The sequence below is a fragment of the Zootoca vivipara genome, chromosome Z1, assembly GCF_965207765.1.
Source record: "Zootoca vivipara chromosome Z1, rZooViv2.hap1.1, whole genome shotgun sequence".
NCBI classification, from domain to species: domain Eukaryota; kingdom Metazoa; phylum Chordata; class Lepidosauria; order Squamata; family Lacertidae; genus Zootoca; species Zootoca vivipara.
Window position 1 is genome coordinate 47,191,801 of NC_142583.1, and position 144,179 is coordinate 47,335,979.

At 41.0% G+C, this 144,179-nt stretch overlaps 1 protein-coding gene across 5 annotated transcripts; it reads left to right on the plus strand.

The window, feature by feature from the left end:
• The first annotated feature begins 1,411 nt into the window (after window positions 1-1,411).
• On the plus strand, window positions 1,412-95,163 carry PRDM5 (PR/SET domain 5). Of its 5 annotated transcripts, XM_088660375.1 has the most exons (17): window positions 1,415-1,641; window positions 4,326-4,411; window positions 14,455-14,577; window positions 21,621-21,819; window positions 22,744-22,918; window positions 25,692-25,784; window positions 26,081-26,202; window positions 30,062-30,141; window positions 34,388-34,472; window positions 36,078-36,235; window positions 43,931-44,020; window positions 47,526-47,619; window positions 50,443-50,603; window positions 56,232-56,325; window positions 69,922-70,007; window positions 82,185-82,289; window positions 93,560-95,163. In XM_088660375.1, the coding sequence occupies exons 1-17, from the start codon at window positions 1,551-1,553 to the stop codon at window positions 93,722-93,724; spliced, it is 2,007 nt and encodes a 668-aa protein (XP_088516501.1). In that variant the 5' UTR covers window positions 1,415-1,550; the 3' UTR covers window positions 93,725-95,163. The 5 variants fall into 5 exon arrangements, 4 of the variants coding, with proteins under 4 accessions (XP_088516500.1, XP_088516501.1, XP_060134553.2 ...); XR_015947773.1 differs by lacking the exons at window positions 43,931-44,020; window positions 93,560-95,163 and adding an exon at window positions 58,121-58,258 and having other exon boundaries at window positions 1,412-1,641; window positions 82,185-82,227; XM_060278570.2 differs by lacking the exon at window positions 43,931-44,020.
• Window positions 95,164-144,179: the final 49,016 nt, after the last annotated feature.

Consider the following 144,179-nt stretch of genomic DNA (forward strand, 5'->3'; position numbering starts at 1 on the left):
TATTTATTCTGCCATTACAGTTCAATCTGTGTACTTATACTGTATGCATCTAATGAAGTAGGCTGTGGCATTTGGAGGGGGGGGGGAACAGTTTGCGTCTAAAAATATTTTATTGCTCTGGTGGCATCCAAGTTAGCATTTATGGCAAGAGTAACAGAGGAATCCCCTGTAGATTTAATCAGAAGTTAGTCCCACTGTTTTTTAAAGATAGTTTTACTCCCGTGTGTACAGTATTTTTATTTTCCTTTTTAAAAAATCACAACTGCCTTGTGAGGTAGGATAGGGTTGAGAAATTGTGATTTGTCCAACACAGCCAAGGGATGGTGAATCAGGCATCCTAACTCCTACAAAACACTGTTTATTCATGTTAGTAGCTGTGCTGCTCTCGTTCTGTGTGCTGCTCTGGTTCGCCAGAAGCGGCTTTGTCATGCTGGCCACATGAGCCGGCTCCCTCGGCAAGTAAAGCAAGATGAGCGCCGCAACCCCAGAGTCGGTCACGACTGGACCTAATGGTCAGGGGTCCCTTTACCTTTACCTAGCCTGTTAAGGGCTCCTCCAGAAAACATATCCAGTTGTCTCCCTCCAAAGTTTATCCTCACAACAACCCTGTGAGGCAGGCACTAGGCTGAGTGGGAACTGGAACCCTGGCCTCAAAGGCCCTAGGGCAACACTCTCTAACCATGATACCACCAGTGGCAGACCTACATTTTTGGAGCCCTGAAGCTTGAACTGTTTTGGGGGGCGCTTCGCAACCAGCAACGAGGTCTGGGTAACCACTACAGTATTATCTTCTTCAATGGAGTTGTTCAATGACAAATCACCACAATGTTTTCACAAAGATCAAGTCTGCTACAATATCCGATTTTGAACGAAATTGCTGTTCTGCACTGGATTATTTCACAGGTCAAAGTCACTAATGTGAGCAAAAAATTCCTATGCCATATAGTTTTTGAGTTATGGGAGGGGGGAATGAAACTTAGGGAAATCATCATAGAATGATTTAAGTCGCGCCACTCAACTTGGGTCTGCTAGACCCAAACTTTCAAAGCATTTTTAAAAGCACTGGAGCCCACGCTTTGCAGCAGGAAGGGCGGGCTCTCGTGCTGTCCCCCGGGCTCCCGAAAAGAGAAGCTGCTCGCTTTCTCCCTGCCCAAGATTCCCGGGATCCTTCGCTCGCCTCGCAGGAGTCGCGCGCTCTGCCTTCCCTTGCTCGCTCTCGGCAAAACTTTCAGCCAATCGGAGCGCCGCCTTTCTCGAGCCTCGGCAGAAGCCCCAGCCCAGCGGCGGAGACTTCGGGAGCGAGGAATCGGGGCGGGGGGAAGAAGCAGGCCAGGCCCGGCCCGGCCCGGCCCGGCGGGGGGGAGGGGAGGCAGGGGAGGGGAGAGCAAGGGAGGAGATCGAAGCAGCAAGGCTTCCCCGCCCGATCCCTTCTCTCTCTCCCCCCACCCCACCAACCCAACCCGCTTCCCTTTGCAATGGAAAGCCCCCTGGATCCCTTTCCCCTGTTTAAGAGGCTACATTAGTAACTCCCCCCCCCCCAATAGTACAAAATGCTGGGCATGTACGTGCCGGGACAGGTTTGCCCTGAAGTCATCTACATTCAAGACGGGATGGGGCTCTTTACGGCCCGGAGAGTAAAAAAAAGGTGGGTGATCCTTGCTGTTGCCCCATTAAGGTGAGGGATCGGCAGGACGGGTGGGGGAGAGGTCTTCCAGGCTTTTCCTGCAAGCTCTTCCTTTCTTCTTCAACCTTCCCCCGCTGGATTCTCCCCAGAGAGCTTGCCACGTATTTCTCTCTCTCTCTCTCTCTCTCTCTCTCTCTCTCTCTCTCTCTCTCTCTCTCTCTCTCTCTCTCTCTCTCTCTCTCTCTCTCTCTCTCTCTCTCTCTCTCTCTCTCTCTCTCTCTCTCTCTCTCTCTCTCTCTCTCTCTCTCTCTCTCTCTCTCTCTCTCTCTCTCTCTCTCTCTCTCTCTCTCTCTCTCTCTCTCTCTCTCTCTCTCTCTCTCTCTCTCTCTCTCTCTCTCTCTCTCTCTCTCTCTCTCTCTCTCTCTCTCTCTCTCTCTCTCTCTCTCTCTCTCTCTTCCACAGGCTTTAGACTTCAGCATTTGATCGCAACCCCCCTCTTCCTCTTGTGACACTCTTCTTTAATTCACATCCGTCTGACAACTTGTGGAAATTATTACATAAATGGCCTCAAAACTTTTGCTTTTTTAATCTATCTTTTGAGCAGCGCCTCCTGCGCCCATTGTTGTTCGATTGAGCTCTCCTTGGCGCAGTCTGAATCCCCCTCAGTTCGACAACAGCCGCATAAAAGAAGGAGCTGTGAGCTCAAATCCGATTCGCATCCAAAATAGATTTGCCTGGGGGCAGGGATTCAATTTGCATCTTGCAAATCCGTGACAGTCTTCGGTTTCAAAGGAAGAGCCTGTGTACTGTATTTCAGTCCTTCACCTCAATGGCAAAGGGAACAACGAGAATAAATAAATAAAAGGTGCCTTTTCCAAGCCGCTCTCTTGAGCTAGTTTAGGTAGCCAAAGCTTGCCAAATTGTAGCAAACTGTTATTGTCCGTCTTTTCTGTAATTGCTCCTCTGTTTCCTGGTTTATGCTTTCTGGGCTGTAGCTCCGTATAGATCACCTGCCTTGCATGGACCCCGGTTCAGTTGCAGGCATGTCCAGGTAGAGTCAGAAAGCAGCTGCCAGTCAGTGTGGAGAATACTAAACAAGATTGACCAATGGACTTAGTATAAGGCAACTTCCCTGGTTCTTATAAACAAACCAAGCAGCTAATCAGTTTACATTAAATAATAGGATGGATGATTGACTTAGTGGATCATGTACCTGTGAGTACCATATTTGAGTTTATCAGGTAGCACGGCAGATAACATCATGTCCCCCCCCCGCATCCCCCCTATAATTAACAGCATGTACACTGAACAAAACTGACAGGCTACTTTCCTGAAGGTTGACAGCATTCCTATTGTCATGGCAAAGAATCACATGTGTGACCTTATGAGCCAATTCTCCACATATTTTTTTTTTGGGGGGGGGGGTAACCAATATGATCCAGGGGTTGGAGCAATTCCTCTATGAGGAAATGTTACAAAATCTGGGGCATTTTACGTTTTAGAAAAAAGGCAAGTAATTTGGGGGGTGGGGATGAGAGGTTTTTTTATCCTTCTCATAATACAAGAACCAGGGAATATCCAATAAAGTGGATGTGGATTTAAATCTATTTTTATTATTTTAACTTTTTGTATGTTTAAAAGTTTTGTAATTCCCCCTCCCACTTGATTTTCTTGTTTTATCCTTTTGTAAACTGCTTTGAGGTTGTTGCTGTTGTTATTTTACATTTGATTGGTATATAAATAAGTAAATAAAAATAAAATAAACCTGAAGAGTGGAAGATTCGAGACAGATAAAGGAAACACTTCTTCACACAATTAACTTCTGAAGGCATCGAATTTGATCCCTCGAGATGTACGTTAGTGATAGCCACCAACCTGGACTTTTAAAAATGGGGATTAGGCACATTCACTGATGTGGATAAGTCTATCAATGGCTACTAGTCATGATGGTGATACAGAACCTTTGGAATGAGTTTGCTACTGAATACCAGTTGTTGGGGATCATGAGTGGGAGAGAGCGCTGCTGTGCTCATGTCCTGCTTGCAGGCTACCCAACGGCACTTGTTTGGTCACTGTGAATAGAGAAATCTGGACTAGATTGACTTTTGGTCTGATCCAACTCTTATTCGGCTGTTAATTTGTATCATTAGGCAGTTAAAAATACAGTTGTTAAAATGACTTTGCATGATATTCAAGAAGTTTTACTCAGAGTAGACTTCTTTAAATTAATGGACCAAACAGTCATGTTCATGAATTTGAGTAAAACTTAGTTGGATACCACCCATTAGCCCTCTTCAGAGATTCAGGGTACCTGTCCCCCATATCTTGTTTTATTTTTTTTCAAATAGGGTATGGGAAGTTAACCTTTCTCGCCAGTTCTGATTTTCTGATTCAAAAAACATCTGGACATAGCATTTGTGCTGGAAGGCTTTTACCACTGGGGAATAAAGCAGCTTTTTGTGGGGTGCTAGGATTGATTTCCATTGGGGATGGGTGCTGGGGGAAGGGTATAAACCCTTAGATGAATCCTCTAAATCTGAGCCCCATGTAAATAATTTAAAGAAACGGTGGTGCAATCACACATTTCTGTAATAATATGTAGCTGACCCCAATAAAGTTGTGAAACTGAACATAGCGATACATTTTCCTAGAACAGAAGGAAGGGTTTGATGGCTTTGCTTTGCTTGTGTTTCCACTCCTTAGGGCGAAAAATTTGGACCCTTTGCAGGAGAGAAGCGAATGCCTCAGGAGCTGGATGAAGACACAGACTGCAGACTGATGTGGGAGGTGAGGACTGCAGGAATGGTTTGGCTCCTGGGGCTCTAGGGACTCAGTTGGTACATTGTTTTGCAAAAACAAAGAAGTCACACCCATATGATACATTTGAAGCACATGGTTCCCCCGCCCCAGGAACTGTAGGGACCCTTGACCATTAGGTCCAGTCGTGACTGACTCTGGGGTTGCAGCGCTTATCTCGCATTATTGGCCAAAGGAGCCGGCATACAGCTTCCAGGTTATGTGGCCAGCATGACTAAGCCGCTTCTGGCGAACGAGAGCAGCGCACGGAAACGCCGTTTACCTTCCCGCCGGAGTGGTACCTATTTATCTATTTGCACTTTGATGTGCTTTCAAACTGCTAGGTTGGCAGGAGCTGGGACCAAGCATTGGGAGCTCACCCCGTTGTGGGGATTCGAACCGCTGACCTTCTGATCAGAAAGCCCTAGGCACAGTGGTTTAACCCACAGCACCAAAAGAAAGAAGTCACACCCACATGATACATTTGAAGCACATGGTTCCCCTGCCCCAAGAATCCTGGGAACTGTATTATTATTATTATTATTATTATTATTATTATTATTATTATTATTATTATTATTATACCCTGCCCATCTGGCTGGGTTTCCCCAGCCATTGTGTGCGACTCCCAACAGAATATTAAAAACGTGACAAAACACCAGACATTAAAAACTTCCCTAAACAGGGCTGCCTTCAGATGTCTCCAAAAAGTCAGATAGTTGTTTATTTCCTTGACACCTGATAGAAGGGCGTTCCACAGGGTGGGCGCCACTACCAAGAAGGCCTTCTGCCTGGTTACCTGTAGCTTCACTTCTTGCAGTGAGGGAACCGCCAGAAGGCCCTCAGCGCTGGACCTCAGTGTCCAAGCAGAACGATGGAGTGGAGACGCTCCTTCAGGTATACTGGTCCGAGGCTGTTTAGGGCTTTAAAGGTCAGCACCAACACTTTGAATTGTGCTTGGAAATGGACTGGGAGCCAAATGTAGGTACAATGCCTAGCATGGGAATACAGTTCCCATGATTCTATGAGGGAAGTGATGTGCTTTAAATGTACTGTGCCACCGGAAGTCAGGTTCCGAGGCTGGGGAGTGTGCAGGACATCATGACATCACACCGCAATGTGATGCCATGACATCATGATGTGATGTGCACTGGATACCCATAACCTGGGACCCAAGTTGGCTCCCCTGTTCATTACGAAGATTCTTTTTGTCTAATTAAAGTGACCCAGAAGGACAATAATCTTCTAAATGCTGTAAATGGTTTCATATTAATTTGTTTGAGAGTGTGACAGTGTTTCAGTGACACATAGATGTTCTAACAGCAAACCATAAAATCAGGTTTTATATGGGTCTTTGACACTTTTTCTTAACTTTCCCCCTCTTTGACCTATTTTTGGAACCTTGCACAGATTCCTGCATACCACATTTTATGACTTCCTGAATGTTTGAACCCAAGCGGTTTACGTTTACAGACGCTGATCTGAATACAAGTGTTGTTGTGCATTATAAATCATGCTGTGAAGTGGCCTTGAGTTGCAAGCCTGTGGCTAGGGACACGTAAAGTAAAAAGCAGCTGTCCAGGATTACATAGATGGCCATTCAAGAAATTAGAAGGCAGCTTCAAGTTAGTGGCTGTTTCGCTGGAGCTCATATATTGACTATTATTAGTAGTAGCAGTATTAAGCACATTGCTGCACCCTCTAAACAGAGTTAAGATCACTCCAGTTTATGAGGAAATATTCTTTGTAGGTTACATAGAATCTGAAAGACCCCTAATGTAGTTCCCACCCATCATTTAGTGGGGTGGCTTTTTTGGGCAGGAGGGTGGATCAATTGTAAGAAACCTGCCCAAATTCGGACAGATTATTTTTACTTTTGTTATTTAAAAAATCCGGAAAGTATTGATCACCAGGCCCCCTTCCTGTAAGTACCCTCCATGAAGAACTGAGAAAGCCCTATGTTTTGTAATTGTTAGTGGGTGATAACCAGACCTGGAGGACAAGGACGATCCATTGGGGGTGGGGTATTGCGCCCCCAAATCACTGTGACTGGAGTGCAGCTGGAAAATAACTGACCAATTTAAATGCTAGACCTCTCAGTCAAATCAAAAGATCACCCCACCTCTCCACTCTCCTTTCCACCTCTTTCCAGTTGAATTCTGGGTGTTTTCCCTATCAACTTGGGGATCTTCCACACTTCTACTGGCCCTGCCACTTTCCCCTGGGAAATCCCACTGTTTACTGCTGAATCTGAGCAAGTATCAATCAGGTTTTCTCTGGATTAACAGTTGTTCCCGTTTAAATAATGAAATGAAATGAAATAATAATAATACCCCACCCATCTGTCTGGGTTTCTCCAGCCACTCTGGGTGGCTTACAGCATATTGTATATAAAAACATAGTAAAATATCAAGCTTTTGTTTTAAAGGATTTTCCAGGGGGAAACAACAGGCGAAAGACAAAACTGCTCTGGCACATGTCTAGAAAACAGGGGACAAGCAGAAAACAGCTCAGACCTGTGCTTTGGAGGCACCAGAAAAGCAGAAGTGTGGATGAGCCCTGTGTTTCATTTCTAAAAAGCCAGTCTGTGTGGGGTATCGGGATGGGGGGGGGGTCATATATTTCACGCTATGGAAAAACTGAGGCAACTAAACTATTCAGAAGGTTGGGCGCTGCCTGATCTCCCTTGGCATCACCTGTTAATGGCACATTGTGGTAACGTGAAAGACTCCTCAAATCACTACGATTTGCCTCACAATTTGGGCTGCACACAGAGCTTATGCACACCCCTAGTATCTATGCTTAGCACTGTCAGGTATCAAAAGTACATACTCATTCATGTAAACAAATAAAATTCTGCTCATTGAAAAAGAGGATATCAGGTAGAAGGCTAGGCTGGGATTATTCTCCTTGACACTTTGGTAGGCAGGGAGATTTAGATGTGATGCAGCATTCCAGCATGTTTCCCCCCTCTTCATATTATGAAATGATACAGTGCCAGGAGGGCTTTATCAAGTGCTTTTTATAAACATGCAGTTCAGATCTTAGATCGAGCCCTTCAGAGCCTTTGTTGAGGCTAACTATAGCTCTTAGTAGACTTGGACCTTCAAAGCTCTGTTGATTTCATTAAGGCTTTGGGGATGTTCAGTGCATTTGGGATTACGGCCCATATCCTGTGGATGTGTGGTCTTATATGACAGATCTATTGCTTGATCTCAGATGAGACTAATATTCTTGGATGGCATCTTGAGGGAGCCCTGCTGGGAGGTTTGGTGTTTTGCTTTGTAAAAACAGTTCCTAAATGAAATATTTTGTGCTCATAGAGTGACAGTATTTGTAATCAAGTGACATCATTGCTCTGCCTGCAATGCTCTTGCAGCTGTCTGCTTTGGATGAAATTAGGCATCAATACACCCTCAGCTGATGGGCTTCTGAGCGTTGAAACAAATAACAGTATCCTCAATTCAGTTGCCAAATTAAGAACCATGGGATGAAGTAGTAGGGTATGCAAACATTTATTCTGTAAGCCACAGACCACTTGCTCTGAAGTTATCTCATTGAAGTAGCTTCGCTAAAGACCACATGACTAATGCAAACCAACACTGAGCTTGGCAGAACATTTATTGGGCTTTACCTCTCTGGATAAGCCCCCTAAAAGACCATTGAAAAATATTTGCCATCACCTACAATATTCTGCAGAGGACTGAAGGTCCCTCAATAATAAACAGCAATTAATCTCTATATATTCCTTTCTATTGATAGCATATGGATAAAGTATCCAAAGCGCTGGCCTGGTTCACACCTAACGCTAAACCATGTTTTATTAAACTATAGTTTGTTTCCTCATCTGAATCAACTTAACTGGGGTTTGTTTATTGCCAACAAACCAAAATTTGAAGCCATGGTTTGTGGTTGGTTTGTGAACCTTGATTTGTTTTAACTATGGCCTGATGTTACAAACTATGGTTTGTTTGTGTCATGGTCCGGTCGGCGGGTGGTTGAAGCCCTGGCTGAGGACGTCAGGACCAGAGGCAAGATGGTGGTGTAGAAGCAGGAACAGATGCAGGGCTGAGGGTCCAGCAGCAGGCAGTCACAGGGTCAAGAAACAAGGCAGAGGTGAAGGTCTGGGAGTCAAGGAGCAAGGCAAGGGTTTAAGGGTCGAGGATCAAGGCATCGGTAAGGCAAGGGTCCAAGGAGCAAGAGGCCAGAGGCAACCAGGCAGGAATAGCGTTGCTGTGGCAAAGAGCTGAAGGGAACTGCTGAGCTTTTATCCCTCCCAGCTCCTGCCACCAGGTGCAGTGAGGTATCAAGTGGCCTCACCTGAGTGACCACTCCTTGCTTCTCCAGCACAAGCTGAGGCAGGCCCCAGTCCTGCAAAGCACTACAGGCCCCAGAGCCTGACTCCTGCCCATACTTCTGACAGTTTGGTCATCCCACTCCAGATGCACATCATGTTGCAAAGTAACAAGGCAAGAGCAGCTGGAAAGCAAACCAAACTTTATAAAACCAAACTATAGTTTGTTCAATTTACTGTGGAAAAGTCTTCATCTTTTAAATTTTCTGCCAGAACTGAAAGCAAATTGCAGGCATGGTTGCCCCTTTTGAGGGAATGACGTTGGCAAATTTCAAAAAGATAGATGCAACTTGCACTTGGAGGGTCTGCACTCCATTAAGCAGAGTCTCTTGAAATGAATGAGATTGCTCTAACCCAGCAACTTCAAGATCAATGCAACGCTAACATTTAGCTTCTAAGAGCATCCCATACCAGGTCTCATGTGTTCTGTTTCAAAATTAAATTAGAGTCTAGTCACGGAACATCCCCCCCCCCTTGCTGTTTATATGGGAATGTAGTTTCTTGCCTTTCTTATTTAATAACAATCCACCAAATGGCCTCCAAAATCGCAAGCAATGTGTTTACTGAGTGCTGTAGCAGAAGCCATCTGTTTGTTATCATTGCTGTGCTGACATTTTCCCCTCACTGGCTGTAAAGTATTTGACTTCAGCTCACAGCCGTGCTTATGTAGTGCAACAGAATACATCCCGCTGCTTAATCCTTTTGGCCAAACGCAACATGATTTCATTTCAAACTTGAGAGAGTCATTTAGCAAGTTGCTTGAGCCACATATGCCAACATAAGCTTTCTACCATTTTTTTTTTTTGCCATTCACCAATAGCCTTCCCCAGAGTGCTGGTTTTTTGTTTTGTTTGTTTTTTTACCAACTTGCACTAACTCGGGGTCTCCTAACAATCACAGTGAGTGCCCTTAACAAACTACAGTTTCCATTGTGGGGAAACCATGACTGTTTGAAGTGGTATAATGGTGCTTTACACGTAAAGTGTGGGTGTGACTTCTGTCTGTTGGGAATAAACAGACAAAATAGCAAAACTCCCTTTAGCTAAGAATAGAAATAATGTTCACATCAACTGCAAATGGCTAGAAATCATGACTGATTTTGGTGTTTTTTCCCATCACTGTATAAGTGATTAAAGGCTTCAATCCTGTACCCATTTACCTTGGAGTAAGCCCAATTGCACAAAACTCACATAGTTAGGTTTTCTAAATTCCACTGAGGTCAATATACTTTTAAACAATCTAACTGTGTACATGACTGCAGTCTTAGTATTGTCCAAAAGGAAAGCTCCAATTTTCCCGACTGCATTACTTGTCTGCTTCTTTTTATTGTACAGTTTTGTGTACGGCAGTGGTCCATTCAGGCTTTCAACCCTTTCATGTTGAAAACACAGCATAAACTTGTGCTATTGTGGAGATGTCAGGCTGTTTGAAACACGATAGCTTTAATTTCATCCATATTCATGCAAGAATTAACACTGGCCTTGCTTGTCTGTCCCAAACAAAGTCAAATACATATAAATATAACTTTTTGGAGCAGATTTTGTTTTTTCAGAGGCACATACAGATCCTGTTATCTTCAAAAACAACTTATATTCACATCTCTGTCTCTTTGGGGAACAAAATCTCTCCTTGGAAAAAGAGTAGTAAATTGGAGAGACTTTTATATTGTTTTGCAGAACCTCGGGAGCAGTTAAAGAAAATAAGAACAGCGTCAAAAATGCTCACTCTCATGTGGCTTCACTCTCATGTAAGCTTTGTCATAATAAGGCTACCTGTGTCTGTCAGTGAGGAAGAAGGATGTCCCTTCCCGAGGGTAACTAAGACAAAAAGCTCTTAGGGTGCAGTGGGTATCGTGTCAGACTAGGACCTGAGAGACTCAGGTTAAAATCCTCATCCAGCAATGAAGCCTACTGGATGACCCTGGGACTGTCACACTCTTAGTCTGACAAACCTCTCAGGATTGTTGTGAGAATAATGCTGTGGAAGAGGTAGATAACCATACATATTAGAAAACAAGACCATCAATAGTTTCTAGTCATGATGGCTTACATGAACCAATGGTTTTCAATGTACAGTGGTACCTCGACTTCCGAATGCCTCGACTTCCGAAGGTTTCGACTTACAAAGTTGGCAAACCTGGAAGTATTTTCGCCGTGCGTGCGTTCTGCGCAAAGAGCAAAATCATGCTTTGCGCATGCGCAAAATGGACGCTTCGACATCCGAAGGTTTTGACTTACGAATAGCGCCACTGAACGGATCGCCTTCGTAAGTCGAGGTACCACTGTATTACTTCCAGAAGCTGTGGGTAGCCAGGTGATGTAGAAAATGAAACCACATATTACCAGGATGTTAAACTACTGTACTACCGTGTTTCTCATATTATAAGACACGTCTTATATTTATTTTTTCCTCAAAAAAACAACTATGGCTTATTTTCAAGGGATGGATGTCTTATTTTTTTCCTCCTCCTCCTGCCGCGGCCAGCATTGCTGCTGCGCCTATCACTATGTCTTATTTTCAGGGTATGGCTTATATTCCTTGAATGCTTAAAAATCCTGCTATGGCTTATTTTATGGGTATGTCTTAAAATATGAGATACAGGGTATATAACCTTAAGATTCAACCTGTTGCTTTATAGGGATGGAGAATGTGACCTCCATTGCATTGCTAGCATGAGTAGACCAGACCACTCATGTTAGTAATTAAGTGCATAAGAATTTTGGGTGATGAATTGAATCTTACCCTTGAAATCTGGAACCAGTGTTTTTCCTAACAGTTTCTCATTCCTTTTGGAAGAGATCCACCTAACCTTTTGAAAAGTGTGGTTTCAATGGAATAATATTTTCTCCCCATAATTTTCCTGTTTCTGTGCAATGTGAGTATATAATGCTAAAGAAGTATACAGTATTATAATATCACTCAGGAACAATGGTCAGTTATAGTCCCTTTTGGCACAACGGTGAACAGTTTGCTAGTTTGGTCTTTTATTTTCCAGGTCAAAGGTCTTAGAGGCTCAAGTTAAAAGATGGAGAAGGAAAATATATATGATGTATTGAATAGACTGCTTTGGTTAATATTATTAAAGCACGGCCTTCCCTCTTCAGAGACCCTGGAAGAGGGTCCATTACTGTTTCGTAATATGAAAACATTTTCTTATAGGAATTGGGAAAATGCTGCAACCACATGCGACGAAGAGCAGTACAGATGTGGATTTTGAAAGGCAAATGAGGAAGAATGGTTGGAGTTGAAAGTGCTAAGGAGAGCACAGATGTGTTTACCTTTTCCCAACCTATAGCTGTATCTGGGCAGATTGCCAGGGGCTCTGTTGCAAACAGCTTTAGAATATCTTAAATAATTTTGTCCAGAACATTTCTTTGGGTAGCCCATTGCAATTATTATCTCCGGCACATCCATTATTTTTTAAAGGCCTTTTAATAACATTTTTAAAAATCTTCAAATATTGTTGATCATAACATCCTTCTGGACCATCTAGAGGGGCTGGGAGCTGGGGGCACTGTTATAAAGTGATTCTGCTCCTTCCTCCTGGGGCGTGTTCAGAAAGTGGTGGAGGGGGATGAGTGTTCAGACCCCTGGGCTCTCACTTGTGGGGTGCCTCAGCGTTCTGTCCTCTCCCCCATGCTTTCCAACATCTACATGCAGCCGCTGGGAGAGATCATCAGGGGGTTTGGGCTGGGTGTTCATCAATATGCGGATGATACCCAGCTCTACCTCTCTTTCAAATCAGAGGCGGTGAAGGTCCTGTGTGAGTGTCTGGAGGCGCTTGGAGGATGGATGGCGGCTAACAGATTGAGGTTGAATCCTGACAAGACAGAAATACTGGTTTTGGGGGACAGGAGGCGGGCAGCTGTGGAGGACTCCCTGGTCCTGAATGTGCCCCTGAAGGACCAGGTGTGCAGCCTGTGAGTCATTTTGGACTCGCAGCTGTCCATGGAGGTAAATTCTGTGTCCAGGGCAGCTGTTTACCAGCTCCATCTGGTACGCAGGCTGAGACCCTATCTGCCTGCGGACTGTCTCGCCAAAGTGGTGCATGCTCTAGTTATCTCTCACTTGTACTACTGCAATGTGCTGTATGTGGGGCTACTTTTGAAGGTGACCCGGAAACTACAACTAATCCAGAATGCGGCAGCTAGACTGGTAACTGGGAGCGGCTGCCAAGACCACATAACACTGGTCTTGAAAGACCTACATTGGCTCCCAGTACATTTCCAAGCACAATTCTAAGTGTTGGTGCTGACCTTTAAAGCCCTAAACGGCCCCAGTCCAGTATACCTGAAGAAGCATCTCCACCTCCATCGTTCTCCCCAGACACTGAGGTCCAGCGCCGAGGGCCTTCTGGCGGTTCCCTCGCTGTGAGAATCGAAGTTACAGGGAACCAGGCAGAGGGCCTTCTCAGTAGTGGCACCCACCCTGTGGAACGCCCTCCCATCAGATGTCAAAGAGAAAAACAACTACCAGACTTTTAGAAGACATCTGAAGGCAGCCCTGTTTAGGGAAGCTTTTAATGTTTGACAGACTATTGTATTTTAATATTTTGTTGGAAGCCGCCCAGAGTGGCTGGGGAAACCCAGCCAGATGGGCAGGGTATAAATAATAAATTGTTGTTGTTGTTGTTGTTGTTGTTGTTGTTGTTGTTGTTGTTGTATTTTCTCTGCTGTTTGACAGTAGTTGGTTGGTTTTTAATCTTTTCAATGCAGTTGTAGCTCTTCTGTTGTGTAAAATGAGATGTGCCTGGCATTGTTTTACTCTTTTGTTCAGGTTTTGGTTTGGGTGTGAATTTGTATTATTCTTCTACTCCAGAGTTGCTCTTATTTAGCTTATTGCCACATAGTCTTTATTATGAGGTGAGAAATATAAATAAATAATCCAGCAGTGAGAGTCACTAGTTTATATATTTTTATTGGACTTGGCAGCTCAGCTAAAGTAGTCCTTTATTAAAGTAGACCAGAGATGGGGAACTAGAGGCCCTCTAGGTGCTGTGGGACTCCAGCTCCCATCAGTTGCAACCAGCATAATGCCAGCCCAGAGGAGTACATTCCATAATCTTGGTGCTACCAGTGAAAAAGCCCACCTCCACCTCACTAGAAACTGACAATAATCAGACTTGTGCCTGTGGGAGTTGTAGTCCGACACCAGGGGCTGGTCAGGTTTGCCTATGCCTGCTGTAGACCAAGATAAAATGCGAGCAGGCATGGGTTTGGAAGTGGGCTTTGGAAACTTATCTAGTTTTGCGCTTTAGACAAAACCAGAAGTGTTGGAAGCAAGCCCTATCCGTAGGTAACTTATAGCACAGGTTTTCACCTGTGTTTTTTCCTTGTTGTGTGGACTGTGTAGGTCTTCCATAGTTAACCTTTTGTCCTGTCTGAATTAGTGAAGGTTGTTGGTTATCTAGTGGGGCTATTTGACATATGATGCAGCTTATTGATGAATATGAGCCCTGAGAAAAAAAGACTGTCAATTTGAAGAGAGTTAACAAAAGAGAAGGGCCAGTTGGTGATGGAGGTACATGGGTCAAGGATGTGAGACATGGTCAATTCCTGGGAAAGTGACAGATTTGCTTCTTCTGCCAGACAGAGTAAGAAAAGCTAGGAGGGTGAACCCTGGTGATATTTTAATTGTTCCGCAAAGTTTTAGTTTTGCTTAATGGTTCTTGCCATTGCAGGTGCGTGGGAACAAAGGTGAGGTGCTTTATGTCCTGGATGCCAGCAGTCCAAGGCATTCCAACTGGCTGCGCTTTGTACATGAAGCTCCATCCCAGGAGCAGAAGAACCTGGCTGCTATCCAGGTAAATTTGGTAACTGCTTATTATCCTTAATCTCCGTAAAGGATTGCTCCTTTGTTTATTTATTCCCCTGTGCCAGCCTGGAAGCACTGTATGAAAAATTTCAAAATTCACAGGGCGATACCTTTGCACTTTCTTTATTGGCAGTCAACAGACCATTGAAACATTTTGTAGCACTTGACAATTACACTTGATAAAATTTATAAACATGCACATGAATACAGTTGGAAAAAACATAGAATTAAAATACTAGACAATATCGATAGATATATTTATTGGGAACAACTAAAACACCCCCAAAATAGTGAATGTGTTTTGTGTTCTCCAGAACTCTTCTCTAGGCAGGATTTTAAACAAAATCTGAGGAGTGGGATGAGAAGGAGAGAAAATGCTGGTCAGGGTGTTGGAGGCCAAAAGACTGTGGTTTGTATCCGTGTTAAAATTGAGTGCAAGAGGTGATAGACAGACTTACTTTGGTTAGTCTCTGCTGTATGCAAAACAGATGCTACGTTGCACCAAAGGACTGCTGAGATAAAGAAACAATAGTGGCAATTCCTCCACTTTTTGAAAGCGTGTAATTTCTCAGGCAGCTATTCGGAAGCTTTCTGCCAAAAACAAGTGAAAACTATAGGTAGCAATTAAGTCCATGTCCCAATAAAATCCATTCTTCCATGAATTTGTCCCCTTCACAATTACCCCAAATCAGTAGTTCGTCTTGACAATTAAGTCCAGTCACAAACGACTCTGGGATTGCGGTGTTCATCTCGCTTTAAAGGCCGAGGGAGCTGGTGTTTGTCTGCAGACAGTTTTTCCGGGTCATGTGGCCAGCATGACTAAGCCACTTCTGGCGAAACCAGAGCAGTGCACGGAAATGCCATTTATTTTCCCGCCAGAGGTATCTACTTGCACTTTGATGTGCTTTCGAACTGCTAGGTTAGCAGGAGCTGGGACCGAACAACGGGAGCTCACCCTGTCGCAGGGTGGCAAGCCCTAGGCTCAGTGGTTTAGACCACAGCGCCACCCGCATCCAACTAATATTCCCTCCCAAAACACTTTCTATTGGATTCAAACAGAAGAGATTTAAGGTCATACTTAACTCTTCCACTGATATCATTGATAATTTAGATAGCTTGAGTTAGAGCTAATACTGTTGTTCCACTTGTGCAACAGAACTACTCTGTCCTCTCTTCTTCAGAGCCACCCCACCCCGCCACCCAAATCTGCTCCAGAAGGTTGGGGAGAGGAGAGGAAGTAATGTGTGAATGGAATGCTGCTCATGCATTTGCTTTAGCTTTGACTTGAATCATAGAATCATAGACTCATAGACTCATAGAATCATAGAGTTGGAAGAGACCACAAGGGCCATCCAGTCCAACCCCCTGCCAAGCAGGAAACACCATCAAAGCATTCCTGACAGATGGCTGTCAAGCCTCTGCTTAAAGACCTCCAAAGAAGGAGACTCCACCACACTCCTTAGTAGCAAATTCCACTGTCAAACAGCTCTTACTGTCAGGAAGTGCTTCCTAATGTTTAGGTGGAATCTTCTTTCTTGTAGCTTGAATCCATTGCTTCGTGCCCGCTTCTCTGGAGCAGCAGAAAACAATCTTTCTTGATTCTGCCTTTAGATTGGAGTCTCTGAAATTAGAGTAAAAGCTAGGCAAGACTAATTTTACAAATATCCCCAAATCATGCCTTATACATATAAGCAGTGCTTTTCCCCCGGGGGTACGCAGGGGTACGCATACCCCTAAACATTTTGTGAATCTTTGTACTTTTGTCCATTTACTGTATTTATTCTCCCCGATTTCAGCTATATAAATTTTCTGGAGTCAAAATGAGAGTACCTCTAAACATTTTTTTTATAGAAAAAAAAGCACTGGATATAAGAAATAAAAAATAGTGGCTAATCATACATCCACATTCAAGCAGATTAGCTTTGGATGCTATGCCTGAGCTATGGAAATGCTAAAGAACTGTAAAAAAAACCTATTTAGAATCTGAAGTCAGTTGTGTGAGTATGCTTTGTTAAGCGGACAAGAATGCTAAGAGTTGTAGGGAGCGTCAACTATTCCCCTCCCCCCCAGATGCATGATATACTTTTTGACGCCTCCCCCAGTGGAAGGAAATGGTTAATCAGAGTTTTTGGAATGCTGCCAGATTGAATGAGGACTTGTAAGGCCATGTATGACATATAGCTATGAAGTCATTGGCCTTTTGTTGGAAGTTGTAATCAGTGTGACAGCAACAATAAACCTTCAGTCTTTTCTCCTGTCATTCAACTGATCAATGAACATATAAAATCCACAGTGCCTCTCAAAGCTAAATGTGTTTTCTGCTTGCTTTCCTGTACCTTAATCCCGTTTTGAGTAACCTGGTTGAATAAAAAGGACTGCATTTTCTCCTGTGTTTGCCAATTACATTTTTATACTTTCTTTTAACAATGGTGTCTGCTGGTGACTACTGTATGGCGAGGGCCCCTTAGCTGTTAATGTCAAAACTCTTTATAAACAGGATCACAGCCAACCCTTTCTATTCAAGCACTCTGTTCATTAGCCACCAGACATTCTGGTGGTCTGGACAAGCTCAGCAAACTGGAATAATGAAATGGCAAAGGTTAATGGGAAAAGAGGTATTTACTGTGATGCAGTAGAGTGGTTTAAAGTCATACTTAACAAATGTAATAATGGAAGATTAGTATTTGAGAATCAGTCAACACTGTAATAAATATGGCACAACTGGTCTACCTCTCAGCCTAAAAGGCAGACGGGAATTTGGGAAAGGAGGTAAGCCACAAAGAAATCTAAGACAAATTCATCTTATTATAAGAAGACAAGGAGAGTCCTGCTGGCTCAAACCAAAACCCTATCTGGTCCAGGATTCTGTTCTCGCATTGGCCAAACACATGACTATGGCAAGCCCATAAGTGGGACATGAGCATAATAGTCCTCTTCTGCTTATGATCCTGCTTGTGATTTTATATATTTACCTATTGCAATGTTTACTTATCATAAGGCAAGTTTGAGGTTTTCTGTTCATTTCTTGTGCTGCCCATAAGCAATTATATTAACAAAAAGTTAATGCCCAAATACATAGTGTTTTATTTTTATAAGAAAGCAGGGCCGCCTCCTTATTTTAGGAGACCCATGGCAGATAAAGGCACGCCCTTTATCATTGGTCATCCTATATCACCACCATCATTCAAATATACAGCATCACAGTATAAAGAAAGCCATCAAAGAAGAATAAAACAAACAAGCACAGGCTCCAAAAACAATAATAAAATAAGTTCAGCAAACTCCAAAAACGATAAAACCACCCATGCAAAATCTAAAAAGAAAAACAATTTCATCGGTTGTAAAATTTGAACCGCCACAAATCTTCAGTAGGCACCTAAACCTCATTGTGCCAGACATCTGTCTGATTTTGAGTGGCTAGTCCAAGAACTGGAGCTACGGAAGTAAAAGCCCTATTTATAGTACAGGCTAAGCATACCCATCTGCTGGACAGAGATACAGTAGGAAAGATGGTCCTATAGATACCCTGGTTCCAAGTTGTTTGTTGGCATGGCAGTCCTGGCAAGCAGTGGTGTTGTAATCAGTGTTGGACACTTTGCTCTGAGCCACCTTTTAAATTTCTAACAATGTAGGGTCATTGTGGGAAATTAAAATGGCAGCTCATGCTGAGATGCCCACAACAGCCAACCCAGGGTGATTATCAGCAGGAAGTAGTGGCTGCAGCAGATGTGAGAAACATCACACGTATGTGAGCACGATCCTTTAGCAGTAGTCTTAGAATCTTGGTACAGGGGAGAACGAAGGCTAACTGACACCCGAGGCGGGGAAAACCGCCGGCTGCGCACGCGTTGCGCCGCTATGTACAATGCATGCATGGCGCCGCTACGTAGGGTGCATGTGTGGCATCACTACGTACAATGCATGCTTGCAACTGCGCATGCATTGTAAATAGTGGTTTGCTGCCGGCGGCGCCCCAGCTCCGTAGGGGCGGTGATCCTCTGCTTGCGGCTGCAATGGTGGTGGAGGGATCCTCCGATTGCGGCTGTAGCAGCGATGGAGGGATCCCACTGCATGGGTGGCGCTGGTGCCAAACTGCTATGTACAGTGCATGTGTGGCGTTACTATGTCCAGCACATGCATGTGACACCGCACATGCATTGTACATAGTGGGTTTGCTGCCAGCGTTGCTTGAATGCTGCACGGACTGTGGCAGGATCCTCTGCTCACAGCTATAGCCACGAAGGGAGGATTCTCCACATGTGGCTGCGGCGTTGCGATGGCTGCTCGCGTCGCCACGTCCAGGGGGTGGCAGGGTGAGTGCCCCACAGGGTGCCTTCTTGTCACCCCTCCAGACATGGCACCCAGGGCGCACCGCCCCCGCCCCCCTTGTGACGCCACTGCCTTGGTAATCTTAGAAATAACACTCTCTCAAACTTTTATCAACTCATGTCCCCCTTCTGGATTTTTGCTGCCTTCTGCCCTTCCCTTCATGCCCTGCTTTTAACAGCAGAGGTATGGATTTCATACAAAGATTGTAACTGAAGCAGTGCTTGGTGTTATAAATGAAGCCATAGTCTTATGAGCCTTGGTTTGGTTTGAGTGTGGTTTGGTGTTACCATACACTCTACCCTGCTTCCTTAACCATGGTTTGTTTGAGCTCCCAACCACAAATGCTCAACAAACTGCAAAAGCTTTGACTCAAGAGCAGCTGGAAAACAAGTCCAGCTTTGGAGGAAATAGCCATGGTTTGTTTGATTGTCTATGCGACAACTTGTGGTTAACTAACGGTTTGTTAAAACAAATCATGACTTAGCCTTTGTGTATCCGGGCCTTTGTGTGTGCCTGGACATATGTTTCATTGAAACAAGAAAAAGTAAGAGCCAAATCTTTTTACATTAGAAGGGAGGGGGGGAATGTCCTATAACTTGATTTATTTTAAGTTTTTATTGTGGTAAATTAAAATTCCCTGGGACATGCAACAGTGCTATAAGAGGAAAAAGTAACTCTTTCATGAAGGCAAGATATTCTGATAGCTATCTGAACTCCGCTGCGAAATACACATCTTGAAGAAAATATGTAATTAATTTTCTTCTCCCCATTCCATCACTGATGTAAGAGCAAAAATTTGTCTGGTCCTTGAACACTGTTGCTTTTGACAAGTTTTTCAAATTAAATTGACTTTTCCATTTCATAAATAAGTCATTTTAATCCATTACAGACCTATCTAAGCTTTAGAAGTAAGATATCCCCTGTTGGCAGTTTCAATGAATCTTAGCATATTGCAAATTAAAAATCCTTATCTTGCTGTAGCCTCGCAAAGCTTGTCACAAAATATATGGCTATGTACACCGTGTAAGCAAGGCTCAATTAACTTTACTGGATGTTGATCAGATAAGAATTATGATTTACGACAGCACTTGGCAGCATTTGCTAGGTAAATGTGATTTTCCTTTGGTAGAACCCAAAGCACTTTGCTCATCTGATAACTGTTGCCTAAGTCTGCATTACCATAAAACCGTTGACTGAACCATATGAAAGCAGGCCCATGTAAATGAGAGGTGGGCAGAAGCAAGAGCCTTGCAAATTCCAACAAAGCTATAGATACAGAGCACAAGGCACACTGCAGCACTGGCTCCATGTTTTGAGAGGACCCAGGGCACATGGACCTCCTCTTATGTAGATATAGGTCACATTGGAAATACCTGGCCATGGTGTTGGAAGCAGCAGGAGTAGTCCATGGGGGGCTGGGAAGTGGCATTGTAAGCTCTCACAGTTCCATAGCGCAACTCCATGGCACCCTGGAAAATGTCAGTGGGTGGCTTGCAGACAGTGTCCTGACATCTCAAGGGACCTGCTAGCTGCCTAGGGTGCTGGTGCTGAGCTTGATATATTGCAAAACAAACATCTTTATGTCTTCAAAAGCATGTAAAATTAGTAGGTGGGCTTCCACAGGATACATGATTGCAGCCGTCTGGAAATCAGTTACCAACTGAAATTAGGCACACAACTAGTATTCTGATATTTAGGCAGCAGCTGAAGACATTTTTGTTTAAGAAGGCTTTTCCTAAAATGTGACTCAGACATTTTATGGACTATTAATTGTACAGTTGAATTGCAGAAATGGTTTTATTGCTGCTAGTTCATTGAGTCTACAGGGTTTTTTTTGTATTTTATCTTACTTTTCCTTCTATCATACACTGCTCTGGAACCTTTGATTGTGAATTGGTTTATAAGTTTGCAAATAGTAAATAAATACATAACAAGCTCAATTGTGTCTGACAGGAAAAGTCAGGCTTGTGGTATCTTAAAGACTAATATATTTACTATGGCACAAACTTTTTAAAAAGTGCAACAAGTCTGTGTTGTTCCTGCTGGACCTTTTGAGCAATACTGTACAGTGGTACCTCTGGATGCGAACGGGATCCATTCCAGAGCCCCGTTCGAATCCAGAGCAGTACTCAACCTGAAGCGCCGAATCTGCGCATGCTCGCCGCGCGATTCGGCGCTTCTGCACATGCACGTGACGTCATTTGGCGCATCTGCACATGCGTGAATCACCAAACCCGGAAGTAACCCGTTCTGGCACTTCCGGGTTCGGCGTGTTCGTAACCCGTGATGTACGCAACAGTCAGCGAACGTAACCAGAGGTATGACTGTATATTATTTTCAAAACAATGGAAGAGATTCAAGTAAATTGGCTGATCAGAATGAGCTGTAGTCATGCAGTGGGACCCCCCCCTTCCACCTGTATGCCCCCCAAATCTGCTGTAGGGAGCTGGGGAAACCCTCAGAATGGGTTTAGGGCTTCCACAGAGGAAGAAGAGGCGGGAAAGTCCTATTGCACAAGCAGACCTTGTTCAGCTCATGCATACCCTGCTCAACACTACTATGAATTCCACCTTGTATCTGACAAAAATTACTTGTTCTTGTATCCACTCAGAAACTTAACTTGTATTTCTTGATGCTTTTAAAAATTAATTTAGCGGTATGCTTTCCAAAAGGGACTGTCCAATCTCTTGCTTTCCCCAACAGGAAGGAGAAAATATTTTCTACTTAGCTGTTGAGGATATTGAAACAGATACAGAATTGCTGATTGGTTACCTTGACAGCGACATGGAAGAGGTAGAGGAAGAAGAGGAGGAAGTAATTACTAACCAGGAAGAAGATGACCGCATCATCAGCAACAATGGTAACAGCAGCCATAAGGAATTGCAACAAACTAGTGAGAAAGGTATGGATGGATTGAAGCTGAATGGAAATGATGCGCATCTGTTTAAAAGGACACAGTCATTTCTTAATTTAGGAAAACAAGGGGCACCTTTTCTGTATAGTTGAGGATTTTTGTAATTTCAGTTTTCGGAACAGTTTACAAATGGCAACCTTTGCAAGCTATCAAGATTACTTCAGACTTCACACCTTTCTGCTTCCATAACTACGAAACAGGATTCTATTCTTACACATTACTGGGAAAAAATCACACCTCTCTATGTGACTTTTTTATAAGATTATTTCAGTTTTAAAATATATATTTAAGGTTCTTTCTTAAGCGTCTTAGAAGGCGCTCACAGCAAAGGACTTATCCTTTGTTTAATGAAATAACATAAAACTCAAAAAAAATCATAAGTGATAGAATTTACATAAATGATATAATAAAACAGATCACTGTCCCTCTCCCCCAAGTTCTTTTAGGTTGTGTCACCACAAAAACTCTTCCGTGAAAGTTGATCTCATCTCAGTCACTTCAGCAACACAGCAACATTGCCTCATCTCAGTCACTTCAGCAACACAGCAGTCTTTTCAAAAGAGTTGCCACTTAGGAAACGGAAACTTACAGCCCTTTATAATATAAAGAGCACCAGTTCTCTTTCCAACTGTGTGCAGAATTATTATAGCAATGTATGCTAGAGGGTTACACCAAGGCAAAGTGATGCAGAAAAATAGGTTGCACAGAAATGAACAAACATAATTAGATTTCTTTGCTGTTTTCAGATGTCAGCTGAATTAATCATGTTTCTTTCTGCAGTAATATGAACTCACCACAGCTTTGAAAATATTGGTGACTCCTCCTTCACTAGAGCATTTTCTTAGAATATAATTTTCCAAACATGTTATACGCAGGAAATGATTTTTTGAATTTTTCTTCTTTGCCATGCAGATTCTTTTAGTTGCAAAGAGGACCATGCCTGCCCTAACTGTGAATCCAGTTTTGCCAGCCAGGAAATCCTCGCTGAACACCTTCAGACATTGCACCAAAAACCCAGTGAGGAAAAGGAATTCAAATGCAGGAATTGTGGGAAGAAATTCCCAGTTAAGCAAGCTCTGCAGAGGCAGTAAGTCTAGAACATCATAAAATACGATTCTATGTCACTCAGATCATTAACTTGAATTTCTTTTCTTTAGGGATGGGTGAATTGCAAAGTTGGCAAACATTTTTAGACTACTTTAAAATGTACATTTTTGAATGAAAACATCTTATACCTGGAATATGACAGAAGTTGTGTGCAGACAGATGCGCTGCAGCAGGGGTACTTCTCAGAGAAGCCAGGATTTGACTTCCTGCTGAATGTTCCCTCAGTGAGAAACCTGAGTTTGTCCTGTGTTGTCTATGAAACGGAAGTATTGGAGCAGGAGTTTTCTTCTGGGTAGGCTTTCATGTTAGTCTCCAAGCATTCCTTCAAAGTACCACAGCCCACGTTGGCTGTTTTCGCTGAACATTTTGGATAATGCAACAAGCTTGGGGAACATCATTATAGCTACGAATGTGTGGGTTCTGCATTGCAGGGGGTTAAACCAGATGACACACACAGCCCCTTCCAATTCTATGCTTCTATGAAGCTACAGTTAGAACTGGATATGGAACAACTGATTGGTTCAAAATTGGGAAAGGAGTACAACAAGGTTGTATATTGTCTCCCTGCTTATTTAACTTATATGCAGAATTCATCATGCGAAAGGCTGGACTAGATGAATCCCAAGCCGGAATTAAGATTGCCGGAAGAAATATCAACAACCTCAGATATGCAGATGACACAACCTTGATGGCAGAAAGCGAGGAGGAATTAAAGAACCTTTTAATGAGGGTGAAAGAGGAGAGCGCAAAATATGGTCTGAAGCTCAACATCAAAAAAACCAAGATCATGGCCACTGGTCCCATCACCTCCTGGCAAATAGAAGGGGAAGAAATGGAGGCAGTGAGAGATTTTACTTTCTTGGGCTCCTTGATCACTGCAGATGGTGACAGCAGTCACGAAATTAAAAGACGCCTGGTTCTTGGGAGAAAAGCAATGACAAACCTAGACAGCATCTTAAAAAGCAGAGACATCACCTTGCCGACAAAGGTCCGTATAGTTAAAGCTATGGTTTTCCCAGTAGTGATGTATGGAAGTGGGAGCTGGACCATAAAGAAGGCTGATCGCCGAAGAATTGATGCTTTTGAATTATGGTGCTGGAGGAGACTCTTGAGAGTCCCATGGACTGCTAGAAGATCAAACCTATCCATTCTTAAGGAAATCAGCCCTGAGTGCTCCCTGGAAGGACAGATCCTGAAGCTGAGGCTCCAATACTTTGGCCACCTCATGAGAAGAGAAGAATCCTTGGAAAAGACCCTGATTTTGGGAAAGATTGAGGGCACTAGGAGAAGGGGACGACAGAGGACAAGATGGTTGGACAGTGTTCTCGAAGCTACGAACATGAGTTTGACCAAACTGCGGGAGGCAGTGCAAGACAGGAGTGCCTGGCGTGCTCTGGTCCATGGGGTCACGAAGAGTCGGACACGACTAAACGACTAAACAACAACAACATGAAAACATAAGAGAACAATTAAAATTGAATTAATAGCAAATAAAATTGCATAACAAGAAGATCAAACTTGAAGCCTATTTGTAACAAATTAAAATGAGAAAAGATACTGTGTTTTAAAGGTATACATAAAGCAGCTATAGGAAAACAATTTGTGAGAGGTTATTAAGTCTGGCGTCCATATATATATATATATATATAGAGAGAGAGAGAGAGAGAGAGAGAGAGAGAGAGAGAGAGAGATACATTTTGTTTCTCTTCAGGGGATTCAGCATGTGAAAATATTCCATATTTTAATTGTGTATTTTGTTTTTGAAAAAGCAACCCTGGAATGTGTTTGAAGTGCAGAGGAAAATTTCTTAAGTAAATATTGTACATTGGAGCTGCAGCAGACCACTGGAAATTATACAAGGAAATTATACACAGCTCCTCTTTCCAGCAGAAATGGAACATTTTCTCCCCCATTGATTTGCATTCTGAGGCACAATCTTTGTAAAAGGCAACCGTTTAAATAAAACGGGCATGATTTCCCATGAAAGCAGGAATTTTAGAAGTTTTCTATATACTGGTGTGTATTATAAACAATGTACATGTAAGTAGTTCACTGGAATGCAGTGGATCTCTAGAGATCCATTGTGAATCAGTTGTGTTAATGTTTGTGGAAGAGAAAAAGAACAAAGGGTTTTCAGAGGTTTACACTGTAGCTGTTAATCCCAACATGTTTCAGAAATAGTTTTCCTTCTTCAGGGGCAATTTTTTTTGTCAGATTACCACAGAAAAATACTATTGCATTCTGCAGCCTTAAAAATATGGAAACCACCCAAAAAAGAACAACAATAAGAAAATATTGTTTTGGCTGGGCTGATGGGAGTTGTAGTCCAAAATAGATTTTGCAGATCTAGCCCTATAACTTGAATGTTGATTTGTGTTGTGGTCATGGTCCCCTCTTCAAGACACCTAGTAAATTAAAAACAACAAAAAGTATATAATTTAACTATAAACTTTGAAAATTCAGATTACTAAATTTAAAGACCATACATTATTGTATTAAGATGGCTAAACCACAAATTAAGTGGCTCATCATAATATTCACAATTTCCTTCAATAATGCCTATATGCTTTCCCCTTGGACAAATATCCCAGGATTTGTGGAAAGCCAGTCAACCCCTGAAATCTAATTGACCTTGGAATGTTTGACTTCTGTTTTATTTTGGAAAACAAACAAACATAGCATAAATGTGGATGGCATCAAACACCCACACAATTTAAGCAAATGCATGTATTTTCTTTTGTCTTTCCTGATAGTGTTCTCCAGTGCACAGAGAATGTCAACCCGGGAGATCGTTCAAGAAGTTTTCAGTGTTCTGTTTGCAACACATCCTTCAGCTCAGAATTGAGGTTCCATGTCAGAATTACTGGACTGCTCTCATCCTGCTGCTGACCTCCCTTTTGCATGCTTGCTTGCTTTTCAAGTTTCTTAGTTGTTTTCTGAACCCTAACTGTGCAAGACGAGAAATGCTTTCATGCCTACCTGCAGTAGGTTATGCATGAAGTGACCCCAGAAGTCTTCTGCGCAGCATGTGTTAAGCGCACTCAAAATGCCTGCTGAGAGGCTGATTCTTTTTGGAGAGGGGGGAAGTATCTTATTTCTTGATGTATTATTTTTTCCCTACTCTCCAACTCTCCAACATCAGCTACGAGCAACACAAAGAAGCATGCCGAGGTGATGCCAGGTTCGTATGCAAGGCTGACAGCTGCGGGAAGAGGTTCAAGAGCAAGGATGCTCTGAAAAAACACAAGGAAAATGTGCACACTGGTAAGCATAAAATGTTGAAATCACCAGTGTTTAGGGAATCACTTCCCAGTGTTCACATTTCCTGAGCTGAATCTGGATTCAAGAAAATGCCGGCCTATCTGTGGCTATTAACTGAGAAAACCAAAGTGTTCAGAGGAAGAGAATGAGAGCTCCATGTTCAGAAGCAGGGCACTTGAGTACCAGTTTGTGGAAAGAAACACAAGCACATGTTTTATCACTATCACCTGGGCTGGTGTCAGCCCAGAGTACCCTTCTCAGAGGCAGTATGCTGGGATTTACAATTGGGGAGTGCGCTGTTGCATTCAGATCCTGCTTGTGGGCTTTCTGTGGGCATCTGATTGGCCACTGTGAGAACAGGATGTTGGCCAAAGATGGACCTTTGACCTGATCTAACAGGGCTCTTCTCATGTTCTTGGGTAGCTGCATCATAGCAGGACAACCAGAACTGATGTCCGTGCCAGTTTGGTTCTTCCTGCTATTCCCCTGGCTGTGTGCTGGGCTTACCTGAGTGGCAGTGACTGGGAGGGGGGATTTTAACATGATGAGCGGTTTTCACAGATCCAGCCACTGCTGCCAGGTGAGCCTGTAGCCTGTGAGACACTGACTGGCCAGTTTCACAGATGACCATTCACCTCCCCCCCCCAAAATCCCCTCTGACAATCATTGTGGGCTTCCTAAGAACAACTGGGTAGTTATTGTTGAAGACAAAGTGCTGGACTAGGTGAAACTGGATATCCTTATGTGCTTCCGTTTTGAAACTGTTGGACAGACATGGTTCAGAGCATTACAAGGTTACACTTTTGCATGCTACGTGGAGTGCACAGGGGAGGGCTAATGATCCTTCACTACATCTGTGTCTCTATGCTTTAAATCAAACTATGACTTCCAAGGGGCAGCCTCCCTAATCTATAGTGTAATATCGGACCATAATATGGGAAATTATGAAAGTTAAGGCAGGCAGAGTTAAGAGAAAAGATAAGAGGCTCACAGGTGGGAGACTGTCTGGCAAAGTCACCCTTTAAGCACAGTATCTGCATGCCTCCCTCAAAATCATCTTCCACTGGTATTGGACACCAATAAGACTAGCTAAAATAAACCACAGGCTGTCTTTCCTTCTGTACTGGAAAGGGTGTTGGAAGCCTGGGGATTACATGCATGTATGGTGGAAGTGCATTATTGTTCAAAAATTCTAGATCAAAGTTTTCACTGTTGTTTCTATTATTATTTCTAAACAACCCTTGCAGACTAATCGAGCCTTAGCACTCCTCATACTGGACCTTAGCTCAAGTTGTGCTAAGGGTAATAAAAAATTAATTGGTTTTCTTCTTACTGTGGATTTTTGAGGGAGTTTTTAAAAAGTTTCACGAGGATACTTGCACATTTGACTTTTCCAGCTTTGTAAAGATGCATAATTTTGGCCACCGTTTTGCTTTTAAGACATAGAACAGACATGTAATGTTGGCAGTTGCTCACAGATTAGCCTGGAGCATAATTGGGATGAGTGGAAACGTTTCTTGGTACGTATTAGTTAATTATGTTAAAGGGCAGAGGAAAACATGTATTACAGATTCAAATCAGAAGAGGTTTTGCTGTGCTTTCAATTTATTTATGACAGGAAAATCTAAGAGATACGTGTAAACTTTCTGAAACTAATGGAATTGGAAACCTTGTTTCCTGCTCATGCCTGAACCTCCAAAAAAACCCCACTAGCTAGCCCTTACTTGTAGAACTTGGCAGGGAGAAAATACAACAGTGAGACAAATGGTAGTTTAGCACCAGAACCTGGGACAATAGCACTATTGGAGCTGGGTGCAAGACTGAGGCCCCATCTGCTCTACATGTTTAAAGGGGTATCATACCATTTAAAACACTCATGACTTAGGATTCCCAAAGAATCCTAAGAACAGCAGTTTGTCAAGGGTGCTGAGAGTTGTTAAGAGACACCTATCTCCCTGACAGAGCTACAGTTCTTAGAGTGGCTTAATAGTTAGGCCCTCATCCCAGGGAACTCTGGTAATTGCAGAGGGCCTTCTCGGTAGTGGCGCCTGCCCTGTGGAACGCTCTCCCATAAGATGTTATGGAAATAAACAACTATCTGACTTTTAGAAGACATCTGAACACAGCCCTGTTTAGGGAAGTTTTTAATGTTTGAAGTTTTGTTCTGTTTTTAATGTTTAATGTTCCGTTGAAAGCCACCCAGCCAGATGGGTGGGGTAGAAATTTATTATTATTATTATTATTATTATTATTATTATTATTATTATTATTATTTATTAATTGTTGTTGTTGTTGACATTATAGCTTTCGGAAGGAAATAGGGGTCTCCTAACAACTGGGGACCCAGGTGGTGCTGTGGTTAAACCACTGAGCCTAGGGCTTGCTGATCAGAAGGTCGGCGGTTCGAATCCCTGTGACGGGGTGAGCTCCCGTTGCTTGGTCCCAGCTCCTGCCAACCTAGCAGTTCGAAAGCACGTCAAAATGCAAGTAGATAAATAGGAACCGCTACAGCGGGAAGGTAAACGGCGTTTCCATGTGCTGCTCTGGTTTGCCAGAAGCGACTTTGTCATGCTGGCCACATGACCTGGAAGCTGTACTCCGGCTCCCTCGGCCAATAATGTGAGATGAGCGCGCAACCCCAGAGTCGGTCACGACTGGACCTAATGGTCAGGGGTCCCCTTTACCTAACAACTGGGAAGCCATGACTGTTTCAAGTGGTATGATACTTATTTAAATGGTGTGAATGTAGCAAAATAATAATAATTATGATATGGTTGCCTACTATAAATGAAGCGGATAATCCGGAGTGTTGCTTCAGTGCTGGTCTGAAACTTGTTGAAGGCTGAAATAGCCCTGCAGGACACATCTCTTCCAGGGTGTAACTTTGATTAAAGAGGTCACCCTCTATTTCTTGACTGGACTTAGGTCAAGCTGGTATGTCTTCTGCCCCCTCTGGTGGCAAAGGTACAATGCCGAGAGCTGAGGGAGTTTCTGGGGGGAAGTTGGCAAGGGAACATTTTCCATTTCTTTCCACTCTTAATTTGTATACTGCCTTTCCACATTACTATACACAAGGCAGTTTGCAAGAAACTGCCGAAATAGACAGCAAAGATCACACATATGATCCAATCCAAAAAAATTCATAATAAAAACATAACTTTAAAATAAACATTATTGGGAGCAGGGGTAGAGAAAGCACAGCACATTTTTATTCATCTTCTGTATCACTGTCTGAAGTCTGAAACGATCTTCAGTTTATTGGCCCTCATCCAGTCTATTCCTGACTCTGGACACTGTTTCAACTCTTCCACAGCATTGCCTGAATTCACTGAGACTCATTTAAGCCTATGGGACAAAAATCATTGTAAACTATGGACTGTGGCTGCCTTCGCCAACCTGGTTCCCTTCAGATGTTTGGGAGTTGTAGCCTAAAACATTTGGAGGGCACAAGCTAGGTGAAAGCTAAACTATGGATTTATTCCTCATAATTGCTTATTGTAAACACAGCAGATAATCAGTAATTAATAACTAAACTGTTGTTGCATTCTGAACTGGAGGCTAATAAATAGATATGTTCTTATTGATTATATTAGGTGATATAATATAATTGGATCGCTTTATTTATTTATTTATTTAGCAGCCAAAACTTTCTTGGAGCTACATTCCACAGGGGAAAAAAACTTCTGTAGGGCACCCACAGAGCTGTCCTGTAACATAATACATTTGAGGTGGGGTAAAAGTGTAAAATTCTTGTGTCCATCAAATGGCCTGTGAAAAATGGCACAGGCAGTGAAAACATTTGGCCTCTTCCTTTGTACTTCTTTATTAAAGCTGTTGGTGGTATTTTTTGTTTCTGGCTTAGGAAACTCTAGGAAGAGGCTGATGTGTTCAGTGTGCAATAAGAGGTGTTCTTCAGCAACAAATCTTCAAGAGCATCGAAAGGTCAGTAAAATGAAGGCTGACCCCCAGCAGGTTGTGACTCTGCCGAGGTAGAAGGCCATAGAGGAGGGTCGCTAGAGAGCTGCTGAAATTCAGACTATCATTTTTCTCATGTTCACAAAGACAGTAGTCTGCTTAGATCCTGAGCTTTTTTATTTTCACAACCACACAGTAAATGAAAAGAAAATGATCTTGTATTTCTCTTCTTTTCTTTCGTTTGCTGTGCTCAGTACTTTAGCTTTCTGTTACGTTTTTCACTTTCCAGTCAAATTCCATGTAGAACACTGAATATATTCTGAACCCATTAAACTTAAAACACCCTAAAAGAATAATTGGATAACTGGCAAATCCACATAAGGAATTAATTTCTTTTAACAGAAGCCCACTGCATATTGTTTGTACTGCTAAAGGCTATTAATGCTAAGCGTCAAAGCAGCAAGTAGCATGCAACAAAAATAATCAGGATCTAAAAGAAAAGAAAAGAAAAGGTTACTGCTCTAACCTTCACAAATTATGGAAACGAAGCAAACAGGTATCTCTGCAAATAGGTATCTGTTTACCTGGCATGCAAAATGCACTTTGCTTCCGCTTGTGACGGATTGAGGGGACACAATAGCCCTGATCCCACAAATCTTGTTCAAAATACCTCTGGCATTTTGAGATTTTTCTAGGTATCCACCACACATTTGGAAGCCACTCAGGTACTCTTAATTCTTAGAAACAGATTTTTAAAATGAAAAGTGACGTTCCCAACTTTTCTGTCTAATACCAAATTCTGCACTTATACTGTATAAATATTTTCTATTCAAAAAGTGCATCTAAACTATTTTTAGTTGACCTAAACTAAATCACATTTTGGGGGCATCCTTTGGATGTGTAGAAGAACTTGCAGTTGTTTCTCATGAGGACACTGAAGACACAAAGACACTTGCTTCAAATTCATAGGGCAATTTAATTGCATTAATAAGCACCCTTTAATGGCGTTAATAAACCTGCCTGAATTTCACTTCAGTTTGCTTGGGTGTTTGTCAGGTTTCTACTGCTGCCTGGCTTTATTCTTTGCCAGTATTATTAATTGCCAGACTTTATATCTTGTTTTGCAGCAACACCAAGGCATAGCACCTATTCTAAGAATCCAAGCAGCAGCATAAATAACAAATCTCTCTGCAACTCAGCAATGTTGCCCCCATGCTTACTCCAAGCCACTGTATGCTAGTACCGTATAAAGGTTTTTTTTGGGGGGGGAGACAGGGGAGATTTTGGGTATATTTTATTAACGTAAAAATAGCTTTAGTGAGAGTTTTATATGGCAAATAAGGCACAGCTGGTAAGACAGATTCTATTATTTAGGCTGCATTTATTACAGTATGATACTGTACTGGAAAGGGAGATGAAAATCTTCTGTAGATTTTCTTTTTAAAACCCTTAAAAATATATTGTTTGCATTAATCTTCTTCTGACCTTTCAGCTGAAGACAGTCTTCAGAAAGGAATGTTTGAGGATTTTTTACTTTGTTTCTAGCTGAGTATCACATCGGGGGTAGGAGCTCATTGCTCGTAAAACCTGGTTTAAGATCTGGTCTTATAAGAAGAAAGGTGGTTGTGTTTCACTCTTTATTTTACAAATATCCCAGAAAGCTGTACAAAAAGCCATAGACTGGAAAATCATTCCTTTGAGCTGTACAATTAAGTTCTACTTAAATCTATGACATTGAGATTATGTGGTGAACCAGCTGCATCGATGACCACATAGGGTTCCACCATTGTAAGCATTTGCTGCTGGGAGAACCATGCCAAATACAGACTGTATGTCTGAACAAGTTCACCTAAATGCAGGTCTGCATCAGCATACAGAAATGTGTGCTACCACTGTATTAATGGGTTCCTGTGACTTGAAAACCAAATGCCAACTGAAAACATCCCTTAAATTTCACACCTATGATGATTCTTTTGTTTCCAGTGCAGACTCTAGCTTACCTGTATACTAATTTACCTGTCCTTCAAAATTTTAATATTATTTCTAAGCAGTTTGTTTAATAGCTACCTTCATAGGCAAAAAACCTGATCCAAATCCAGGAACAGTTTTGGGAGGGTAGTGATACAGAATGAGAAATCTCTTTCACAGACATATATTTGTGAGGTTAATTCCCGCATAAAGCCTAGAACTAGCCAGCTATTTCGAATTGTCTTAAAAGTTTGAAAGGTCAGATCACATTGCTTGGATTAGTGAATCTCTTCAGGGGCTTATAGTATTAGCTGAGTTCTAAGGAAAAACAATCAGGCAGATTTATGGACTGTAAGTCAAAGTCTGTCAGGAATTACCCAGTCTGAGGGGTATCCCTAAACATTGCTATGCAAGTATTTCAGAGAGTGTTACCGTACTTGTTCTTGTAATTATACTTTCCTCTTGATATTCTTCCAACTGTTTTTTGGTTGATTTTCATGTTGCTGCTGCACTCATAAGGTTTTTTTGGTTTGGGGTTTTTTGAAGGGCAAAGGACACCTATCTATTCACCAAACCAGTAGATTAAATGACAAACCAGGTGTGATGGCAGCAGCTTTTAATGTGTCTGTCTCCTTTGCCTAACAAGGGAGAATATTACCTCAACAATAAAAAAGCAAATAGGAAAAAGGTCCTGAACCCTGGGCACCTTTTGCAGTTCCCTGGTTAAATTTGTACGCCATCATTCCTCCCCAAAGAGCCCAGGTCAGCAAACAGCAAAATATTTAAACATAATTAATGTTTTGTCTTCTATTTTCCTCTTTGAGGAGATTAGAAACTTCCACATCCACTTTAGATAACCCTCAGTTTCCTATTATGTCCAGTTCCTAACTCTGGCTAACATAGTTAAGAATAACCACAGTTTGGGTTCGGGTTTTACAACAAGTGGTGGTTCATCTAAAATGGAAGCAAAAATATCTGAATTTATCACTGTAGCTGCACCCAGAGGGGGAGGGGGCAATGCAAGTCTGGATTTTGCTGTAGCTCATTCTCATAATGTACAGGCCTACATTTTTGAGAAATTAAAAAGAATCCTCTGTCGAGGCATGATGCTGTACCCAGATTATGACACCATGCAAAATTTATGGTGCTGTAACTGTCCTTCTGACCCCAGTCCTAGTGCAGAGGTGGGAATTCGGAGCAGACTCTTGATTATATTAAACATTGGGCATTTGATGAGTTTCAAGTTCCACAAAGGTCTATCTGGAACAAATTATTAAATGTAAGGAAGCTTTTCATAGAAATGTGAAAACCACATAAAAATTATGTCTGCAGCAACATTTGGAACAACAGGCTTCTTGGAAAGCAGAGAAGAAAAGCAAATGTAGAGAAAGAGGTCAAATATATCATCTAGTTTTGAATTTAGTCATACTTTACTACCCTCATTGAAATTACTGGAACTAAGGTGCTAAAATCTATACTGTGGTTATCGCCTAGTTGGTTATCATGCAAAGTTAATCTATGTCAAGTTCACCTTTGGAAAGTTTGGCAAATTAATTTTTGTCCTTTTTAATAAGACAAATGAAGATTTCTAAAACTGTCACTTTTAAAAAATGAAGAAATATGTTCATTAGGCTCAAGCAATTCGGACAATTAGTGTTTTTTGTCCCCAGACATCTTTGTCCAGAAGCTTGGTACTCAAAGAACAGTAATACAGTATAGAGTTATATTTACAATTTTAAAATCATTGCTACTTTGGAAAATATGATAGTAGCCAAGAGAATGATTTCCAGTGCAATTCTTACGCAAGTTTACTAAGAAATGACTGCCACTGTATTCAACAGGGCTTACTCTCTGGTAAGTATGACTGGTGTTTATGAGTACATTAGACTATAATTATATTATTCTTAGAAGTCAGTGCACATTATTGAAATGTTCTCTGTATTTTCAGGCTTTATGCTGGAAGGAAAAAGGTTATGTATAAAAATTGCCTATTCTGAGAGAATTATTTTGGGGGGTGAACACATATTTTACAGTAGTCCTAGAAATGTTGATTTTTAATTTTTTAAAGAGTGGGTTATGGATTGTGGACTGTGAGGTAATTTTTGTTTGCTGGAATGAACTTTTTAATTTTGGAAATGCGGTTGTTAAGCAAAGGGGTTAAGGAAGGAAGTACATCCATGAGTATTAGCATAGCTCCGAGCTAAAGGAATAATTACAGTCTATTTGAGGTGTTCTTTTATTAGCTTAAGATGTGTGATCTTGTGTGAGACACATACTTAATTATCATTAAATACTCATATTGCAGGTTCATGAGATCTTTGAGTGTCAGGAATGTGACAAGAAATTTATTTCAGCTAACCAGCTAAAACGCCATATGATTACTCACTCAGGTAAAAACCTTTTCTTCTTTTTTCTTTTAATTAAATCAAGCTTCGCATAACACCTTGAATTGCTATTGTATAGATTTTTGTTGCTGTATTGGGCTTTGCATTAACAAACAGATAAGACCTAATAATGAGGCTCTTTGGTAGTTGGCTCCATAACCTACCGTAGTTTTGTCAATTTAAGACAGTGGCGGGAAGTCTGTGGCCCTCCAGATGTTGTTGGATTCCACTGCCCTTCAGGTCAGGAATAATGCGATTTGTAGGTTCAATTTATTCACCCCTGATTTAAGATGGCTGTTCACATGAATAAGACATATCCTGCAGCTCCGAACACTTCCTTGTTACTCTTGCTTCCATTGTAAGTGTGTTTGGAGATTTGGCAGCCTAAAAATGATTTAGCTCATAGGGCTGCTTTAATTGGTTTGAGAATTTCAGCCAACGCATATAATCCGAATATTTTACAATTAATAGGTTGAGCGTTTCCTTTTAGGAAAACCCCAAGTTTATTATATAGGCTCCTGCTTTCACATATCTTTTTTCTTCTTCTTGGACACACTTGCATCATGATATTTGCCTTGAAACTTGATCGAATAGTTATTTTTTAAAAAATCTAGTAGACTCATTGTTTGGTAGAAAATAATGGCTTGAAGAAATGACTTTTCCCCTGGACGTTTCCTTGGGTTGAAATAAATGGGAAGGTATTTAAATTATCTATTGGATTCTAGGTATCAACAAGATGCTTCCATTGTTTCTAAAGCAGACCATATAAACCTTTAGGCAATAGCCTGAGCAGGGACTCCTTATCAATACTTCATCCTGCCTGGATCTTGATGGAACTGGCAGAGGAGAAGCCATGTAGAATTTGCAAGAAACACTGTTTTGTCTGATTGGACTCTGCCACTTATTTCTGTTCATTAAGCTCTGGCATTTCCACATCTTTCATTCAATAATTGGAAAAAGGTGCAATCAAAACCTGAATTTCTGTTCCCTTCCTAAATGCTTTAATACAGGGTTTCAACATTGCTAAAATGGTTGATGTTTAGCTGCTATCTCCATTTCATTGCATGCTTGAAGTGCATTTGTTCAAATAAGCCAACAAAAAGGACTGTATCTCAGGGGCATTTAGCTGAGTTTTGAGATTCTGGATTAGGATATTATACATTGTAGTGCTAGGCTTCATCTAGCAACTGAAACACAAAAAGCGTATACACACCAACTCTGGTTGTTTTAAAACAAATCTGCTATGTATATTGTTAATTAAGTTTTAAAACATTTAAACTGTCATGCCCTCTTTCACATTTGTAGTCTGGCAACAGGCTTTGCCTCTTTGAAGTCATTCTCTTTTGATTTAAGCTAATTAATCAGAGTTTAGTTTTAGCCATGATTGTTGCAAAGAACGTGCCAATTTCTCGAGATGCGCCATGGCTCATCTTTTACGAAGCGACTTAACTGTGTAACATAAAGGGCATTAGATGTCTTTCTAATTGGTTTAATCTTAATTGGGTTGACTTCATTGCAGAAATCTCTCCAACGAGATGGCTGTCTCTGCCTTTCATCTTCTACCCCTATATAAACAGGAGATTAAATGTCCCCCCCACTCATTTTCTGCAGAAAAACGCCCCTACACCTGCGAGGTTTGCAATAAGTCCTTCAAACGACTTGATCAAGTGACTGCACACAAAATAATACACAGTGAAGATAAACCCTATAAATGCAAGCTTTGTGGAAAGGGATTTGCTCACAGAAATGTTTACAAGAATCACAAGAAGGTAAAAACAAAAACAAAAACAAAAAACCACTCTGCTGTTGTTGTTTACAGCTCTGCCAGGCTTAGATTTGCAGCTGTTGCTCATTTTAGTGATGGATCAGTGCGCTTTGGCATGCTTAGAAACATGAGCTTCAAATCTTGCAAAATATATTAGCTAGTGTTCCTTTGCAATAGCCTAGATATCTAGATAATAAACGGGTCCTTTGTGATAGTTTCTTTCTTTTTAATCAGTCCAAACTAGTTCAACGGATTGCATACTTGTTTTGATTTTGTTCATTTAGGGATTATTATTTTAAAAAGAGTAACTTCTTAACTATATCTATCTATCGTGATGTTGCAGTCATTTTTTTTATCTTTGTGGCAGACAATATCAGGAGAGCCATTAAAGTTTGCGCTGACGACATTTCAGTTAGACATGATTTCAGCAACAGACGAAAACTCGGCCCCCAAAGTATAGAGGGACCTCACATTCAGGCTCCACTAAACGACTCCTGGCTGTGTGATTTAAGCTCCAATCTGCCTGCCCTAATTTTGATAATGCCTGTCATTACGTTTGACCCTGGGTTACATTTTCAATAGCACGGCTGCACCCTTGACTGCTGCTGCTGCTTCAGAATTGCAAGACTGTAAAAAATTATCTGGCTGGTTTCCTGCTTAGTCTTTGAAACCCCATTGCTCCTTCCCTCCACCCGCCCCTTGCGCCAACACTTTGATGAAATAGATATACCAATACTTACATATTTTTCACAGTTTGGCTCATGTTATATGCCATCTGGGAATCTGGCACCGGATCTTTGCACCATCTTTTGTGTTTTCAGCCATAAATCATATGAAAGTAATAATAATAACCAGAATGCTTCTAACAGGGTGAAACAACGATGACTGTTCTTTCTAAGGCAGACAGGATGCATGAGCCTGTTGAAAGACAGAAGAGCTTGCATATCAGGATCAATAGCTTACATATGTAATGACCTTTTAAAAAAATACAACTTACAAACTAGCTACATTGAGAGCAAAGTGAATGAAAGCTATTCTGAGAAGTCAACTTTAAATTAAAGAGAGAAGGAGAGAGAAAGGAGGCGAAAAACATTTCCCATCCCCCCCAGAAATCTCTGCGTCCTGAAGCATTATTTATTCAATAAATATTGAAAACCTAGTGTGGACCTTGCCCCTGAAATTGCTTCGAGAGTCATGGAAATATGTCCACATCAGTGTATTTTTATGTATGAGGTGTGAAGATTGAATGATGGCATTTCCATTTTGGAAAGCTCAAGCAGCAGAGCTGGGATGGGCCCCATCCTCCGTCTCTGAACCCCTGGGTTTCAAGCTCATTAACAATATTGGACCAAGTAGATCAGGGATGGACTTGCTTCAGTTTGCATCGTATGCTTTTCTTTCTATCTTCCTTGAACACTCCTGGCCCAACAGTGTGCTTTTACAAAGCTGGGTATTACTGATCTTCGTTGAGTGATCAAGAATAGGCATGTTTGCTTAAGAAGTGCCTAGCTTGATTCAAAGCAAGATAAATCAACTCCTACATTCGCAAGCAGGGGTGTCAACGTGGATAAGATATTGAGGGGGCCAAGGTAAGCCCCATCGTGCATAATTGATCACATGATGTGGTGCATGCACACCACCCCTCAGATATTTTATTGGGGGGGGGGCAAAAGCCCCCTCGGCTCCTAGGAGTTGGCTTCTATGTTTGCAAGTACTGCTGCAAACAGCAGACACAAGATGGCCCCCGGCACATTGGCTTGTGGTTCACCAAGGGATTGGGACCCCCTTTCTGCCCATTCCTATGACAGACCATCGGTCTGAATGAGTAGAAACAAGTCTGAGAATATTAAGTGCTGAAAAAGATAAAAACCTGAATGCTGCATCAATAAGAATAATTGACTCAATTTGCATGTATTATACAGATTCAGCCAGGCATCCCCAAACTTGGCCTTCCAGCTGTTTTGGGACTACAATTCCCATCATCCCTGACCACTGGTCCTGTTAGCTAGGGATGATGGGAGTTGTAGTCCCAAAACAGCTGGAGGGCCGAGTTTGAGGATGCCTGGATTATGCAAATGCGTATATTCTGCATAGTTAATTCTGCATCTGTAGGTTAGGGTAGAAGGTGGAAAGCTAAGTTGCCTCCAACAACTGGAAATTCTGCCTCTGAGCTATAGACAGGCTCAGAGAGATTTCAGCCCTATTTATACAATTTTAAGGGGTGAAGCTTTAAAAGAGCAAGCAGTGCTCCCTCAAAACCCTTCAATTGTTCCACATCATTAAAACAGCAAGTAAAAATTGGCATAAACTACACTAAATGAGCTACAGTGCCTGTTACAGAAGCTCATGAATCTCAGTTTTCTTTTTTCTCTTTTAAACCCTTATGGTTTCAAAGATAAGACTGGGAAACATGATAGCAATTTGGGCTGGAAGCTCAGAAACCAGATGGCAAGTGAAAAGGAACTGTAATTCATTCATTTTCTCTTAAGTTTACTAAAGTTCTTAGTTTTAAGCTCAGAACTGAAACATTACAAGTTTTCAAATTTTTAGCATTTGAAGATAATAATTCTGTAGTAAGAAGCTATACACGGTGGTGCCTGAGACACAGCATCTGATATGAAAATACCTGCTAATTACCATATATTGGCTATGGCTATGTACAATTAAATACATCAGTGAGCTGTAGCAGTTAGGGTTCATGAGCTGTTTGTGACTGTGGTCCAAAACAGACTGACTTCATACACTTTTCTTGCAGTCTGGCTCCACCACCAAAAGTGAGCTGAGTTGTGGAAAAAAGTTTCTGAAGCAACATATTGCAACTAGGTTAGCTGGGAAGCAGACAACTTTATCTCATCTCACCTATGTACAACTTCTGTTGCAAAAAGTAGACCCCCATCACAGAGTGTAGTATTTCAGTCTATATGTGGAGGCTCCCATGTTCAAACCTTCCTTCATAACAATAACAAATCACAAAGTACTGTGATAGAGAAGTAGCATGTCAAGGGCTGGGCAACAACACTCCCCTCTCATGTCTAGCTTTCTCTATGCAGGTTTTGTTTGGGGATATTTTTTTTTATATGGAAGAGCATTCTGTCATGCCCACCTGCCATTTGAAATGGTACTGTCAAGGTGAAGGTTTGACACTACCTCAGGGAAATCTGAGGTACCCACTTGTAATCTGTATATGTATGCATTTTGTGCTACTCTGAGTAGTGCTTCATTTGTGAAAGGGCTTCATCAGGGGCTGGGGTTCAAGTCTGGTTCTGAGTCATATAAACAGGTTTATCTGGAAATCTTCTCTTTAATCTATGGATTTACCTGGAGAAATTGTTCCCATTTGTTTTATTTATCTGATTTAGGAAATGTATACCTTTAGCAAAATCTTTACAGAGTGGCTTACAAGGTGTCATAAAATGTTACAAAACAGAAATGGGAATACAGTAAAGACATTATAAAAATCTGTTGAACCTGTTCAAACATATGCTGCTTGTTCCTGTGCTTCTCCCAGAAAACAGGTTATATTATAGCAGCCTTCTCCAGCCTTTCGATGTTTTAGACCACTACTCCCAATGATGGGGATTGCAGTCCATTCACATTTGGAGGGCACCTCCTTTGGGGGGGGGGGATAAATGGGAGGGAAATGCGGGAAGCAAAAGTGTAGTTTAGTGGCCAAAATGTTTTGGACCTTGTCAGTGAGTTCTACAAATAAAAATATTTGTATAGTTAACAGAACTGTGCATTAGAGATAAGACCTAGTCGGATAAATCTCGTGTTTCTGTGTGGTTTTAAGAAGGGGAAAGCCATAGTTTAGTGGCAGAGCATACACAGTTCAGCTCCTGTGCTCAGGTTAATGATTTTTAGCTGAATTGGGGAAAGAGCTCCTTTGGTGACTTCTGCAGAATACTGGGCTAGATGAACCATATCAAAGGCCTGCTTAGTAGCAGACATCTCCTGATCCCCAAGCCTGATTTGATCCAGTAGTTACCAAAAATTCCAAAACACATCTAACAAATCATATCAAAGCAGCAACTTTGGTGCTTTATTATCCGTCTGCAACAGGCATGGCTTGGTCAGAAGAGCAAAATCCAACTCCTCTAACAAAAAACATGTTTTTCAAATTTGATACCGTCAAATATAAATCCATGATAATCTTGCGGTCTTTGCACTGAATTGGTATTAGAATCATTTCTCTTAAGAATATTTAATGAAAAACAGGACATAGGGATTGTGCCCTCTGGGAGGGTTTTATTATATGCTTTGGGCAAAGGTTGCCTTGACGCCTATGGATATATTTTTTTATGGATACATCATCTGGTGGTGTGCTGGAGTATCAGAACAAACTTGGCTGACTCGAAGTGTGTGTTTGACTATTTTCCAAGTTTACCCCGTGCTGCAACTGATGTGGTTTAACATAGTCTTTTCACAACAAGGACTTGATTTCATTTTGAGCTGGCCCAGCCATCCATGTGTAGCATATAAAACACTTGCACTGCAATGATGCTTATCACCTCAGATTATAAAATGACTAACAATAGCATCTTGGTTGTACACACTTTCATTATTTCACTTTGTATAGTGCAGGGCTTGTCTACAATGAAGTTTACTGTGTGTCTGCAGCTGTTAACATTCCTATTTAATTTGCACAATCTACATGACGCTGCCTTCCAACAACACCAACCCTGATGCTTTCCCCCTGTAAATGTGGGTTTAGCCATATAGGGATAATCTAATGAATTGGGGGGAATTTGCCCTCAAACCGCTTCACTCGGGGTCACAGACTATTTGTTGCAGTGCTTTGGGGTAGGTGAATCGATCACCACTTTCTGCTCTTCCCCTTTGCATGGCCACTACTTCCCTAGTGCTTTCATTTCCTTTTACGTACATTCTAGCATGTTCCTCAACAAAGCGTAGCCTTAGACATTTCTTAATTTTGCTCCTTCGATTTGCACAAAACCATAAAATTACGCAAACCAGCCACATTAAAAATGGTTTCTCAAACATTTATATTTGGCTGACTATGTGCTTTTGTTCACATCCTGGGATCAGGGCTCATCCAAATCCCAGGTAAGTCCCATAAAAGGAGGATTCTGGGGTGTGACTTACTCCACTTGAAACTTAGTTTAGCTTGATCATGTGACCTATTCACCCAATAAAATTTACTTGAGCAGAAAGGTTGGTGTAAGTCAAGGGTGGTGCAAGCTGACACAGTTGGCAGTAGTCCCACTCCTGAACCAAGTTTGGAAAAAAATTGCCCTGGCTTCCTATCGTTTGGATTGCTTTATAAGTGACTAGGTCAGCCACACACTCTCAGCCTAATCCTACCCCACAGGGTTTTTGCAACAATAACAGGCGGGGAGGCACTGATTTGTGGTGTAGGATAACAAGCTAGTTTTGTACAATAAATGTTCCCAGCTTTGCTTTCCTGATCCATTGCCCCACCACCCTGGCAGATGCCTTTTATGTTTAACTAGTAACTGTGGAGACATTAGCAAACCCTGAGTAAAGGGGCCATGGGGATGCAAGGCGGGCAGAGAGGAAAGCACAGTGTCCCTACAGCTTTGCCATAAAAAAGAAGTGCTTTATTGAACACTCCACATGCATAAGACAGAGTGTCTAATAAAAACATATGCATTCTTGTCAACTACTCCCAATCAAAACAACTTAAAAACCCTGCTGCATGCAGAGAGGTCAGTTATCCGAGACACCCCTAATGAGACTGGGTGCCTCTACCTGATGCGGGAGAGGAGAATCTCTTTAAGAAATTGGATCTAAAGGCTACCTGTATATACCCTTTAAGGTTTTCTAATATATCAGGCCACAGCTTCACATTACAGATAGGCTGTAGAAGATGTTTGAGACCTTCACAATGGTTTCATGGATCATGTTTCCTCACATATAACAAACATACTACTCATTTGTAATATTTGGTTAGTGCTTGGGCATCATAAATTCTTTTTATTTCTTTGAGAGCTGCTTTATATCACTGTGCATGTTGAATTGGTTTAGTACAGAATATGACTAGACTACTTCAGGAATAGTTTGCATATTTGATTCCCTAAGAGTTGTGGAAGCGCGGTTGGGCTGTATAAGAGACCCCTGATGAATTCCCATCCTCTGATACGGTGTCTTCAAAAGAGCTTGAAATAGGGCAAAAAGAGCTTGAAATAGGTCATAGTCTGGAGATCTCCTCTTGATCCGCCCAAGAGCTGGCAGGGTCAATATTGTCATTAACAGCAATCAAGAAGGAGGTACAAAGTCAGAATCATTTGCATTTGTAAAACTGGGTGCATTTTTTTTACATCCCTTGTTATTGCATATTTATAATGTTGGAAGTAATTGAAAGGGAGCAAAAAAAAGAAAGAAGAAGAATAGAAATTACACGAAATCTGAAGGAAAATAAACAGTACTGCAGTACTGAGCCTCTAATTCTTTTGATGTTCCTAACTCTGCATAGCTCCCAAAAGAGTGGCCAAATGAATGCAGTTCAACCATCTTTACATTTACAGTATTACAATGTACTCTGTCTACTGGTCTACTGTGAGGAACTGTTCAGTCTTCTAGTGTTGTAGAACAAGCTGCTTCACTTATAACCTAGAAGAGATGTGTCTTCAAACAGCAGTCAATCAGTACTGCAAATTGGCTTTGGAAATTCTACATGATTTCACTCATGTGGGCTTCTGTTAGGAAGAGAAATTAGTCAAAACTCTCGATCAATATAGTTCCTTCAAATGTGAGCACAGTTAACAAAGTTTCACATGTAGTTAACTGAGAGCCAATTGAAACATTATAGCTCCCGTGTGAAGGCTGAAGTGTTTATCCTCATGCTTTGTATGCTAGGCATAACATCTAAAAGCCTCTTACACTATGTAGCTATTGGCTCAAATTTGCACAAGGTCAAATTTGTACAAGGGCCAGCAATTGCTTGGGATGTGCATTGCTGCTGGTGGTGTGAAAGCACTGGGCACATTTTGGTAAATGGAAGGAATGACAAGCTTTTAAATGCTACTCACAATGCTTTTGGGAGTTTGTAACATTTAAAATTGGCCTGATAATTCTTGTAAGGGAGTGACAGTGGTTTTGGTGTTCAGAATAGTGGTTTAGAAAAGCCAACAGAGGGCTGTTAAGTGGCAAAGCAAGAGAAACTCTGCAGCTATTCTGAATGAAACTTAAGGGCTTGTTTACATGATCTAGGAATAGGGTGACCAGATGCAAATGAAGACAAGATTCCTGCACCTTTTAATAGTGGCATAGGAGAGGGAATTTCAGCAGGTCTAGAGTGCAAACTACACATGCTGAAATTCATTTTTCTAAAGGTGTAGGAGTCCTGCCCTCTTTTGCATCTGGATACCATATAAAGAAAGCAGAGTTGATACAGCTGAATTAACCATTCTTCATGCAGGAAATAAATCCCAGAGTGATTCAAGGCCTACAGTTTCCCCACTTTATTTTTTGCACAAGAGACAAGGCAAGTCCAAATACTTCTGGGGGTACTTTCTATGCTCTCAGTTTGATTTAGCTTCTGATCAGATTAAAAGAAATCAGAAGTAAATTCTCTTTAAGATGTTCAAAAAGCCAGATAGCTGATCACCTAAGCAAGCCCCAAGTGTGTTTTTAAATGGGGGCGGGGGATTTTTCACTCATGCATGGTGCCAGATTAACAGCCCTAGAGACTGAAGCCTTCTATTTATCCACAGAACAGGTACAGCACAGTCAGCAGCCATGCAAGCTTCCCCACAGCAAAGTATCAACCAAATGTCTCAACCCTGTTCTGGAGGAACCACCTGTTGAGGTGAGAAGGTAGTTCAGTCTCTTTATGTCCAGACTTGATTTGGCTTTTCTGTAGCAACTGCTGTTAAAGAGCCACACCAATAGCCCTAACAAAGATGTGGACTTTGGAGAATAGCATCCAGCCTTTTGTGGAGGCCACATCCATTTTAAAAAAAGTGTTGTTAACTGATAACACAATATTTTGTTCTATGCAATGGAGGAGCAACTTTGAAAGTATGGCTCAATGTTTTTCTGGATGAAGAGTTTTCACATCCCCTGCCATAGATTATCAGAAAACGTCAACAGGGGAGCATGGTCATTTTAGTTTCTTCTGCCTCCTGATTATTGTGAAGAGGCTGAGAAAGCAAATCCTATGCTTCTCAGCAGGAAAGTATGCTGCTGTACATGCAGAAGGCATGCTGTTTCTGGTTTGCTTGAGCTGTCTCAGGAAAACCTAAAGCAACTCAAGTCCCCCTTTGCCACTAAGCATTTTCCAGAATTGTTTGTGGAGGGTGCGGGGTGAATGCAAAGTGAAGAACCATGTTGTGGTTTTTAACTTGTTTTATTTTTAAAATTTATATCCTGACCTTCCTCCCAAAGGAGCTCAGGGTGGGAAAATGGTGTGGGCAGTAGTTCCCAGATGCACTTGAGCAGAAAGTCCCACTCTGCCTTTCCTTTCTGTCCTTCTGCAGCTAGTCTAGAATGCATATCTGTAATGGGGAAAAGGCAACAGTTACTTTGCAGCAAAACCTATGGGCAGATGGTGCATTATATGTGAAAGAAGCTCTATTCTCTGTTTCTATGCCTTGTTCTACTCTCTATTCTCTGTTTCTATGCCTTGGCAATCTATTATCGATCACAATTCCTATGATCTGCCAGGGGCTTCTCTTTAAAGGTGTTCTTAGTGCATTAAGGGAGAACAGCAAGGCACATAATGTTTCTAGTGGCTGTTCTCTAGCTATGAAATATCCCCCTCCTTAAAGTTTGTCAAAGCCCAGAAGCAATTTTAAACTTCATTTATTTAAGAGATACTTATTGGGATAGTTTAGCTTCATGTTTTAATCTGTATTTTTTTTTTTTGTACAGTGGTACCTCTGGTTACGAACTTAATTCGTTCCGGAGGTCTGTTCTTAACCTAAAACCATTCTTAACCTGAGGTACCACTTTAGCTAATGGGGCCTCCCGCTGACGCCGTGCCGCTGACACGCAATTTCTGTTCTCATTCTGGGCCAAAGTTCTTAACCCAAGGTACTGCTTCTGGGTTAGCTGAGTCTGTAACCCGAAGTGTTTGTAACCCAAGGTACCACTGTAGTCAAATACAATCCAGATTACAGTGGTGTGCTCTATGTGTGCCTTGCTCTGCAGAGCCTGGAGAATCTTCATGGGGTGCAAAACTACCTTTGATTCATTTGCACTTGTTTCCAGTTGGTTTCTGCACACAATGCAAAGTCCTGGTCCTAACCTACAAAGACTTAAATGGTTTGGGAGCAGGGTATTTGCAGGGCTGTCTTGTCCCATGTAATGCTGTCTGTCGACTGTGCTCAGTACTGGAGGCCCTGTGTCTCACCAGTTTCAGAAGCATAAAAGACCAAGCAGCGCCTTTTTTTTGTTGCAGCATCTGCATTGTGGGCCTCCTCTCCCTAGAGAGGACATTCAGTTGGCTTCCTCTCTCCTATGCTTTAGGTGACTTCCTAGGACTAAAAAAAAAAAATCAAGCTTTTAATGTGGCTTAGAGCTTTGTCTTCCTGTTTCAGTGCTGAATTGTTTTATATTTCTCTTGGTTTTATTGTATGGAACTGATTCTATTAATTTTGAACTGCTGTTTTTTGTGAGCTTTTCTGAGTTTATTTTATAAATAAAAGCTATATATATATATATATATATATATATATATATATATATATATAATAAAATAGATGTATCCAGATACAAAAGTGTAAACTTAATAACAGCAACAAACCCAGGACACAACTCATGCTTGTTCAATTCACTGGTGGCCTTTTCATTGGGTTGTATCCAATGGTTCCCTTCCAGTTACGGAAGAGCTTTTGCATCCATGAACAGAAAGCAAGGGAGGCAATTTTCACCACTTATCTCTTTATTCTGGAGCTCCCAGTTCCCTTAAATTCTGTTCTGGAGGGTTGGGGGCTCTCTAGCCAGTGTAAGAAGAATTGCAGGGTGCAGCAGGGGAAGAGGAAATCGGTGAAGAAAATTGTCTATCCCCATTCCATTATTAGGCCTTTACTTTCAGGAATTGAAAGACCCCTTCCAATAGATACAACCCATTAATTTTTTATGTAGCTGAATTTTTCTGAAGGAACTCTTTGATACTGCAAAACTACTTCATTTTTCGAAGAATTTCAGAACCGCAGGTGGTGTTTTGGCTTCATATTTTTTATAATAAATTATGTCTGAAAAAGCTTGTTGGTTGGGTAAATCTGTAAGTGAGGCAAACATGAGGGAAAGCAGCTGTGTTCTAGTAGGGCAAGAGGTTCTTGCTTGAGCCGTATGTTAACCTTGGTCAACTTCAGAAATCCTTGGGAGAATATCAGTGAAAGTGACTACAAAACTTTGGTGGAATGCAGTCCTTACAGGTTCTGTTACTGGTCTAAGTCACGAGCAATGCCTTTGAATAATTTTGCATTTTACATTTAATGGAATTTTACATCTCTCCCACCCTGCCCTATGTGCGGATACATAGAATTTGTGTTGCGTATTCATTTTTACCTTAAGCAAAATACTGCATTTGAATATAAATTTGTGCAGTAGTCATGCACTCTGAACTATAATGAAACAATTCTCACTGTGCTCCTAGTTAACAGAAATCTACTGATTTTCGGTTAAAGTAAGTACAGTTCTAGATCTACCCAAGAGCATTAAACAACAACAAACCTCTTTCATGTATCTGGAAATGAGAGAAAATTAAAAACACAGAAATATCTTAACAACCCGATTATTCCAGTGTATTATACATTTTCCAGGAGGAAATCCAAGAAGACGTCTGATGGGGGTGGGGGTGTCCTTTCAGGCTTTATGTTTTATTTATGATTTGAAGCTTATTTCAGCCATGAAGCACTTCAAATGTGGCAACAACAAAATCTACTCACCAAAATTTTGATACTACTGATCTCAGTTTCAAAAAAATAAACAAGGTTGAACTGAGAGACAGGATTTGAGTTCTAACTTCATTTTTTAAGCTTCAGAAAATAGAGCTAAGCAGCTGGCAGAAAAGTAGGCTGCAATTAAGCGAGGAGATGTCATTCTTTCATGTTCGGCATCTGAACCACCAAAAAAAATCTTGAGTGCGTTTTTTATTTCTATGGCCACGTTTATATGTACATTTCTCAACCAAACATAAGCTTCTCCATCACAGGAGCATGTGGTTTTAAACCTTTGTTGCTTTTTTGGTGGACCGAGGCAATATCTCTTCTGAACTCAGCCAGCAAGGTTAGCCGCAATTATTGTAATGACTTCTAATTGATCTCTCCAAGCCTTTCCCCTTTAAATGCGTTGTCTTTCATCTACAGACCCATTCTGAGGAGAGACCATTTCAATGTGAGGAATGCAAAGCACTGTTCCGAACGCCATTCTCTCTGCAGAGACACCTTCTAATACATAACAGTAAGTGCCAATATAGAAGATCAAGAAGTCCCCACATATCATTGCTGTCTTGTAATCTGTGAGAGTAAATGCACTGTTAGTTTAGAAGACTGTCTGGTGTAGGGTCTTTTCACTAAATGCACACACACAGAGAGAGGGGGAGGGAGATTTAGATAGCGGATTTTAAAACTCTAACCATGACTAGCAAAGTGGCATGTAGTTTATCAACAAACTAGTGATGCATTCTATCTTTGGCAGGGAACGGAGTCTTTGTCTATTTGATTCAATAGAAAAATTACCTTTAATATACCATTAGACTGAGAGCTACAGGAAGAGAAATGTGTTTATTATTTAACAAACACCCCTGGGTGTTGAGTCCTTCTGTTAATGTGGGCAATATGAACGAGTTCTTCAGAAGATGTAATCCTGATTCAATGCTCAAAATTGACGTGCCTGTTTTCTCAGCTCTTCCATCTACTCCTTACCCAGGAATAGGCAAATTTATACAGCGCACTTTGTCTCACTTGTATAAAACCCCAGTGGTGAGTATCCTGCCCCTCCTGACCTTACTGCTTAGTACCATTCACCAGTAAATCCTGCCCATTTTGTAATGAGCGTTCCTTTTTTCAAGGTATGTCATTGGCAGGCAATGGTTGGTAAACTCCTAATGACCATAATTCATGTGGTGAACACCTAGTCTAGGACATTCACCCTAGGAATGTGGATCTCTACAGAGAGTTTTATGTATATTCCAATTCAGTCCTTTGTGCTGCCTGTGATTAGCATAGGGAAGGTCCATAGGTCAGATGGTTCGATCCCTGGAGTCTCCAGGTTGGACAGGAAAAGCTCCTGTCTGAAACCCTGGAGAGCTGCTGCCAGTCAGAGTGGAAAATACTGAGCTAGATAGACCATCTTGGGATAAGGCAGTTTCCTGTGTTCCTATTTTAGCACACATGAAGGGGAATATAATTGTATTCATGGATATTTGAGGGTGATATAGAAGGTGACGTCATTGGGGAAGAATTAAAGTCCTTATGCAGAAATGTACCTCATGATTCAAATTTCATCTGTGTCCTGAACTTGGTTGCCTTAGTCATAAGTTAGCTCCTCAAGAATGGTAGCCTCAGATGATCTGCCTTAAAGAATTGCGGGAAGGATTACAACTTGATACATAAAGCATTGTGAACACTTTAAAAGCATTATATAAATGCTAAGTATTATTATTGTAACATGATACATTTTTATGTGATGTTGCTCTCTACATCCCTGTGTTACATGACAAGCTTTAGCCAATAATAATAATAATAATAATAATAATAATAATAATAAATAATTCATACCCTGCCCATCTGGCTGGGTTTCCCCAGCCACTCTGGGAGGCTTACAGCATAAATAAAAACAGCTAGAGTACTGCAGTATCCCATGTGAATTTGGGGGTCTGTTCAACAAACAAAAACATTTCAGTACCATTCCCCACTGCTACAACTAAGAAGCAATTCAAACAAAACTAAAAGTTGTGGCTGTGAAAGTCAAAGAATTCCCTATAGTCTTCAAAATCTGTTTCTCCACCTTGAAATCCATTAGGCATTTTTTAAAATCTCCTTGATGCCTGATCATCCTGATCGTTGTTCCTCTGGTGCCCAAGCATGCGAGTTGAGATTTGGTTGTGTATCTTTTGTATGACTCATAGAAGACCTGAGATTCTTAGATAATCCTTTGAGACTCAAAGGTGGCATGTACAGAAACGAAGAAAATGTGCCATGTTTGTACAGCATAATTGTGCTTGTAACAAGTTTCTGAAGGTATTGAATGATTCTCTTGTTAACTAGGCCCCTCACTCCTATAGAGTAAGCGAAATCCTGTAAAATGCCAAACACTACCCCTGGTCCAATATTGTGCTGAAGCAGTTAATTATTCATTCACTTCAAAATTTCATAGTCTCCGTTTCTCTATAAAATTTTTTTAGATGTCTAATACCCAACTGTCAATAAAACAAAACCAACACAATACTATGCAATACAATAAACTGATCTGTAGAAAGTACAACTTGAAAAAAGAGACAATGCACATATTTTTGTAAATGAAGAAATCTTTAATAACAATATATTTTTAAAACTACTATGCAATACAATAAAATTAGTACTGTATATCTGCTTGCATTTTATGTTTTGTTGTATTCACAAGAGTATGGGGCTGTCTGCAGCTTGCATTACTTTTTGTGAGTTTACATTTTTCAGAGGTTTCAGAATGGTCAATCAGGCCCAAATATATAAATAGCGATGACCAACACTTCCTATCTACATTTTTAGCTTTTTCTGTTTTAGCTGTATGCCGCCTTAACTTTTTCATTGCTGAGAAATGTGCAAATTCGTCTTCACTTGAGTAATTTATAGAATAGGAAAATACATCCAAGATATACCTGGAATGCACTGAGTGTAGATTTCTAAAGTGGATGCCTGAGAAATGTGCTTTCTTGGACATCTCTCAAGAAATTGTAGCAGGAGGATTATACCGTCGTAACTTGGTCCTCGAATGAAATCTGCTTAGGAAGTCCGTTTGACTTCTGAAAACATTCAAAAACCAAGGTGCAGCTTCTGATTGGCTGCAGTAGCTTCCTGCACTCAATCGGAAGCCACATCGGACGTTCGGCTTCCAAAAAGAAGTTCATAAACCGAAACATTCACTTCTGGGTTTGTGGCGCTCGGGAGCCAAAACGTTCGAGTTACAAGGCGTTCAAAAACCAAGCTATGACTGTATGAAGTTAGGACTTAGTATGATAGTGGAAGTTAAGCTAAGTCTACTACCGGTACTAACAAAGCTTTATTCCTTTTTTCCCTCTACAAGGTGAAAGAACCTTTAAGTGTGATCACTGTGATGCAACATTCAAAAGGAAGGACACATTGAATGTTCACATACAAGTAGTTCATGATGGCCATAAGAAATACAAATGTGATTTGTGTGACAAAGCCTTTGTGACACCGTCTGTGCTTAAGAGTCATAAAAAAGTAAGTATAACACGTAGTTTGTAACAACTGAGGTCATTGTAATAGGTTAAATTCGTTCAGTGTGTACTATGCTTACCTTTGAATTTACAGATAATGGAATTTATTTTAAGGTAAATACTTTCAACTGTGGATTGTCCATACCAACAGAGTAATAAATACTTATGAAAAGTGCTAGCATATGCAAATACTAGAATTAAGGTAGTTGTAAACACAGTTTTGAAAAGCAAGCAATGAAGACCTTCAAGCTTATTTGTGTGGTCCAATCTTATTTAAGAATCAGTGGAGCTGTTTTAAGACTCCCCAACAATCTTTGTTCCTTTGAATGCGACTTACTACAATTTCTTCCTCATATCTCACTCTCATTCCTTATTCTGATAACAATAGGATTGTTCATTTCCTTCAGAGAAAAATATATGCAAGAACTTGTGTTATTTTAATTGATTGGTTCGGGAAACATTGCAAATGTGGATGCAAAGAGTATGTTAGTAGTTTTCTATGTGGAATCTGTCAGCATTATCATCAACCAGTGTATAATATTTCTAAACCAACTTCTCTTAATTCACAAGAATTTAGCATTTATTTCCCTAGTGTCATGGAGTGAAAGTTATATTGGTCTAGTACATTCTGAAATTGTATGCCATTTACAGAACCATAAAGGCATCTATCATGTGCACTGTGTAAGTTAAGGTGTCTCACTGTGGGGTAGTGTAAAACTTTATAACATGCTGCAGCAAATATATACAGTATCTGAGACTAAGTTCCATTGAACTCAATGGGGCTTACATATGAGTAGACATTTTCTAGTCAAAATGAGAATTGAAGCCTTTTCCATATAGGAGTACAGGTGAAGTTCAAAAATTGTCAACGGTAATTTAATAAGCTTATCCCATGATATCCTGTTTGAAATCTTTATAAATCCTAGTGGTGTATATTTTCAAAACAAATTCCTAAAGAATGGTTGCATGCAACTTGGCAGAGTTGCTGGAATCCTTTGGAAGGCTTGGGCATGATGTAACATTGACTTCAAAAGTAGTTTGCCATGAAGTTTGGTGGAGGGCTTGCTGTGGAGGAAATGCAAGTCCAAATTCCCTTTGGGGAACATGCATTAGAGATGCCACTATGAATTCATTCATTCATTCATTCATTCATTCGAGATGCACTCATAAGCAAGATGACACAGCACTAAGAGCAGTTTAGTTTCTCATTAATTAACGCGACCCATAGTGGTTCCAAGGGTCAAGAAGGTGCTTTCTGCACATGCTGAAGGGATGAAGGGAACGCTGTGGATGTAGCCTATCTTGATTTCAGCAAGGCCTTTGACAAGGTGCCCCATGATATTCTTGTAAAGAAGCTGGTAAAATGCGGGCTAGACAATGCTACCATTCAGTGGATTTGTAACTGGCTTACTGACTGAACCCAAAGGGTGCTCATCAATGGCTCCTCCTCATCCTGGAGAGTAGTGACTAGTGGGGTGCCACAGGGTTCTGTCTTGGGCCCAGTCTTATTCAACATCTTTATCAATGACTTGGATGATGGGCTTGAGGGCATCCTGAGCAAGTTTGCAGACGACACCAAATTGGGAGCGGTGGCTAATACCCCAGAGGACAGGATCACACTTCAAAATGACCTTAACAGATTAGACAACTGGGCCAAAGCAAACAAGATGAATTTTAACAAGGAGAAATGTAAGGTACTACACTTGGGCAAAAAAAATGAAAGGCACAAATACAGGATGGGTGACACCTGGCTTGAGAGCAGTACATGTGAAAAGGATCTAGGAGTCTTGGTAGACCACAGACTTGACATGAGTCAGCAGTGTGATGCAGCAGCTAAAAAAGCCAATGCAATTCTGGGCTGCATCAATAGGAGTATAGCATCTAGATCTAGGGAAGTAATAGTACCACTGTATTCTGCTCTGGTCAGACCTCACCTGGAGTACTGTGTCCAGTTCTGGGCACCACAGTTCAAGAAGGATACTGAGAAGCTGGAACGTGTCCAGAAGAGGGCAACCAAAATGGTCAAAGGCCTGGAAACGATGCCTTATGAGGAACGGCTTAGGGAGCTGGGTATGTTTAGCCTGGAGAAGAGAAGGTTAAGGGGTGATATGATAGCCATGTTCAAATATATGAAAGGATGTCATATGGAGGAGGGAGAAAGATTGTTTTCTGCTGCTCCAGAGAAGCGGACACGGAGCAATGGATTCAAACTTCAAGAAAGAAGATTCCACCTAAACATTAGGAAGAACTTCCTGACAGTAAGAGCTGTTCGGCAGTGGAATTTGCTACCAAGGAGTGTGGTGGAGTCTCCTTCTTTGGAGGTCTTTAAGCAGAGGCTTGACAGCCATATGTCAAGAATGCTTTGATGGTGTTTCCTGCTTGGCAGGGGGTTGGACTGGATGGCCCTTGTGGTCTCTTCCAACTCTATGATTCTAAGTGAGAGGCAGGTGGGGCTCATTGACCTGGGAAGGTAGCCCATCCAGGAGAAGGAAAACTCTGATCCTAAACCTCTGCTGCCTTGAGCGATATCTTGTGGAGGGAGGGAGCTAAAGAGTAAACCCTATACAAATCCAGAGTGGAGTTGGACAGCAGTTGGAGAGTGCCTTGCTTTCCTCCATCCAGCAACTCCTGTAGCCAAGCTGGTGCCAAATGCATTGCTCTGCTTTCCTTTGGACCACACCAGCAAGGCTGAGAGGGGTGTCTTGTCATCTGGGCAAGCACCCAGGTGGATATCATTTCAATGCTGCTAATGCAGTGGTTTGACATCACAAATAGCGCAAATCACTTGACTTATGCAATGTAAATTTATTATTTTGAGTAAAAGTCTTACTTGAAAGCTAGTATGTCTTGATGTCCCAGTAGGAACCATCTGACTAAAGGACTTTCGCTTTGGAAAATACATTTATTATGCAATTATTTAAAAGCTCTGAAAAACACTGCAGTGTCAAGATTGAAAACTTCAGCATTACGTTAAAATTGAGCATGTGGTTAACTGTGTCTCTGAATCAGGGCCCCAGAAGGGTATGAAAGGCTGGAATAAATCATTCTTTCAACATTTCTTCTTCTTCCATTGCCTTCGTATACCTGCTGACAGCTATTGAAAAAGCCCAATGACTCAAAGTACATAGCTTCTTGGGGGAAATGCTCAACTCTTCCCTTCTTTGTTAAGTCATTTCACGTTGCATGCCCTCTTAGGGCCAAGGCTGTGGTCTTGAGTTTGAAGTATTGACGGGTTTGTATTTGCCTTCACTTTGATTTCATTATTGTTTTGTGCTGTTGCATTTGATAAGATGAGCTAAGTCAACACTGTCTCCCCCTCACTCTGTAAATCCCGACTTTCGATAAACAGAGTAAATATTGACATTGTTTATCCACTAGTCATGCAGGAGCTAGTGGCAGGATTTATTAGGATTAAAAGAAGTATCTAGAAGGTCATTATCATCTGCCGCCTTACCTAACTGGCAGGTAAACTTATGGTTTTGATTAAACTTTTAACAGTTACATGTTTTGTAATGGAAAAAAGTTAACTATATTGATTTTAAAAATAAAATAAAATCCTGAACTAGTACACATAAGCCTAAACCTCCATTCAGAGGATATTTCTTCTTACAGTTGTATCCATGGAGAGATCAGGAATATATGTTGAGTTTTTGCCCTATAATTCATATTCATTGGTCCTTACTGTGAAAAGAGCTGGAAGTGACTGAACTGGAAGATTCTGCATTCAAACAAACACAGTCTGCCTGAACTTTTCAAGACAGTACCCATTTGAGTGGCCAGAAGCAGCCAGTGTCTGCATTGTGGTGTCCTTGGCTTTGATTTCTATATATTAGAGCTTCAAACTCTATCCAAATAAAAAGGTGCCAAATCTAGTTTGTGGGGCAGGAGTGTTCCATAATCTGAGTGCAGTCGCTGAGAAGGCCTTTGCTCTTGTCCCAGGCAGCTGAGTTTCCACCCTAGGTGGCGATGTCCTTCTGATCTATAGAGGTGGACAGGGTAGTAAGGGAAGAGGCCATTCATAAGGTACACTGGACCTACAGGTGAAACTTGGAAAATTAGAATATCGCCGAAAAGTGCATTTATTTCAATAATGCAACTTAAAAGGTGAAACCAATATATGAGATAGATGCATGACATGCAAAGCAAAATATATCAAGCCTTTATTTGTTGTAATTGTAATTATTTGTCATTAGGCGGCTCAATAATAAATGGAATGTAATTAATGAAATGTAATAGTGATGGAATGTAATTAATGAAATGTAATAGTGATGAAGTTGTATTATTGTAACTTTGTTTTATTACTATGAAATTTCCAGAAGAAAGCTTTTGTAAAAATTAAAAGAAAAGTAAAAAATAATAAGTTGCATTACTGAAATAAATGCACTTTTCGACGATATTCTAATTTTCCGAGTTTCACCTGTAAGCTGTTTAGAGTTTTAAAGGGAATCACTAACACTTTGAATGAAATTGGTAGCCAGTGTAGCCTTTGCAGCTACCTTATGATGGCTCCTACCGAGAGTGTGGTGTTGCTGTCCCCTCACAGTTGTCACCCAGCAGTGGTCGCCTCTTTTACTTCTCACCACTTTATTTCACTGGCAGAGGCTGTTGGAGTCGTAAATATATACCTGTAACTGAGTTGGTAGAACATGAGACTCTTAATCTCAGGGTCGTGGGTTCAAGCCTCCCATTGGGCGAAAAGATTCCTGCATTGCTGCAGAGGGTTGGATTAGATGACCCTCACAGTCCCTTCCAACTATATTCTATGATTCTATGGTGTCATCTGGGCAAGCTATATTTTGGGGACATCAAAAAACCTTAAGTTTCCTACTTAAATCAATCAAATGTCCTTGCCTGAATTCTTCCCATTGTATTTTACTGTGGCTAGGTCCAGCATTCCATCTCATATTCACGAAAATTCCAAAATGTTCTTTTAAACAAGATTGCTGGATTAAGTCCCTTTGGAATGAACATAAACTACAGTCAAAGTTGTGTAAAAAAAAAGTACTTTCTCATTACTATCTAGTTGCAATGAATCTTTCAAGTAGTTGTCTTTCTCACAATAGTTTTTATAATGCTCAAAATCTTCTTTTCCGACTATAGTAAAAGGGTTTTGTGGGCCAAAGTCTCTTTAACAATTTTATTGAACAATAGCATTAGTAGAACTGGACACAAACAGAAGTTTTAAGTGAACTTAAGGTTATCATTAAGAAATCAAGCCAGTGTTTGCTATAAAAACTGTAGTGCAAATATGGAAGTAACAAGGACCCTTTTCTTCTGCCGCAAGCAGTTTCAAGAACCAATAAAGATTAATTGAATTTTTATGAGCCAAACCATTTGAGAAATAAAAAACAAATTTGGCCTATAGTTAAGTTAGATAACCTGGTTTGTTTTGCAATGAGTAGAGTAGCAGTATTCATTCAGGCATTTTGTTGTATTATCCTAAAGAGTAATTGTAATCTTAAAGTGTAACCATTATTAAACTCTTAAAACCTGAGTTTGATATTATAGTGTGATATGTAATGGAAGCTAAAGAAATTAGACTCTTGGAGCAATAAGAATAATAAACATTATGTTTTCTTTCGCAGCTAAGTTAACTCTTCTCTTTTCCCTCCTTCCCCCTTCTTCCCGGTAGACTCACACGGGCGAAAAGGAGAAAATCTGTCCATACTGTGGACAGAAGTTTGCAAGCAATGGAACACTGAGAGTACATATTCGAAGTCATACAGGTACGACATTTCTTTGTAAGAAACGAATAGCATTTCCTAGGCACTTGAATTGCACCATTTCATAGTGTAGACTTGCCTATTTGTATTAAACGAAAGTTGCCATAACTCCCCTGTAAAAATCACTGGTGCCGAAATTTGGAATTAGTTGCTTAAAAAATGAAATCCAATAGGATAATCATTATAGAGAACCCTAACTTCTACTCACCATACTTTAATATTTTCACAATACAGTTTGCAGTGCAGGTGCTCCTGGAATTTTACTTTAACCCTTTAGTTACTCTTTGCCAAAGGAACCAATCAGTTTAAACGTTGACATTTGAAACCATGCAAACACCAACCATGCTTTAAGAAACATCTATGTAGTTTATTCCCTTGTTCAACATATCTTTTTCACTCTTGTTTGAGTGCTCCTTTCTGATTTAGCTAGTTGACTTTTGGCCACTGTTTCTCTTGAATGTCAGGCAAAAGCTTTTTTTCCTGAGTAAAAGTTCTTCGCAAGGAACAGCTACATGGGCCCTTCTGTTTTAGACCTGCATTATGCATGTTGCTGCTGCTGCCTGTTCTTCTGCTTGTGTTGCAGCCTGCAGTGGCTGTATGTCACTCAGCTGTAGTAAGCAAGGAACATGTTGTGATGCATGACATTGTGACACATGTGGTTGGAAAACAGCACCATATTACACATACTGATGCATGTTGATGTTGCACTAACATTCAGAGATACTTTAAAATCTCAAAATTCTGGAGAACTTATGTCCTAGTCTGTGCTGCTGCTGCTGTTGTTGTTGTTAGTATTAGTATTAGTATTATTATGCGGCTCCGAACAGAACTAATGATAATAATAATATAATAATAAATGTGATAAAACACCAGACTTTAAAAACTTCCCTGTACAGGGCTGCCTTCAGATGTCTTCTAAAAGTCAGATAGTTGTTTATTTCCTTGACATCTGATGGGAGGGCATTCCACAGGGTGGGTGCCACTACCGAGAAGGCCCTCTGCCTGGTTGAATTTGTAACTCTTCAAGAAAATGATGAATTACTGAGTGGACATCCAATGCAGCTAAAAGTTGGAAGATTTGTGACATACAAAATAATGTATTTGTTTAATAACCGTTATATGCTGCTTGATTCTTACAATACTTCTAAGAGAAATATTAAAATGATCAATAAAAATAGTTCCTCAAGGTGGTTATTATTATTATTATTATTATTATTATTATTATTATTATTATTATTACTTGCCCTTCCTCCTAAGGTCCCGGGGTGGGTTACAAAAATTAAAATACAACATTAAAATACAATATTGTAAAAAACCTTACAGTCACAAAAAATAACAAGAGGGATAAAAAGTTTTATCTGTCCACTTTCTCCATATTGTGCCCATTTTATATAGGCCTCCTCTTATTCGTCTTTTCTTGAAACTAAAATTCCCCAATAGTTGTAGCTTTTTCTCATAAGGGTGTTGCTGCATACCCTTGAACATTTTCGTTGTCCTTTTCTGATCTTTCTCCAACTCCACAATATCCCTTTTGGAGGTGAGGAGACCAAATGTATTCCAAATGTGGATGCACTATAGATTTGTATGATGGCATTTTGATATTTGCAGTTTGCCTTTCAGCTCCCTTCCTTATGATCCCTAACATGAAATTCACCTTTTTCACTGCTGCCACACACAGCTCACAGCTCCAGTTCCCTACTTGTAGATTTTGCTGGCAATCCCTCAGTGCCATCATGTTCTTACAACTGGCTGTATGTGTCTCTGTCACCTAATATGAAGTAGTTCTACTTATCTATAGATCTGACAGAACATAGAAGACACAAATTTCGAAAACAAAGTGGATGCCCTAGAGAATTCTGTTTACCACAGACTACGTATTCGAGTAATTGGCAAGCTGCTGAGTGTTTTTGTGATGTTTGGTTTCCAACTTAAAAGGGTGAGGATTGGTGTTTGACATGCAAAGCGCTTGTTAACAAATAGTCTTCTTATGACATTCTGTTCGGTTTTGCATAAACAAATTTGGCTTGCAGGAAGATGACAGAACATGTGCACTTAATCACTTGGCTTCCTAATATGTTTGATAAGTCTTAATCACTTCCATCTCTCACGGCCACCTGTTAAGATTAAAGCTGTTTACTTGTTTGGTCCTGTTTGTAATTCTGACTATAACCAGGGCTGAATACTGATTATTCCAATGAAAATTTAGATTGTGTAGCTGAAACAGAATCTACTTCTTGGAAAGGGCTGAACTTGTAGTTCCTAACTGGAGGGTAAGGACTCCACAGATGGTCACAGAATCCTTGTTTGCTGGTCACTGTGATGCAGGCGAATAATGCTGGGACAAAAGTTTTGTAAGAGGATATTATCTGGCCCTCTGTATGTAGCTGCACATTAACACATTTGCAGTATAGGAAGCTAGTAACATTGTACTAAATGGTGGATCCATCAGGGCAGTAGCATCTTCATATTTCTTAATACCTAATTTAGACCTTAAAATGTCATGATTGATGTAGGATTAAGTTTCATATCTCCAGAATAAAGTGCAATGAATTATGTGTTGACTATCCCGAGACTTGAGCATTGCAGCAAACATGTGGGTGTTGTGCTTTAATCTTGTCCTCCTGTTGTAGCCTTTTCTACCTGTGCACAGTGAGGGATGGGGCAGAGCAGGGTTTCTCAACTGCCAAGCATTGCTGCCAGTTATTGAGAGGGGGGAGGGTTCAATTGTGCGAAGCTCAAAGTGGGCGCAGCAGTGGAGCCAATCTGATGTTCCTCTTGATGATGCTTGGTGGTAGGAAGCCGGCTAGCAATGCTTTGCTGTCTGCACCATCCTGTCAACAGCTGGGTGTCTGCCTGTGCAACATTTACAGTATAATCCTTGAAAGCTGTCACCTTAAAGAAATTTAAGAAAATTTGATCTTGGAGGACAAGAGACAAACAAATTCTGCCCATCCATATTGGGGGGACAAACACTAGATTTGAGTGTGATTGGGAAACATCCATAACATAGCCCCAAGAATTCATGGTCATTTGCCAGTATGTACTGGTCTAGTAAATCTTGTTACTAATGGCAACCATGTTCTTCTCAGAGATTAGCCTGGTAGTATCACTCTTTGCAAGGCAGGAAAACTAAGCATGTTCACATTTTCCTCAACCTCTGTTATTTGATGGATGGTAGTCAACAAGTATGTCTGTTTCTCCTATCCTCCTCCACCATTTCACTTGGAAATCTAATTTGTCTACAGTTTTGCTTCTCTGGAAGGCTCTTCCTTGCTTGATGTGCAGCAATGTGATCTGTTTATACATTTAGGTGTTTTTTTTTTTTTACTAAACTTTCAGGTTTGAAAGTAAATCTGTGATTGACCACTGTGCAAAAAGAATGCTGGACCAAGAGGGCCTTTGGTCTAATCAACATACTTCTTCCTACACTCTTAGTCTTTGCTAAAGGGGTGAGCCTTGTGCAAGGACATAAAATCTAGTAGAAGCTTTTAGGAAATATATTTGATTTATATTCAGAATAAAGGCAGACGATTGCATGTTTGCATGCTTATCACAGAATCCGCACACATAAAATTGAAACATTAGGGGAGAAGGTTCGGTTAGGATCCTTTACTCTGGCACCATAATTTTCCGTGGGCAGAGCATTTTTTACATTAGGGAATTCACATGGAATATGTCTCTCATTACACCATGACTTTTGCAAACATATCCTGATGAGATCCATATGCAGCTGAGGCTGCAATCCTATGCTTGTTTACCAGAGAGTAAGCTCCACTGAACATACTTGAACTTTATTCTCAGTAAACATATGTAGGATTAGGTTGTGGTTTTGTAAAAGGGGCTAACATCCATTTTGTCCCCAGGCAACCACACAGGTTTGCTCATTATAAAGTGGTTTGGCCCAGTATTAATTTGCAGAGTATTAGAAGGCTGTGACCCTAAAGCAGACATACACAATGTGTGACCCCTTAAGCCAAACGGATTCCTCCATCCACATATGTCGACCCAACTGCAGCTCAGTTAAATGTATTTATTCCTTTGCAAAAATGAGGGCTGTCAACCCCGCAGCAGGACAGAGGTAGCATACTATATTGTGTTCCACTTCATGGGTCCCAACTAAAGCAGGCCTGGCTTAAAGGAACACATCAGTAAACTAATTGCCATTGAAATGTTTGCAGAATATTACATTCTGTATCACCTCTCGTTGTTACCGCGAACAGAAGATTGGCTTCCTAGATATTGTAACTTTTTCTTGGGATTCACGTCAAGGGTAAAACTCCAATGAACCGGCCTAAATGTTTCAGCATGTGACAAATGGCCTGAATATTTCAGCAGTGGAGCTAGAGAACCAGGCAGAGGGCCTACTTGGTAATGGTGCCCTCCCTTCAGGTGTCAAGGAAATAAACAACTATCTTACTTTTTGAAGACATCTGAAGGCAGCCCTGTTTAGGGAAGTTTTCAATGTTTGATGTTTTATTATGTTTCAATATATGCTGTGAGCCACCCAGAGTGGGTGGGAAAACCCAGCCAGATGGGCAGAGTATAAATATTATTATTATTATCATCATTATTATTATTATTATTAGCATAATAACCATGAGCAGTGATGCACTGAGATATAAAAGCATAGATATAAGGGAGGACAGAGTCATGGAGGGTTTTGAAGATGCTTCAACTGGATTCAGCAGTAGAAATGAAGTAGCATTGATGTATTAGGAGGACCTTAATTCATATATTTCCAAACAGTCCTTATGCTTAACATGTGCTTTAGTAAGGAAAGTGAAATTTAATATTTTATTATTTCTAACATAGGTCTTGTTTACAAGAGGGGGATCTTATAAGAAGTTGCTCCCCAACACACTTTAATCTCAGAGTTGTTTGCACAATTCAGGGTCTATCCCAGAGGCAAGTTAATTGAGTTCAAAGTGAAGAAAGCAACCCAAAAAAGAATCCTTGACTCACCTTGCTGATAAGTAATTGTGTAAACAATAACACAGTTGTTATCCTGGTTAGGCAGAGAATGTTTCTCATAGAGAAACAAAGTGAATTGTGAATGACCCAAGATCATCTGCAAGGGGTTATGACCGAAGAAGTCTCAAATTCCTTGTTTTTCTGATGAACAAACTTGAGATTGGACTCTTCAAAACTCAGTTAGCTACCTTAGATATGTACTCTGCATCTTGGCTAATTAATCTCCTTATATACTGATATGTTGCACTGATGATTATTATTATTTCTAAATTCAATTTACATACCAGTCTCCACAAAAAAAATCCCAGATAAAACCCAATACTGTAAAAACAAAGGAAAACTTCAAACATAGGAAAACATCAAATCAGCAACAATGGTTAAATTCCACTGATACGATCAGCATACTGGGGCGGTAGTGGAGAAAGCAATTAAGTAGAAGCACTGCAAATAACCATGCTAATTCACTAGCCTCACCCAAAGACTTGTGTCAGCAGATGTATCATAAGCTGACATTGGTATGTGAGTGTGGCATCCTTATCTCCATAGTGAACAAGTTCCATAGTGAACAAGTCACCACCAAGAAGGCCCTATCTTACAAGAAATGTTTGCAGAAGGAACCATGAGATGGGCTTCCCCTGTGGCCTGCAGGACAGATAAGGGGAGATGTTCTCCATCAAGTATTTGGGTCCTAAATTGTTCAGGACTTTATACGTTGGAGTGAATGCATTCAATGCAGCCCAGTAGTAAGTAGTCAGCCAGTGAAGTTCGCATAGCATTGGTGTGTTACCAGTATTTCTTGCCTTATCACTCATAATACATGTGGCTGCAGTCTGCAGCAGGTACTATTTCCTGACTCTCCTGAATGGTATAATAAGGAACGGAAAGAGTTTTGGAAAGCTGACACCGGTCAAAATAGGCAATAGTGTGGTCAATTTCCTTCCAGTCCTGAATCCTTATTGACTTGATCAAAATTTTAAAGGAGTAAATTTATCCTACTGAAATAAAAAAGTCTTTAATATTTCTGACACTGACTGCAGGAGAAGAGATGCAACATTGCTATTGAGGACTCAGATTGTCTCAGTGCCTAGGATTGCCTATTTCCTTCACTGGCTGGTTCGCCAGCTTTGGCCTCTTTTGAGCAGAGATGACTTGGCAACTCTAGTAACTCACAGACTAGATTACTGCAATGCACTCCACGTGGAAACTGCCCTTGAACAAGATTCAGAAACTATTCTGAAGTGCAGAAATCACATTAGTAGCTGGAGTTCCAGCAGAGTCAGCCCTCTTGATAGTTCCATCACCTTCAGAAGTTTGGGGACTGGTGGTCCAGGATAAGTTGTTGTCTCTGGCAGCCCCTAAGGAGTGGATTTGCCTCTCCCCATCATTGTGCAGTTTTTGTAGTATGCTTAAGGCGGACTTCTTTACTGTGGTCTTTGACTCTACAGTGGTGCCTCGCTAGACGAATTTAATTTGTCCCATGGGTCTTTTCTTATAACGAAAAATTTGTCTAGCGAATCCCATAGGAATGCATTGAATTTTTTTTTTTTTTGCCCATAGGAAAGCATTAATTGAATTTCAATGCATTCCTATGGGAAACCGCGATTCGCTAGACGAATTTTTCATAAAATGAATTCGTCTAGCAAGGCAACCTCCACTCGAAAAATCCTTTCGTTAAGCGGAAATTTCGTTAAGCAGGGCATTCGTTAAGCGAGGCACCACTGTAATTTGTTTTAAACTGATTTTAATATTGTATTTTAAAATTGTAACCTGCCCTAGAACTTCACTGTGATGGGCAGGCAAGAAATCTAATAAATAATGATTCCAATAGTAAATATTCTCATTTCTTCTTATTTTTTCTGGGTTCCCTAAAGTCACAGTATCCTTCATCTTGGACACTGCCACATAGTAAATTTCCTTGATCTTACTGCAGCCTCGCTTTATAACAAACACTTGGGTGATTTTTCTTTCCTTTTAAAAGAAAGAATCTGTTGTCTATAAAAAATACTTTCATTCTAATAAGCCACAAAGTTAAAGAGTTCTGCATTCCTAGCACTTTGGGGTTGTACATCATTGTCTATTTTATCTCCCCGCGACAGTTAAATCTTCAAAAGTACCTGTAAAGTCTCAGGCAGCTGTCAGCCTCCTGTTGGTTTGCTACTAGTGGATGAGAGAGTCACATTCTTTCAAAGGATGCTTGGCTAGATTGCTAGTGACTTCTTTAGATCAAATGAATTACAACACCCAATAGGTTGAATATTGTGAGGAGCTGGAAACAGAACCAGCACTGGGTTCACAGGGGTCACAGATTTTAATCTTCCTTCCTTCCTTTGTGTTTTTTTTTAAGAGGGGGTGGTCAGAAATACTGATTCCATCCCATTAAAAACCCAGGGGACCTCAAATCCAACAAAGAAAACATGCTAAATTCATTTGAAATCAATGGGGTCAGATATAACTTAAATTGTTTTTTTATTGTACCCCAAAATATAAATTGGAGTCCTAAGGGGGAAGGTATTACTAAAGAAAGTGTGACTTATTTCCAAAGAAATATAGTTAAGTGGCTTTGTCAAGTTTACTTATTTCCTGAAGACATCCCAAGTATGTAGTGCTGTTTCTATTACAGTAACCATACATAGATGGAACCAGGATTGTATTACAGTTGAATTCATTACGTTTGTTTGTTTGTTGCCATAACTCAATATTTCAGTGTTATACTACCATCTGATGTTTCTTTTTAAGACATCTATCTAACTGCCAGTACTTCGCAAATTCATGAAAGCTCTCCCCTCCCAAACCCAGTTTTCTGAGCCAGAATATATTTCAAGCTCAATATGGAACTGGAGCTGATTTGGATAATTTATATCTATTTGGTTTGCAAAATTTGAGCATTATTTGCATGTTCTGGTTTTGTTTCTTCACTGAACATTTTATAAACAAAAGGTTTACATAACGAAATAGGCAAAAATCCCTTTTCCTAACCTCATTTATTTCAATCACTTGGCTATCTGTCAACAAAGTGCATCTCTCATATCCTATGTGAGCTTAGAAAAACATCACCCCTATTTTTGATGTTTCTTGGTCTGTTTGGATAGCTGGGTTGTACTATATTATAAATTTATTGAAAGCACAGGCCATTGAGTCATGCATGTGCAGCGCTAACATACTGGTACAGATTTGTCTACTTGCCAGTGAGAACTCGGCTATTGTCTTCAATGAAAAGCTTTGTGTAGTGTTGGGTTGTTGTTTTTCTCCTGACAAGAAATAAAATAAAATAAGCATCTATCCTATGCAATCAGACAAAGTAAAATTTTCAGTGATTGCAACAAGAGCTCTATTGCTGCAGCTGACTTTTCTAAATTAGCTAAAAGTGTAAACGAATACTTTTGTACAGCATTCTCTAAGTATCTAACAAACTTTTGCTGTTCTCCGTTACCTTAACCTTTTGTCCATTCATACTTGTTATTGCCTGCTGTCGTCACCTCACACTATCTCTGATTAGAAAAGCTCTCTTACAGCTTCCTTTCTGGACTGCTCTATTGATCACCTGGCAGGGGGTGTTGAATGTGTGATCCAGATGGCCCCGTCTCCTTCACCTCCCATGACCTCCTGCCCAGGAGAATTACCTTGATTTTGTAGATAGGCTGTGGTCGTGGTTTGGTACTGTAGTGCTGGATTGCTGATGCTTCTCTTCCTCCTGTTATCTGATTTAGGATATACTCTGATTTAAAACATTCAGAATTCAGGATTGATATTCTGGATTTCTCTTTTTATCAGCAACGATGTAGTGTGGGAGTGATGAAGTCTGGTGAAACCCAATCTGTTTCAGTTCTATAAAGAAAATCTGTTTTATCAGACTCACCACCAGTTTTACAAGCGGAAGACTAGTGTTCATGTGCTTCCTTCTCACCTCTCTTTCGCTGGCGCAGCCATGAAGATCTAGAAGCCTTTGTTTCCATTTTCGAGTGCCATCTGAACCCGGCAAACTGTGCTGAATCTTCCTTATTCTGTAGTTTGTTGAAACAAGCCAACTTCAAACCATAGTTTTAAGACAGTTAAGCTTAGGCACCATTGGGAGGCTGGACATGATGCTAAACTGTGGTTGATCTAAAGTGGGATTGGATGCTTCTGAACACTTTGTGGCAGCCCTGGAGGATGGGCAGGGAACACATGAGTCCAAAGCTTGCTGCAGTTTGTGGTCATAATGCTAAGCCATGGCTAACTTTATCATTGCATGCAAAACATCTTCATGTTGAAAACAACCAATTCTTATGTAACTGCATAAAACTGAGTTACAGACACAATCTCCATTTCGGATTATACCACAAGGTTTGAATTTTCACAGTCTGTTCAGGTGTTGCATAATTCCTTCCCACTCCCAATATATAAACAGGCACATGCAGGATCACGAAGGGCTCATTCACATATAATGCTTTGAGAAATATACAGAAGTGGAAAAGCCGTGGCTGACTAGATGCAGCTTGTGGGCAATGCAAAGCCTACTTCTGTTAATTTTGGCTTATTACTTATTTCACAACATATTTTGGTTTGTGAAAAATAAAAACACATCAATTGATTGATCCTGTATGTATGGATTAGCCAACATGGTGCCCTCCTGGTTTTGTTGAATTACAGCTTGAATCAGCCCTGGCCATTGGTCAGTGTGATGTGGGTCTGATAGGATTGCCCTGTTAGATATTTATTCCCATGATGAAATTTTTTTTTTAATGGTTAAATGGATTTTAAGATAATCTGATGGGTGCTCATGATACATTTTTATAAACCAATGTAAGTGTAAATTTTAATATGTTAGTACTGAGATTTAATTAAAAACCCAGTTTTTAAAAAATCCAACAACAGACAATTGTTGGAATGGAATGGAATGTTAAAAATCTGGTTTTTTTAAAAAATAAATGAATTGTTTATGCACCTTGAAAGTCATATTTTAAATGGGCCTAAGAATGTAATTTCAAAGTGCTTTGAAAGCACTGAAATTAATGGTACTTACTTATACATAGAGATTGAAAAATGAGGGAATATTTTAAGCTCTTTGTAAAGCTCCTTTGTCAAACCATAACAAAGTAAGCTGCAGAAATATTCAACAACTGTGAAATAATGTTAACTTTTGCTTATGAAAACTGAAAATAACTGGAACCAACATTTTTTTAAAAAAAAATCTCCAGCTCTCATTGTCAGCATTGTGCATTCCTATGGCTGCAGTTGTTGTATCCTGTGCTACCACAACAGATTCTTATTCTGAAGCATCTCTGTGTACTTCATAAATTGGATAACTGAGCAATCACATTGTTTGCCTGTTTTTAAAACTTAAATACTGCTCACCAGGGAGCTGGGGTGGAGGGTTTAAGTCTTCTCTCCCCAGCTTCTGTCTCTGTAAAATTTGTTTCCTGATGCAGTAAAATAAAATAAAATATATCATTGGTGTAAAATGGGACACTAATGCTAATTGCTGCTTGGGAGGATGAATTTCATTTCACCGCAGCTGTGGCAGGAATTCAAATTGTGACCAAGCTGAGCAACATGTAGCAGTGTCCAGAAAAACACACACAGAGACTTGCAGTTGATATATACACACAAACACCACTTCCATCAGTCTTAGCAGCATTTCACTAATCCACTAATTAATCCTGAGGTCTATGATTTAGCTGTAAGAGCTAAAACTGTCTGTTGTATGGGATCCTGAGCTAAGCAACAAAAGAATGAGGACACATCTATATGATGGATGATCCAATGCAGGTCAAAGCAGGAATAACATTTTGTTATCGGATGCCAGTGTCGCCCTCTACCAGCATCTACTGACAGTTTCTTGAATCCTAACTTTCGCATTCATTGAATGGGGAATTCTCACCTTCATCTTTCCCCTGCAGCCCCTCAGAATTTTGGGGTTGGGAGACCCTTTGTAATTATGTAGGATATTGTGTAAGGGGACTGCAGTGGAGTGGGTTGTTGGTTGAGATGGTTCCTCCTCATGTGAGTCGAGATCCAAGCCATATTCTTCAAGAGCTACAAATGCTAAGGTTACAAAGGACATTGAGAACAGCGTTCTTATCAGCCCTAAAGCCACCCCATTAAAGCAAAGCTCTTCTCTGTAAACAAAGAATGAAAGGGGGGGGCGGGAATCTCAGCACTGCCCTGTCAGCAGTCATCTGCTTATGAATCTTTCCAAACTTTCCCCTTGAAATGCAAAAAGCCTCAGAACATTAAAATGTCAACTGGATTAATTAAATGTTTGAGTCCCAACAGCTCCTGCAGTGTCCAAAGGATGACAGCATGGATTAGTGACATCAAGGGTCACAAGAGATAGTGTCACGTTTCAAACAGATGTGAAATGGGAAAATTGGAGCGCTTGGGACAGCTTTCGGGCTTTGTTAAAAAATATTTGCTCAAATCCTTTTATTCAGAGTTAATGAGCTAAGGCAGGGTGATGGGATAGTGGGAAAAGAGAGAGGCAATCGTATTTTACAAGTACACTACTCTTCCCATACCCTTGGTTCTTCGGGTGACTTTATTCCCAGCAGTGTTAAAGCATACATAGCTAATCTAAAGTAAAGGTAAAGGGACCCCTGACCATTAGGTCCAGTCGTGACCGACTCTGGGGTTGCGCGCAACACTCCGGATTATCCGCTTCATTTATAGTAGGCAACCATATCATAATTATTATTATTTTGCTACATTCACACCATTTAAATAAGTATCATACCACTTGAAACAGTCATGGCTTCCCAGTTGTTAGGTAAAGGGGACCCCTGACCATTAGGTCCAGTCGTGACCGACTCTGGGGTTGCGCGCTCATCTCGCATTATTGGCCGAGGGAGCCGGAGTACAGCTTCCAGGTCATGTGGCCAGCATGACAAAGCCGCTTCTGGCAAACCAGAGCAGCACACGGAAACGCCGTTTACCTTCCCGCTGTAGCGGTTCCTATTTATCTACTTGCACTTTGATGTGCTTTCGAACTGCTAGGTTGGCAGGAGCTGGGACCAAGCAACGGGAGCTCACCCCGTCACAGGGATTCGAACCGCCGACCTTCTGATCAGCAAGCCCTAGGCTCTGTGGTTTAACCCAAAGTGCCACCTGGGTCCACATAGCTAATCTACTAAGACCCATAAAGTGGTATCACACTGCTTCAAATGTATGGTGTGGATGTAAAGTTTTCATGATGTGGCTCCACATCATAAGATGGCTGAGGCCTGGTTCAAGGATTCTGGAAATCAGACTAACAGTTTAGTAACGCTGCCAAAGTATGAGGGGAACTAATGGAGCATGGTCATTCTAGACAAGAATACCATGGTCAGAGGGACTGACATCCATCCAAACATTCCAGTGAATAGAGAGGATTCAACATTGCTCTGTCATATGCCAAACATGGATTATACAGCAGGGCAGCCAAGGCAGTTTTATTTCTGAAACCCAGTGGCTGCCAAAATCAGTTAAATGTGTGGCACTGAAAATCTAGGGGATGAATTGTGGTGTAATCAGGGTAAACTCCCTTTGATGAACTTTTTAAAGAACAGTCGTATCACAGCATTATACAACTTCCTTTTGCTTTTGAAAATGTGGGATGAAAGTTCTGTAATATTATCAGCCATGCATGAAAGTGAAATGGTATATTGTATGTTTTGCATTTCGTTGTTTGTTTTGCATGATAGCCCTGATTTTTGCGAGGAGGGGGAATACAGTAGGCTATGACCCACTGAAGGCATCTAACTAGAAGTTAGGAAGCAGGAGTCACAGCAGGAGCAATCCAGCTGATCTGCTTTTAGTTAAATAAGATACATGAATAGAATGGGTTGAGGTAATTAAATTGGATGGTGACACCCAGATGGCTCTAATGATGAACAGCTGTGAGGTCAGGAAAACATACTGTACTTTTGAATACAATTAATGACTATCCATAAAAAATGGCCATGAAGTGACCGTTATAGAAGTCCCCCCCCCCAGTCAGCACTGTTGTCACCAGGAGTATGGGGGGGGGGTGGATTGTCATATTCATATCTTGTTAAGACAACATCATGCAGCTGTACTTTGAAGTTGCCCTGCTTGATGCAGAACTTAGTGTTCTTTTGTTCTTAAGTGCGCAGTCACATTAAAGCATAGATGCCCCAGCCTTTCTGGCCTCCTTCACACACAGAGACAGTGTCATGGGAATAGTTTCAGTGTGGCACAGTTGCTCATTGCAGGGCTCTCTCTGTGTGTGTGTCTATTATAACCATGTGGACTGTGCCAATTGTGTGGATCTTTCCCATGCAATCAGTAGCCTACTGGGAACGAGGCCCTCATTTGTATGAAGTGAACATTAACATTTGACCACAGAAATATGCCTTTGACAGACATACATGCTGTGCTTCTTTGATCTTCTAAGACAGTACGTTCTTTTTCCTGGGCCACATTTTTTTTAGACCCAGGTCATGGTTTGAAGGGACACAGTGCAGCACCGTTTCTGATGCGAAGCATGTCTGGATCTGGTCATTGCCTGGATAGGAGAACATTGGTAAACCCTGCCTTGAGGAATATCATCTGAAAATCCTGTTTGTGCTGTTTTGAACTCAGTGGCAAGAAAGGGTGATATAAGTAATTGTAATAATTCTTTTAAAAATCTGATGTTTACCTTATTTTCAGGTGAGCGTCCGTACCAGTGTCCTTACTGTGACAAAGCTTTCAGCAAGAATGATGGGTTAAAAATGCACATTCGTACCCACACAAGAGTAAGTATGGCTCTATTACCTTGTGATAGTTGTTTGTTTGACAACCTAAAGTGGATCATGGAAATAAAAATATATCGTGTAGTAGGAAATCTTTTCCCCAGTAAAAAAAAGGCAAATTTCAAAAGGAAACATTGCAGCAAGATACATATTCATAAAACTTTTCAACTTGAATGTCAGGATCCTTATCAGATTCTGTGGAATTGCAAAGCCGTTTTTCTATCTGCGTTGTATGATTACATATTTCATGGTAAAGGGTGGTGTGGCAAACTTTTTGTTGCATAACAAACCTTCGTATTTAATCCAAATACCCTTGTTTCTAAAACAGAAAACAGAGCATTTCCACAGTCATTTAACTCAAGCCATGTGTGGCATGATGGTTTAAATAAGTTTGAGACATCATGACTGATGGTCAGATAAGAAGATGAAATGTCACGTACCTCATTGCCTGTGACAAACAACACTATTGGAAATCCTTGTAGCCATGTTATGTGTGATTTGCAAATACAGAAAGCAGAGACAAAAAGTCTGTTTGAACCCTTCAAGTTTAGTCCCGTCATGTTGTTTACACACTCTGTTTCTAAAATCTGAAAGTCTTCAGGGAGCCAGTGTGGTGTAGTGGTTAAGAGCGGTAGACTCTTAATCTGGGGGACCGGGTTTGCATCTCTGCTCCTCCACATGCAGCTGCTGGGTGACCTTGGGCTAGTTACACTTCTTTGAAGTCTCTCAGCCTCACTCACCTCACAGAGTGTTTGTTGTGGGGGAGGAAGGGAAAGGAGAATGTTAGCTGCTTTGAGACTCCTTTGGGTAGTGATAAAGCGGGATACCAAATCCAAACTCTTCTTTCTTGTTTATAATCCGCTGAGATTTTATGTAATTTCTTGCCACCTTATGGATCTTTCATTGCAAAAAAAAAGAGGAGCTTGCAAAGAGTTTTCAGTGATGCAAATAAACCACCTCCACTTCACACCAAGCAAGAACACAACCTAGAGCCTGCTCGTTGAGTGTCTGAGTGAATAGATGACTGTTTGACATGTTTATCATAAAATAGTTGATCCTGGCTTTGTATAAGATGCTAAGCCAAACCTTGCTTTAGTTGCTGTGATACACTGTACTTAAATGACTGGAGAAGAGCAAAGGGAGGGCAAGCTTCTCTCCGGGGCTACCATATCTATGCAGTCCCAGTAAGCCATAGTTCGTTGTATCATGAGAGCTATGAAGGACAGGATTCTGTGCATCTTTTTTCTTTCGTTTTAAAGCCCAAGAGATATATGCACATGGATCTTATGTTTTCCATGGTTGCTTTTCATACATGGACACACTAAAGAATTGTAAATTATTTTGAAATGTTCACTATATCAGCATACCACACTGCTCCTTGGTTTTAGTTGGTGGTCGTATTCACACCAAATGTGTAAAACACACTCACACCCCTTTAAAAGTAATGGCTTCCCATGAAGTATCCTGGGAGCTGTAGTTTATTAAGGTGGATGGGAATTGTAGCTCTGTGAGGGATCTGCTGATAACTCTGAGCATCCTTAACAAATTACATCTCTTCCCCCCCCCCAAGTTTACTTGGTTACTATGGTATACTTTTTACTGCCATGACTGTTGAAGTGGTTTAAGAGTGCTTTAAACGTATCGTATAGATCCGACTAGTCTCTCTCTCTCACGCATCTCCCCAGCTAATAAGCAGCATTGTGGGGGATTCATCAGCATCATAGCAGAAAAATTCCCAGCTGCTTTTAATTCTTTTTAAAACGGATAGTCTTTCTAATGACACACCTAGCATCATGTCTAGTTTGGCCCCGAGTCAGACTATTGGTCTATCTAGCACAGGCAGAGCACTAAGCCTTCATAGCCGTGATCTTTTAAACTGAGATTTGGGAGTCTGAGCTTTGTTGTTGTTGTTTAGTCGTCTAGTCATGTCCGACTCTTCGTGACCCCATCTGAGCTTAGAGTCTGAGTTTAGAGCCTTCTAGATACAATGCACGTGCTCTGCCAGTGATCTAAGTTCTAGGTTTCCTGACAATGTTGCAATAATTTCCATCTCCAATGACTACACAATCTGACAGCATCTGATGTTTTGACTGATTGCTCTTTAGTTATGGTTGTTATCTTTAATGTTTAATGATATCCTTTAAAACTTTAAGCAAAAGCACATGAAGTCTATAGAACTGGGGTGTTCACCCCCCCCTTCTAAACCTGGAAATTTAAACAAGATTATGGATTATTACTAATTGAACATCCGTTTTATTGCTCCAAGGAAAAGTTTTAAATCTGCCTTTTATTTTAATACTTAGACACATGCTTTCCAGATTAAAATTCTCGGCATTTAAAGAAAAGAAGCAAAGTAGTGCTCCTGAAATCCTCATTTTTATTTTCAAAGGGAGCTAGTCTGAAAATAAACTTTTCTTCATTTGTAATCATAGGCTTATTAATACATTTTAACTTATTTTTTTCTTCATATAGCTAATAAATTATTAACATGCAAACAGAAATTAAAAATGCTTAGGGTGCAAGTAAGGCCCATTGAATTCTGTGAGACCTGTTTCTGAGTAGATATGCCTACGATTGTGCTGTTAAAGTTTAAAATATAATCTTATAATATTCAATCATGACAGCCATCTGCAATCTGCATTCTGAACTGGTACAGAACAGATAGAGGTTTACCACTTCATTTGTGGAAACTTTGCCTTAGTTTTCCGCATGCAGGAAGATTTTCATGTGGGGATACTTACGAACAAGCTTATGCATTCTGAGGTGCTGGTATGATCTCTTGATTTTTTTTTTTTTTTAAATAATTTTTATTCAATTTCCAATTTATCCGATTAAAATAATAAAAAAAAACATTCTTTTATACACAACATTATAAATTTTCATCTAACATTTTGCTCTGCCGAGCTACGACTTCCCCCCCTCCCTTCATGCGAGTTTCTTGTTTACTACATTTTTGCAGTTCCTTTTTGACTGTTTGGTCAATTCATAGGATTTATTTCAATCCTGCAAGTGTTTTTAAAGATCTACAGTTTTTCTCCATATAATCCACATATTTACTCCAGTCTTTTTGAAACCTTGTCTCCCCCTGGTCGCGGATCTTGCAAGTCATCCTTGCGAGTTCAGCATAGTCCATCATTTTAATCTGCCACTCCTCAATCGTTGGAATTTCTTGTAATTTCCATTTTTGGGCTAACAAAGTCCTAGCCGCGGTTGTCGCATACATAAACAATACTTGATCTTCTTTTCTAATCTCTCCTCCCATTATTCCTAGTAAAAATGCTTCAGGTTTTTTTGGGAAAGTATATCTAAACATCTTTTTCAACTCATTATATAACATCTCCCAAAATCTTTTTACCTTATCGCATGTCCACCACATATGATAAAATTCACCATCTCTCTCTTTACATTTCCAGCAAGTTTTGTCACTCATTCTATACATTTTGGCTAGTTTAACTGGTGTTAAATACCATCTATACATCATCTTATACACATTTTCTTTCAAAGCAGTACATGCTGTAAATCTCAACGTTTGAGTCCATAATTTCAACCACGCGTCATAATCAATATTGTGCCCAAAATCTTTTGCCCACTTGATCATCGCTTCTTTTGTCAACTCATCCTTCGTATACCATTCTAATAACAAATTGTACATTTTTGACAGAAGCTTTGTTTTGCCTTCTAGCACTTCTATTTGGAATTTGGACCTTTTGTCCTCAAAACCTATTTTCCTGTCTTCCCTAAGAACATCATTTATTTGATGGTATTGTATCCATCCTGTTAAAACTCCTTTAATTTCTTCATAGGGTTTAAGTCTCCATCCTTTATCAGTTCTTATCAAAATTTCCTCATAAGTGGCCCACCTCCCCTCCATATTTACTTTCTTCACTGTTAATACCTCTGCTGGTGAAACCCACCATGGTTTTTTGGTCTCTAACAGCATTTTATTTCTTTCCCACACCTCGTACAGAGATCTTCTTATCACATGATTGGTAAACCCAGTATGAGACTTCTTTTTGTCATAACATAAATATGCATGCCACCCAAATCTATTGTTAAAACCTTCCAAATCTAGCAGGTCAGTATTCTTCAACGTTATCCACTCTTTAATCCAACATATACAAGACGCTTCATAATAAAGTCTTAAGTCTGGCAGGGAGAAACCACCTCTTTCTTTTCTGTCTACCAAGATTTTATGTTTTATTCTAGGTTTTTTCCCCTGCCAGAGAAATCTTGACAAAATCTTTTGCCATTCTTGAAATTGTCTTGTACCCTTCACCACAGGTATAGTTTGAAATAAGAATAACATTTTAGGTAGGATATTCATCTTAATTGCTGCTATTCTTCCTAAGAATGACATGTTCATATTAGTCCACCTTTCCAGGTCTTTCTTTATTTCTCTCCATACTGGTTCATAATTATCACTATATAAGTTAATGTTCTTTGCTGTCATCCATATTCCAAGGTATTTTACTTTTTTTGCCACATCAAACCCATATTTTAGGTGTAACTCTTGCTTTTCCTCTTTCGTCATATTCATTGCCATCACCTTTGTTTTCTGTCTATTTAATTTAAATCCTGCTAATTGTCCAAATTTCTCAATTTCTTCTATAGCCGCTGCAACACTTTCCTTAGGATTTTCTAGAGTTAAGACCAAATCATCCGCGAAGGCTTTCACTTTAAATTGCTTTGCACCTACTTTAATTCCTCTAATAGTTGAAAGATCTCTTAATCTATTCAATAGTACTTCCAGGACCATGATGAATAATAAAGGGGATAAGGGACACCCCTGTCTAGTTCCTTTTGTAATGTCAAAATATTCCGTTAATGTGTTATTAATTATCAATCTTGCTTTTTGTTCTGAATATATTGCCTCAATCCCATTCAAAAAAGAATCTTTGCCAACCATTGATTCCAGATTTTTCTTCATAAACTGCCAAGATATATTGTCAAATGCTTTCTCCGCATCCACAAACATTAATACTGCTGGCTTATCTATCTTGGTTTCCAGATATTCTATTACATCTATTATATGTCTGACGTTGTCCTTTAACTGTCTACCAGGAAGAAAACCAGCTTGGTCCTTATATATCATTTCATTCAAAACTTCTTTCAATCTCTTGGACATAATATCTGCAAACAGCTTATAATCGTTGTTCAATAAAGAAATTGGTCTATAATTTCTGACTTCTAAGCCATCCGCTCCTGGTTTTGGAATCAATGTAATATACGCTTCCTTCCATGTATTTGGGATCTTTCCTCCTGCAAGAATATCATTCATCACTTCTTCTAAAATCGGTATCAGCTGTTCATTTAAAACTTTATAATATTTTGCTGATAATCCATCTGGTCCTGGGGCTTTTCCTACTTTCATTCTCATTATTGCCTGGTGTACTTCTTGCCTTGTTATCCTATTATTGAGTTTCTTTCTTTCCTCTTCTGGGATTTGTTTCAATCCATGTTTGCTTAAATAATCACTGATCTTCTTCTCCTCTTCTTTCTTTTTACAATACAACTCTTTATAAAACTTTTGAAAGGCTTTCTTTATTTCCTTTGGCTCCTCAGTCACTTTTCCTTCCATATTTATCTTCACTATCGTATTTTGATTTTGACGTTTCCTTAATTGCCATGCCAATAATTTTCCTGTTTTGTTCGCTAATTCAAAATTTTTTTGTCTCATCTGCTTTATTTTCCATTCTATCTCCTGACTGATCAACATGGAGAATTGTGTCTGTAGCATCTTTATGTTATATTTGATTTGTTGATTCTCTGGTTTATCTATCAGGTTTTTCTCATTTTCCATGAGACACTTCAGGATTTCCTCCTTCTTCTTTTCTTTCTTTCGTTTCAGGAAACTATTTTGCTGTATTAGAAAGCCTCTCATTACTGCTTTACTTGCATCCCATACCATATCAAGCCCAGTGTCTTTATGTAAATTCCAATGAAAATAATCTTTCAGGATATTCTTAGCTTTTACTACCACCTCTTTATCTTCGAAAAGCTCCTCATTCATTCTCCACCTAAAGGAATTCTGATCTTTGCTTTTCATTTCCATGAATATTGAATTGTGATCTGATAGTGTTCGTGGTATTATCTCTATTTTACTCACCCTGGGTACTAGTTCTTTGGAGATCCATATATGATCTATTCTTCCAGAACTTTGATTTGGTTCTGAGAAGAATGTAAACTGTTTAAGCGTAGGATGCTTTAACCTCCAAATATCCACTAGGCCCAGGTTTTCTACCAATTCAAAGAAGGATTTTGGTAACTTGCCTTCATTCTTCCTTTTCTTTGTCCTGTCCAATTCTGGTACTGTCACTCCGTTGAAATCACCCATAAGCACTATCTTTTGGTCCATATACTCTACTAACCTTTCTTCCAAATTCTTGTAAAATTCCGCTTTGTTCTCATTCGGTGCATAAATTCCCACCACCAACATTTTTTCTCCATGGGTCGATATTTGGACCGCTATCACTCTTCCTTCTTCATCTTTAAACATCAAATTTGGTTCCAATTTGTCTTTTATATACAAAACCACTCCTCTCTTTTTATTTTCTACTGAATTAATAAATTCTTTACCCAACCTTTTATTTCTAAGAATATAATTATGTTTTTTCGCCACATGTGTTTCCTGAAGACAGATTATATCCAAATTTTTCTTCTTCAAAATATGATCAATTTTATTTCTTTTCGCTTTATTATTCAATCCATGTACATTCCAAGTATGTATCTTCAATGATGCCATTTTACTTCCTAATATCAGGAAGATAAGATTTTATCTAGTCTTGGTCGGGTTCTTTACTTAAATCTTTATCTTCTTCCTCTTCTTCACTCTCTGACTCTTTATCCTCTTCCTCTTTTTCCTGTTCTTCTTCTTCTGATTTCTCTTCCTCTCCTTCTTTTTTCTTTCTTCTCCTTCTTTGTGGTTTTGGTTCTTCTTCCTCTTCTGCGGTCGCTTCAGCTAGGATAACCAGGTCTGGGCTCAGCTCTCCCAAGAATTTTTCGTACTTTCTCAAGAATTTCCCAATGTCATGCATACTTGTCAGCACATGTCTTTTCTCTTTATAAAAAAACATTATTCCTTCGGGGTATTCCCATCTATGCTGGATTCCATTTTTCCTAAGCAGGGCCACCATTGCTTTATAATTGTCACGTTTTTTCAAAAATCTTCCAGGAATTTCTTTAAACACGATTATAGGCTTGCCTCCGATGATTAGCTTGTTGGTGAAGCTCAAACTTAAAATCTCATTTTTCATCTCCATTGTATTGAGAACCACCACGCAGTCACCAGGTGCTTTCCTTGCCTTGGCCTTTGCTGATTTTACCTTAATTCTGAATACATTCACAATTGTCTGGCTCACTTCTTCATCCGTCTTTCCCATCCATTTCGCCAATTCGGCAATTATCCTTGACTTAATATCTTCTCCTGATTCTTCAGGGATACCCCTTAATTTCAAATTCAATTGCCTTTGTTTCATTTCAATTAATGCCAAATTATCAAGCATTTGTTCATGTGCCCGGTCCATTTTCTTCATACTATCTTTCACTTTGTCAGTCTCTTTTTTAACCTCCTTTACCTCTTTTTGGGTCTTCTTGATTGTTTCTTCCATTGTTTTGGATCTCACCGACAGATCTTTTATTTGGGTTGATAATTCTCCCACCGCTCCTTCAATCTTCTTATCAATCTCTCCCAATTTCTTATCCATTCGTTGTTCACTATGTTTAAATTCATCTTTAATTTTTTGCCATAGAGCTTCTAAATCTTTGACTTCTTCTTGCTTCGAACCTCTTCTATCTTTTGGTGTGCTTGCTGCCTTCCTTTCTTCTTTACCAGCCATTCTTCTACAAAAAAACAGGAAAGAGGGGAAATTCCCCTCTTCACCACTAGGGGGACCAGTATTAATAAATTCCTACAATTTACCTGCAATAATCCAACCACCCCCAGATGGCGCTGTAATAAATTCCAATACCTAGAATCAACAGTTATTCCGTCTGCCACTGGGTGGATTACTCTGAAACCTCAAGTCTTTCCAGTACTTTTCCACTCCCAGAGACAGAGAACCAGCAGTTTCTAGTTACAATAAATCAAACCCTTCTAGCAAGTTCCTTCTTTATCCCTCCAGCAGTCAAAGCACCCTTGGAACCTGAAACAAAGAAGCCAAGTCTCGCAACTCTTCAGCCACTTATAGGCTTAATCCACAATTCGCTCCAATAAAACCCAAAAAAAAAGAAAGAGAAAAAAAAAGCCAAATACTTCAGCCACTTGTAGGCTTAATCCAAATAAGGGAGAATCCCAGATCCGCAGTCCCCCAGCAATAAACCCCTCTTCAGCCACTTGCTGGCTTAATCCAAAGTCGACCCCCCCCTTTCCAGCCTCTCAGTTGGTGGGAAACGTTTTTACTTTGTTCTTAATTATAGCAAAGAAAACAAAAGGGGCAGCCTCCGTCTTTCTCCCCTTCGGTGCTGCAGCGATACAGGCAAAGCACTCAGGCAACTCAAAGCTCCTCTGCATTCAGGGCTAGAGCGCAGAAAATATAAAGTTCCCAGATCACTTGCAGTTCCACCCCCAGGAAAGGGACAAGGTAACAATATAAAAGCTCTAAGCAATTCTTTTCCACCCTAAAGAAATTGCCTTGTTACAATGTAATCAAGGACTTCTGAAAAACTCACTCCGCAGGCAAATAGTTTCACTTTCCGTCGCTCAGCTCCTACGATCACTTCTCTGCGCCATTTTTCCCCGCTGTTGGGACGGACTCCCTTTTTGCGCCCCACAGCTTCATCAATCCGATTGTTAACTTCAATCCAGAATTTATTTCAGCTTTCTTTATTCCTCAGATTAATTATAATTTAAGGAAGCTTGCTGCTTACCATCGGAAGCCAGAGACTGCACTTAACGGAGTCAGTGGTCTCTCCCCCTTCGCGCCCGCAGCTCAATCCTTCTCCCGGCTCCCACGCAGTAAAAACCGGGTGAAGGAGAGCACGCAGGGCGCTGCTGGGTGCCACGACACTCAGGGTAACCCCCCCTGAGGTTTTTGAGGTCCGCGTAGCCTTCGCGTGACCTCTAAAGGCTCCGTTAAGTTCGGGATTCCCCGGAGGGCTATCCCGCGCTTCCTTCGATGACCGCAGCTCACCGGAAGTCGCCGGTATGATCTCTTGAGAGGGTGGTACTGCATGCCTGTATGAACATTTTAGCCAACTTGGAGTAAGCCCAAAGAAGCAACTTTTATTTCTGCAAACCTTTCCTCTTCTAAAGAAAATGTTCCACTAAACAAAAGCAAGGACTGTAAATAATAACAACCCTCCAAGTTTCTATTTCAAGTAACTGATACTTCAGGCACCAAGAGAACATTAACAATGTGGAAAAAGATGTCGCCTGGCAAGTTCTCCACACTAGTAAATCTATACAAAACATAAAGATAAAAACTATAGCAACAATTTGGGAAGAGAATTAATGCCATTAGCAAGGACAATGGGGACACCAAAGACATTAAAAGAAAGATGAAAAGATCTCAAAGCACAGAAAAAGAAAGGGAGGGGTGGCTTAACTGTCAACAAACAGAAGGTCATCTGGAAGATAATAAAAAATGGATTTCACAGGCACTGAATGGCTGCTAGGACTGTAAATTCCAACTGTTTATGGAGCATCTATCAGATTATAGAAGCAACTACTTCCACTCGCCAAAGTAAAGGAATGCCATGTGTTTGCGTTTATTGATGACAGGAATATAAAAATGGGTTGTGGGTATGGATCATTGTCGCTGTCGCTAAGTAGCTTAGTAAATATAAAATATGTCAATCATAAATCAAAGCATATGTAATAAAGGAAACTCTATAACCTGTCTCTTTTATGTGAACCAACACATTGAAAACACATCTCTTGGCCATATATTAAAACTTTAGGTTGAAGAAATTATCTTGCCACCAGTCTTTCTTTCTTCGCTCCTTCCTTGAGCCATACTCCATCCCTATCTAACCACATAATGTACATTCACTGAAAGATGTGTGAACCAGCCCTACATAGGAATGGGTAAAGAAATGACATGCTAGGTTATGGGAGACTTAGGGGGCAGCCTTATTTCATAAATTGCAGCTGTGGGTTGGGCTGAGGTTACATTAGAAAGATATCTGGATTAAAGCCAGGTAGATTTTTGGTCCTCTTGGCTTGCCGGATGAGTTGAGTGGCACTAGGAAAAAATCTCATTGCACTGTGATAGGTTCCTTTTTCTTTGTGTGTCGCTCTGTCTGTTTGCCCTGCTAGCAGTGAAGTTGCCGGATACTGCAGTTGAAGCAGTGTCTCTGACAGAAATAGGTTTAAGTACATTAAACTCAGAAAAAAAGACAATGAAAATGCTTGCTCCTGTTGGCCTCAGCCCAGATAATTGTTTTCTTGGAATGGAGTGTTTTCTTCTCAGAGTTTTTCCCCCCTTTTCATAAGGGTTTCCTCCTTCAAATGTCCTCTTCTTATGAGTCACTTTCAGAGCTGGAGTGAGCCATTCACCCAGAGTGGACGAGACAGCATCTTCAAATCGCAGTGCAGGCAAACGATAAACAAAACATTTGTGAGGCATGATCAGTAATCCCATGGCTGTGATTGTTCTGTATACTTATCTGCATTTCTTTGCATCTCAGATATGGAACTGCTTACTACACTTTATTTTGAGCTTTTTACTGAGCAGCACATGCAGATAATAAAATGGATTTTCAGAGGGCTTACACCAAATGTGGTTTGCATTAACTACAATACAAAACAAATTAAGGCTATGTTGGTGATGCCTGTTTTTCATATGCCTGAGACATATACTTCTGTAAAAATTACAGGGGCCTGTCTGTGGAGTATTTACTCAATCTGTAGTCAGGGAGGGGGGGAAATCTTATTGACGCAAAAGCCTGAAGACAGGACCCGCAAGATTCTTTTCTAAATATCTTGTTTGCTAGGAAATAGACCTATTCTGATGTATTTTTTATATAAAAAAATGCTGGTTACCCAAAGTAAAATAAATATTAAAAAGCCACAAAAGTGGATAAACATTTCACTGAAAGGAAAAACTTACACAAAAGAGCTCCATCATTAGGAGTATGTTGAGACTACATTGAGGAGTTCTTATTCAGAGTAGTAATTTCATCATGCATTTGGTGAGTTTAAAACTAACACTGAAGTATTGTAGAAATATTAATATTATTAATATAGGTGATGTGTGGGGATGGGAGGGGTTCTTGACAGGAATATCTGTCCAGCATTGTCAGTTAAACTGAAGAACGCGCCCACAGCCTCTCAAACTTTCAGTGTATAGACTTCCCACAATTTCTTTCCATATCGTATGCACAGATAACTACCTTTAATTCTGTGATTCTGGAAAACCCTAGCACTTGTGGTCATTGGTATTATGGTTGACAGACTTAAAATGGCTTCAATCAAAATGTTTCTTTTGAAAATAGGTTGTAAATCAAGTTTTCTGAGACATTGTGTTTTTTAGTTATTCATATTAAAAGTTATGGAAAAACAGACACACCCACTTCCCTGAAAAACATGGTTATGAAAGACAGAGAAATTGTTAAAGTGGAAGACAGCTCATATTGCTGCTGAATTATTTTGAGGGGGTATTCAGTAAATTTTCGTTACAAAAATGTAGATAGCCCCAAAATGGAAGGAGTGAGAGATAAGGGCTGCAATCATATACCTACTTATCCTAGAGTAAGCTCCATTGAACTCAATTCATAGTGAGTGTAGCGTTGTACTGTACCTGCTGGGTTTTATTGAAATGGTATGAAGTGGACATAATTTAAGATTTAGGCAAGGAGGAAAGTTGAAGATGGAGATATGGAACTTAACAGGTTTCTTTGAAGTTGTTACAATAGCTAAATAACTGGATGGAATTGTTTTTAGGTGTGATTTTGCATTTGTAATTTTGTCTCAATCATGATGACGAATGATAATTGTAGGAACAGTTACACTGGATTGTATAGATTTCATACTTTGATAACCAAATGATATATTGAGAGAGGGCATTTCCTCTAGAGCTTTGCCACCAGCTATAAAGGCTCATTTTGCCGGTGTCTGCACTGAACTTTGTCTCGTGAAACTAATACGAAGCCCTCGCCATCCAGTATGGAATGCTGTCCTGTTAATAGCCTGCTCTCTTCACCGAGTCACTTTAATTCCTTCTCTTGCTCACTGTGTTACAGGAAAAGCCTTACCAGTGCTCCGAGTGCAACAAAGCCTTCAGTCAGAAACGAGGCCTAGATGAGCACATGAGAACCCACACAGGGGAGAAGCCTTTCCAGTGTGACGTGAGTTGGGTTTCCTTTTGATCTATTTGCATTTAATCCAAAGATAAACCCCAAAAGGTGCAATCATACCCACGCCAACAGCAGCTGTCAGTGGGGTGGCACAGGTAGGGAGGCATTTCTCACCTGGCTTTCCAAGGCCAAATGCCACTGCCAGCTTCAGATCGGGGAAGGGGCAAGGTGCGGGAGCTGAGGGCAGCTCAGATGTAGCGGAGCCAGTTCCATGCACCTGCAACCCCACCTGCCTTATGTTGTTCTCCTCATATCTCTCTCCTCAATAATTGGTAGCAGCGCTCAGTGTTGGGAAGCCAGGTGAGCAACACTTCTCTGCCTGTACTTCCCACTGACTGCTGCTGCACACTTACCTGTGAGTAAGTCCAACTGAATGGGACATACTTCTGAGTAAATGTATGTCCAAGAAACATTTGCATACAAGGTTTCTCAATCTTTGATTAATTAAAGATTGAGTAATTAGTGAAATTTCACTCAGACAATTTTATTATTGTTGCTTTTTTGCTTTTTGTTGCTTGCTTTGCTAAGGACATCCTAGTATGTTTACTGATTGTATGGTGTACATAGAATCATGGAGTTGGAAGGGACTAAAAGGATCATTTAGGCACCCTGGAATATTTTGCCCATTGTGGAGCGTCAACCCACAGCCCTCATTCTCTACCGACTGAGCTATCCACATCATTTAAGAATTGTTTTTGCACAATAGCAATTCCTCTGTTTTGTTTAGAGTGTCTGTTCTTTTGACAGTTTAAACTTGGTGGTTAACTGGTCTGGGATTATAATTGTTGTGACGTGGGGTTCGTGATTTCAGCTCTCTTGACATAATATGCTGGAGACAGTTCTCTAGTAACACTTCTTTATTAAAGCAAACAAGACTAAGCTCTGAGGAGAGGAAAGCTACATTTATAAGGACGGGGGACTAGCTAGAAAGGGATACATTTTGGAGGGAACAATATCAGGCAATCACAGTGCTGCCTTTTGGAGGAAACCAATAAGACAGAGGATCCAAATAAAGCAGCTTAAATGAACCAATAGTAGCTGTACCTTCTGGAACCAAAAGGCAGTTACTTTACCCTAATGCAAATACAGACAATAGTAATACAGATATAATATCCTTTGAATCAATACACAACAATAATTTATTTTATTGCAGTTACTGCAAATACATATTAACAGCATAACCCTATGGTTATCCATTAACAAGAAACTGCATTGAGTTCTGTGGGACTTACTCCTAGGCAAATGTATGCAAAATAAGTAACATTGTGCTGTATAGAGCTTACACCCAAGTAAAGACCAAAATAAATGCTATATGAGATGCATAAATACGCACGGCTTTTTAAACATTTAAATACCAACCTAGGACCCCTGGATGGTTAAGTCCCGTCAAAGGCGATTATGGGGTTGCGGTGCTTTCAGGTCGAGGGAGCCGGCATTTGTCCACAGACAGCTTTCTGTGTCATATAGCCACCATGACTTAAACTGCTTCTGGTGCAATGGAACACTGTGATGGAAACCAGAGTGCACGGAAACACAGTTTACCTTCCCGCCACAGCGGTACCAACCTTGAGGTCTCCTATCAGAAACTGGCATGCAGTAATGGTAGCTAACCCTTTCATCCCACACTAAGGTTCTCAGGCCCGGCTCTAGGGGTAGTCCCGGTGGTGTGGGGCACCAGGGTGCCGGGCCGGCAGGAGGGCGCTGCACACTGCGCCCGCCCACTAGGGCGGGGGCGCCGGAGCGATCTCCGTGCCACGACGCCAGGGCGCCCGACCGGTTTGAGACGGCCCTGAAGGTTCTGTTGAAAATTGCCACCCCTGAAGCTGGTATTCCCACTGCCATTGGAAGCTGCCATTGGTGTATGATCTCCCTCTCGTTTGACACTGCTCTTTAATTATATTTAAAAAAACATGAATATGTGAAATATAGTCATGCATTTCTCATAATGTCCAGTTTGGTCCTTTAAGTAAGTAGGACTGCAAGCCTTAGTTTCCAAACTGCTTGCAATGTCTGTGTCATTTTCCCCATAGCAATTTTCCCTAATGTTAGTGTCCATAATTACATGTGTAGACTCCATGCACACATCAAGAATGTATATTTAGGGAAATGTTTCTGAGACCACATCTTTTTTTGTTTGACCCTGTTTTCCTTCTGGTTAGGGAAGTGATGTCAGCTAGAGGAAATTAAGAACCAAGTTCATGGCTCTTAAAATACCTAGTAAAAATGCTTGGTTTCGTTAGAAAAGTTAGCATCAAAAAGTTAGGATAGTGGCTTTAAATTTTTGGCCATTCCTTTTTTCCCCTTTGAGTAATTGTCTAAAGGGATGAGGAATTGTTAAAGCACCATTCTCTGGAGTTTAATTCTACTAGGTTCTTAATCTCATGGTGATGATCTAGCACCACAAAAGATGGTACTGTACTTTTAAAAGATGTCTAAACACACAGGGAGGAGCAGTACCTGTACCAGTATGAGAAGAAGACATTCCTTTTTTCTCTGTAATAAATTCCACTTGTGTTAATATGAGTTTTATCTAGAATTTTGGCTAGAAAGCATATCTGCCCGCATGCCAGTTTTATTCAAGATCCTGCCTAGATCATGATCACATGCTTTCTTGACAAGGATTTCATGTTCAGATGAGCAAGGAGAACTTAGAACTGGGACAGACTGCATACTCTCAAAGCATTTCGTAGGCATACTTTTGTGTACTGCTGACATCTCCACTTTCACATTGTGGCTGAAATCCTATGCACAACTGGCTGGGAGTAAATCTCATTGAACACAAAGGGACTTACTTCTGAGTGAATATGCATAGTATTGCACTGTAAGGATCATGGCCAGTGCATCATTTACCCAACTACTATTACACATTACTGCTGAAGTCTCTTCTCCATCTGCTGTATAGTGCAATCATTTATCTTTGAACTTTTATGCTTTGAAGCAAAACATACCCTGTCCTCAATATGGACCTCACAAACTGAAGTATTTGTGTACTTGCATGCTCACCAGGGACAGCATATATCTGCAGGGCCGGCTCTACATAGACCCCCGGTGGCGCAGTGCACCAGGGCGGGGGGCTGGCAAGCTGGGTGCCGGCCTGGCAAGGAGGGCGCCGTGCGCCGAAGCCACGCGGAAACCAATTGTGCCCTGCGAGGGCGGGGCGGGCGGCGGAGTGATCTCCGCCCCTCAGCACCAGGGCGCGCGATCTGCTCAAGACGGCCCTGTATATCTGCTCAATCCACAGAATCATACGAGTTGGGAAAGGCCTCAAAGTCATCTAGTTCAACCCTTTGAAGATGCATGAAATCTGCTCTTAAGGCATTTCTGATAGTTGGCCATCAGCCTCTGCCACTAAAGGAGAGTCCCCCAGCTTCCTAGGCAGTCTGATCCAGCTCATACCGTTAAATAGCTTGTAACTTCAAAAAGTGCTTCCTAACTTTAGTTGAAATCCCCTTTCTTGTCATTTGGACCAGTGCTCTTCAACTCTGAGTCCCCACTGTTGCTGGACTACAACTCGCATCATCCTTGACCATTGGCTAAGTTGGTTGGGGATGATGTGAACTGTAGACTAGCAACCTCTGGGAACCCAAGGTTGAACAATGCTGATTTGGACCTACCACTTTGGATCACATGCCAACACACTGACCACTGGCTTTTGGCCAAGACACTGGACGACCTCACAGACAAGCAGCTCAAGCAAATTTGCTCCATCTGCTAAGTGTCAACCAAATATTTGAAGATGGCTATCAGGTGACCTCTTAATTGTCTCTTCTCCATGCAAGGCATACCTACCTCCTTCAACTTTTCCTCATAGTCTCCAGGTCCCTCACCATCTTTGTTGCCATTCTCTGGACATGTTCTCATTCCACATTCAGAGATTTAACTTTTAGAGGCCCAGTGAGATTATTATTTACTTTTTTTTCTATTTCCACTGATTTGTAAGAGAATCTGAAAGGTTCACTGAACTCTAGCAACTAGCATAATTCTGTGAGAAACAGACACCATGGGTAACATGAGGCGTTTCTGTTGTTAATATTAATTCAGCAATTAGCATTGAGAAATGCCTTTAGTGACAAAGATTTAAATGAGCTCAAGTTTCGCTTATTGCAGTAAAACACTTTTATGTGCCTCAGGAGAATTCTGCAGTAACAAAGCACCAAGACTCCTGTGCATTAAGAAAAAGATCCTTTTAAAATGTAAATATTCCTTTCCTTCTATAATGAGAATTAAATGTAGGGGCAATTCTTTCCCACTCTAGTTTTTTCCATTCTCATCCAAATGCAGTGTGTGGAGACTGTGTGTGCATTGTTTTTTGTTTTGTTTTCCCCCCTTTTCATACTAGCTTCTATAATGTCTACCCAGATTAAAATATTGGTTGCATTCAGAATAATGCAAAACCATGATTTGCAAAGCCAAACCAGGCGTTGGCAATATGTTTGAACCAAAGCTGATTTGCAAACCACAGCCTGAATTCATCATGGACAAACTACTGCTAGGGCCATTGCTAAGCCTAAAAATATTGTTGCAGCATGCAGATGGTACTGAATTTTTGAATAGATCATAACTGAAACAGAGGAACACCAAAGTTTACTCAAACACATTCAAATTAATGAACCTTAGGTAGCCATATTTGTTAATTTCAGTGGGTCTGCTCTGAGTATGACTGATTTTGAATACAACCCTAGGTCTGGAAGCTCAATTCATGGTCTGGATTCTGAACTATGGTCTGCAAAGATCATGATTTGGCATGATGGCTGACTTGAGCCATTGCAACATTTTTGCCCTGTTCACTTACCTACAAAAAAAAGCCATTGAACTCAGCAGGACTTAGTTCTGTGCAGGCCTGTATAAGATTGCACTAAGTAGCAAGAAAAGTGTCCTGTGTGTGTGCAATCCTAATGTTAGCTAGAAATATTGTATGTTAAACTGTAGTAAGCTTTATGAACTGGTTGAACATTTGTGTGCTTGAACAGAATAAATATATGAATTGCAGGTTTTTATTAGAGTATTTGCAAAGCAGATCATTAAAAAAAATCACCAACTAAATGCATAATGAAAGTTGGCAGGGGCATGGATGAAGATCTCATTGAAATTTCAGTACAGTAGTTGTTCCATATTTTGTTTGGTTAGCAAGAAGTTTTCAAAAGCCTGAACAGTACCACTGTTGTATTTAACAGTCTGTAACAATTGACACCAGATGGATAGTATTTCATGAATTTTCACTCAGAGTAGACCAATTGAAATTAACAGACCTAACTTAGTCATGTTCATTAATTTCAGTGAGACTACTCTGAGTAAAACTTTGTTCAATACTGCTCAGTTTTTTTTATTTAAAAAACTAGTATAGAAATAGGTTTGTTCAAATAAAGGATGTGTGTATGACTGAGCAAATACCAGCTTTTTGCTTGAAAATATTTGATTCTTAAAGGACTCAACATGCATAGACTTCATTTAGAGTGCTTTAAGAATCAAAATGTGTGCCAAAGAATGTGCAAAGAATTACCCTTTGGTAATATAACAGACCTTGCACTGCCCACAGGGATGCCACTGAAAAAGGCATCCCCATGATGAATTTTCTGCTTGCACCAGCTGCTGTAGCATACAACATACCTTAGAGGCAGGATAATCTATTACTGCCACACATGGAACATTTCCACATCTTGGCATAGCTGCCAAGAATGCCCTATGGGCCATGTAGATATGATAGCAGCAATCTATGAGGTAAGCTATTCTAGGTATTACTCAGTGTTAGGTGTTACAGTAGAATTCATCCAGGGTTGCTGTTTTCGGTGACATCACCACATTGTGTATGTGTGCTCCATCTCTCCACTGAGGGGGCTCTGTATCCTTCTTCCACCACACTTTTAAACATGCTTCTTGGACAGAAGACCCCACAGGGCATTAAAAAAATACTTTCTGCTCCTCTTCCCCTTCCAGTTTCCATGCTACAGGGAGACAGGGCTGGCCCACCCATGAGGCAAGGTGAAGCAACAACTTCAGGCAGCGAGATCCATAGGGGCAGCAGATCCAGCCTCCAAGGAATGCCTTGCCTGCTGCTGCTGTGGTAGCAGCAACAGCTAGGACATGCTCCTTGGATACTGGATCTGCCGGCTCTGCACCCCTCAACCCCAATGCCACCTCTACAGTGGCCTCTTGGGGAGTAGGACCCTGCTGGTCTCCCCCCCCCACCCTTGTGTCTAAAGTAGATCTTTATCCCACCCCCTTGTTCCTGATGTAGATCTACACTTAACCCTTCTTCCCTGGTGGACATGGGGAACTGTTTGCTTCAGGCGACAAAATGTCTTGGGCCAGCCCTAGGCAGAGCCACTGCACTAGCTTCCTGGCAGGTGGGTTGCTTACTTAGAGAGAAGAGATGGCAGGGAGATCGAACTTTGATTTTGCTGTTGCATTTACACTGCTGCCTTGCCCTCTCCTTCCTGAGAAGCAATAGCAGCCTATCTACCAGGAATGTAGTATGTCAGCTCTGCTCCACCCATTGAGCCACTTCTAAGTATGACATATTTCAAAACAGGGGGAAGCTGACACACCTGGCAGAAGGCTAGAACCCTTTCCCTTCACAAAAGATTTTTGCATAGGGAGGATGATCATTCAAACATATGATCCTCAACTTGCTGTCTGAACTGGTACAGCACAAGGAAAGGCTGTGCCATGTGATATTTCTGAACGTGCAATTCAACTCTAAGTGTACATTTCTCATACTGAGATGCTTCCTTGTTCTATCCAGCTTTTAGCATACATATACTTAAACTTCCCGTTTAAATTCTCACACTAAACATTTAAACCCATTTAACATTAAATTAGGGACGCGGGTGGCGCTGTGGTCTAAATCACAGAGCCTAGGGCTTGCCAATCAGAAGGTCGGCAGTTCGAATCCCTGCGACAGGGTGAGCTCCCGTTGTTTGGTCCCAGCTCCTGCCCACCTAGCAATTCAAAAGCACATCAAAGTGCAAGTAGATAAATAGGTTAGCCCCGATCCCAGGAAAATCGGAGGAGTATTATATCAAGTTCCTATTGGAAGACCGGTCAAATGCTAGAACACTAGCAGTGGCGAAGTTTCTATCGGTGGTTGCAAGAATCAATGATCCCAACTATAGGTTTGAACAAAATGTTTTTGAAACCTGAAGGCAGGATGTCCTTATTGGGAATCGCTTTGTAACGAATTGTTGGGTCTATGGACCGTAATAAAGATTGTTTGTTTGTAAATAGGTACCGCTCCGGCGGGAAGGTAAACTGTGTTTTAGTGTGCTGCTCTGGTTCGCCAGAAGCAGCTTAGTCATGCTGGCCACATGACCTGGAAGCTGTACGCTGGCTCCCTCGGCCAGTAAAGCGAGATGAGCGCCGCAACCCCAGAGTCATCTGCGACTGGACTTAATGGTCATGGGTCCCTTTACCTTTAACATTAAATTAGCTACATTAAATTCTTTCTCAGCATGTTTCAAAAGCCTTTTTTCAGCTTTTGATGCTAGATTCTAGAATCTAGAACAGCATCTCAGCTAATAAAAAACTGCTTTCAAACTTCAATTTTTCAGAATGTCACAGAAAAGTTGTATTTTGCATGACTCACCTTTCTTATTTGAGGCAACCCATCTTATAATTTTCTCCATGCATTGCAGCTATCACTTTGCAAACTCTTTGTACGGTTTCTTTGTTTTGTTTTAACCTTGGCAGTGCACACTTCTTTATTTATTTGCAGGCTTTTGAAATGTTACAGTTATAGCATATCAAGAAGAATTTAATGCTCAGCGAGGGATAGGTATTAAGTGTGCATCTGTAAGCAGTTTATTCTTCTCATTTTGCAAAGATAATGTGCCATTGTTAAACTGTCATCACTTGTATGATTGAGACTCATTAAGAACTACTTACTGGTAGCAGAATTTGACACAGCACATCTGCTGAAGATGATATTCCTAGAATTTATTTCCAGGAAGATGAACGATGTGTCTATGATGCTGCATAAACATATACATTCATGCAAATGTGGTCATCGGTAGTACTTACTGGGTTAAATGTGTTTATTTGCAGCATCTACATCTGTTAGAGGTTTCATGATTTTGGTAAAAGAGGCATTTTATACTTGCCATTTAAGTGTGCAAAAGTCACAGTCAGTATTTAATCAGTGTGGTCCAGTGGTCCACATGATTCCATTTGACCATGTTATAACAACACAGGGAAGGCAGAGATTGCAGGCCCTTCAACATGTCCCAGGTGAGAATGGGGACATGGCATTTCCCATGTACTCCATAGTAAGGATCACTGACTGAGCCTATTATCACACATTGCTGAAGGCCCTAGTCACCCAGCTGTATTTGTTTACTCTGAAATTGCCTGTCCTTCACTGATTTAGAAGCCAAGACAGTGCCTGCTCTTTTGTTTCACTTGTGTTTTGTTTTAATTATATCTTTATCAGCAGTTCAAAATACAGTACAGCTGGTGCAGTCTGTAAAACGGTCGGCTGCGCGCTGCATGCTGCCTTAGCGTTCATGCACATCTATTTACATGTCCTTGCATTAATGGCAAGCTGCATCCACACAAACATCCCACACACACACTTAAGAGAATTACGTTATATCACACTACCAACATTTGTACAAGACGCCACTGAAAGGCAAAAATAGGATCCTATCTATCTATCTATCTATCTATCTATCTATCTATCTATCTATCTATATGGAACTGATTTTGCTAAAGGCTATGGGACCGTAAAGACTACTGCATGCTATAAATCAGGGTTGGGAACATCTGTCCCTCCAGATGTTGTTGGCTTCTAACTGCCATTAGCTGGTAAGGTGAAGGATCACAGATGATGGGAGCTGTAGTCCAGCAACACCTGGAGAGCCACAAGTTCCACACCCATGCCGTGTCCTGCATTGTAGGCAACTGTAGGGTGACCATTGGGTCCCAAATCCATGATTCTATGATGATCGCCCTCATTTCCATAGAGATGATTCACAGTGCACTGGATCCTCCATCTCCTTGCCATCATTAAAACTAGTTTGTTCCAAGCAGAGCTACCAAATTTGTAGTTGAAAGTATGAATTTACCTGAAAGTCTTAAGTCTTGTTGTTTCTGCTGCAAAAGACTAATATGGCTACTGCCATTTGCATGCATGGCAGAAGGAGCCATTACAGTATGAAGCTGCAATAGTGCCTTGCCTTCTCCGGCCCTTTGCAGTAGTGTGTTAAGCATTAGGAGATAGAGGATTTGTCTCGTTGCTTGTTCTTCCCCAGCCCTTGACACCTATTACAAAGAGAAAGCCCTAGCCATTTTGAAAATTCCAGTCTGGTCACAGGGAATACTTGGGTCTGTGGTTGTTTAATTTAATGGTGCACTGTAGAGGTTGCACACAACTGCTTTTCCTAGAAGTGGGTAGTGATCATCTGATTGCATTGCACTTATCCTTAGGTCTTCTGATACAGTAACTGGGAATGCAGTAAGCCTCTATATTCAAACTCCTAATCTACTAAAATAGGCCCATTTGGAGCAGAACTGACCATTGGACAGCGCCTGTCATTGAACATAGTGAGGAAAGAATAAGAGTTTCTGAGACAAATACCTTTTAGGGCAAATACTCTTTTCTTCCAGTGTTTAAATGGCACTCCTTAAAATTATACCTGTAAATGATGTGATCCAGCATTCCTACCGTATTCCTTGACAGAAATATGCTGGTACTGTTTCCAAAGGGTTCGTGGAAAGCAGTTCATTAATCATTGGTCTTACAGAGAAAGACTCAGCAGTCAGGATGTGTTGTATGTTTTCTCATTCAGTATGTCATTGTATTATTTTTGCTTGCACAATGAATAATACTAGATATCCTTGGGAAGATAGAACATTGCTTAACTCCCTAGTAGGGGAGAAACTGTTCAAACATCAGCCTCACCTCGGTTTTACTTCTCATGCAGTTCATAAGCACAAGTAGTTATATTATTGTTAAATTAAACCCTTAGACCAGAAAATTACTTTGGGAGGGAGCAGGAAGTACAGATATTGCTACCAACTGTCCAGAAAAATAACATCCTAGCCTTGTCGTTTCTCTTTATCAGAGGTTTGAGATACAGAAATCAGCAGCATGGAGGTAAATATGACCATCTGCTTATGCTGAAGATCAAATACTTTTCAAAGGATAACTTCAGGGCCACTTCAAATGTTGTCAAGCCTAGTGGAAGTGACTTCCACTTCCTGTTCTTCATACTTCTCTTAGTGAACACAGATGAGCAACTTACCAGGTTCTTAAGTGTTTCAGTAGAGACAGTAGAGACAACTATGGCTGGCTTGGTCTTATTCTGTGGTTGCTATTGGTCCACCCCTGGTTACTGGCTTGTGGAGTGATGATTTCTCCTCCATGCAATTGCTGTACTAGTTTTCTCACTAGTTTTTCTCACTGCTGGTTTTTTTGTCTGGGGAACATTTCCCCCTCTCTTTGGAGTTTGCTTCTCTTAGGGAAAAACACCTGGCTTCTTAAAAGGAATATTCTGTAAGCATGTGAAAGCTACCTTTACCGCAAACTACAGCTAGGATCCCATTTTGATTCAGGTAGGAGAGAGTCAAGTGAACCAGGGACAAATGGGATGGTCAGCACCAGATCAGGCTAACAATGGCAAGATAGTCAGGCTCATATACGAGACTGGGCAAGTGAGAGAATCTTGTTGCAATAAGGTTTTATATTCGGTGACATGTCTCCATTGACTTATGAAGTCAGCCGTCCATCTTCAGGCTAACAGTACATAGTTCTACGGCTTAGTGGGCAACCTTGACATCAAGGCCTAGTCAGGCTGGTTGACTGAGTGACCTAAGGTAACAGGATAACTGGTAGAAGCCCAGGTTTGAGAACAACACCTTCCCAATGCCTTATACTTACTGTTATCATTTTACAAATGGGGAGTTGAGGATGAGAGGTAGTCACTTGCTTAACGTTAGAGAGGATGAGCAGCAAAATAGTGAAGGAATGGTTACCTTCTTTATATCCAAACTGTCTGATCTCAGAAATCCACACAGCCTTGCTGTGTTCTCCAGGAAAAAAAGGAGGCAGCAATCTAGAGATATAGCTAAAGCCTTCTTATATGATTAGATAAAAGATTAATAACGTTACCAGCATTTCCCTGGTTCAGAAATGGTGAATAATGTTACCCTATTGCTTAATCTGGGTTGTATATAATGTAGGGTGCCCAAATGTCTACCTTTGAAATATTCTTCTGAATCAACAACAATCCACTGGTTTCCTTTTTGTCTTTTTATCATTGTTTTAGGTTTGTGACTTGTCATTCAGCCTGAAGAAAATGCTGATCCGGCACAAACTGACTCACAATCCCAATCGCCCCATGGCAGAATGCCAGCTATGCCACAAAAAGTTTACAAGAAACGACTACCTCAAAGTACACATGGAAAATGTCCATGGAGAAACTGACAGCTAATCTTGGCTTGCACGAAAGAGTGTCTAGTGTTTCCTTTGCAGGAGTATAAACTCCAGACTTCTCACCTGATTAGTGAACACAGGACACACACACAAAACTCTAATGTGTTCACATAATCACTTTTTTCATGGTGTCTTGTATTTCTGTTCAGACAAAAAAAAAAGGTACCCTAAATTACATGAGGCTAGAATCAACATAAGTTTACATACTGCGGGTGGATTTTATAAGAACATTTTAGAAGGGCAAATTGTCACCCAAATCCATCGCCATTCTGTTATAGGTAAGAGTTCTTTCTGAATGCGCTATCATGTGGTGAAGTAGATAGTTAAATAAAACTGCAATCCAAAGCACACTTGCTGGGTGTAAATTCCAGCCTGCTTACTTCTGAGTAGACATGCTTAGCTTTGCACTGCACAGGGTGTAAATGTTTTGTTGCCAGAATATGGGGAAACAGTTGGTTTCGCTAAGGAAACAATCAGTGAGTTGCTGCCCTCTGAAATAATAGTATAAACTCACTGTATCTCACTCCTCAGACATTCTCACAGTCTAGTTTGAAATTTTACATATTGAGGATGGTACTTTGAATTACCTTAATCCGCCTTATGATGTATACTACACATGAGTAGGTTCCATAGAAAGCCTTGGTAACTCAGCAAATGTCACCCTAGGACAATAAAGTAAGTAACTTGTACTGGTAATTGAGAGATTGCTAAGTCTGTGCAGCACTTTATTATGCTTTAGTAATATTATAATAGTGGCTAGATTTTTCTTAACCCGGTAAATTGACTTCAATTCTGTTAACTAGCATGGCTCTTGCAAGCAAAGTTTATTCTGGTTTATAAACGTTTTGATTAAATTCAGAACTGATATTGAAATTCTAGAATATTTTTCAAGTGCCACTGTGCTATGGAGAATGAGATATGGGGACATGCTGTCTCAACTGCTACAGCATGGTTTATGACTTTGGGTTGCTATTGTGGAAAGCAAATCAAAAGCAAGCAATGTGAGTAATTCTTGTTGAAATGCTATGTTAGCACTAATGCAATATTTGTAAATGCCAATGCCAGAGGAAACAAAATCTCAGAATGGTATTCAACATCTGATTAAGTCAAGGAACATGTAATTAAATTGCTAGGAAGAATTTTTACCCCATGGAATTCTGCACAGTTTAGAATTAGGCTTGTGCAATGAATCTGTCATTCATATTCATTTTTTTATATTCTTATTATAAAGACCAAGAGTGGGGTATGAATAATTTGCTAACTACATTACTTTTTCAGCAAGTAGTTTGTCATAATTATTAATGGAAAGCCTGTAAATTCTCTTACTTGGATAAGCCAGTTAATGTTCAAAGAAGCAAATAATGCACCAAGGTGTCATCTTTGTAGGGAACAAAAGTTTTTTAAAAAATAAATATGGTTCTAGGTTGATATCCTTTCGACAGTTTTGTCTACAGCATCCTCTTTGGAGTTAGCTGCTTGTGCACCAACAAATAGGCTACTTGTACAAAAGGTTTTTGAGCTGTCACAGACACAATCAGGAGGTATTTTTGTGTCCCTTCTGTAAGTGATATAGACTACTGTAAGGTAGGTCAAACATATTTTACAAGTTGCTGCTTCTGTGTAGATGTAATTTGAGCTTCATTGTTCTGTCAAGTCTAGTTTGAGATCTTCATAAGCGAACTTTCAGCTGTCAATTGCACTGACAGGCACACATGGGATTTCTAGTTTAAAAGGCTTATAGTAACTGACTTTATTGAATCATGTCATTTGTATTTAGCAGTTATCACTCACTCAAGCATATGGCTGTGTCAAGAATAGTCCAATCAGTTTTGCTAGTGCAAAGCCATGGAGCTCCATGAAGCCTGAAGTATCAGTTCTGCGGCTGTACAATGAACACAACCAAATGGACTATTCAGAAAGAAAGCCAGAGAAAGGAAGAGATTGTATATATTGTATACTGCATAAGTCACTCTTATAGTAAAACATGTGTGTGTTTTGTAAATGTGGAAATAAAAATCACAAGAAACAAACACACACACAATCCAGATGTTCCACAAAGAGTATGCATCACTAATTAAAAGTGTAATTGACAAATGCTTTTAAAAAAGTTTTTTTAAGAATATAAGAAAGATGCTATGCTCATTTAGTTCAGCATCATGTTCTCTTAATGGTCAACCATATGCTGGTGGGAAGACCACAAGCAGGACATGAAGACCATAGCAATCTTCTGCTCAGAGGCATGCAGCCTCTTGATACTGGAGGTAATACAACTCATAGACTCTGAAAGAAAAAGAGCACAAAGTCCTTCAGTGGGGTTTTCTTTCACTAAACCAATGATAGCCAATGTGATGCGCTCTAGATATTGTGGACTATAACTCCTATCATCCATGACCATTGGCCATGTTGGCTGGGGCTGGTAGATGGACACCACTACCCCTGCACTGATTATTCCAAGGCTGGCCACTCCTCCATAGAGGTAGCATTCGGGAGGAACCTTTCTAATATCCTAGAGATGGCCAGTTCCAAAGGGAAATTCTGGTTTACCATAAATTAACAACCCTGCAAGTACTCATAGGACAACTTACACACTTTGGCTTAGGTGGCAGCCAGGCCCCTCTCATTAAGTGCTAACCTATTATCATTGAATTTGTGGCAGAGCCTGGCTTGATGTTCCTTTATTGTCCTCTCTATTTCATTAAATGATGCTGGAGGTTGAAGGTATGCTCCCAGATGTGGTTTAATGAGGCAGGGATGCCTATGGCATAGTCAAAGTTTTCCCCGCTTTCTGCCATGAGAAGGTCACCTTCATGAATGAGAATTTATTGCAAATCAAAATGCCCCCTTTTTACTTGGTCTTTTAATTTCAAATGGAGGAGAAGCAAACAAGGGCACTTTTCTCCCCTCCTCCCCCACCTTCTTACAACTCAGTAGTTAATGCAGTATTGAGTGTTAAGTGACACTGTTTCTTGTTAGTTCTGCTCATGTGACATTCATCTTTCAGGCAATTGAGGTGATGGTTAACCCTTGCTTATGTCTCGGGTTACAAAAAAGTGAGCTCAGAGACTTTGCATGACATGAACTCTTATCATCACCCTTCGGTGACAAAAGGAACACAGGAAGGGAACAGCCACCTAGAATGACAGAGATAGAGAGAAGCCCAGATACTTCCAGTTCCCACTGCAGATTCTATCTGAAGTAGGTGAGACTACATTCCTGAGCCTCATGATCTGGCTCTGGCACGAGATTAGCTATCCTGAGAGCAGCAAGGCACCAACAGTATGGGGGAGAGGAAGGAGGCAAAGTGAAAACCTGGATGCATTTAATGTTTGGGGAAATGGCTAACATGAAGAGACAACTGAGTGAACTGCTTTGATGCATATTTCCTTTCAAAGAGATTTATAGTGTGTGAAGTTCTGAGGCCACACCAGAGACTGCAGCTGAAAGAAGCCAGGCAAAAGACTAGGTTTGCCTGAACTGAAATGAAGCATTTTTGAAAGGGGGCATATCTATGGAACATATAGGACACTTACTGTTTCTTTTGTCCCTTTGAGAACCAGTTCTCCAAAATGCTTTAAGTAGCTCTGTGGATGTAACTGTTATCGAGGAAGAAGTACATCACCGGCCGTGATCATGTTTACAGTCACTGTGTGTCTGCAACGTTTCGTGCAAACAAGGCAGCTGAAAAATGTGCCCGAAAGCAGCATCTGTCAGTGAGGGCAGACTTGCTGATGAGAATCCTTCCTTCATAGAAGTGCATCCATGGGAGACTCTGTACTTTTGTACTCCAAATCTTTCATAATTTTAAACACAACTACAGCTTCTTTACAAACTTAACACTGAAACAATCTCTTGGGCTACACGCAGGGCTCGTCATGTAACAATTTTGTAGCAGCAATGGGATAACTTCCCGTTTTAATTGATTCCTTTACAAGAGCATTGGTCCAGCACAGTTAATGGGATAATTGGTAACATGATATTTTATGCATTCGTTCATTCATTTCTTTTTAAAAATATCCTGCCAGTAAGAATTGCTTTCAGGGCTGCCAACAACACATGATAAAGCAATTAGTAACATAAAATCAAAAGCAGTAAATAGTAGGATTAAAAACAGCAAGATTTGAAACAGATAAGCTAAAAACCACAAGATAAAAACTCACCCCAGCCATTATTTAGGAAGGTGCCTTATAGAAGTCAGACTATTGGCCCATCTATTGCAGGTTTTATCTGCACTGGCTGGGAGAATTGCAGCAGGATTTCAAACTGGGTTCTTTTCCTAGCCCTACATGAAGATGCCAGGGAATGAACCCGAGTTCTTCTGTGTGCAAAGGATGGGTTCTGCCACTGAGTTAGGGCCTGGGAAAATAAAACTGTTCCCCTGATGCTGAAGAGACTTGAGTAGGTGCCAGCAAGCAAGCATCACAAGTGTCAAATGGGTGTTGGAAAGAGCAGCACTGTGTGAGAGAAGGCCTTGCTTCATAAGGCAAACCAATGAATACTTAAGTGCAGAGGCTTCACACTTTTATTCAAAGAAAACTATATTTTATTATGTGTTGAAGCACTGCTACAGCTTCGACTGTTGTCTTTCTTACGTGCTGCCCGCAAGTACTCGAGTGGTACAAAAGGGAAAGTGTTCATTCAGGAAAGAACTGAATAAAATTAAGAAACGAGTCCACTGTGGAAGGAACATACTAAATAAACAGTGCTCAGTTTGTTCATGTGACATTGACATACAGTGGAACCTCGGTTTATGAACACCTCGGTTTACGAATTTTCGGTTTATGAATGCCGCGGACCCGTCTGGAATGGATTAATTCACTTTCCATTACTTTCAATGGGAAAGTTCGCTTCAGTTTATGAACGCTTCAGTTTAAGTACTTTGCGGACTGTCTGGAACAGATTAATCCACTTTCCATTACTTTCAATGGGAACGTTCGCTTCAGTTTATAAACGCTTCAGTTTATGAACAGACTTCCGGAACCAATTGTGTTCATAAACCGAGGTACCACTGTATCTATAGGTGATATTCCAAGTTAGTCATACAGGAGCCCCAATGAAATTGACGGACAGGTAATTTAAGTCCATTGATTTCACAGGGTTTGCTCTGAGTCTGACGAACATTGGATACCACGCTATAGTTATAAACTGGGAGAAAGGAGGCTATATATTCCCTTTGGACACTGAACAGTGGAAATATGGCTGAGATATTTGCAAAAATCCAAAGATCAAAAATCAGTAGGCAGAGACTGTGGACTTTTCTCAAAGAAGGTTCTTGAATAATGGGATTGTTTTTCTTCTCTGAGGAAAGAGGCTGTGTGTTTTCAAATCCACAATCTCATTTCCAGCTTAAACAGCTGTTCAAACACAACTGGAGGAAAATTTGAAGCAGGTTCTGTAGCAGCATTTTGTCAGGATTAACAGGTTTCTGTGGACCTTGATCACTTTTAACTCTCTCAGTTCTATTTTTTCAATAAACTGAACAGACAAATATTACAGCCTGAAATATATCTGTTTGGGAACAGAATAATTTAAAAGTTAAAGTAGCCATAAGTGGAGTGATACATTCTGGTGTCAGGGTTGGGAGTTTTTACCTTTGTTTCCTGTGTCACATGCATGCTACAACTTGTAAATATAACATATGAGAATAAAGAAGCCTCAATCCATTAGTGATCATAATATCAATATACACATGTAGCAGGGATTTTGTGGAAGGGGTCATCTTTCAGGTCCAGTAATCATCTTGTTCTGGCAGTCCTTCTGTATCTTAACATAGGAACTTGCCATATTCCAAGTCAAACCATTGCCCCATTTAGCTCAGTATTAGCCACCTCCTCCATGGTTTCAGCAAGATTTCCAGGGATTGAACCTGGAACCTTTCTTTGGGTTCAGAACCATGCATAGTCCAACGTGTGTTACCCTTTTAATATCTCTGAATGCATGGTCAGGTGGTTCTTCAACCACTTGTACTGAACCTAGACTCCCCCACCCAATCAATCCAATCCAAATAACATTATTGAACTAGCCATTGGCCATGACAAATCTGAATCAAAAATAAATACAAAGGGTTTAGTGCCACAAATAATGATCTCTATTTAGATCTCTATTTAGATCAGTTTGACCAAACTGCGGGAGGCAGTGCAAGACAGGAGTGCCTGGCGTGCTATGGTCCATGGGGTCATGAAGAGTCGGACATGACTAAACGACTAAACAACAACAACAATTTAGATCTCTGCGTCTCCCTTGCAGTTCACTGCTATATTGTCCAGGGTTTTCTTTCTGATCTTCTGAACATAGAATCTATGTTCTATATTGAAGTTCAGGAGTTTCTCCCACAATCTGCTGTGGTTAATGGAGTCAAAGGCAGCAGATAAATCTATGAAGGCAGCAAACAACTTACACTTTTAAATTCTAGTATACTTTCTGATTATATGATTTCATCTAAAGCTTTGGTCGATGGTGCTAAATCCTCTAAACCAGACATGTCCAACAGGTAGATTGTGATCTACTGGTAGATCACTGGACGTCTGTGGTAGATCACTGGCTACCCCCTCCCTGAAAAAGCTCAACAACTTTGACCTGAACCTCCCAAAAGGGGGTAGATCACTGCCAGTTTTTAACTTTGTGAGTAGATCACAGTCTCTTGGGAGTTGGCCCCCCCTGCTCTAAACAATCTCCATGCATAATGTTATGTGTATGTAGCCAGTCAGTTAAATTTATTTGTAAATGCTGAGTGTATAACTTTGAAGGGATATCTAACAGGCTGGTGAGGAACTAATTAAGATCTGTCTCCTTTCTTGAAAATTGGAACAATGATGTTTGTCTTTCAGCCCAGAGGAATTTGGGCTGTTGTTATTTATATGTAAATAGCCTGGCTAAAATAGGTACCGTAACCATCATTCCGAGTGAGTCTTGAAGAGCTCTGGATGCAACATGTCTTCTCCTGGGGCTTTGTTTGCTTTTAAGCCTTCAATGGGAGGTTTATTTCATTTGGGGACACCTCTCCTCCAATCACTGCAGGTCAGAGGAGATAGCTCTGCTTCCTAGTTCATCTTCTGCGAGTTTGTGAGAACCGACCAAAACCCACCTCCCCTGAGCCCCAAGGAGACACTTCTGCCACCAGACTTTGATGGCTGATCTAGAAGACTCATAAACAAAAGGGCTGCACACCCCAGCTGAAAACTCACATTAACTTGAAGGAGCCAACAGGAGCAGAAGAAGGCCCCAGACCTTTAAATGCACAGGAGAGAGCTCTCAGGGTAGGAACTCCATTTGAATAACTGCCTATCCACGGAACTCAGCCAGCTGACCCTGAGCTTTGTTGAGACAATTTGGATGTTTGGTCTTTGCAGGAGCACCATCTGTGGTGCTGAACCCACATCTTGATCTCTGCAAGGTGCTGGTTTTTGTCCTGCCTGGTCGAGTGGCTGGAATCAGGAATTCTGACCTATCCTTGCTTGAGCCACCATCTCTCCTCAAAGGCGGGCATTCCTGTGGATCTTGTCACAGTCTTCTAGTCCCTAGTCTCCCATCCGTGCCTCTTTCTCCTGTCAATAATTCCTTCAATGGAATGTGATGAAAATCCCTGCCCTTTTATATCTTGGAGCTTAATGGCCAGTGGAGAGCTCCGCAGGGAAACTGGGTCTTGTGATCATTCTTCTCACTTTCCTTTAAAGCTGATTCATGTTAGTGAATGCCACGACTACCAGAGGCTAGCAACTTTATTCTCCTCCTCTGCAAGAAATTAAAAGGGATCTACTACCCCACCTCAGTCAGGATATGGCAGAAGTTTGAAAGCACACTGCCCTCAAAGGACCTTCTGGATTTCATTGTGAAGCCTGAGTCAAGGGTCAAGCAAAACCAGCTTGTGGTGGCCTGAGGTGTGAAAGTTAGCTGAGAGACCAAGGCAAAGATATGTTTGAAGCAGCACCTCACCTGCATTGCACGGCAATGAAAAAAATGAGAGTTCACATTCCTCTTCTTTTTCCTCTCTCTGGGAATGGAGATGATTTCAACAAGGCCTGATAATGCATTTCCAACTCCTTTGTTTTTATATGTGAGTTCGTGCAATACCTTTCATTATTCTTTTTAGACTTTTCCATGGACACTCAAGTGTTTTGTTGTTTTGAACTAGGTGCTCATTAAAGCTGGAGAGGATGTATTAAGTCTACCTTTTTCCATCAAATTGGCTGTCACGGTTCAAAAGCTTTCTGCAAAAAAGAAGGAGGAACCTGTTTTCCCAAGACCAATTTGGAACACTGGACTTGTGCAGCTCCTGTGTTTGCTCCAAATGATTGTGGTAACAGACTTTGCTTATTGAAAAAAATCAAAGCTAGATAATGCAGCTGGCCTTGGCTGATCTTTCTCCACCCACTATCCCTCCTTGATAACATTTTGAGAAAAACCAGAACCACAAAAATATACTTTCCCCCTGAAGCAAAAAAAAAAAAATGCATCACAGATGGCTCCTTGGGTTTATATATTCTCTTTCTGATTTGCTGTAGGTGAATCCACAGCTGCTGTTGATTTTGTGACTAAATTGATAAGCACAACTCAAGCTCCATTCAAGAAGTTAGAAAATATATACACATTACATAGCCTTGGCTTTTTTTACATACATAAGAACAGATCCCTTGTCCCTCATGAATGCATTTTATATCCAAGGCTGCATCTTTTAGGGTACCCATCTGAAAAAAATGAAGGATTTCATTTTGTTTTATGTTCACCTACAAGGATGATTTGCAAAAGTACTTAAAACATTCTTCGTTTTCCTAATTAGAAAATGTTCTCTTACTAATTCACCATTCAAGAAGCCTTTGCTGAAAATAAGTCTGTGATTGTTTTGGTGATGTAGTATATTCCTGATAGAACACTTCATTCTGTCTTGCTATTTTCTACATGGTTCATTGGAAGCATATGAACCAGGCTTCCAGAACTGTGTCCTCCTATTAATGGTTGAGATTGTGCCTGGGATAATGTGCTTCGTGTTGTCCAGCACTGCAGTGTGTAAAACTGCACAATAGCCATGCAGGGCCTGCCCTATAAAAGGTAGAGCGAGGCAATTGTTTCAAAAGACTGATAGTTCAGGGACAGCTGTAGCTGTCTCTGGCTATTCCGCCACGTGACCTCTTTTGGGCCACCTAATCTGGCCTTGCTGCTTCAGGTGTGCTGGAGGATGCTATCTCATCACCAGCATTGAACTAAGACTTAGCTGCCTGTCCAGCCCACCTCCGTACATGATTGTGACAGGAGCCATGATCTTGTCCTCGGGCTGCAAAATGTGAAGCTAAACCAAGCAGCAGCTGAATCGAGGTGGCATTTCGAACCAGGATGTGGCAGCCAGCAGGGAGTGTAGTGGCTTGGCGGCCATCAAAGGCCTTTGCCCAGTTGGCAGCCTGCCCTCAAATATGATAGGAAATGGGCATGCTGCTCATGTTCCCACATTTCTCAATGATTTAGGCATAATTGTGGTAAATTCGTGTTCTTCAAAATGCCTTACAGAAGGTCAAAATCCTAGAGTTTCCCAGTGCTTCCTTGATTTCCTTTCACTGCCTGGCCCACTGAGGGCGAAGCACGTGGTCACTGTGCCGAAAGACAGTGTGACAGACTTTCTCAATGGATGAGTCATAAGAGCAAAGGGTCTTTTCCGTAACTGCATCACACTTCACTTCACTTGCCTCCTCGTGTGTCTCATATTGCATTTCCACTCAATCATCCTTTCAGCTGCTTCTTTTTACATCTTCATTTTCATCACGCTTAGGTAGTCTGAAAGGTTTCGCTATTGTTCTAACTGGAGCTCGTGCAGAAGCGTGTTAATAAAGCCAGCCCCCCCCCCCCCGCCGCCGCCGCCTGACAAGGTACACGAAGTGGAACAGTTTGGTCTGCAGCACCAATGAAAACAGATGGAAGGAACAGGGCTGTGCATGATGTAAGAGGTATCAAAATGTGGAGGATCTTGCCCATTTATCATAGGAGACTGCTGACAAGCAAGTGACAGTAATGAATGTGCCTCTTGAGATGCAATCTGGATCTCCTGTATCCGAGGAAAATCTATCCGTTGGCATGTTAGTGGCGAATAGCTGCCTTGCTTAATTGATTTCCAACTGCACCATATTAGAGGGCAGCGCCAGTGAAAAACATACCACTGAATTAACTGTGCGGAATTGGCGAGTACCATCCTACCACCTTGGCGCGCTAACTGCTGAACAGTCCGTTGCAAGGGATTGGGCCCTTTCTAATGGTATGCAGTGACTAAGCCAGGTTTTGGAGGTGGTATATCTATGGATAGCAGCTTCTGGGAGCAACCACAGTAGGGAGCTAGAGCCTTTATATCCTGCTTGTGGGCTTCTCAGAAGCATCTCATTGGCCATTGCGGAAAACACAATCCTGGACTGGATGTTGCGCAGTGGATGTGATCCAGCAGGGATCTTTTTGTGTTCATTATCTGAACCGGAATGTGTTATTTGCTCATGAGAATTCACATGAGCTACCTGCTCAGCGGCTCTTTTAACAATGTATGTGAATGTGGTTCTTTTTTGTACTTTTTTTAAATAAAAAAAATCATGTTGGATTGAAATGCAATTCAGACAATAATTTGCATGTTATGAAACCTCATCACTTGCTGGTTAGCAAGTGCTCATCGTGTTGTGAAACAACAGAAAAAAACAGCCTTATGAGACTCAAGTGTTTTGTGTTAACACGCAATTTATGCATACCTTTTTTCTTTTTCTTTTAAGTGCATTTATAGTGCAAAGCAATGTGGCCATACTTCTCATTGATTCAGTAGGCTCATAAAATACAGCATGAATCTTGAATGTCATTTGTATTTGTTTAGAGTAGGGGAAGAGAGCTCAGATTTCTCAAACACATATTTGTCAAACTAATTGTGGTCAGAAATGAGTAATTCACATTTTTGTCCCAGACATACCATGTCAGGTCCAAGAGTTTTGGAGGTGGGGTGCTTTAGATGACCTTTGCATAATCATAATCATAATCATTTATTATTTGTTATTTATACCCTGCCCATCTGGTTTTCTCAGCCCTCTGGGTGGCTCCCAGCAGAATATTAAGAGCACAATAAAACATCAAATATTAAAAGCTTCCCTAAACAGGGCTGCCTTCAGATGTCTTCTAAATGTCAGATAGTTGTTTATTTCCTTGACATCTGAAGGGAGGGCATTCCACAGGGTGGGCACAACTACCGAGAAGGTCCTCTGCCTGGTTCCCTGTAACCTCACTTCTCGCAGGGAGATAATTGCCAGAAGGCCCTTGGAGGTGGGGATGATGATACTCCCTCAGGTTACTGGGCCAAGGCCATTTAGGGCTTTAAAGGTCAGCACCAATACTTTGAATTGTGCTCAGAAACATACTGGTACAGGTCTTTCAGGACCAGTGTTATGTGGTCCCAGCAGTCACTCCAGTCACCTGTCTAGCTGCCGCATTCTGGATTAGTTGTAGTTGGGTGCTTGTTCCAACTATACAATTCTATGATTCTATCAGATAGTAACTCAAATGCATACTCTTCCCATAGCTGCCAAGTTTTCCCTTTTCTTGCGAGGAAGCCTATTCAGCATAAGGGAAAATCCCTGTAAAAAAGGGATAACTTGGCAGCTATGACTATTCCTGTGTGTTTTAGAAGCTGATACAGAATAATACCATAACTCCTTCATTCTGTGATCTGTCAGAATGAGGTAACAATAATTGAATTCGAAGCCACTTTAGCAACTGGAAATGAATAAGACAATCAAGATGAATGCATACCAAAGTGATCCGAGCCCTGGGCATTATCATCAGTAATTCCCTGTTGTAACAGAAGGCTGCCATCTGGTTTCACATGACTTTTGCAGATCCCTGGCCCACCTTTTTCATTACTTTTACTAGAATACTAACTCCTGTTTAACAGCCCATCCTTTATTCAAAGGAAGTTCAAAGGAATGTAATGCAAATGTTGCTAATCCTCTGGAACTCCTGAATAACCTGGTCAAGTTCATGGAATCACTCGTATAAGTGGTGCCGGCTACGCAAGGTGTCAATAGAATGTGGGCTATGGGTAAAATCAGTGTCGTGGTCACCCTGACCTGCGCAGCACCCCCGGACGTTTTATGGTCTATTGATGATGCGCCAACGACAAAATAAATATATGCTGTCACTCAAAACACTTCAGACCAGGATAATGTGAAAGTAAAAAGAAGTTGCTTTATTGTGCATACATAAGTGTAATGGTTTCAGTATAAGTCTTAGAATGTTCCAAATTACAGATGTTTCTTATACCGGCCTATTGCCTCTAATTAATACTATTACCAGCCTATTACCGCTAAAGACAACTAAATATATATTTGTAAATAAGCTCACAAACCCTCTATCTTGTCTGATTATAATCCACCATCTATGCTTCACCTCAATATTTAAAACCAGCTCTCTCTCTCTACTAATAACCAACCAACTACCTCAACCAACTGACTACCAACTCCCTCACAAACTCCCTCACAAACTGACTAACTGACTCCAGGGGTGGGGTTTTTATACTCGGCCAGAGCCCACCCCCTTGGGTTCTAACAGTTCTATTTGGATTAACCCTTAATAACCTGGCTTAACTTTAGGCTGATCGCCACAATCAGGCATCCCCAAACTGCGGCCCTCCAGATGTTTTGGCCTACAACTCCCATGATCCCTAGCTAACAGGACCAGTGATCAGGGATGATGGGAATTGTAGTCCAAAACATCTGGAGGGCCGAAGTTTGGGGATGCCTGGGTAAAATAAACAGAAGAGCATGAAAACAGTAATTGAAATGGGAATTATTTAGCTGAATTGAATGGCAGGAGTTAAGTATAAAAAATTAAAATGGGTGTCTGTTGCTGTCGGCATTCATCTGCCTCAAGTGGCAATGGAGTGCACTTCTGGGGGGTCGACATCTAACCACTGCAATAGCAGCAATGAAGTGAGTGCAGGCTGGGCAGGGTGATGGAAGCATAGCTGCCAAGTTTTCCCTTTTCTCGCGAGGAAGCCTATTCAGCATAATGGAAAATCCCTTTAAAAAAGGGATAACTTGGCAGCTATGGATGGAAGTCCTAGTCTGTACCGGCAACAAGATCCTCCCACTTGGCCTCACTATTGAGTAATGACTGCTGTCCTTGTTACTGCTTTGCTGCATTACTGCCAAATTATGGGAATTTTTACCATGGGCTGTACTGGAGGGAGTGTCAAGGGGAGCATTTGGGAATCAGTTGGATAACAGTGCGAGTTACTATGATAGGCATTTACTGGCAAGCACCTTTCTGACCTTTGGAGACTTGTGATCTCTTTTCCATTGAGATATTTGGCCATATGTGGAGTGCAAATGTCACAGCACTTAAGCATTTGTCCAGATGCACCAATATTAAAGGGTAAAAAGGGACTATATTGCAACAGCACTGCTCACTTGGTAAGGATCAATGGGGGTTCGTAAAGTAAGATGCAGAACTGAATTGAACTTTATGCTAAGAGCATGGAGGCCCACTCAAACTGTGCCATATTGCAGAATGCAACTATCTGAGAGAAGAACCTTTGCTTAGGGAAGTTTTTAATATTTGATGTTTTATTCTGTTTTTAATCTGTTGGGAGTCGCCCAGAGTGGCTGGGGAAACCCAGCCAGATGGGCGGGGTATAAATAATAAATTATTATTATTGCTGGAGGAGCCCATCTAACATGGCACAAAAGGGGACCGACATATTCCATATATTCATTAGGTCTTCCAATCTCAGACATATTGGCTGTCATCATTGTTCCACTCATCCTTTGTGGAGGGATAGTGGGCAAAACGACAGACATCACTTTCCAAATCACATGGAAAGAGTTCCTTTAGCAAGGGTGATCTTTATTCTTTGCTTAAGTTAAATCTGAGATATTTAGAGCTATAAGCCCCCAGACAAAAGGGTATTATTGAACATTCCTAGCTTCAAAAGGAATTCCTGGGATATTGGCTCCACAAGCTTCCTGGAGGGGATTTTGTACCATCCATGGCTTCATATCTATATGCTGCACATGTTTTGCTTTTTTCCAAACCAAATATCACTCACTAGCAATGGTTCTATGATTATTATTTTTAAAAATGTGTTTACAACTAATATTATTATTACATCATTTTCATTTCTGAAAATTAGATCAAGTGTCTGAGCAACATTTTCCAGTCTATGCATTCATAATCATTGAAAGTCTGTTTCATGTAATAATTTTGCATTTATAGAATAGGCACACTGTATTTTTGTGGCATTTAACACACATGCAAATACCACCAAAAAGGCAGGATATAACTGGATCAGTGGCTGTAAGCAGCAGCTAATCTCACATCATGGAATTAAATTTAAATGGGCTTAAGTGTTTCAGAGGCCTACCAGACCTGTTTGTTCCATAGCAAAATGTCCTGCTTGAAAATATAAAGTCTTTTTTTAATTTTCCAGAACTGACAAATCCCTAACCTTCTGTTTACTTAAACATCCAGACATACTTGGTTAGATAAACAGAAAAAATGTAAAGCAGAAATAGATCTTGAATATAAATGTCTTCACTGAGAAAAGCAGTGGCTGTCTGAAAGTTTTAAGAATGTCTATCCCAAAAGTATGAAAAGCCCACATATGTTTTGATCGGGATGGGGGAGGTGGGGCTACAAACAGACTAGAGTGGTACCTCGGGTTAAGAACTTAATTCGTTCCGGAAGTCTGTTCTTAACCTGAAACTGTTCTTAACCTGAGACACCACTTTAGCTAATAGGGCCTCCCACTGCTGTCGCGCCGCCGCCGCATGATTTCTGTTCTCATCCTGAAGCAAAGTTCTTAACCTGAGGTACTATTTCTGGGTTAGTGGAGTCTGGAACCTGAAGCGTCTGGAACCTGAAGCGTCTGGAACCCGAGGTACCACTGTATTAGCAAGAACGCACACATTGAATAGTTAGGTAAACAGACAACACCTTCAGCTTCATAGAACATCAGCCACTGACTTTACTGGAGTCATATAATTCGCCATGCTTTTGCCATACCTGAGTACATAAACCTCATGTATTTTGTAAAAGAAGTAAGAAAAGCAGTGTGTGTCTTGTGTGTGTGTGTGTGTGTCATCTGTTCTAATACAAGGTCCAAATTTATTTTGTATTCCACAGAGCAAGAAAAAACTTTTCTAAGCTACAGATTATAATTTTGTCATAAAATACTATATAGCTATCCCTAAAGAAGCTGGGCATCACCTAGCAAAAGTTAAACACTGTGAAGTCCTATTGATGCACTTAACTTTACCACTGAAATCACTGTATCTTCAATGTGCTCAACTATGACTGGCTTATGTCACACACACACACACACACACACACACACACACACACACACACACACACACACACACACACACACACACACACACCATCTCTCTCTCTCTCTCTCTCTCTCTCAAAAATCCACTTATGTGTGCAAGAGTAAGTCTGGCCTCCTTCTTCTGAACCCTAATGGCTTCCTTCTGGGTGAGGAAGCAGCACATTTGTAAAATTTGCACCTGTATAAATATCCTGTGTCCATGTGTGCAGAACCTTTCAACAACGAAAGCTGATTGGATTCAAGATGTGCTTTGAATGTTTTCTGCTGCCTTAGTGCAAAGTGACAAGTGTTTGACAACGCCTGTGACTGGGAAGCAGGAACTGCAATGAAATTAAAAGCAATAATATATTATCACTAGCTTTAGGGGTTGTGGAAAGAGAGTTGTAGTGGAGAAAATGACACTCCACACCCACAAAATTATTTGAAGTAATATATTGCCTCTCTTTGACTAACAAATCAATTCTTTGCACATCTGTCCTCAGCCCAGCTGAGTTTATTGTGACTTCCTTCCAAGTAAGTTCGTATAGGATTGCAGCCTATACTGTATGTAGAATCAAATGTCAAGAATGATCTTGACCATTTGTGCAGCATTCTAAAGCATTTAAAGCAATTCAAATCATCAGCAAACAACTCTACAAGATCGTTAACTCTACAAGCATCATTTTGAAATATAATAATAATAATAATAATAATAATAATAATAATAATAATCCAGGCTGGTTCACAACAATATAAATGCATTCTAAATAAAAATTAATACTGTACATTGAAAACAATAAATGCAACATCCACAGTAAGTCAGAATAATTAGTAAAAGCTAATGCGGTGAAACCTGGAGACCGACCTCATGTTTTGTGGCTGGGTAAGATTCGTCAGCCACAACACCTGATTGGTAGGTCCCTCGATGTTGGGTTCAATCTGGCCAATGGGGCGCAGTCCAAACAGATCGAGGGACCTCTATATGCCCATGCACGTGACCCAGAGCTTCCTCTTTCGGTGTGTGCATTCGGAACACCCACCCACCTCTCCCTACTTTTAGGGCTTTGTTGTGCTTGACCTTGCTATGCCGTCATGGCCCTTTCCTTGGTTTCTGCAAAATGAATTTCAGCAAGCTATGGAAAAACAAGGGCAGTCTTCTTTGAAATCTGAATGAGTGGGTAGCTTAGTATGGGGAAAAGTGCTCCCTCAGGTAACCGCATCCAAGTTGTTTTGTTCACATTCCTTTTTTAAAAAGTATTATTTAAATATATACCCCACCCTTCCTCCCAAAGGAGCTGAGGGTGGCAAACACACAAGCAATAAAACAGTTGAAACACCTACAAGCAATCTAATACAGAGGTAGATTAAGAAAAATCTTTACTTAGAAAACTTGCTGCAAGGGGAAGGACTTCAGTAGGTGCTGAAAAGGGAGCAGAGTCACTGCCTTCTGCTATTATAACAGGAGGGAATTCCAAAGAGTAGGTTTTACAACACGAAAGCTTTGATACCTGCCTTGTGGAATGGACCTCTTGATAAGATACTACATGCAGTCTCTTATCCTATGGGCAGTCAGTTCAGCGGTTTCAGCACAGAGGTGGCATGCCTGTGATAAGTTGCACCACTCAACAACGTAGCAACTGACTTTTGCATCAGCTGAAATTTCTGGACCAACTTCAAAGGAAGCTCCACATCGAGTGCATTGCAGTAGTCCAGTTTCAAGGTCACCAGTGCCTGGGGGTGCTATGGCCAGACTCTCCCTGTCCAGAAACAGCCATAAGGTATTAAGCAAAGGCTAATAGGCACCCTTGGCCAATGCAGCTATCTGGTCCTCCAACAACACCCCACCCCAATATAAACCCGATCCTTCAGAAGGAATGCAGAGAAGCACCCAGAACAAGCAGACTGCTTAAGTCCTGGAATCAGGAAATGATCACAGAGCATCCATCTTGTCGACATGCAATGTTAGCCCTCATCCATCCCTCCACTGCTATCAGGCACTGATCCAGGAATTGCACAGCCACACCTGATTTAGATGTATCAGTGAAGTAGAGCTGGGTGCCATCAGCATATTGACAACACTATACAGTAATCTGAATCCCTTAATTGCTACTCTCAATGGCTTTAGCAAGATGTTACAGAGGATTGCAGACAAGATGGGACCTTTTGTACCCAACAGTGTAATTGCTAGGGGGCTGAGATGCAACCACCCAGTGCATTCCAGTATACTGTCCTCATTCCCTGAAGCCTGGAGAATAGAGAAATGTGTCACAATTATACAAGTGACATGGTTCTGAAAAATGGCTTTGGTGATTTGATAAATGGACTTTATTCATAAAATCTTTGGAGCAATTGTTTTAAAGAGTTGCAAATGGAACACCATGGCAAAATATAAATACTTTGCTTGGGAGATTCCTTTCAGGGTGTTTTGATGGAAGGAAAACAATAGCAATTGGTGGAACAAAATGCCACCTGCTCATTCTAAATTCCCAGTCATTCAGAAAATGGATCACATAGTGCCTAAAAAACTCATGACACCACAAAAGTAGTTTCATATTATCAGTGTGGCACAGATGCCTTCATAGAAGCATGAAAGCACCTAAATCTTCATGCAGCACATAGTCAAACTAGGGAACGCGTCCCCAAAGATGGCAGTGATGGCCACCAATCTAGATGGCTTTAAAAGATTAAACAGATTCATGGAGGAGAGGACTATCAATGGCTACTAGCCATGGTGGCTATTCTTTGCCTCCATGATCAGAGACAGTAAGGCTTCTGAAAACCAGTTGCTGGAAACCACAGATGGGGTTCTTGTGCTCAAATCCTGCTTGTGGGTTACCCACAGGCATCTGGTTGACCACTGTGAGAGGAAGATGCTAGACTAGATGGACCACTGGCCTGATTCAGCAGGTTCTTATGTTCTTTCCCCAATCCCATGCTTAGGCTATTGCATAGTGGCCATTTTTTCCCCTTCTTAAAATCTTTCAATATTGGCTTTGCAAAGCAGATGTTTGGATTCTGGTCTGGATTTACTGACCAGAAACTAATATGACAAGAGTTGATGTAGTTAAGGTGCAAAAGATACAGTTTCTTCTCTAATGGCTAGGTTCTTCCTGGAATCTGACATGTATAAATGACATTAGTGCTCCATGGGGAATCAAATAGCTGAGCTGGTGCTTGCGATAATCTTTGGTTTATACAAGAGCTGGGAGGCTCTTTGAAATGATACCAGCCTGTAATCATGTTATCTAGTGCTGCATATTCATAAATCTCATTTGTGTTCTTTGCAAGGATGGAGAGATTTGTATATATTTTGGAGGCTCAGCACCCCCCTCCCAATGAAAATCTAGTTTCTTGATTTAATCTGATGAAACTGGAATGAAAGCCCTTTTTAAAGTCCTGATACATGCTATTCCTGTTTCAAGCACTGTGTGTTCATCGCATATGACCTTGCTTCCTGATGATCTGGCACAATGCCTGGGCACACTTCAATGATCCACTGAATAGCTTGATTCTGCCATGTGGGAGACAATAAAAGAGCATTTGGCATCAATTATCCATCCCTTACTTCCAGTAAAATTGAAGCACCAAACATTTTAAAAGATTGTATATAAAGTCTGGATTTCCATTAACCAGAAACAGTTGGTGTAAATAATATTTACACAAACTGTTTGACCAGCCCTAGGTAATATATGCTCTTTTTCTTATCATGTGACAGATAATTTTTACAAGTGCAAAGTATTTCACACCTGCAAAGAATAAAAAAAAATCTGGCAAATGAATTATAGAAACATTTGAAATAGCATCACATTTGTGATGGGGGAGAGAAACGGTAGAAACAAGAATGTGGCTATATTGCTATATTAGACTACAATTCTAAAACATCAATCATTCAATCATTTTATTTGTACGCCGGCTTTCCAAAGTTAAAACCATGCTCAAGGCAGCTTACAACATATAAAACATTACATAATTACAAACATAGCAAAAGTAGTCATAAACAACAAATAAAACATTTAAAAGTACACAACCAAATTGAACAATTTCCATGTAAACTGAGCCAGTGTTTTTCCACAGACAGCTTTCCAGGTCATGTGGCCAGCACGACTAAACTGCTTCTGGTGCAACGGAACACCATGACGGAAACCAGAGTTCAGAGAAGTGCCGTTTACCTTCCTGTCACAGCAGTACCTATTTATCTACTCGCACTGGCATGCTTTTGAACTGCTAGGTTATCAGAAGCTGGGACAGAGCAATGGGAGCTCACCCCATTGCACAGATTCGAACCACCAACCTTCTGATCGGTAAGCCCAAGAGACTCAGTGGTCTAAACCCAGTGGTCTAAACATTGTTGTTGTTGTTGTTGTTTAGTCGTTTAGTCGTGTCCGACTCTTCGTGACCCCATGGACCATAGCACGCCAGGCACTCCTGTCTTGCACTGCCTCCCGTAGTTTGGTCAAACTCATGTTCGTAGCTTCGAGAACACTGTCCAACCATCTTGTCCTCTGTCGTCCCCTTCTCCTAGTGCCCTCCATCTTTCCCAACATCAGGGTCTTTTCCAAGGATTCTTCTCTTCTCATGAGGTGGCCAAAGTATTGGAGCCTCAGCTTCACGATCTGTCCTTCCAGGGAGCACTCAGGGCTGATTTCCTTAAGAATGGATAGGTTTGATCTTCTAGCAGTCCATGGGACTCTCAAGAGTCTCCTCCAGCACCATAATTCAAAAGCATCAATTCTTCGGCGATCAGCCTTCTTTATGGTCCAGCTCTCACTTCCATAAATCACTACTGGGAAAACCATAGCTTTAACTATACGGACCTTTGTCGGCAAGGTGATGTCTCTGCTTTTTAAGATGCTGTCTAGGTTTGTCATTGCTTTTCTCCCAAGAAGCAGGCGTCTTTTAATTTCGTGACTGCTGTCACCATCTGCAGTGATCAAGGAGCCCAAGAAAGTAAAATCTCTCACTGCCTCCATTTCTTCCCCTTCTATTTGCCAGGAGGTGATGGGACCAGTGGCCATGATCTTGGTTTTTTTGATGTTGAGCTTCAGACCATATTTTGCGCATATTTTGCGCAAGATGGTCTAAACATAGACATAGTTTACTAAGAGACATAGCCTGTGGCACAATAGTTTGCAAGGTACCTATTATTGATACCATTGTGTCACTTAAAGGTCACATTCCCCTTCTGTGTTCCCTGCCTTTTCTATCACATATGAACCCAACCCTTTATGTTGCGTCCGGAAAACTACTGTAGTCAGGAGTAGAATTCTAACTCCTGAAGAAAGTAGACATCCAGTCAGAAACTCAACCCAAAACATCATGTCAAATTGTGGGTCCTAGAAGGATTAAGCACCCAAAGCAGAGATAAGCCAAACAACCAATTGATGTCCATGCCTGAAGGTATGTGAGACAATAGCTTCCGATTGGCCATAAAAGTGGGTTCTTTTCTAGTCATATGGAATTGGAAATGTTACCAGGCCTTGAAGATCCAACCAGCCTCAAATGACCAAGAGAGGTTCCATACCCTTCCTCAAACTCAAGGGCTATATAAAGGGACTACAAGGTTAAAACAAGGGCAGATTTTGCAACAGATTAAGACACTGGAACAGAAAAGGTTTCCACAACTAATGTTTTATGTGCTGTGAGAACTTAATTAAAAAAAAGTTTGGAATATACCTACACCTGCAACTGATAACAGTTCCTGTGACATTCATGCTTTCGTCACCATCACCTCTAAAAGTCTTGTGCAGCCTAGAGTATGTGCTCAGAGCCTTTAAAGACTTTGTAAGCCCTCCATGAAAACAAGTGCATGTTAGAATACCTAAATATGCCAAGGTGTTGAAAGGAAATACATAAATTCAGGGGCACATGCTCTCAGTGTGGAGGGCTGCAGCACCCATTGGAGGATTCTACTGGCATGCACACATTGTTTATATAATAAAGGGTGCACACAGTTCACATAGGATTGAGTCAGAAATAGGCTAAGCTACTTCCTCTCAAATAACTTTGCATATTTTGAATCCAATCCAATTTGGACTGAGCCCAAGTTCTGAGTTCTTTTTTGTGCATTTTTTGTGGGGAGGGGATGCCTCTGTGAGTGGACTTTTGACTGCTGGATTTGGTTTCATCTGAAGCAGGATAGCAATTAAATTTTGCATGACGGTTCCTGAGACTGTAGAGGGTTTGTTTTTTTGGTCTTTGTTTGGATACAATTGTATGCCACTATGAATCAATATGGCAGACTGAACCTTTCAAAACTACATTGATTAGCATTCTCAAGCAATATATATAAATATCTCGCCTGCTATATATTTTGAAAACGTGTTTCTCTGTTTGCTATACATTTGGAGAGCTCTTGAGATATCATAACCAAGTTTTGCATGGTGGTTCCTGAGATCAAAGCAGGGTTGTTGTTGTTTTGATCTGTGTCTGTAGACAACTGAACCCCATTTTTGATCAAGATGGCAGCCTGAATCTTTCAAAACAGCACCTGTTTTAACAATGGATTTCAAAACTGTACAGTACTGTTCTTTTGATTTCTTAGAATCCCCAAGCAAAGCTGGGAGAAAGGCTCCTAATATTAAACAAATGCTTGCATGCAGTCCATATGCTGCATGCTTACTCAACAGTAAGCATGAGTTCAGTGGGTCTTATTCCCAGGTAAATTTCCAAATTATGGTTGTTTAACAAAAGGTGAATGCTGTAGTAGTTCTATGACCAGGCTATTACAGATGTATGTTGCCATTGGGCATGGAAGCTTGAGTTCTCATCCTGAAATAACACATTTCATTAACCCCTAATTATGTTACCTTACCTAAAAACACCAGCTTTAAAGGTCATAAACTGATTGTGACATTTTTGGACACAGTAAACATTTAACAATAAACTGCCAAAGTTGATGAAATGGCTAATGGAATTGCAATGCAATGAGCAGTAATAAACCATTGTTCTGACTTTTCCAACATACTGCAATATGTTTAGCAAGTTTACTGGAAATTGAAGTCAAGGTTCAGAAAGTACAAGCTATAAAGAAAAGAAAGGGCCCCAGGCTAGAACATGGAGCTACTGAATACAACCTTACACAGACATTGTTTTGTGTGCTTCACTACATGACTTGCTGCAGCGGCTATCTATGTTTAAATAGAGCAGTGGTAAATATTCATTTAAATAAATGCTACTCAGAGATTATGTATCATTGATTTGACCGTTTGGCCTCCTGCTTACATTCCTTACGATGCCCACAGGCATTCAGAATTTTTGGTTATTGAAATAGGATTTATGCCATTAGCATTTAAAAAATGTAATCTACCATAAACACAGTTTTAGAGAGAGAAATGTCACATAGAAGTAATTCTGCAAAGGCAAACAATTCCCAGTAGGGATAATTTATCAAATTTGAGGGCAGAATTTGTGAGAGCAGTCACTTTCTTTCATTATTCACCGCCCCCCCCCATTTTTTGACCTAATCAATTCCTATCTAAAACATAAAACCCTTTGTGCCAATATGTAGTTGAAGATGAATGACAGATAGTATGTATCTCCTTTTATAACTCTAGGCGTGAGTGGAGTGCTGCAAATCCAACATTACTTACTGGAATTTTAAAAATCAGAGCCTCCTTCAGAAAGGAGGCTATCCATAACTTGTTGGCATCCATCGATCTTGAGAGACAATGGAGTGGGCCTTTGGGATGATGTCAAACTGCAGTGCTAGCAGCACCAAAGTGATCTTCCCAGGGCACAAGCCTAGGTACGGTAGTGTTATGGAGGTCCTGGGGTGCCCAGACGACAAGACCCCCCCCCTGTCAACCTCACTGATGTGGTCCAGAGGAAAGCATAGCAAGATGTCTGGCTGCAGAAGTTGCCAAAAGGAGGCATATAAGGTGCCATCCAACCATCTTAGGGACTCTACTGCACTCCAAATTTGTGTAAGGTCTACTCCTTAGCCCTTTCTTCTCCCAAAGATATCCTGCAAGGCTGCGGATGTTTAGAACCAGAGTTTTCCTTCTCCTAGGTGATCTACCCTCACAGGTTTATGAGCCCCTCTACAGCACATGCAGAAACTGCCTTCTTGACCCTTGGACCCACTCTTGGTCCCATCTGCTCAATCCACTGGAGCCTGTCTTCTCATGCAGGGAAAGTCCCCAATTCACAGAGGGTTTGAGACCTATTGGCTACCTCACCTGGTTTAGCTGGCCTGTCAAAGCTAGTTCAAGGTGTGGCCATGTAGAGCTTGTTCTGCTTCTAGGTTCCCCATAATCATCCATTTGGTCACTGTAGAAAAGATGATAGAGTAGATAGGCCTTTGGTCTGAACCAGCAGAGCTCCCTCTTAAGTTTTCATGGGTATGGATTTGCTCATGGATTCGCTAATAGATTTTTCAGGGATCTATTTAGCTCTCTTGTACTTTGAGGAGCAGAAATGAGAGAATGTGATGGACAAAAGAAAACATTTACATATTTGTTGTTCACATTTAATGGAGAGCCACATATTTTACGTTCCGATGTTTTTCTTTAAAGAAAATGTTATAGATTTGTTAAGGGGGAGAAAAGCTACTTTATCACACTGCTCTGTCAGCAAGTGCACGTGGGAAAAATAAATTGGTCAAATGCTGCCTTTCAGACATTTATTCCCACTTCTAATCAGTAGTAGATCATAATCTCAGATCCCTAATGGAATTGAAAGCCATAATTGTAACAAGTCTGCAGTAGAACCACAGTGGAATTGTGGTTTTGTAAACTTCGCTTATTCCGGTGATAATTTAATATTACAGCTAATCCATCAAAAAATAATCTTGGGCGCTCTATAAAAAATGGCTGGTGGCAGTACAAATACTAACAAGTGCCAGCCTGAATTGCTTCTCAAAGCTGGAAGAATTACATGCTATTCTGGGAGTGATAGAGAATTGTGGAGGACAAAATTGCCAGCAGAATCCATCAGCTTTTGCAGTCCTTTTTTCATTTCTGTGCTGTTTGTTTTATTTATTCTAAGTCATTTTTCACAATGTTAATTTAAAACGATGAATAGATAGTAATACTCACATTCTGTCCTAAAAAACAAAAACAAAACAAAAAAACCATTACATGAACAAGATTAATGGACGTATCTTTCAAGTGTGTATTTATTTGTAATTCATGTAATATTAATCTGAGTCTAGCTGTCACAGCACGTTCATGCTTTCAGTGCCATGATTTGTAAAAAATCTATTATATGAACTTTTTCATATACCTCCAGGCTGCTAAGATATATGCAAAGCCCTAATATGTGATACCCACCTTGCAAATGCCTCCGCAATGGGGAGACAATATTTATATGTAGATGTTGATGCGACAGCTTTGCTGAATATGGCCTATCTTTTTCATGAAATCTTTATACTGTAACCCTGTTTTTCATTGGCTGCACTGATTGGCAAAAGCTATCCCAGTGGCATACTATTTGCTAATTTGACAGACAACCAAACCATTCTCTTTTCTGGTTTCTAACTGGGAACATATTTATTAACCACCCTTCAAAACTTAATAAAATACAGATAGCAAAAAGGAGAGATTATAGCAACAATGAAGCTGAAATGGATGGATAAAATTGTGCAAAATGGGGCAGGGGAGGGATAGCTGCAAATAGCAACTGCTATTTATTCTGAAGCCATCATTCTGGTGCGCATGTGTGGACTCTTAGGCACATGTGAAACATGAAAAAAAGTCTGCCCTCACACATATACCAAGTTGGAAAAATGAAGAAATAGTAAGTTTATCGCCCATCCTCTACTCTCTCTCTCCCTACCTCTGTACAAAAAGAGAGAGGTTGCACAGTCTTTCGTATTTCATGAAAATCTTTAATATTTTTTTAATATTACGTCATGCTTAGCAGGCATTTGATAGGAATGAACTTGCTGAGCCTTTAACATCACTCCTCAGCTCATTACAACAATCTCTTTGTATTTTCCATATATTTAAAAACAGCCCTGACGCATTAGGCCAAAGGCCCATCTAACCAGCTTCCTATTCTTGCAGAGGCCAATCAGATGCCTTAAAAAAGCCTGCAAGCAGGAGTCCCCACTTATGATTCCCAGCCAACTGGTATTTAGAGATATGTTCCCTTTGACAGGGGAGGAAAAACATTGCCGTAGCCTCCGTGAATCTGTCTAATTCTCTTTTGAAGCCATCCAAGTTGGTGGCCAACACTACACCTTATGGGAATGAGCTCCATGGTTTGACTATGTGCTGTGTGAAGAAGTACTTTCTTCTGTAATCAAAGAATGTGAATGTTAGAAGGAAAACATTTATTTGTAGAGAAAAATGTATTAGCCAAGCAGAAATATCTTACTATTAAACTGTTGGCTAATTCCCCTCGTGCTGGAATGCAAACTTGGGACTTTAAGGGGGTACTAAGGGGGTACTAAGGGGGTACTAAGGGGACCCAGGTGGCGCTGTGGTTAAACCACTGAGCCTAGGGCTTGCTGATCAGAAGGTCGGCGGTTTGAATCCCTGTGACGGGGTGAGCTCCTGTTGCTTGGTCCCAGCTCCTGCCAACCTAGCAGTTCGAAAGCACGTCAAAATGCAAGTAAATAAATAGGAACCGCTACAGCGGGAAGGTAAACGGCGTTTCCATGTGCTGCTCTGGTTTGCCAGAAGCGGCTTTGTCATGCTGGCCACATGACCTGGAAGCTATACGCCGGCTCCCTCGGCCAATAATGCGAGATGAGCGCGCAACCCCAGAGTCGGTCACGACTGGACCTAATGGTCAGGGGTCCCTTTACCTAAGGATGTCAAATAATATAAAAACAGTATGAAAGGACGCTGGACATACTTTAAAGAAAGAGAAAACAATGGTTCAGACCCCCCTGGAAAACATGGTTCAGACTCCTGAAGCTAATGTGCAACATCTGCTAAAAGGTGAAAAATTGAATTTGTAGCAAGAAACACTGAAAAATATGTGTTGTTGCTATCATCATCTTTGTCAAAAAGGATGGTCAATGCATCACCAATGGACTAATTATTATTATTATTTAATATTTATACCCCGCCCATCTGGCTGGGTTTCCCCCACCACTCTGGGCGGCTTCCAACAAATACCAAAATACATTAAAATATCACAGATTAAAAAGCTTCCCAAAACAGGGCTGCCTTTAGGTGTTTTCTAAATGTCAGGCAGTTGTTTATCTCCTTGACCTCCGATGGGAGGGCGTTCCACAGGGCGGGCGCCACTACCGAAAAGGCCCTCTGCCTGGTGTGGTGGAGAGTGGTGGAGTCTCCTTCTTTGATAATAATAATAATAATAATAATAATAATAATAATAATAATAATAAATTTTTATTTATACCCCGCCCTTTGGAGGTCTTTAAGCAGAGGCTTGACAGCCATATGTCAAGAATGCTTTGATGGTGTTTCCTGCTTGGCAGGGGGTTGGACTGGATGGCCCTTGTGGTCTCTTCCAACTCTATGATTCTATGATTCTATGGTTCCCTGTAGCTTTGCTTCTTGCAGTGAGAGAACCGCCAGAAGGCCCTCAGCGCTGGATCTCAGTGTCCAGGCTAAACGATGTGGGTGGAGACGCTCCTTCAGGTATACTGGACCGAGACAATTTAGGGCTTTAAACGTCAGCACCAACACTTTGAACTGTGCTCAGAAACGTACTGGGAGCCAATGTAGGTCTCTTAGGACCGGTGTTATATGGTCTCGGCGGCCACTCCCAGTCACCAGTGTAGCTGCCGCATTCTGGATTAATTGCAGTTTCCGGGTCACCTTCAAAGGTAGCCCCATGTAGAGAGCATTGCAGTAGTCCAAGCAGGAGATAACTAGAGCATGCACCACTCTGGTGAGACAGTCTGCAGGCAGGTAGGGTCTCAGCCTGCGTAGCAGATGGAGCTGATAGACAGCCGCCCTGGACACAGAATTAACCTGTTGCTCCATGGACAGCTGTGAGCCCAAAATGACTCCCAGGCTGCACACCTGGTCCTTCAGGGGCACAGTGACCCCATTCAGGACCAGGGAGTCCCCCACACCCGCCCACCCCTGTCCCCCCATAACAGTACTTCTGTCTTGTCAGGATTCAACCTCAATCTGTTAGGCGCCATCCATCCTCCAGCCGCCTCCAGGCACTCACACAGGACCTTCACCGCCTTCACTGGTTCTGATTTAAAAGAGATAGAGTTTGGTGTCATCCGCATACTGATGAACACCCAGCCCAAACCCCCTGATGATCTCTCTCAGCGGCTTCTATAGATGTTAAAAAGCATGGGGGAGAGGACGGAACCCTGAGGCACCCCACAAGTGAGAGCCCAGGGGTCTGAACACTCATCCCCCACCACAACTTTCTGAACACGGCCCAGAAGGAAGGAGCGGAACCACTGTATGACAGTCCCCCCAGCTCCCAACCCCTCTAGACGGTCCAGAAGGATGTTATGGTCGATTGTATCAAAGGCCGCTGAGAGATCCAGCAGAACTAGGAAACAACTCTCACCTTTGTCCCTAGCCCGCCGAAGATCATCAACCAGCGCGACCAAGGCAGTTTCAGTCCCATGATGAGGCCTGAATCCCGATTGAAACGGATCCGAATGGTCCACTTCTTCCAGGCGTGCTTGGAGTTGTTCAGCAACCACTCGCTCAGTCACCTTGCCCAAGAATGCTAGATTTGAGACTGGGCGATAATTGGCCACATTTGCTGGGTCATGGATACTAAATGAATGGTATCCATGAAAAGACAAAAGGACATTGACAAAAAGGAGGTACATTCAGAAAGGGAAACTAGCTAACATTATTTGAAGGCAATGGGGTGGGGGGAACCCTGAAATAAAATACCTGAGAAACATTTTGGTCTTGTGGTCCTTTTACCTACCTTCCTACTTTTATTAGATCCTTTAAATGTAAGATATTGCACTTGCTTAAATATCCTTAAAACTACCATTTAAAGTGGTTAAATGCATAACAGATGCACAGGTTAGCCCTGCCGCTCATGGAGCTATATTAGCCACACAAAATTGTCAGCAAACTTTTCACAAGCACAATTTTCACCTGCTCATGTGGCCTCCACCTGTGTGGATTGCTGGCACACCCCAGCAAGGTCATTCGACCTTAAGGCTCGCCTTGCAGCTCAGGAAAGTACTTCCGCTCATTCTACCTTTTACAGAGTATTCTCTGAGTGTCCAAAATCATTCAATGGCACTTACCTATATAAAGTCAGCTGTGCTGCGACAGAAATACAGGTCTAACTGAAATCTATCTGGACATTTAGTTAATACAAGAAAGACCTTCTAAGCATTTTCACAGCCAGTCTCCAGTCCTAACATGTTTTACATTACAGCTCACAATGTTAACACTTGGCCAATGCGCCACAAACCTCCCAATGCATACGAATTACAGAAACATCTGGGTTAAATAGCTTCATGCCAATCCACTGAGAAAATTGACAGAGGATCCAGGACTCCTAAAAGAAATTGCTCGTGTTATATAGAAGATAGCAGGCTACATGCTTAGGGTCATAAACCCATTCATGGACACATAGGAACCATTTTGATTTACAACAGTCTACAGTGCATTCGGTATTAATGGAAGATCTGAGTCCCTTTATATAGCCCTTGAGTTTGAGGAAGGGTATGGAACCTCTCTTGGTCATAACAAGCCACATGTGTGGGCAGCCCACAAGGATAAACTCCATCCAATTTCATGTGGAGCTACTTAGCAAGTACTTTCAATTAAGAAAGTGGAGAGTAGCTTTTACATCAGTGGTACCCAAAAGAGAAGTGTTGAAGTGAATAGACCCAAGAACTATGAGTGCCAGTCATTTGTGTGTGTTTTTTCAGCAACATAATATATTCACTGTACTGTACATTCAGCTGGCTCAAACATTACTCCATTTCCCTTTAAAAATTATTTCATTATTTAACAAGCCCTGCTTTTATGAAACTTGTAAAGCTTTCGCTGATTCAATGTACCTGTGTGCAGTTAATTATGCTGTTGAAGTCCTCCTCCTTCACTGCTTACTTAGAGCAGGTGGCTTTTGCTGTAGATCAGCCTTCGCCAACCTGGTCCACGCCCCCCCCCCCCCGATTATTTGGACTCCGGCTCCCATCAGCCCCAAACATCACGGCAGTGTAGCAGGGCACCAGGCTGGCAAAAGCTGCCATCCATTCTGGAAGAAATAACAGGTGAAAATGGGGCGTGGAATTTCATCCACCTATAAAAACATGGGAATTAAAAAAAAGAGGGGAATTAGTCCGCGGAAATTTGCCACCTAAAACTAACACTAGAGAAATGGAAATTATGCGTGTGAGTGGAGCCAAAGGTTCAATGCCTACATTTCCACTGTGGCGCATTGTGACTTGTGCTAATTAAAAGGGGCAGCAGAGGCCAGCCAAAATGGCAATAAACTCCTTTTATATGTAGTATAAAATCCTACTCATTTTCCTTGGAAAAAGTGACCTTTTCACAAAATAAAATAAAAACTCAGTATATCATAAATCTTTCAGTGTGCTGTAGATATGTTACTGTGTGCCACTGCCTTTCAGTAATATAGGGTGCAACCCTTAAACCACTGCTGCTTTAATTAATGATCAAATGAATGATTAAAATGAATGGAGGCTGTACTGCAGGAATGGATGTTGAATTGGGCCTGGATGAAGGAGAAACAGGCTTGAAGAACTTTCAACAAACCTTATTCAGAGCCAGAATGCAGTTATCAGGAATAGAACCAAAACCAGATAAGATATTTTAGCCCAAATAGGGGAACTATGGACCCAAAGGATTTCAAATTAGGCTTAGGCAGGTACACGCCATTCATTTAAAGCACATTCAATGCACATTTAAAGCATTTCCCCAAAAAATGTAGCGCTGGAGGAAAGCTTTGATTTAGTACACATTTAAAGTCATATCTATCAAACCTGCAGTTTGAGAAACATTATGTGAACCACAACACATTTATCCTTCGGTTTCTGAATTTTTCAATGCACTTCTCCAACCAATGATTAAAAATAAATAAATAGGGGAAAGTGTGCATAAAAATGAAGATATTAGTGGAAATATAATAGGAAAAGTCATTATATTAAAGCAGGCATAGGCAAACTTGGACCTCCAGATGTTTTGGGACTACAACTCCCATCATCCCTGACCACTGGTCCTGTTAAAAATATAAGACCAGAATTCACTTACAAAGCCTGCCAGAATAAAAGAAAGTCCCAAATAAGCACTGTTAAGTTCAACTGGGAGGAGCATGTCTGCCCTCAACTGGCAGGGAGTTCCACAGCTACTGAATGTGTGGCTTCTTGTGCATACGGTCCATGAATCTGAACCATGGGAGATTACTAACAGTGACAATCCTAGATACCTCGTTGATAGAGCAACCAGATCAGGTGTTCCCAGATGTATCTTGCACCCAAGTTGTTAATAGAAGAATATTAATACAAAAATTAACACAATAATATAATCATAGTGAAGCTTTCCAGACATCCTACTGAAGGATGAATAGAAACTAAAGGCAGCTCTTGATCAGAGCTAAGCCTCAGCCTCAGAAATTAGCTTGAGCTACAAAGGAACATGCAAAGTAATACTAATATTAAAAGGTTTTTCTGAGCATATACAGTGTATTCCGCTTAACTACCAAGCAGCCAATCCTGATTGGTTTCCATGCTCCTAGGATTAGGGGTGTGTGTGTGTAAAGTTGAGACCTAGCTTTTCCATTCTTAGAAATTACTCTCTAAAAATTGCACACATCGCCTAGCACATGCAAATGGCTCTAATCCACAATCTGTTTGTTCCAGGAAAGTCTTGACAAAGTCAGCAGGGACTGGTCCAAAACCAGTTTGCAAATTGCACTCCAAATCCAGTTTCTCAGATAAGTGAAAGCCAGGTTTCTTCTACTTCAGTGGTCGTTATTTTTGTGACCCAGTTTCATCACTCAAGGCTCGACTGCTTCAGTATTTGGAAGTTGGGGCAGTAATAAACGACCTCCTCTAAATCTGAGGCAATGTTGGGGTTTGTATGCATCAGTTGCACTGCATGAATGTTGGCAAGAATATCGAAAGCATCGCTGAGTGTTTTAAATACCCAGTTGGATGTACTGAAACTGCACAGTATTGCCTCTTTCTCTCATTTAAGTCATAATAAATACATACTCTTTGCCAAAGGGGATGCTTGCAGATCAAGGCAAGGAAAATAATGTATCTGTCCTTTTTAATGTCCAGCCATCTATGGGAAGCTATGCCAAGTTAAACTTTCTGATGTGTTCTTTGCCAAATATGGTCTGTTATTTAAGTATTACAGCAGTGTCCTGGGAGGGACTCCTGTTTTGAAGCGTGCTCTGTTGAGTCTTTAGTAGCTAACAACCCACAGCCTATACAACAGAATCAGTCAGAGAAAACTGCAGTCAATATCATTCCTATGTAATTTTTATTCCAATAAAGCATATTTCTTTGAGAGTGTCACGATGAGGCAGTTGACTTCGCATTGCAAAATCTGCAATTTTGACACATTTTTATCAGGATGCAGGGCTGTGTCTATTTGTTTTTTAATTACCTTTTTTAACTACCAAAATCAGTGGTGTCCTGGGGAAATCATAAATTTACTTGAGAGATTAGGCTCCCAAACTGGGGGTTAGCCACTGCTGATCTAAAGCCTTCTCAGTGGCAATGCCCCAGCTATGCCCAAATGCAAGAAAATCCCTGGTTCCCTCCCTACTGACTCGTAAGCAGAAGGTGATCTGCTCCCCAAAAAAACTTTTAACCAAGTTAGCTTTGTTTTGATACGACATGGCATTTTCTCAATTTTATTCTTTGTTCTGCTGCTTTGTGCTTTATTGTAAACCATTCGGAGATGTGCTATAGAAAGCTATCAAATTAGATAAATAAAATAAAATGGTAGGGCATATAAACATAGTACTCCAGTGCATCATTTCCCTTTAGTGGGTTTTGGTTTGATCAGAAGCGAATGGCAATATTCCCTTCTGAACAAACCAACAAACATCGGAGTGAGCTATCACATTTATTACACACAAACAGCCCATTATCCTAAAATGTCTCAAACTGGCTGTGCAACTTCAAACCTTTTGAATAATTCCATGAGCTGCTCTCATGGTGGAGCTTTTATAGCTGCCTCCAGATGTTCTGGACCTTAACTCCCATCAGTCCCAGCCAGAAAAGCTGTGATCTAATCCAGGAAGGATGACAACCAGCGAATCATGATGTGAACACCGGCCGAACACTGAAGAAGGAGGGCAACTAGTTGCATAACAGACTTTCCAATTCCCACAGTCTCTGAAGATATGGGCTGGTTCTGTGTCAGCCAGAATGAAATCCATTATATATAATAGCAATTCCAAGTGGCAGAGAATTGAGCTTTGTCAGGGAATAGATCAGAAAACTGGCCAAATTGGAGAGCTACTGTTAAACAACTTGCCTGTTCTGTACTGAAAGTAGCCACAATGGATAAATAGAGAGGTGAGATATGCACTGACGTATTCCTCCGAAATAAAAGAAAACTAGCATCGGGCTGACATTTCAGAGAGACTTCATCCTTGGCTCTTATTGTACACAAACACAATAGAATTTAAATATCCAAGATTTTGGTTCACTGTATTACCAACTAGATTGTATTTTTTTCCCAGGGGGTAAGTTTTATTTAGTCTTAAGATAATCATGTTACAGATAAAGGATACCACGCTGGACTTGGTAAGAAGAATACCAATTTGATTGAAAGGTTAAGAGTCTAATAACCCTTCTTTGGCACAGACAAAATAAACACAACCCTTTCAAGATGCTCTCTCAGGAAATAAAAATAGCAATCCCTTAAGTCTTATACGTAACTTGTCTATTTCTGCTTGAATATTCTCTTCCTCTAAAAGGATTTCATGAAGTTTCCACCAAGCAAGAATATATTGAGATGCATTCTAGTCTTACCCAGAGTAAACCCACTGAAATGAATCAATGTGACTAACTTAGAAAGACACCATGCAGCTCTGTGGACTGATTTGAGGCCAAAAGCTATATATAGTGCCCTGACACCTAAAATAGCATTTTGTCTTTAAAAAGTGAAAATGCCCTTCTTTGCATTACTTGACATAAGCACCTTTTTTTGTTAAAGTTGTATGACCTGGCTCTGCTATCAGCGCATAGAATGTTTCTTTAAAAACTATTGCCAATTCTGCCTAGCTATTCCTAGTACCCTCCTACATCCCTTTGGTCAAACAAGATGGGACAGCTGAAGGAAGTGAGTATTTTTAGCCTAAATGAATTAGGATTCAGAAGAGACTTTTCAATTACTGAAAGGAAGCCAGACAGAAAAGACTTATTCCCAATCTGGTGATAATGGGACAAGATGCAATTAATGCCAACTACAGTGGTACCTCGGGTTACAGACACTTCAGGTTACAGACACTTCAGGTTACAGACTCCGCTAACCCAAAAATAGTACCTCGGGTTAAGAACTTTGCTTCAGGATGAGAACAGAAATCATGTGCTGGCGGCAGCGGGAGGCCCCCCTTAGCTAAAGTGATACCTCAGGTTAAGAACAGTTTCGGGTTAAGAACAGACCTCCAGAACGAATTAAGTTCTTAACCTGAGGTACCACTGTAACAGGAAGTTAAGAGTGGGGTTAAATAGTCTCGAGAACTTCCTAATTAGGTTGAAAGCTCAGTGGAAGAATAAACTAAAGAAATTATAGAAGAGAGAGAGAGAGAGAAGAGAAGAGAAGAGTTTGGATTTGATATCCCACTTTATCACTACCCTAAGGAGTCTCAAAGCGGCTAACATTCTCCTTTTCCTTCCTTCCCCACCAGAAACACTCTGTGAGGTGAGTGGGCTGAGTGAGAGACTTCAGAGAAGTGCGACTAGCCCAAGGTCACCCAGCTGCATGTGGAGGAGCAGAGACGCGAACCCGCTCTTAACCACTACACCACACTGGCTCTCAGAGAGACTGATACTTGTTTTAGGGCAAGGAGTGAACTAAAAAATCTTCTCCAGGTTGCTGTGCTGGGTGGTTAGTAAAGAAAGGGTCTTTTCCGTGGTGGCACCCTATTTATGGAATGACCTCCCAACCCCACAGAGAGGCTTGCCTGCTTTCAAGCACCAAGTAAAGGCAGGATTTTTTTATTCAATGACAGGATTTTGTGGGCCTGTGGGTGTTGTTGGATTCACATGTGGTACGGCATGTGTGAGAGGGCATGTAAAGACTGGTATCCCCTAGGACAGTCTCTACAGTGTTGGCCTCTGAAGTTAAAAGGGAGAGAAGTGCCTCAACTGCATTACCTCTGTCTGCCACGTCACTGTGCAACAATCCTCTTCTTTTGAAACTCCTTAAGTATATGATTGTGCAATTGGGATCGTAACGAGGTGAGAGAGACTGATGATGAGGGTGATGGGAACGACCCCTTGTTGTGCAGTGTTAGTTTAGTTTCAACCACTCAGAAGGGAGGCCATTCTGCTAGGAGCTTTAGCTCCTGTACAACAAATAAACGGTAGATTTTGGTCCCCTCCAACTCCCTGGGTGGTTCCCTTTGAAGAAAGAGTTGTGCTTTCTGGCAGTGTCTGGCAGCACATGGGCAATACCAGTGAAAGTGGAACACCAGCCAAATTTGAGACCCAGCTGCCAAGAACACAGATTTTTATTAGCACTACGACCACATACTCCTTTATTTAATCACAGTTCCAATTCAGTTTAAATTTAAGAAAACACTTTGACCTCAGAGCCATTCTGTGGAGGACTTATCCCTTGAGGAACACCTACCCTGCACCATTTTCTCCTGCTGAAATACACTTTCTGTGGGCATGTAACTGTGGTGATGTGACAATGGGGTTTAAAAATAATAGAATGAAATAATGAAATAAAATTGCAAGCTAACAGATCATGTGAATGCTCTTGTTTAAAGTTTTCCACAAATCTACAAACTAAGCTATTTGGCACATCTAAGGCTATGTACATATTAGCAGCTTAAACTACAGTGAGTTCAGCCACACCATGACAATGCACTGCGTTTCAAATTGCATTTTTTTATATTGCTGTAAACAAAAGAGAAAGGGCAGAGCTGTCTTCACCCAAAGCACATCCCCTGATTTGTTTCCATGTGCCTGCAACCCTCCCAAACTCCAAATGAAACTGCACATGCAGGGGTGCCAAATTGAATAAAATATTGTGGGGGCCCAAGTAAGCCCGCCCTGTATAATCAATCACATGACACACTGCACACACACCATTTGGATGGCAATGCCCACGAACTTGGGAGGGAGGAGTCCAGCTCCCTCAATATTTTATTTCAGGGGCTAAAACCCCTGCGGCCCCCAGGAGTTGGCTTCTATGTGCAAAGGTGCCTTCTCAAATATAAACACCTCAGCTTAACTGCAGCATTGCTTTTCAAACTGGATGGAAAAATGGTTTGAGGGAAAACACATCAAATAGCAAGGAACTACAGGATACAAACGGTTTCTAGCTAACGCCCTGCGCACTCCACTTCAAACACCTGTGGTGAGAGTGCACTGGAGCCAGAGGAAACGGTAAAGTGTACACACCCTAAAATAAATGAGACCATTCAAATGAAACCGTCAAAATACATCCCAAAATCACTTTGCTACTTTGGTCACCATCTAAAATAGTCATCTGAAGCCATATTTTGATGTCAAATTTACCTATTATTCTGCCAAGGCCTGGAGCTCAATTTTCTCATGACTTCCAGGGGAAGGCATACCTTCTCAGGGTGGTGCCAGAAACAAGAGGTCATGCTGCTTTGTGCTTTGGTTGAGTGCGGGTGGTGCTGTGGTCTAAACCACTGAGCCTCTTGGGCTTGCCAATCAGAAGGTCGGCAGTTCGAATCCCCGTGACGGGGTGAGCTCCCGTTGCTCTGTCCCAACTCCTGCCAACCTAGCAGTTCGAAAGCACGCCAGTGCAAGTAGATAAATAGGTACTGCTGTGGCGGGAAGGTAAACCGTGCACTCTGGTTTCCATCACGGTGTTTCGTTGTGCCAGAAGCAGTTTCGTCATGCTGGCCAAATGACCCAGAAAGCTGTCTGTGGACAAACACTGGCTCCCTTGGTCTGAAAGCGAGATGAGTGCCACAACCCCATAGTCGCCTTTGACTGGGCTTAACCATCTAGGGGTCCTTTACCTTTTACCTATGCCATCAATCCATGTCCATCAGGGTCCCCTTAAAGCACCATGCCTGATAAACTTTTCCCCAACCTTCTGGGTTCCAACCTCACATCTCATGAGACTCTGTCTTTTGTTCTGCAGGCAGCTACTCCTCAGTTCCCTGGGTCTAAGCTTTTGGTTACTCTAGTTAGGATGCCTTTCTTGTACCTCTCCAGGAGCCGAACCAGTGTTGGATTACAGCTGCAGCTTTGAAGAATGTAGTGAAGAGACCTAAGCCATCATCTTTTCTAAACTGGCTAATTGATTCATTAGGCCTCATTTTCACAAGTTTTTGTTGTTTTTTAAGCATCAGGATAAATTTATAAATGGATCATTAGTGCTTGTGGAATATCAGAAACTGTAAGCCTGTTATTCATCTCATGTATTTTCCATGACAATGTATTAAATGTGTCCTTGTTTTTAAAATGGTCAAGGTTTAATCTGTTCCTTGCTCCAACCTCTTGGTTTTAGTAGCACATTATTAGACCCTAATTGATCATTTAAAAACTTGAATGGTTTTTTCAAGAACGTATTTAATACCCTCTTAGGAATGAATATTAGGTGCATTTGGCCACAGATGACTGATTCAGTAATCTAATAACGGAGTTATTTTAATTCATAACCTCGATGCCTTATTACTCTAGCCCCTGGAGTGTGAGGTTGATTCCAATTTCTGCTTCACTGTCGTAAACTTTCTCAAAATATTTTAAGAGATTCAGCTTACATGACTTTCTGAAGTGATTTGGGTTTCAGCATTAATTTCACATTTGCCCCCAAAACTTTGGAAATACTTGGTACTTTTAGCTGGTTCAAATATGAAATATGTGAGATGCAGGGCTTCTTAACAAAAAAAATTATTCTTTTGCCATTTTGGAGAAGGACTGGTTATATATTAACATACAATACAGGAGATGTGTGGAGTTCTTTGCTATTAAAAATAATTCAATGAAAGTGAAACTGCATGTAGCAGCAGCAACAGAAAGTTATGAAGCTCAGTGGTTGAGCATCTGCTTTGGATGCCAAAAGTTCCAGGTTTGCATGTTTAATTTCCAGCAACTCCAGGTAGAGCTGGATGAACCTCCTGTCTGAAATCCTGCAGAGCATCAAACAGTTAGTGTAGACAACAATACTGAACTAGGTGGACCATTGACTCAGTATAAGGCGGTTTCCTACATTCCTAACAGGACATCCAGCAGGTACTAAGAAGAAAGGGGTCAATGACAGAGAGAAACTTGTCTTTCTAAGCCGAACCAGATTTAAATAGTGGGAGTTTTGTAATAATTTTAAGAGAAAATTCAAGACTAGGTGTAGTTGAGACTCTGAACACATTACAGTGGTACCTCGGTTTACAAACACAATTGGTTCTGGAAGTCTGTAGTTAACCTGAAGCATACTTAACCTGAAGCAAACTTTCCCATTGAAAGTAATGGAAAGTGGATTCATCTGTTCCAGACGGGTCCGCGGAGTACTCAACCTGAAGCGTACTTAACCTGAGGTATGAGTGTAATTGGTTCCGGAAGTCCGTACTTAACCTGAAGCGTACTTAACCTGAAGCGAACTTTCCCATTGAAAGTAATGGGAAGTGGATTAATCCATTCCAGACAGGTTCTTCAAACTGAAAATACTCAAACCAAGGCGTACTTAAACCGAGGTATGACTGTACTGAAGTTTAGGGGCACTGATGTAATATTTACCCTACTTGGTAGCAAATTTGCCTTCTATTTTTTTTTCCATCCCTGTTTAAATTTCAAGATTTTGCTGTCTGGGAAAAAGTGTGAAGGAAATACCTGTACAGCAGATGTGGCCAGATGTGTTTATGAATTTACCTTCTGCAGTACGCACAACACGCTAGCTACTTAGCCACAGAGGGGCTGATATTATACATTAACAAGATTAGTTTCCACACTCATTTTAGGATTCCATTATCTACTTTGATCGCTAGTCTCTGGTTTTGTTCCATCTAGTTCTACATAAGACCCACTTTGAAGGCAATAGGTTTATGTCATCCAGGGATAGTTAGCTGTAGGGGGGGGCTCCTTTATTCTGCTACAGAAAATCTATTTTGGTTTCTTACTGCACATTCCCCATTAAAATGCTATGCATTTCAATTAAAGACTATTTTAAAGGCAAGGAAACTAACAAATTTCAAACTGGACTTCCTCTAACACGGAAGTAGCCAATATAGTGCCCTCCCCCAATATGGTGTCTGACTGTTGCCAGTAGTCAAAGATGATGGGAGCTGAGATCCAAACACATTAGGAGGGCACCATATTGACTACTCCTGGTCTAACACTTAACTTATCCTGAAGTGAAGTATCTGGGATCTCACACTTGATGAGAAAAAATTCACACAGCAACTATCCAAAGTCTGAATTTTTAATTCCAATACAGGTCCTGTATTGCACAGAAGAACTCAAGCTTCTGCTACACACTACCCTTTCAAATTCACCCTCAGGTCTTCAGTAGCATTATTTCCCTCAGCTAAAACTGTTCATAATCTCCATCAGTACGTTTTAATGCCGCGTGTCATGTGATGTGTAAAATGCAAACGCTTTCTGACAGTTCCATAAAGAAGTAAGTCACAAGTTAATGAGGTGAAGCATTCATTGTCTTTTAAGGGGGATACTGCTGTTGTACAACACTGGCGAGGTTGGGGGTCAATGTCTTGTTAATGGTAGCCATTAACCAAGTTAGAGGAGTTTTTGTTTACTTAAGATTGGTACTTAAAAGAGAGTCTGGCTGTTCTTCCAATCATGGTGAAACAGAAACACTGGAATGATGTACCTGTAAAAGAAAAAAAAATCAGCAGAACTGGGAACTATAGAGATTGTTTCTAACATTTAGCTTTTGCTGTAACGTTTATTTGAAAAAAAACAGCTTCAGAAATAGGACACTTGTAGAGATGGACAAAATATATTGATTTCACTGCATCTCAGTCTTCCCAATCCTAAATTCAGTACTCCACAATTGCATGTTAATTTGCAGAATCCTCTGAAAATTCAGCAGCATTTCCGTGTGAATTTCTTCTAATAAACACGTTTGTGTATGCAGTTTTGACTAACACAAACGTTTCGAAAACATGTTCCCCATAGTACATTGCATTTTGGCATGTTATTTTCACTAATATATTATTTTAATGCAGTTTCCTAATAGATATGCATTTTTGTACACTTGGGTTGCAGAAATGCAAAATTGGGAGAAGTACGCCTTTCAAAGGATAGCTGTTTGGCTTGCATATTGCTTTGAGAAGTGTGAATTAGGTAGCTTTTCATTAAAATGTGAACAGAGCAGAATTTTTCCCCCTTCCCTAGACACATATTGCAAAAGTATCTCCTGTTTAACAGACCTAGCTGTCAAAATAAACATGAATAATTAGTCCTTTGTCACCATGTAGGCATTTAATTCTCTGCTAACAGAAACACATGCAGACTTCATCCTTCAGCATAGAATTCAAAGCGTTCATAGTGGAAGAGAGCCGGCTGAAATATGTGCATGTTGTGTTTGGCTGATAAGTGCTTTTCATAATAACCATTCTTAAGATGTCATTAGTACTCCCTCTTTTGCACTAAAATAACATTTTTTTAATTTTATTGACATGGACTAGACCTTTCTTAAATCTTCTGTAGTCAATTATATAACTTAACAGTTAAAATAATTCATGTAAAGTAGGAAAGACCTTCTTCTTTTCTTTGTTCTAATGTACATACAATTAATTCTGGACCATTTATTTATCTAGTCTTCTTCCTTTCCCCCCACCCCTCAACATCTCAGCTATAATAAATGAGCTCTCTTTCTTTTATTTGCAGAAGTGTTTCACAATCTGATTTCTATAGCCACAAAGTGACAAAGCACAAAGTGATGTGTTGATTTAGTGGACCTGTAATTGTATGCTAAACTCATAATCTCTGGTGCTGTTTTGTGACAGTGCCCTGAATTTTATTTCTTAATAATGATGAAAAATCAGCTGGAATTACTTGATTGAATTCCTTTATTGGAGTGACACTAATTGACTCCGACTTCCTTCTGACACTGACTATTCATTAGAGTCTATTAATTACACATCTGCTTGTGTGAAAACTGTGTGCCTAAAACTCACCTTCTTGAATATATATGGTGTTAGCAATTGTAAATCTTAGCCTTGCTATTCAGAAAATCAATCAAGGGAACATGAGCACAACTTTTCACAAAGCCTTATCATAGAATTCTAAGGTTGCATCAGCTGAAATTACAGTTCCACATAAATTGGTAGAAAGTATTATAGATACTTAAATATGTAGGTCTTGAGGAGGGAAAATCAATACTGTAATGTTTCTAACAAAGGGAAGTCTCAAATTCTTTGAGAGACTCAACAAAGATGAAGATAGGATTGAACGTCAAGTGTATAATATCTACCAGATCGTGCCTATGCTTATTTACTTAGAAGTAGACCCCACTGAATGTGATGGGTTTTAGTTCCAGACAAGTAAGTGCGCATCTGACTGCAGCCTTACACTCCCCCCAAAATTTATATGAACACCTTTAGTAAATACACCATAGTGACAGCCATCCATTTCCCTCTCCTCTAAGAATGTCCTAGAAATGATGTTACATCATTACATAGCATTTTTCCTACTGGGTCATTAAGAAGAGAAGACAACACCCTTTGCTATCTCATCTTAAATAACAGTAACACCCTCCCTACATAAATTAATGAATTACAGAGAATCCCAAAGACTATTACAATCTCCAGGGACTGTATTTGCCCAAGCCTTGAAACCAGTGAAACACTCCATGCCATATCAAGCACTCTGGGTCCAGTTTGAACCCCATTGTCAAAATTGCCAAGTAGTGCCTCCTTGCGATTCCAGTTGGGTTGTCAGCCTGCACCAGAGAACATGCTCCTACCCAAGTGATCTTGTGGAGCCACCTGAACTTTCCTGACAGGCCTTGTATTTCAATTTTTGACAAAATAAATTGTTATCCTACCAATTTATTGATTATATATTTAGATTGCCCTTCTGCCAGATTTCTCAAGGGCAGTATAAAAATAATACAATAATGTAGTACTGTACAACATAAAATCAGCAGTGCAATCATTAGTTTATCTCACAGTTCCGTTACAAAATAAGAGCTGCAGAGAAGGCACAGGCAATCATCTTTTCAGATCCCAAAAGCCAGACAAAACATGTATTTCTAACAAATGCATTGACCTACATTTGTGGAGTCACAGTTAGGGTGTATTTTCACTTGAATTTTGATTGCTTAGTATGTATGTGCATACATACAATTCTGAACAGCAGTTTACCGAAGTAGTCTCATATCTCTAAGGGTTTTTTTAAAAAATAAAAGAGATGGGTTGCTAATTCATCCTGCAATATTCACACTTGATGGAGTGTGCATGCATTTTGTCCTGGGTTAGGTCTGCCCAAATACAAAAATGGGCACTAGTTGTTAAAGGTGCTAGTCCTTAAACACAGGTAAGCCAGAAGCCACCTTCCAGAGCTGCACACATTTATGGTATTTCAGCAAGAGGGAGAACGCCAGTGCAGTACATTAAACAGTATTCCAGGTTTGGGATGCTACGATCCAGGTTCAAATGCCCACTTAGCCATGAAGCTCTCACTGGATGAACCTTGGGTCAAGGATCTCAGCTTAACTTCCCACATGTGATCGTGAGTGAGGAATTGTGAAGACTGAATCATGTACGCTGTCCTGATTTCATTGGATGAAATACAGGATAAATACTATATAAATAAAGCATTCCTTTTTAAACTTCTTTTTCATCCTCTCCAGTCATGTGTGTGCAAGGTGATCTATATGGTTTCTGCATAAATGTTTTGTGTTTCCCTTCAGGCAATCTGCTAAAAGACTTTTAGAGGTCCCCAGAGTTTAATCCTAGCCTGGTATATATAAAGAGTGTCTTTCTTGCACCACTAATTAACAACAACTGGACCGACCCCACATAGCTGGGCTTCAGAGGAAAGCCTTCCGGAATAGAAGGTCTCAGCATGCAATTCTAGCTTTAGTTAAATATATATATTCTGCCACCAGCAAAAGTTCTGGGTGCATCCGTATTCAAGAAAGCTATAGCCAAGCAGGATCTCAAGCAAATGCTTGGAGTAAATCTTATTAAACGTAAGGGAACTTTCTTCTTAATAAATATGCTTAGAATTGTGCAGCTCATGACTTAATACACGAAGTAGCTTCAGATTTAAAGTGATTTTGATATGACGATGGTTTACAATTATCTGTTATACAATATATAGGAACTTACATAGGCTGCCTCAGAGAACACAACGGAGGCCAGACTTAGTTGTACTATATTTACCTATAAATCTTCTCAGGGGTAGTTTGTCTATCAGAGAGGGCATTATTCCCCACCAAGATGAAACAGTTTCACAGCCAGCTGTTTAGCATTGGTCACTGCCTTATAAGAACAATGTACTCATCAGTGCAATTGCACATTACTATCTCTCATCCCACAGACACCAAAGCAAGTCATGATAACCTTGAACACTCTTCCCAACAGTTTGTAGGCGTGAACATTAATGATGTCAATCCATTATCTCACCATGAGGTCTGACAAGCAGACAGAGAAAGTGATAGCTTTGGAACTGGGATTTAACTGCTTATGGTTGGAAATTGTCTTCAAGCTGCTATAGTATGAGAAAGGAAGGACTACTACAATTAACACCATCAGGAGAAAGAATTATTTTCTATCGGCATATACGCATATAGATCAAGTCTGTGTTGCCCCAAGCCACATTATCAGTTCAATTCTGAAATGGTTACCTCTTAACATCCCATTCAAATAATTAATTAAAGCCATACAACACTTGCATATGAAAAATCAATTACACATATACTATAGACCTTTGGAAAGTGAATTTAACATGTGCAGTTCTAAGTGTGTTTACTCTTAAGTCAGTCCACTGCGGTCACTCAGTTTCTACTAACAGTGTTTAGAGTTGCAGTCTCAAACCAGCAACTTCTCACCGGTCACTTTTCACATCGCTTGAAGTCAATAGGCCAAAGCAAGCTTAAGAGGTTCATATATCACAGCCTAAGTAGATGGAGTTCCTCATATTTCATAAGTTCCAGTTTCTATTAATCTATGCAACTTTCAAAGTGAATAGATTTATTACTATATCTGCATTTCTTTGTTTTCAGATTGGTCTTCAAAATGCAATTTGGGTGTGATCCAGAACCCAATTGATACCGTGCTTTCCTATTTACTTCTGAGATGAAGAGAATACTTTGTGCATGTATTTTGCACACTGAGCATTTCTGTCTTATAGACAATCCATCACACTGCTAGGATACTTAAGTCCTGTTGATAGAATACTTAAGTCAAAGGCTAGGTCATGGAGGGCTGGTGTCACTTTCTAGTTGATTAGCCTTATAATAACATGAAAATATATTTTCTAGGAAGAGAAGAGGAGAATATGATGATATAGAAAGATGCTAAACAACGCTTTTTCGCATTAGTTCACAATTTTATCTCTGTTTAATTCAACCTAGAATTTGTTTTATATCCCAGCTTTGAGTTCTTAAAAATTGTGTGTGTGTGTTTTGCATGCAATATTTTTTCATTGTTGTTGCTGGATAAACACCACTTTTATGTCTCCCCCACTCCCCACACCAATTCACTTGTTTAATACACATTTAATTTAATTCATTGTTGTTGCTGGATAAACAGCACTTTTATGTCTCCCCCACTCCCCACACCAATTCACTTGTTTAATATACATTTAATTTAATTATTTCCTTCTGATGTAAAATGATCACAGTTCTCTTCTTTCCCTTTCTTTCTGGCAGAAGGCTGGCAGAAAGTCCACACACAAAAATATGTTAGAAGACATCTGGGGATGTTGTTAAACAGTGATTTTGATATATTACATTGTTAAGATGATGGAAGAGAGACATAGATCAATCCTGGATTTTAAGGTTTTTTAAACGACTTTGACCTTAACCCATATATTTCTTACTAAATGTATAAATGAGGAGTTAGGTTTTATTGTTTGTTAACGGTAAAAATACACATGGCCCTGGACACATATTTTATAGTCCTTCTCCCCTACTATTGTATTTCACATCTCAACAGCAGCAGAGGCACCTGATTTTCTGGCCTCTGGGCTAAACAGCATTTGCATTTTTAAAAAGTCCTTATTTCATGTCCATATACTTGGTTCAAACCATTTTTAAAGTAAGCTACTACTCTGCATCTCAACACATGAATATCTTCCCCACCCCTAGTCACTGGTAGGCAACTGGGACAGTCAAAGCCTGTATTATTGGAGTCTTCAGGCAAAGGCCCAGAATTTGTAAGTTATTTGGCTGAAGAGACGGTGGCAACCTCAGGCAGCTATTGAGGGGGCACTGTTTTCCCCATGCCACTTTACATGAAATTAATTTGTCTTAAACAAATCTCATTACTATCTCATTACTATCTAATTCTGACATTTTTTGCTCCTCTATCTGTGTTGATTATTATGGGAAACTGTCATGGATTTACTTTGAAACCGAGTCTCTGTGATCCTTGTGGTCAATGATTCAATAGGTTGGCTCCTACATATTTTTGTTGGGCCATTGCCATGGCAGGGAGTAGGGGAAAAGAATCACCTTTCCCTTACAGTATCTCAAGGAAATGGAGAATGAAATAGTAGCAAACACACATTGTCTGCTCAGTGTTCTTTATGGTTTATAAATCAAAATAAGATATTTTTGTCTTACTCTGTAAGGTTTACTGGCTTTTGCCAATGTTGCATGCCTTTTTTCAAAGTAGAATCAGCAAGGCCAGATGTCTGGAAATGTGGACAATGCTTTGTGGATATCAAACACAGACAAGGGCGTACCCACCATGCGGCAAGTTAGGGCAGCTGCCCTACTCTAGAAGCAGGGCTGGTGGGCAGAGGCGGAGCACAGCCCGGCGGAGCGCGAGTTCGCCATTCCCGCCGCACCGCGCCGCACCCTCCCTCCAGCTCCCCGGCGCGCCCTCAGGCAAGGCCAAGCGCGGCGGGGAACCAGGGAGCGCGGCGCGGTGGGCGGAAACGCCGAACTCGCGCTCCGCTGGGCTGGGCTCCGCCTCCGCCCACCAGCCCTGCTGCTAGGGAGGGGCACAGCCCGGCGGAGCGCGAGTTCGCCGTTCCCGCCCGCCGCGCTGCGCCCTCCCTCCAGCTCCCCGTCGCGCCCTCTGGCAAGGCCAAGCGCGGCGGGGAACCAGAGAGCGCGGCGCGGCGGGCGGGAACGCTGAACTCGCGCTCCGCTGGGCTGGGCTCCGCCTCCGCCTACCAGCCCTGCTGCTAGGGAGGGGCACAGCCCGGCGGAGCGCGAGTTCGCCGTTCCCGCCCACTTTGTGGCCCCTCCCCTTCCGTGCCTTGGCCCCTCCCCTTGCCCCCCCCCTAGTTTTGATCCTGGGTACGCCCATGAACACAGAACTGGAATTATTGTTAGTCTTCATAATAAAAAAAACTAGACTAGAAAAGATACTGATGGAGAGGTCAAAAAGGAAACATCAGCAGGCTTTTCTTGCCAAGAAGGTCCAAAACATCTGTATTCAGATAGGGTTGCCGTATTTCAAAAAGTAAAAAACCAGGACACCCCAAAAGTTGTTGCAGCTTTTTTTAGGAAGACCCCTAAGACTTGTCTAAGATCCAGGACAAAATGCCGCCTTTTGGAAATTCCCCCTGGAAATTGCATGTGAACCCTATATTCAGATTCTAATCAACCTAGTCATTTCCTGTAAATTTAAAATATTGGTCATAGTTTGGAGTTTCATTTTTTAAAGTAATCTACCAAGCTTTATTCAGATACCTTAGGTCAATAACACTTAACCAATGAAAATCCCCATTAACATTGAAAGCATTGCACGATGTTGGATATTATTGAAAATGTAAAATACCCTATAGACCAGGGGTCTCCAAACTACGGGCCCCGGGCCGGATGCGGCCCAATTGGCCTCCCAATCCGGCCCGCGACGACCCCCGCCGCCCGCTGCCGCTGCCCGCTCTTACGGCGCACGGCGCGGCGGTGATCTTCAAAATCGGCAAAAAATCGCCGAAAATCCTTTGTGCGCATGCGTATGGGCCTCTCCCGACCCAGAAGAGGTCATTTACGATGCACTTCCGGGTCGGGGGAGGCCCATATGCATGCGCACAAGCGATTTTCGGCGATTTTTCCCCGCCTGTGTGCGCATGCGCACGGGCGCGCACTCCCCCGCCCTCCGGCCCGCCGCGCGGTCGGCGCGGCGGGCACCGGCCCGAAGCCCGGTAAGTCTGGGGACCCCTGCTATAGACACTTGACCTTGACCACTGGATAGGTGGATGCACAGGGTGGAAATGAAGTCATGTGACTGTCCCAAACCTTTTCCAGGTACACACAGGAAAGTGAGATCTCATGCCATCATCCAAATGGCATCACAAGCAAAAGTTATTCATGAATGCACAACAAAAAGGAAGGCTGGAGGAGTCCACTGCCTAATCAGAAAGCTGTCAATTGTCAGGGGAGCTTTGTAAAGAAGAGCAGACCCTTCTCATCTAGCACTCACATGAGAAATTCACACAAACATTTGGATGTTACTTCTCTTTAAAGGAGAATCTGTACTTCTGTACTCTTCTGGATTTAACTCCTGTCTCTGTGTAAACTAAAAAAGATTTCAAAAGGGTTGTGGACTCAAAGCATATTTGTTAAACTGAAGCAATCATTTATATCAAGCTGACCTGTGGCTGAGAGAAACAAAATGAGAGAACTGGTTCAGTGTTACCAAAGGGGAGAGCCTGTGGGGTTTGTGGTCAGTAGCATCACCAACCCTTGTTTATGTCTAAAATGTAATTATATGAACCAGCAACACAATTATGGCCTGTAAACTGTTCCATATACAGAATTCAAGTCAACACATCTGACCAAAGGTGAAATAATATGTTTTGGCTTATGTACAGGTTATATAGAGGCACGAGTGATACCTGCATCTATAAATGTAAAAGTCCAAATTGGTCCTATGAGTTTCAACTTCCTGCATCCCTGGTTGGATGTTGTAAGACCCACCTGTGTTGACTGACAGGATCAGGGCAATCAAAAGCATCCTACGGAAGTATCCCTGTGGAGTTCAGAAACAGGTATTCCAATCCCTGTGGTTAGAATCATCTGCAAATGCCCTCAGGGAAGCAATGGTTTTAGTATTTTGTTCCTATTACTTTTCAACTGTTGACACAGAGCTAAACTCAGCAAGTTGAAGGTGTTTCCATGTGTCAATTCTAATAGGATACAGGTGTCATGCGATCTGAGATTATTTCAAAACTGATTTTGCTTGAGTTAAGGTGCAAATTACTCCACAAGAAGCAGATGTCCATTTTAGCCCTTCTGAAATACAGTATGTGGCTTCACAGTGAGCAGTGCAAGCTCTATTGGGGAAAAGGAATTATAAATTACACATTTTTTCCTTCTACAAAGGAAAATATTTTTAAAATCTTTCCTCAGTGCACAAAGAAAATCATTGTCACTGCACAGGGGAGAAATTGTGAACTTGTGGCCCTCCAGGTGTTGTAGAACTAAAAATCCCATAGCTCCTGGTCCTTGACAATGCTGGCTGGGGCTGATGGGACTTAGAGTCCAACAACTTCTGTATTACCGCAGGTTCCACATCCCTTGCACAGAGGTAAGATGAAATCCCTTATATAGAGCCGTCAATTTCAACTCCACAATGTGGATGCTACCAGATTTCCATGTTATATACTTTGTTCTTCTTGTTCTGAAGAAAACTTGATGGTCTTTAAAATACCCACTTCCAAATTGTTCCCAAAGTTTCCCACTTCCCTTAACATAGAAAGAGACCAGACCTTTTGTAAGTTAAAAATGGTTTACTTACAAACACTTCAAAGGTCAGATTCATGTGCTTTTCCACACAGCAGCAAGGAAAGACAGGCAGTGTAACTTAGGTTCATGAATAGTAAATGTTTCTAAGTTATTCGTATAGAAACACAAAGATGGCATGAAGCCATGCAGCCTAAGCTTGGAGCATCCAGCATAGACCTCATTAACAGGTGGGGTTCACATGGTCGAAATGAGATAACAAATAATTTGGTAACCCTTTTTCCCAATGTTAATGGTCTTAACCCCCGCATGCATTAATTAGAGTTAAGCATGTTGGTTTTATGAGGCTGATTTATCCCACAATGTAGAGAATGTGGGGGAAGAGTTGTAACTCATGGAGAAGGGTGTTAGCTCATCTGTTTTTCATGCAGGTGCCAGATTCAATCTCTAGCATCTCTATGTAGGACTGAGAGAGACCCCCATCTGAATTCTGGAACCCTGAAGAGTTGCTACCAGTCAGGAGAAACAAATCTAGAGAGCTAGAGGGACCAGTGGTCTGATATGGTATTAAGGCAGCTTCCTTAGAACTCCCCTATCAAACATATGAAAGGTGGAGCAATGGGCAATTGGGATTCCAATGAAGGGAACGAGGCCACAAAGCATCTCCTTGCTCTTCAGGCAGTGTCTCTGGATAAAAACTCCTACCAGGCCCTTTGGGCAACCAAGGCAACCAACTGAAGTCTATAGCAAAGTCAATAGCACAAAACACAAAGGGCAGACCTAAAGGGAGGATGGGCGGGAGATCCAATGTGGTGCAGCAGCTGAATGAGATTTGAACATAGCTGCCAAGTTATCCCCTTTTTTAAGGGAAATTCCCTTATGCTGAATAGGCTTCCTCGTGAGAAAAGGGAAAACTTGGCAGCTATGGATTTGAATGCTGCCACGGCTGCTTAAACACAACCAGACCCCGCCCCCCAGCTGGCCCTATTGGGCAGTTGAGAGGCTTGGCGCGGCAGCAGGGATAGGCTGGCGCAGGGGGCCGAAAAACTCCCCCTGCTAACGCGGAAAATGGCTTCCGCCCGCAAAGCCTCCCCTCTGCAAGGAGGAGAGTTCTTGTTCTACAGCAGCATAAAAAGAGAACTCAGCAGCTGAAGGTAAGTGAAATCACAGGCCTTTTTACTGCATTTCACCTTTGTGCCCTCCACAAGCATTTGCCCAAATGTGCTCGACAGATGAGGCAGGATCATTCTCCACTCAGGAATTTAACATCTAGAAACACTTTGGAGAAAAAGCTGAACCCAAGAGAATGGCACTCACCCACATGAACTGAATTTGAGCAAGGCAGCCTGAAAAATCCCCAAACAGGGACAAAATGGAGGCAGTGATTTACCTGGGACTGAATTCAGAAAATAAGGGTGGTTCTTGGTAAATAGGAATATTTGGAGGATATGCAGCTAAAATCCTAAAGCATGTGTTCAGGGCCCAAGGTATATTCGGGGATAATAACAAAGAAACAACAACAACTGCCCAAACCTAGATGGGGTGGATGGAGTGTCTGGGACCTGATTAGATCTTGTCTTACAACCATCTGAGCCTCTACTATATCATTGGAAGAATGACTTATGCCTGTTTGTTGCTTACATTAGTACTTGGCAGGATATATATTTATCTTGCATTTATCTCTGGAGGGATGAATAAATAAAGAAATGATGGAAATAGATTGATTTAAACATTGGGTATATTTCAGAGTAATTCAGCATGGACCACAACCTTTAAAAAATTGTATGTAGTTTTAAAAATCTATTCTAGACAATAAGGAACTTTACATATTAATAATCAGTTCAGATGATTTCAAAACTCCTTGTTCCTAGGGAGTGATTCACAACTGTACTATAGTCCTGCCTAAAATACCCCAGTGAAAGAGAGATCATTAAACTTTTTTGGATTGGAGGTGCATATCTATTGAAAAATGCTAAGGATCAAGCCAGTTTCTGCTGATATGTCAACTAGATTAATGAGCTTGCCCATAGCAGAAAGGTGATTTATTACAAGTAGTAACTTGATCCAAGATATTTAAAAGGCGACAGGGCATTCTCAAGGGAAAGATGGATCCTAAGCCACAGCATCTTTAAAACTAGGTCAATCGGAGAACGGAAGATGGAAGGCTGGTGTATTGATTTCTTTAACTTTACCTGCTTTATCTACTTGTTCAGCTGCTATACTTCCTCCATTGGGGGGAAGATGCCCTTGTTTGT

What these genes read in the sequence shown, in the direction of transcription:
- PRDM5 (XM_088660375.1), top strand. Translation starts at nt 1,551, where the DNA reads ATGCTGGGCATGTACGTGCCGGGACAGGTTTGCCCTGAAGTCATCTAC. An exon ending in TGGAGGAACCACCTGTTGAG is followed by an intron (nt 44,021 to 47,525) that starts GTGAGAAGGTAG and finishes TTTCATCTACAG; the next exon opens with ACCCATTCTGAGGAGAGACC. An exon ending in ACACCTTCTAATACATAACA is followed by an intron (nt 47,620 to 50,442) that starts GTAAGTGCCAAT and finishes TCCCTCTACAAG; the next exon opens with GTGAAAGAACCTTTAAGTGT.